Source organism: Ahaetulla prasina, chromosome 5, assembly GCF_028640845.1.
Source record: "Ahaetulla prasina isolate Xishuangbanna chromosome 5, ASM2864084v1, whole genome shotgun sequence".
NCBI classification, from domain to species: domain Eukaryota; kingdom Metazoa; phylum Chordata; class Lepidosauria; order Squamata; family Colubridae; genus Ahaetulla; species Ahaetulla prasina.
In genome coordinates, this window is record NC_080543.1 from 25,917,432 (window position 1) to 26,061,610 (window position 144,179).

The 144,179-nt window shown below is 39.7% G+C and overlaps 1 long non-coding RNA gene across 1 annotated transcript; it reads left to right on the forward strand.

Moving 5' to 3' along the window:
- The first annotated feature begins 16,087 nt into the window (after positions 1-16,087).
- LOC131199616 (uncharacterized) lies at positions 16,088-111,393 on the forward strand. The gene is made up of 3 exons (XR_009155368.1): positions 16,088-16,201; positions 96,480-96,538; positions 111,244-111,393. It is a non-coding gene; the product is annotated as an uncharacterized LOC131199616 (long non-coding RNA).
- The last annotated feature ends 32,786 nt before the right edge of the window (positions 111,394-144,179 follow it).

A 144,179-nucleotide genomic window follows, 5' to 3' on the forward strand; every position in this document is an offset into this window, starting at 1 on the left:
CAATTGTCCCACCAGAGGCAAGAATACTCTAGACCACTGCTACACAACACTAAAAGATGCCTATCGGTCTTTACCACGTGCAGCTGTAGGACACTCTGATCATTGCATGATTCACCTTGTACCTGCTTACAGGCAAAGACTTAAAGCCATAAAACCAATAATTAAATCAGTGAAAACCTGGACGGAGGAATCAGAATTAAAGCTACAGGCATGTTTTGACTGCACTGATTGGAATATTTTTAAAGATACCTCTGCAGACCTGGATGAACTCACAGATACTGTAACATCATATGTCAGCTTCTGTGAAGACCTATGTGTACATACAAGGAACTTGCGAATACACAGTAATAACAAACCTTGGTTTACACCTAAACTTAAGCAGCTACGACATTCCAAAGAGGAAGCCTACAGAAAAGGTGATAAAATGCTGTACAATCAGGCCAGAAATGCACTAACAAGGGAGATAAGAGCAGCAAAAGAAGCTACTCTGAAAAGCTAAAGAATCAATTTTCAGCAAATGAACCAGCAAACATGTGGAAAACTCTTAAAAATATCACCGGCTATGGCAAACCTCCTTCCCAGGCTGAAGGTAATCAACAACTGGCAGATGACCTGAATGAGTTTTACTGCAGGTTTGAAAGGAAACTACAGCCACCTATCTCCACAACCCCCATCTCAGACACACCAACAACAGCCAAGCCTCCTACAACTGACCCCATTTCATTGGGTTCACAACCCCTAGTGATCACAGAAAAGGAAGTGCAGGACCTATTTCACAGACAAAAGCCAGGAAAAGCTCCAGGCCCAGACAAGATAACTCCTTCTTGCTTAAAAGTCTGTGCTGACCAATTGGCCCCATCTTCACCCATATTTTCAATAAATCACTAGAGATGTGCTATGTTCCTTCTTGCTTCAAACGCTCTACCATCATCCCAGTGCCAAAGAAGCCCACCATCAAGGAACTGAATGACTACAGACCAGTTGCTCTAACATCTGTAGTCATGAAAACCTTTGAAAGGCTAGTGCTTTCCTACCTGAAAACCATCACGAATCCGCTTTTAGACCCCTTGCAATTTGCATACCGAGCAAATAGATCAACAGATGATGCTGTTAATATGGCTCTGCACTACATCCTACAACATCTTGAGTCTCCAAAGACCTATGCAAGGGTCCTTTTGTAGACTTTAGTTCAGCATTCAATACCATCATTCCAGACATTCTTCTAACTAAGCTAAACCAGCTACAGGTACGGAACAGACTTGAAAGTGGATCACAAGCTTCCTAACAAACAGGAAGCAGCAGGTGAAGCTAAGCAAGATCACATCAAATACCTGTACAATTAGCACAGGGGGCCCCCAAGGCTGTGTGCTCTCCCCACTTCTCTTCTCTCTGTATACCAATGACTGCATCTCCAATGATCCATCTGTTAAGCTACTGAAGTTCGCAGATGACACAACAGTGATTGGTCTCATTCGAGACAATGACGAATCCGCATATAGGCGAGAGGTCGAGCGACTAGCCTTGTGGTGCAACCAAAACAATCTGGAACTGAACACACTCAAAACCGTAGAAATGGTGGTAGATTTTAGGAAAAACCCTTCCATACTTCCACCTCTCACAATACTTGACAACACAGTATCAACAGTAGAAACCTTCAAATTTCTGGGTTCTATCATATCGCAAGATCTCAAATGGACAGCTAACATCAAAACATCATTAAAAAGGACAACAAAGAATGTTCTTTCTCCGCCAACTCAGTAAGCCCAAACTGCCCAAGGAGCTGCTGATCCAATTCTACAGAGGAATTATTGAGTCTGTCATTTGCACCTCTATAACTGTCTGGTTCGGTTCTGCAACCCAACAAGAAAAACACAGACTTCAGAGGATAATTAGAACTGCAGAAAAAATAATTGCTACCAACTTGCCTTCCATTGAGGACCTGTATACTGCACGAATCAAGAAGAGGGCCGTGAAAATATTTGCAGATCCCTCGCATCCTGGACATAAACTGTTTCAACTCCTACCCTCAAAAGCAGCTATAGAGCACTGCACACCAGAACAACTAGACACAAGAACAGTTTTTCCCGAAGGCCATCACTCTGCTAAACAAATAATTCCCTCAACACTGTCAGACTATTTACTGAATCTGCAGTAATTAATTTAATTTAATTAATTTAATTAATCGTTTCATAGTTCCCATCACCAATCTCTTTCCACTTATGACTGTATGACTATAACTTGTTGCTGGCAATCCTTATGATTTATATTGATATATTATCATCAATTGTGTTGTAAATGTTGTACCTTGATGAACGTATCTTTTCTTTTATGTACACTGAGAGCATATGCACCAAGACAAATTCCTTGTGTGTCCAATCACACTTGGCCAATAAAATTCTATTCTATTCTATTCTATTCTACTGGTAAAAGAGTATCTTACCTAATCTGAAAATGAAATTAAACAGATTTTTGATCATTCACATATCAACTCTAAAGTGCATTTATTTTACAAACCAGGATTCATAAAACATGTTGTCAGTGTGCATGTCCAATTAGCATAGGTATTATGCTTAAATTTGTCCCAAAATATTTGCAGAAATTAAACATTTTACCTACATCATAAGTAGAAGTCATAAGAGGAAAACGAAAACAAATATTTACAGAAAAAAGAATCCACCAATGGGACAACTTTGCCATTCCCAAAGGATGTGAAAACTACTCAACAATCATATCTTCTACTTCTTTGGGGATTATGTTTTATAAAATTAAACAAGTGATTTCATGGGTGCCAGCGTAGTGTATAATATGTATATACCATGATATAAGATCATACACCAGAGTAATATACATGATGGACGGAACATGATGTACAGATGGAAATGTATGTCCCGCCCCAACTACTAGTATAAGGATTATTCTTTATATTATTCATGTTGTCTTGTATTCTTGTATGGATTGCACCAGTAGAGGCTAAACCAGTTTCATTGTAAACATGATGTACAGTGACAATAAAGGCTTTGAACCTTGTGATCTAATTACCTAAGTCTCTGATTGCAAATTTATAATTTTGCACCAACAGCAAGTTTCGAACATTTACAAGGACCAGAATATTCAGCTTTTATGCAATGTGCAGTAATAATGTCCATAGACAAACATAATTCTCATAATCAGTATGGTCTGGTTTCCTAGGACCTTCTTTACAATTTCCTCATACATAGTATAATTTTTTTTTTAATTGGAGTGTTCTTTAAATGACATTCTCTCCCATATGGATGATGATTGGAAAATCTTGATGAACCCACAAAAAGGCATGTCTATGGGCAGTTGAACAGAGCATCCAAGCTTCAGTTTTCTTGCAAGCTGGGAAAGCTGTTAACAGAAGTTTCACCAGATTCATGTGCTGTATTTTCCATATGTGAGGCAGCTGGCTGCTTAGATGGTAAATGAGGTTAACAATGTTGATTTTTATCAGTTCCAGTGTAGACTGCACTTCCCCAAGCACAGCAACTGAGTTTATGCTTTATACCAGGGGTCTCCAACCTTGGCCACTTTAAGACTTGTGGACTTCAACTCCCAGAGTTTTGGGAGTTGAAGTCCACAAGTCTTAAAGTGGCCAAGGTTGGAGACCCCTGTTTTATACAGAAAGATTTCCTGGGTTCCAAACATAGCACCTTCCCTTCAAAGGACAACAAAAGATCTTTTTCTGGACTAGGAACTATCTTTTTCCTGTTCTCTCTCTCTCTCTCTCTCTCTCCCTTACTCCCTCCCTCCCTCCTTCTTCCCCCAAAGGCTTTAGAGACCCAGAGGAAACAGGGTTTCATCCAATGGGTCCCTTTGTTTATCAATACACATTGCCCTCAGCTGTATGAGGTGGTTATTCAGAAGCTTTATGGCAGGGGTCTCCAACCTTGGCCACTTTAAGACTTGTGGACTTCAACTCCCAGAGTTTTGGGAGTTGAAGTCCTAAATCTAAAGTAACCAATGAAGACCTATTCTCTGAAAGATTTCCTGGGTTCCAAACATAGCACCTTCCCTTCAAAGGACAACAAAAGATCTTTTTCTGGACTAGGAACTATCTTTTTCCTGTTCTCTCTCTCTCTCTCTCTCTCTCCCTTACTCCCTCCCTCCCTCCTTCTTCCCCCAAAGGCTTTAGAGACCCAGAGGAAACAGGGTTTCATCCAATGGGTCCCTTTGTTTATCAATACACATTGCCCTCAGCTGTATGAGGTGGTTATTCAGAAGCTTTATGGCAGGGGTCTCCAACGTTGGCAACTTTAAGACTTGTGGGCTTCAACTCTGGGAGCCCAGAAGTCTTAAAGTTGCCAAGGTTGGAGACCCCTGCTTTATGGGACCAGCATACTAACACACTGAAATGCTTTACTTTGCTTTGCTTTGCTTTCCATCCAGGTACTCTTACAGGTCACAAAGAAAAATGAAAGGAATGTTTTTTTGCACACCAATAATTATAATTTTATGAATGGTTAGACAAGAGGAAGAATGCCAAGAAGAAGGTGTAATGAATGTCTGGAAATGTGTATGTCAATGTATATTAAACTTGTGAGTGAGATATAGGTTTATTGGATATGGATATAGCTGTTTAGGAGGAATTACGTTGTATACTTGACATGTAATGAGGTAAGATATATGTAAATTTGTATATAGATCGAGAAATGTATTACTTATTCACTTGAATTAGACGGAAATGTTAGAAACCAGAGATGTCAAACCATGTCCATTGTTTTTAAATTTGAATTATTAATAAAAAACTTTTTTATAAAAAAATAATAATAATTTATTTATTTATTTATTTATTTATTTATTTATTTATTTATTTAAATTTTTATACCGCCCTTCTCCCGAAGGACTCAGGGCGGTGTACAGCCAAAGATAAAAACAGTAAATATACAAAGTTAAAATATCAATTTAAAATACCTATTCAATAGTGGCTGAATTAAAACCGTCAGATTGACCTAACCTAAAATACCCCATATAAAATTACAAAGGATTAAAAATTAAAAATTTAAATTTAAAATTTAAAATTTAAAATCAGTCTATTCCTGCTTGAATAAATAAGTGAGTTTTTAATTCCCGGCAAAAGGTCCGAAGGTCAGATATTTGGCGCAAACCGGGGGAAAGGTCGTTCCAGAGAGTAGGTGCTCCAACAGAGAAGGCCCTTCCCCTGGGGGCCGCCAGCCGGCATTGCTTGGCGGACGGCACCCTGAGGAGACCCTCTCTGTGAGAGCGTACGGGTCGATGGGAGGCATAAGGTAACAGCAGGCGGTCCCGTAAGTACCCGGGCCCTAAGCCATGGAGCACTTTAAAGGTGGTAACCAAAACCTTGAAGCGCACCTGAAAGACCACAGGTAGCCAGTGCAGACTGCGCAGGAGCGGTGTTACCCAGGAGCAACGAGGAGCTCCCTCGATCACCCACGCAGCTGCATTCTGGACTAACTGGAGTCTCCGAGTGCACTTCAGGGGTAGCCCCATGTAGAGAGCATTGCAATAATCCAGACGGGAAGTGACGAGAGCATGAGTGACCGTGCATAAGGCATCCCGGTCCAGAAAGGGGCGCAATTGGCAGACCAGGCGAACCTGGTAAAAGGCTCTCCTGGAGACGGCCGCCAAATGATCTTCAAATGACAGCCGACCATCCAGGAGAATGCCCAAGTTGCGTACCCTCTCTGTTGGGGCCAGTGACTCGCCCCCAACAGACAGCTGCGGTAGCAGCTGACTGTACCGGGGTGCCGGCATCCACAGCCACTCCGTCTTGGATGGATTGAGTCTGAGTCTGTTTCTCCCCATCCAGACCTGTACGGCCTCTAGGCAACGAGACAGCAGTTCAACAGCTTCGTTGGGGTGGCCCGGGGTGGAAAAGTACAGCTGAGTGTCATCAGTGTACAGCTGATAACTCACCCCGAAGCCACTGATGACCTTGCACAACGGCTTCATGTAGATGTTGAACAGGAGAGGTGAGAGAATCGACCCCTGAGGCACCCCACAAATAAGGCGCCTCGCGGTTGATCTCTGCCCCCCTGTCAACACCGTCTGCGACCGGTCAGAGAGATAGGAGGAGAACCACCGGTAAACGGTGCCTCCCACTCCCAAACTCTCCAACCGGCGCAGCAGGATACCATGGTCGATGGTATCAAAAGCCGATGAAAGATCCAACAGGACCAGGGCAGAGGAACAATCCCTATCCCTGGCCCTCCAGAGGTCATCCACCAACGCGACCAAAGCTGTCTCCGTGCTGTACCCAGACCGGAAGCCGGACTGAAACGGGTCTAGATAGACGGCTTCATCCAGGTACTGGGGAAGCTGCCATGCCACCACACTCTCTACAACCTTCGCCACAAAGCGAAGGTTGGAGACTGGACGATAGTTACCCAAAATAGCTGGGTCCAGGGAAGGCTTCTTGAGGAGGGGTCTCACCACCGCCTCTTTCAAGGCAGCGGGGAAAACCCCTTCCAACAAAGAAGCATATCCTTATTATGTCATTATTTTTGTATTTATTGCATTCACGTATATGTACCTGTTTTTGACAAACAAATATCCTCTAAATATTGCACCTATGGCTACTCTCTAATAAACAATTTGGTTTCAGGAAAAAATTATCATGTAACTTACAACTTCTTCACTGCAAAAACATATGGACTACAAACCTTGATCAGGGCAAAGCAATAGATGCGATCTACATTGACTTCTGTAAAGCTTTTGATTCTGTTGTACATGACAAACTTCTCCTAAAACTAAAATCTTACGGCATCTCAGGACCCCTCCACAATTGGATAACAGCTTTCCTGTCAAATAGACAACAAGTGGTCAAAATTGGCAATGCACTATCAAATCCTCTTCCTGTAAAGAGTGGCGTTCCCAAGGCAGCGTTCTTGGACCAACACTCTTCATTTTATACATTAATGATCTCTGTGACCATATTACTAGTGATTGTGTCTTTTTTGCTGACGACGTCAAACTATTTAACACCACCAACAATACAACTACCCTTCAAAAAGACCTTCACTTTGTATCTGAATGGTCTAAAACGTGGCAACTTCAAATCTCAACCAGTAAATGCTCAGTATTACATATTGGAAAAAAGAACCCAAACACTAAGTACAAGCTTGATGGACATTACCTTACAGATGACCCCCACCCTGTTAAAGACCTCAGAGTTTTCATATCCAATGATCTAAGTGCCAAAGCCCACTGCAACTACATCGCAAAAAAGGCTTTAAGAGTTGTAAACCTAATCTTACGAAGCTTCTTCTCCAGAAACACTACACTGCTAACCAGAGCTTATAAAACTTTTGCTAGACCAATTCTTGAATACAGCTCACCTGTCTGGAACCCATACCACATCTCTGACATCAATACAATTGAACATGTCCAGAAATATTTTACAAGAAGAGTTCTCCACTCCTCTGAATACAACAAAATACCTTATGCCACCAGACTTGAAATCTTGAATTTAGAAAACTTAGAACTCCGCCGCCTTCGACATGACCTGAGTTTAACTCATAGAATCATCAGTTACAATGTCCTTCCTGTTGAAGACTACTTCAGCTTCAATCGCAACAATACACGAGCACACAATAGATTTAAACTTAATGTTAACCGCTCCAATCTTGATTGCAGAAAATATGACTTCAGTAACAGAGTTATTAGTGCTTGGAACACACTACCTGACTCTGTGGTCTCTTCTCAAAATCCCCAAAGCTTTAACCAAAAACTCCCTACTATTGACCTCACCCCATTCCTAAGAGGTCTATAAAGAGCGTGCATGAGAGCACAAACGTGCCTACCATTCCTGTCCTATTGATTCTTTTCATTATATCCAATTAATATAGTTATTACATACTTATACTCATTTATATGCTTATATGTTGTATAGTTATTTTCATGCTTATGCTTATATATACTGTTATGACAAAATAAAAAATAAAAAATAAAAAGTATGAGTGAGTAGCGCATGTGTGAGCAGCTCTGTTCACCAATAGAACCATCACTGTCCCTGAGGAAGAAGAGGTCTCTTCCCAAAGTTTTCATAATGCTTACATTCTCCATGCTTATCTCTCAACAAGAAATATTGCTGAGAGGGAAGAAATGAACTTCCTTTTACTGAGATTCATTGAAGAGGAAAGCCTTTTAATAACTGACAAACGTGTTTTAACACTGACTTTGTCTCCCTCAAGGTTTGGAGTCACTTGACAAAATATATGTGCAAGTTCGCTCATTCCGCACAAAGTTGCTGCAGTCTCTTCCAAACTTCCTGGCTAATTTGAAAATGAGTCTGTATTTAATATATCTCATTCCTTTTCTTAAGGAAAGGAAAGTTTCACCAGGGATGGTAACTTTGGTTCCCAGAAAGTTGAATCTATTATATCACCCCCCCCACCCCCGCAATTCAATGAATTCCTAAACTTCAGCCGTTTGCAGAAGAGCACATCTACCAGCTGTGAGGCACATGTAGGATTACAGCAGAACTAGCCTGGAAAAACTCAAATTCACAATTCACCATACTCGGCATCTTATTTATTGGGAGCGTTACAAAACGCTTTCATCATAATTCCTTACAAAGACAGCTTGAACATAACATACTTTTTTATGCATTCCTTATTACATTAAAATCACAAGCTGTCTTAGTGAAATACAATACTATAAGCCTACATTTTGAAGGAATAGTGAACAAAGCATGGTGGAGGTTGCTTTGCATTGTAAATTAGCTGCTCTTGTAATTGAAATAATGGAAATGCCCTGAATCAAAAGCACAAGAATCCTATTAGCTGAATCTCCTGTGAATTTATGGTGGTTGTCAGGAAAAACTCAACTTCCTCTTTGATAAATGTAGATGATTGGCAAAAGGAGGTACTGACTATGGGAATAATATTATTCAGTTGTTTATAATCACATTTACACAGATATACAACTCTGCGTGGGTTCCTTCAATTGTTTTCAACCACATCTCCATTCATCCTTGATTCCTGGTTATGCTAGCTGAAATATGGTTAAAACCATCTAGAGTCAGGGTGGGCATACTGAAGCCACAGCAGCTTCCAGAACCCCCTCTGACAGCTTGATCATATTTTAGTTTCTTGCCATGTTTGAGATGGAAAACACAAAAATTAGAAAAATCCCCATTTGAACTCTTCTTAGAGTATGAATTCCCAGAATTAGACAGAACACTAGAGACTGACTCTGAGGATTTTATTCTCCAAGCAGCATAAAATGGAAACATATCCTGTGACATATCCTATGATGAGCCACAGTGGCGTAGTGGTAAGAGTGCAGTACTGCAGGCTACTACTGCTAACTGCCGGCTGCCTGCAATTTGGCAGTTTAAATCTCACCAGGTTCAAGGTTGACTCAGCCTTCCATACTTTCAAGGTGGGTAAAAGGAGGACCCAGATTGTTGGGAGCAATATGCTGACTCTGTAAACGGCTTAGAGAGGGCTGTAAAGCACTGTAAAGTGGTATATAAATCTAAGTGCTATTGCTATTTGGAAGCAATATAACTTCTATTATTTGTAGCCACAGCACCTGACTTATATTCAGCCCATAATCAACTCTTTTTCTAAGATCTTTTTCACACACATGATTACTAAACCAGAGAGCTTTCATCCTTTTCATTTGTCCCTATTACATTTTATTTTGTTGCTTCTATTTTTCTAACCTATCAAAGTCACTTTGAATTTTATTTCAGTAGGGTATTACCTCTCCTATCCCGTTGTAACTTCTGAAGATTGGGCAAGCATTTCCTCCACTTTTTCATCCAAGTCATTAGTAAACTGTTGAAGAGGACAGGAAGGTTCAAACGTATGGCACCTATTCCTTATGAGTTTGGTTTTGAGTCAGTTATATAGTCTCTTGAATGTCGTGCTTTCCTGTCTTCTAACAGGAACCTCAGAATTGGAATGCTATAGAGTACTTTATAGAATAGAATTTTATTGGCCAAGTGTGATTGGACACACAAGGAATTTGTCTTGGTGCATATGCTCTCAGTGTACATAAAAGAAAAGATACGTTCATCAAGGTACAACATTTACAAATATTAAATATTTATTAAAATATTTATTAAATATTTTGTGTTGAAATTACTTCACATCTGCATCATTCCACAATTTACTAAGTTAATAAGATCAAAAATTGAGATATGATTAACCTTGCCGGACATGTTCTTGACAAGCCTTGTTGACATCTAGAAACAACCACATTTTTTCCCATGCACTGTATTTCAGCTCTTTGCTTTTATGATTTGTTTTATAATCTTTGTAGGGACTGATGTCAAACAAATTGGTCTACAGGTTCCCAAGAATTCCTTTTTCCCTTTTTGAAGACAGGAACATAATTTGTTCAATCATTTATCTTCAGATATCAAAGGGTTTTGTCACTGTATCATGCAGTGATATGCAGTGTTGCAGTACAAGCTCCACCCCTTTTGTATGTGGGTAAAATGTGATGATGCACATCCATTGTTTTTCATTACAATGCTGCTTTTATCAAATTTCCCTAACTCTACTCTAGTTCCCCATGTGCTTGCCCTGACTATCAGCAAAGTCCTTCTGTACCTTTAAATGCAATTCATCTGTACCTGGGTATTAAATCTGTTCACAGTAAACAGAAATTCCTTGATCGTGTTTCTGATAATGTCAACGTTCAACACTACCTCTTTATCCTGCTCTTCACAATTGCCTTATTATCCTTTACAAAAAAAATTAATAACATAAAACAGGATTTGAATTGTCCTATAATTTTTAAATACCTTTTAGTATTTTGTTACCTTCAATGAACAATTGTTATTTTTTTTTACTTTCTTGTTCTTTTAAAAAGATATATATCTGAAGAAGGCTGTTTTCTTAGCTAAATAACAACAACTGAGACTGTCTGCAGAGTAGCAGTCTTGGTGTAAGTACATCTGCTTTACATATTTAATAAATCAACAATAATAGAAGAGGTTTTCTTAGTTTTGAGCTCTCTCTTTTATCAAGAGAGAAGAAGAACAGCATATGGTATCAGAAATTTGGGGAAGAAGAGAAGAAGAAAAAGAAATGGAGAAATGGTGCAAATTAACAAAAGAAATGGTACTGACAGATTGGCTACAACCTTAACCTCCAATAAAACTATACCTTTCTCAACAAATGGAGTCAAGGATCATTTCTATTTAGAGGTTGCAATAGTTCTAATTTTCTAAACAGCTGATATTTTCAGGTAACTGGTGAATCCAGGAAAACCATTAGGCAGAGTTTTGATATTTATAAGCTGGCTATGGGTTGTGCAACTAAAGAAAATGAACAGGAAATAGCAATTTCATTAATGTAATTGGGTAGGCAACAGCTGATGTTTTTAAAGTCATGAAACTTACTTAAGAAAAGAAAAAGAATTATGGACCTGTCTTGTAAAAAGTTTGCAAAATATTGCGTACCAGAAACAAATGAGATGTTTGAGAGATTTAAATTTCACAAAAGAGTTCAAAAAGAGGGTAAACCTTTTGATGAAATTTAATTCCTTGTTGAACTAAAGCTGCTGAATCTGGATTGCTATTTTGGCTAATTGCTGGCATTTTCAGGATCCAATGATTTTGTCAAAATGACAAAACAACCATTGTAGTGTCGTATCACCCTTTGGTGTGTGCATGATGTCATGGTGTATTATATAAAAAGGGGAGGAGCTTGCATTTATACCTCCCCTGACCTGCTCCTCCAAATGCCTTTGACCAGTATCTTTGCCTTTCTTTCTGGTTGCCCACAAGTAAATTTCTTCAAATATGTTTCAGTCTAAAAATGAAACCTTCAATTTACAGTTTTAGCAGAATACTCTTAACCTGAGTCCAAATAGACCTAATCACAGATAATTTTAGTCACAAACTAAACTTTGTCATAATTTATAATTTATGTATCTTTCCTGCACACATTATAGATTTGTAGAAATTTATGATATTACTATAATGTACTTCTGGTTATGCACATAGCAAGTGCCTATGAATTTGTTACCTGTTGGTTCTTCTAAAACTATGTCTCTCAATTGTAAAATGTATAACTGGAAGTCCAGTTTAATGGACTAAGAAATGTTAGAACTTTAAACGTATTATACATGAACGTATTATACTTGAAGAGCACCAGGAGGTTCCAACTGGTCCAGAATGCGGCTGCGCGGGTAATAGAAGGGGCACCGCGATGCTCCCATATAACATCGCTCCTGCGCAGCTGTTGTGACCCAGGTTCCTGGACCCGGACTCCTGGACTCGGATGATTCAGAAAGTGAGGGAGAAGACCTGGCAAGCCCTGTTTCTCTTGAGCCCTCTCCCTCCCTGGCATCCACTCAAAGGGAGGAGGAGGGGCCAGCAAGGCCTGATTCTCTGGAGCCTTCTTCTGATTTGGCAACGCCCCAAGAACAGTTTTGGAGTGATGCAAGACTGCGCAGACGTGACCGGCGCGCGCAGCAGAAGCAGCGTTGGGATAAAGCCAAGTAATAATTGTCATGCAGTGACATCTGCAGAGACTATAAATAGGAGGCGGGACTTCCTGGTTTTTTGTCTTAGACAAAGCAATGAATTTGCGCGGGCAAACTGTATCAATGGAGGGAAGAATATATTCGTGAGTAATTCTGGCCTTATCTATAATTTCCTCGTTATCTCCAGAAACTTGGCAGGCCCGTGGGTAGACGTGGCCAGGACATATATCTATGTAAATAAAAGGAGAAAAGGAGGCCTCTGACTGACTCTTTGCTGGGAGTATTGGGGGGAGGGAAACAGAACAGCAGCCTGCACTGGTTGCCGGTGGTCTTCAGGGGTGCAATTCAAGGTGTTGGTCATCACCTTTAAAGCGCTCCATGGCACAGGACCGGGTTACCTACGGGACCACCTACTGCCACCTATAGCCTCCCATCGGCCTGTGCACTCCCATAGGGAGGGCCTCCTCAGGGTGCCCTCAGTCAAACAATGTCGACTGGCGGCCCCCAGGGGGAGGGCCTTCTCTGTGGGGGCTCCAGCCCTATGGAATGAGTTGCCTCCGGGGCTGCGTCAACTCCCCGACCTCCGGTCTTTTAAACGCAAGCTCAAGACCTTCTTATTCCACCGTGCAGGGCTAGCTTGATGAAATTTTAAGTGGGGTTTTAGGATTGCTTATTTTAGTGTTAATTTTAATTGGACAGTTTATAATTAGTTTTTTTAATATGTTTTAACTTTGTCTGTGTGCTTGTTTGTTTTTAATTGGCTGTTCACTGCCCTGAGTCCTTCGGGAGAAGGGCGGTATAAAAATCTAATAAATAAATAAATAAATAAATAAATAAATAAATAAATATGACTTGCTTGTGTCTATCTTTTCTTCATAACGTTTTTTTAATGTACAAAATCCACAAGACTAGGATTCCTGTTGCCTCTATTTTCTCCTTTGATCATTCCCTCTGTATTGTAATGAAGAGGAGTACAATTAAAGAGGCATGAATACTATGCAGATCTGTTCCTCTACATAGCGTTTCATAATCAAGAGCCAATACTCAGTGCTAATGAGTAAGTGTCCCTTAATTTCCAGCCTTCGCCAAGGATCAACCTTTAGTTGATTACTTTAGTTGATTAACTTACGTGCCTTAATCCAGCTAATTCTGTCCCCCTTAATATCCTTAAATATAGCAGTATCCAGGCTGTTGCCAGTTTTCAATAATAGGGATAGTCCTAGGAACTACAAGTGAGGATTTCTGAAGTCCCGAAATTGGTTTCTTCTAAACAGGTACAAAGGCAAATAGAACATAAAAAAAAAAAAGCTAACTGCATTATTCATAACAAGGCTTGCCTCCTGACAGGCATAAATCACATTTGCAGATTAAACTAATTTTCTATGGCCTAAAAGAGCTTTTCTGGATCCAGTCATTACAATTTTAATTTAACCATTGCCATATGTAAGGAAAACATGTCTTGGTGTCATGATGTAAAACTTCAATGTGGCTATAGAGAAACATGTCTCAAGTTTCCATGCTGCTTTATGCTTGGATGCAGGGAGGGAGTGGAAAGAACCGCTGCAGTGCAGTGATCCATAATGATAATTTTCACATAAGTCAAGTAAGGAAAGCCACAAAGGGCAACAGCTGCTTTCTAGTTGGGGGCCTTCAATTTTTGTAACGATGCATATTAAGGAGGCTATCCTGCATTCTGTAAAGCTCAACAGTTGTCCCATTATAAAAAATGGAGTAGGAAGCCTACGGAATAGGGGTTTTCTTTGTCACTCAGTGACCAAAGAAAAGCATTTGGGAACCTCATGGACAAGACGTGAGATCAAGTTTTCTCTTTTGCTATTTCACATGAACAACTAGTATTTAAAGCATGCTGCTTTTCACAGCTCGCTCTTCTATCAGTCATAATGTGTAGATAGTTGGAGTTAGATCTGTGCCAGCCAATTTATGTAGAATTTGTAATGAACTACTGATGTGCTATTGAGTTGTTGTTGACTCCTAGTGACCACAGAAATAGATTTCTCCATGATGATTGGTTCCTAACCTGGTTCCTTTAGTTCTTCCAACTGTTTACTCTGTTGCTGTAACTGAGTCCATCCACTTTGCTGTTTGTCAACTCCTTCTTCTCTTTCCTTCACTTTCCTGGCATTAGAGTTTTCTCCAGAGAGCTGGCTCTTCATATAATATGTCCAAAGTAGGCTAATCTGAACCTGGTCATTTGTGCCTTAAATGAGAATTATGACTTGATTGGTCAATGATCCACTGATTTGCTCTCTTGGCTTTCTTTAGTGTTCTCAGGGATCTTTTTCAACACCAAAGTTCAAAAGCATCAATGCTCCTAATTTTAATGAAATAGCTGGATTTAAATTTTGCTGGTCAGTTTGGAGGCAAGGAACTATTAACTTATGGAAATGTACAAGATGGATGGATCTTTTCATACTAAAGTTGTTTGTTGTTTCTGCTGAAAGGCAAAAGGGGAATGTGTATGTGCTAATGTGTGTTTTCACGGAGTATGAAAATGGATTATATGAGAGAATTTCTGATATATCTGCACCCGGGGTTTAATTAATTTGCAAATGGAATTCTTACTTGAATTAGTAATTTGTAATTCAGTTAATATACGGTATTTTCTTTTGTCCTGGTCCTACCTTTGTGGGAGGAGCTATGGTGGCGCAGTGGTTAGAATGCAGTATTGCAGGCTAACTCTGCTCACTACCAGGAGTTCGATCCTGACTGGTTCAAGGTTGACTCAGCCTTCCATCCTTCCAAGTTCAGTAAAATGGACCCAAATTGTTGGGGGGCAATACACTGACTTTGTAAACTGCCTAGAGGGGACTGTAAAAGCACTATGAAGCGGTATATATGTCTAATTGCTATATGAGCACAAACACTACACATAGATACATAGAGTATATATAGAAATAGATACAAATGTGTCACAGACAGATACTTACTAAGTAGGAAGCGAATCCAATCACAAAGAAAAAGTACTCTGTGTGTTCTCAGATCTACCTTGCATCCTTTTTTTTAAGAAAAAGGAAAGGAAGTGAGAAAAAATAAAGTGCTTTATATTGGAAATATTCATATCAGCAATTGGCAAATATAACTTGGATTTTTCCTTGAAAAAGACTTTGGCACACATGTTTGGATGGAAAGGACTCTGAAAGTATAAACAATTGCTGTTCAAATGTCAGGCTATTTTTACCTAATTGGATTAAAACCCCTTTTATTGAAAGATGCTTGAACAAGCCAGATCCTTGGTGATGCAAAATGAAGGAAAGCAACAACGCAATGATAATACCAAAGGTTTCTATCAATGTTTCACATCTGTACTTAATGAGAAACAGATGCATTTTGAAATAAGCCATTGTTTTTATACTTCAATGTGACAATATGCTTTGATGCTTTCTCCTTAATTGTAGCATCATGTAATGAAGTCCTTTTTCTCAGTGTGTGTGGTAAGTAAATAGCTGAAGACTTCAGTTAGAAAAAAAGAATAGCAAATATTTTTCGTGAACCTGCAATCATTGTACTTTTTGAAAATATGATGATCCTTTCAAAATTGGGATTTCTGGAACAACAACATCAAGCAGTTTGGCTTGATATATTGCAGAGCTTCACTCTTCAGAAGATTTTCCATGCAATCTATCTCCGCATAGTTAAATTTCTATAGATGGGGTAGACAGATTATAAAATTCTGGGCTCTATGTTGAATTATAAAATACAATCCCATACTGGAGTACAATGCCACATAATGGCTCAGGTGAGTAAAGAATATTTATCTAAAATGAAATTACTTCTGAGCTGTTTTTTCCTCCTTCAGGTAAGCAACTTTCAATTGAAGACTTTTAGAACAATTTAGAAACTTAGAATATCACCGATAGAAAAATTCAAAACAGGAGACAAACATTTTATGAAACCGAGTTGAGCTTAGCCTTTCTTGATGGTAGGACATTCAGAGAGAATGTCTAAAAGTTATTCAGCTGTGGGAAGGTGCAGAAAATATTTTCATGAAGAAAAGTTCATAGTACATCCATTGTTTGTTCTAAAGATATCCTGTTAAAACTATTTATGATTTTAAGAATGAACCTCAGATTCCACTCAGAAGCAAATTGACATTCAGTGGAGAAGACCAAGGCTGCAATTTTGGGATAATTGCACATTAAAAAAATACTGCAGTGACCTAAATGAGACATGACTTAGGCATTGGTCACTATAGCTTTATCTGTTTTATCTAGCTACTACTGTATTTCAAACTGGACAAAGGTGTTTCTGGCCTTGAGAATTACTAGAACTGCAAGAGAAATATCAAACCTAGAAACAACTCTGCTGCTATCTAGCTAATATATACTATCTAAACACTGTCTATTCCAGAAAACAAGTTTGTATGTCATGAAAGGATCTGGAGAGACAGACACTAATTTAGAAGTTCTGTTTCTTCTACTGGCCTGACCTGGCCAGCAAAATTTTATCAAAGTTCAAAAGAATCAGGATCCAAATGAACAGAGGTATTGACAGTTGCACAGGCAAATGTTAGTTCCAATCCAATGTGATGGGTAAAGTTCTTTATCAACAACTGAGCTTCGACAAAAAGAGCAAATCTGTTTTGTCAGATTCCAAGCAAAAGTTCATGGTTCACAAGGAGACAGACACATATTGCAAGAATTCAAGTTATAGAAGAATAAAAGATTAGGCTCATAGTAGTTGTTCCAGCACCATAGTGCTTCTCGTCAACCATGACAAATATATTTTTGAACTGCCTAGAACTAACTTATGCCAGATTTATAGAAACATATAAACATAATGGATAGGGCAATGACAATTTAACTAAGTGTGTTATAGCTGTGAAAAAGATGAATATATGTAAAGATCATTAGATATTAAAATTTCCAAAGTTGATTGATTATGTGCCGTTAAGTCATTTTTGTCGCCTAGTGACCACATAGATAGATGTTCTCCATAATTTTGCAGGGCCTTCTATGGTACATCATTTCTGGGTACAGTATACAATTCTAACTGCCACACTTGAAAAATGATATAATACATACGTAAAAGAACAAAAGAAGATAACAAAAATGATTGGGGGCTCCAACTTTCCTTATGAGAAAATAGTAGTGTGTTTATGTCTCTTTAGCTTAGAAAATTATGTCTGAGGAAGAACATGATTGAGATCTATAAAATCAAGCAAACGTGGTGTTTCTTCACAGACTCATAAGTAACCTTTGGAATTCACTACTATATGGCTTGGTGATGGCCATGTTTTCAAAGAGAATTTGATAAAGTCATAGAGGACAAAACAAGACTGATGGTCTTAAAGACTTGATGATATCTCTGAATTGGAGCAGCATGGCTTCAAATATAAGCATAAGAGAACAATGGTGGAAAAGGAGTAAGTTCATTTCATGATACCAACACCTCAGAGATGTTTACAATGATCTGATTTAGCAAGGCTACTCTTACTTATTTATATTTATTATTTATGTATTTATTAGATTTATATACCGCCCTTCTCCCGAAGGACTCAGGGAGGTTTACAGCCAAAATAAAATGCAATTGCACAAAAATTAAAACACTTTTAAAAATCTGATTCAATTAAAGGCCGAAACAAAACTTAAAAACTATAATAAAACCATAATAACCCCTAATTAAAATTACTTTAAGCCAGCCCTGCGCGGGAAAACAAGAAAGTCTTCAGCTTGCGACGGAAGGTCCGGAGGTCAGGGAGTTGTCGTATCTCTGGAGGCAGCTCATTCCAGAGGGCAGGTGCCCCCACAGAGAAGGCCCTCCCCCTGGAGGTCGCCAGTCGACATTGTTTGACTGACGGCACCCTGAGGAGGCCCTCCCTATGGGAGCACACAGGTCGATGGGAGGCTATTGGTGGCAGCAGACAGTCCTGTAAATAACCCGGTCCTCTGCCATGGAGCACTTTAAAGGTGGTAACCAACACCTTGAATTGTACTTGGAAGACCACCGGAAGCCATTGCAGCCTGCGCAGGAGAGGTGTTATATGGGAACCTCGAGTTGCTCCCTCTATTACCCGCGCAGCCACATTCTGGACCAGCTGGAGCCTCCGGGTGCTCTTCAAGGGGAGCCCCATGTACAGATCGGTACAGTAGTCCAGACGTGACGTGACGAGGGCATGAGTGACCGTGCATAAGGAAAGGGTCTAGAAAGGGACGCAACTGGCGTATCAGGCGAACCTGATAAAAAGCTCCCCTGGCGATGGTCGTCATATGCTCTTCTAAGGACAACCATACATCCAGGAGGACGCCTAAGTTGTGGACCCTCTCCATAGGGGCCAATTACTCAACACCAACAGTCAGCGATGGGATCAGCTGGCTGTACCGGGATGCCGGCATCCACAACCACTCGGTCTTGGAAGGGTTGAGTCGAAGCCTGTTCTTCCCCATCCAGACCCGCACGGCCTCCAGACACCGGGACATCACTTCGACGGCTTCGTTGGGGTGGTTAGGGGTGGAGATGTACAGCTGAGTGTCATCAGCATACAGATGGCATTGCACCCCAAAACCACGAATGATCTCACCCAGCGGCTTCATACAGATGTTGAACAGAAGAGGCGAGAGAACTGACCCCTGTGGCACCCCACACATGAGGTGCCTCACGGCCGATCTCTGCCCTCCTGCCAACACCGTCTGCAACTGGTCAGAAAGATAGGAGGAGAACCATCTAAGAACGGTGCCCCCCACTCCTAAATGCCCCAGCTGTTGCAGCAAGATACCATGGTCAATGGTATCAAAAGCCGCTGAGAGATCTAATAGGACCAGGGCAGAGGAACAACCCTTGTCCCGAGCCCTCCAGAGATCATCAACCAACGCGACCAAAGTCGTCTCCGTGCTATACCCAGGCCTGAAGCCGGACTGGAACGGGTCCAGATAGACAGTTTCATCCAGGTACTGGGGGAGCTGACGCGCCACCACACTCTCAACAACCTTCACAAAATGAAGGTTGGAGACAGGACGATAGTTCGCTAAAACAGCTGGGTCCAGGGAGGGCTTCTTGAGGAGGGGCCTCACAACCGCCTCTTTTAAGGCGGTAGGGAAGACACCCTTCATCAAGGAAGCGTTGACAATTCCCTGTAGCCAGCCTCATGTAACCTCCTGTGTGGCCAGTACCAACCAGGAGGGACACGGGTCCAATAAACGTGGTAGCATTCAGCCTCCCCAGTATCCTGTCCATGTCCTCAGGAGCCACAGTATCGAACTCTTCCCAAATAATGTCCTCAAGACCTACCTCCATCATCCCGTCCGAATCTACCCAGTCTGCGTCCAAACCATCCCGGATCTGAGCGATTTTATCATGCAGATATTGTCCAAAGTCCTCAGCACGTCCTTGCAAGGGGTCCTCCCACGCCTCCTGATGAAGGAGGGAGCGGGTCACCCCAAACAGGGCGGCTGGGCGGTTATCTGCCGATGCAATAAGAGCGAAAAATACTCACGTTTTGCAGCTCTTATTGCCACTAGATAGGTCTGAATATAAGACCTTACTAGTGTTCTATCAGATTCAGAACAGCTGGCCCTCCATCCACTCTCTAGGCGTCTTTTCCGGCGCTTCATCTCTCTCAGCTCCTCAAAATACCAAGGAGCTAGTCAAGATCGGCGTCGGGTCAGAGGCCGCAAAGGCACGACGCGGTCCAAAGCCCCCACCGCCACCTTTTCCCAGGCGGCGACTAGTTCTTCAGCCGAGCTGTGGGCTAGATCCTCAGGAAATGGCCCAAGCTCCATCAGAAACCTCCCCAGGTCCATCAGGCGCCTGGGACGGAACCAACGAATTGGCCCCGTCTCCCTGCGGTTTTGGATGGCGGTTCGAAAGTCAAGTCAAAGGAGCGAATGATCTGACCATGACAGGGGTTTGATAACTAAGTCCCCTAATTCTAGATCATTCAACCACTGTCCAGAGACAAAAATCAAATCCAGAGTGTTTCCCCCGATGTGAGTGGGACCATTAACTAACTGGGTCAGGTCCAAGGCCGTCATGGAAGCCATGAACTCCCGGGCCGCCACTGATGCTTCACTGACTGACGGCAAGTTGAAATCCTCCATAACCATAAGTCTGGGGGTATCAACCGCCATCCCGGCTATCACATCCAACAGCTCGGGCAGGGCTGTTGTCACGCAGCAAGGAGCCAGGTACGTAAGCCCACCTGAATCCCCTGACCCCACTTCACAAAGAGAGACCCCACTTCACAAAGAGAGACTCACAGCTGGTTATCTGTGGTACAGTGACCTCCCTCGGTGGTGGGGTGGCGGATAATACCCGCCACCCCACCACCCCTACCTTGGGCCCTCGGCTGATGAAATGCTCGGAAGCCCGGTGGGCACATTTCCACAAGGGGCACCCCCCCTTCCGTGCCCAACCAGGTCTCCAAAATGCCAATGAGGTCCGCACCCCCCTCTTGTATAAGATCAAAAATAAGGGGAGCTTTATTCACCACGGACCTGGCATTATGTAACATCAGCAGGTCCAGATAGACAGTTTCATCCAGGTACTGGGGGAGCTGACGCGCCACCACACTCTCAACAACCTTCACAAAATGAAGGTTGGAGACAGGACGATAGTTCGCTAAAACAGCTGGGTCCAGGGAGGGCGTCTTGAGGAGGGGCCTCACAACCGCCTCTTTTAAGGCGGTAGGGAAGACACCCCCCATCAAGGAAGCGTTGACAATTCCCTGTAGCCAGCCTCATGTAACCTCCTGTGTGGCCAGTACCAACCAGGAGGGACACGGGTCCAATAAACGTGGTAGCATTCAGCCTCCCCAGTATCCTGTCCATGTCCTCGGGAGCCACAGTATCGAACTCTTCCCAAATAATGTCCTCAAGACCTACCTCCATCATCCCGTCCGGATCTACCCAGTCTGCGTCCAAACCATCCCAGATCTGAGCGATTTTATCATGCAGATATTGTCCAAAGTCCTCAGCACGTCCTTGCAAGGGGTCCTCCCACGCCTCCTGATGAAGGAGGGAGCGGGTCACCCCAAACAGGGCGGCTGGGCGGTTATCTGCTGATGCAATAAGAGCGAAAAATACTCACGTTTTGCAGCTCTTATTGCCACTAGATAGGTCTGAATATAAGACCTTACTAGTGTTTGATCAGATTCAGAACAGCTGGCCCTCCATCCACTCTCTAGGCGTCTTTTCCAGCGCTTCATCTCTCTCAGCTCCTCAAAATACCAAGGAGCTAGTCAAGATCGGCGTCGGGTCAGAGGCCGCAAAGGCACGATGCGGTCCAAAGCCCCCGCCACCACCTTTTCCCAGGCGGTGACTAGTTCTTCAGCCGAGCTGTGGGCTAGATCCTCAGGAAATGGCCCAAGCTCCATCAGAAACCTCCCCGGGTCCATCAGGCGCCTGGGACGGAACCAACGAATTGGCCCCGTCTCCCTGCGGTTTTGGATGGCGGTTCGAAAGTCAAGTCAAAGGAGCGAATGATCTGACCATGACAGGGGTTTGATAACTAAGTCCCCTAATTCTAGATCATTCAACCACTGTCCAGAGACAAAAATCAAATCCAGAGTGTTTCCCCCGATGTGAGTGGGACCATTAACTAACTGGGTCAGGTCCAAGGCCGTCATGGAAGCCATGAACTCCCGGGCCGCCGCTGATGCTTCACTGACTGACGGCAAGTTGAAATCCTCCATAACCATAAGTCTGGGGGTATCAACCGCCATCCCAGCTATCACATCCAACAGCTCGGGCAGGGCTGCTGTCACGCAGCAAGGAGCCAGGTACGTAAGCCCACCTGAATCCCCTGACCCCACTTCACAAAGAGAGACCCCACTTCACAAAGAGAGACTCACAGCTGGTTATCTGTGGTACAGTGACCTCCCTCGGTGGTGGGGTGGCGGATAATAACCGCCACCCCACCACCCCTACCTTGGGCCCTCGGCTGATGAAATGCTCGGAAGCCCGGTGGGCACATTTCCACAAGGGGCACCCCCCCTTCCGTGCCCAACCAGGTCTCCAAAATGCCAATCAGGTCCGCACCCCCCTCTTGTATAAGATCAAAAATAAGGGGAGCTTTATTCACCACGGACCTGGCATTATGTAACATCAGCCGCAGGTCCAGGCCCTGGGGATTCCAGCCACTCGGGGAACGAGAGAAGTCAGAGGGACTGGAGTGCACGATCGCTCGCAAACAGCGAGGGCGCACTCCCCGAACAAGATGCGGGCCCCCGCTTCCGCCATATCTGCCCCTCCCAATTACCGTGCCAATGGAGTAGCCCCCATAGAATCGAGCTCCAGCCTCCTCCTTCGCCTCCGAACCTACTGCAACTATGCCGCGAGCCCTCGCAGGGTCTAGCCATGTCCCTGACGGGTTTTCCCCAAAACCCATGCTAACCCTCCCTCCTCTTAAAAACCCTTTAAAAAACGATTTAAAAAAAACCCTCAGTCCTTTCTTTGCCGCATGCCACCTCATGCCACCTTTCGGGATTCCAAATTCTGTCATCGAGGTAGGCCCTCAATAGAGTGGAGGGCCACATCTGCGAGAGGGGGGAATCTCGCAGACCATTTATTAAATTGTTACTGTCTTATGACTTATGACTGCAGGAAGCAAAATATTTGGCAGCAATATCCTACTCTGTTGATCAGGAACCTATGACAATGCCACAGCATTCACCTGACAGCAACTATTCTCGAAAGCATGTCCCATTCTCACATGATTTTCAAAGACTGCAAAGGTTATACAAGAATGGGGTGTGCTTTTGCATGGCCTCCAGGCTCCCTGAAAGTCATGCAAGAAAGCCCTGCTCTCACATGACCTCCATAATTTGCGTGAGAATGGGATATGCATGGTCTTCAGAGATTGCAAGGCTGCAGAAGACCATTCTCTGAAGCCACTTCAAGAATGAAGGTCTTGTGCAAACCAGAGCTGCCTTGGGGCTTATAAACAGAAGGAGAAAGCACCTGAAGATAAGTGGCATGTGGAAGTCCCTGGGATTCACACACATGATTGAACTGCATTTTTAAAATAATTATGTAAAGAATTGTTTATCTTTTGTTTGAGGTGGTGTGTCTATGTGACATGTCAGGAAAGTCAATTTGGGCACTTTCCAAATCCTTTGACTTGCCAAACCCAAAAGGTTTGCTATGTCATGTTCCTTTCTAACATTTCTCTCTGGGCAACTCTGTTACTACTTTCTCTCTTTCAACATCATGAAAATACTCTGTGATCTGAGATTTTCTCCCTAGAATACTGCAAGAATCAGGAAGCTGCAGGGTCAGGAAGATGGGATCATGGTTCTGCTTCATCCGTGATATTAGGGCAGTGATGGCTAATGTTTTCCAGACCGAGTGTCCAAAGCGTATGTGCCCCAACCCCCAAAATGCAATGCACTTGGGGCCCCTGTGCATGTCCCCACCCCTGCGCATACATGTGCAGCCCCTGCATGCCCGCACACGGGCATGTGTGTGCATCCCCACATGCACCCCACACATGCATGTGCGGCCCCATGCATGCATCCCACTCCCCACGTATGTGCGGCAGAGACCTGATAACCAGCTGGAGGGAGGTGTGCACTATGCATGACGGAGCTGAACTGGGGTGATGGCTCGCGTGCCCACAGAGAGGACGCTGCGTGCCACCTGTGGCACCCATGCCATAGATTCACCATCACGATTCTAGGGCATGACTCCTTAGACAGATACATGTCTTTTTGGAGCCTCTCCGTGTTGCTGTTCTTAGTCCCCCTAATAAGGATTCTTAGCCCCAGACACAAAATGCAGTAATGGATTATTTCTGTGCTTGTGGTCCTTGGTTACCAAGAAAATGTCTTGAAATTCCTTTGATAAATTAACTGTGAGGAAGGTTAAAAACTTCGTGGTGGGAAAATGGATCTGCACAGACACACACAAAAGGAGCTTTTACAAATAGTCACTTTTTAAAACTTTTGTGTGTCATCCAGACTGCTTCCCATCTCATAGTCCTCCACTTGCCAACTATTATGGGGGAGTATAAAGCTTCTCTCCCTCTGGATCCATCTCACGGTACTTTCTGAGTTATTGTAATTTCATATTAAACATGGTTTTTTTAGCAGAAGAGCGATCTTTAATTTCTAGCTTTTTAAATAAGTAACATTTCATAATATTCCTGCACTGTTTATGTTTCTCATTTCTCACTTGTCATCTGAAGGCTTGTTCACACATTCAGGCAGAAAATTCTTATCTCCTGGTAAGTTTCCCTCTAGTCCAGCCCTCCCATCTCTTGCTAAGTGGAGGCCAGATGTTATATGTTTTAGTGCTTCTTGAGAAGCCTTCCATTATAGTTTCCCCTTGCTAATTTTGACAACATCTTTTTGGGACTGTGGGAACAAGAAGAAGATAAGCAGTACCTAAATTCTAGAGTACTGGATCTTTTGCAACTAATGATACATATTCCTAGGGAGGACAAAGCTCCTGTTTTCCTACCTGGCTGTTTTATTTATTTATTTTTGTCACACAGTATATATAAGCATAAGCATGAAATAATTATACAGTATATATATATATATATATATATATATATATATATATATATATATATTTATATATATATATATATATATATATTTATATATATATATATATATATATATATATATATATATATATATATATATATATATATATATATATATATTTGTTTTCTGAGGTTTTCACGGGTGTTTGTATATAGGTCTTTGGTTGTTCGGGTTTTCTCCGTGTAAAATTGGAAGTGTCTTGGCGACGTTTCGTGAAGTCTCATTCGTCATCTTCAGGCTTCAACCGTGCTTCTGGGAGCAATGTGTGATCGCAGCTGTTTCTTCCTTTTAACTGCTAGTGGGGTTTGAACTGATTGGGTGGGAGCTTGGCTGTGCTCTGATTGGATGGGGTTTTCTGTGCTCTGATTGGCTGGGGTGTGTCCTGTGTTGGTGGGGGCTTGGTTGTGCTCAGTCTAATCTGTGCTGCAGGGGATTTGAGCTGGTGAGCTGCACTGCTGCTGTTTGGCTTTGTGGTCGTGCTACATCTTCATAGTGGGTGTCAGTCTGCTGCATGTATGGATTGGAGGGTTTGAAATGGCTAATGTTGCAGCTGCGGTCTGGCTTCTGGTCCTTGGTCGTGCTTCATGATCAGTGTGGGTTTGGGTCTGCTTTCTGGGTGGATGTGTGGTGGTGACATCCTGTGTGGACCTCGTGAGTGTGGGTCTGGTGTCATTCCTCGTGTTAGGGACACGTTTGTCAATAAGGCAGGTTTCCAAATGGCTGGTAGGCGGAGGTATCATCTCGTTTGTTCATGCTGTGTGGGCGTTTTCTATCTCGATGGCTTCTCTGATTATTCTGTTGTTAAAGTGTTCAGTTTTGGCGATAGTTCTGGTCTTTTAAAGTCAATATCATGTCCTGTGACTTTAAAGTGTTGGACCAGGAAGAAGTTGGTTCCTCTTTTTGAATGAGTTCTTGTGTTCTTCAATCGTGCACTTATTCTTCTGTTGGTTTGTCCAATGTATGTGGTGGGGCAGGACACATATTGAACTGCATTTTTAAAATAATTATGTAAAGAATTGTTTATCTTTTGTTTGAGGTGGTGTGTCTATGTGACATGTCAGGAAAGTCAATTTGGGCACTTTCCAAATCCTTTGACTTGCCAAACCCAAAAGGTTTGCTCTGTCATGTTCCTTTCTAACATTTCTCTCTGGGCAACTCTGTTACTACTTTCTCTCTTTCAACATCATGAAAATACTCTGTGATCTGAGATTTTCTCCCTAGAATACTGCAAGAATCAGGAAGCTGCAGGGTCAGGAAGATGGGATCATGGTTCTACTTCATCCGTGATATTAGGGCAGTGATGGCTAATGTTTTCCAGACCGAGTGTCCAAAGCGTATGTGCCCCAACCCCCAAAATGCAATGCACTTGGGGCCCCTGTGCATGTCCCCACGCCTGCGCATACATGCAGATATATATATATATATATATATATATATATATATATATATATATATATATATATATATATATATATATATATATATATATATATATGTATATATATATATATATATATATATATATATATATATATATATATATATATATTTGTTTTCTGAGGTTTTCACGTGTGTGTGTATATAGGTCTTTGGTTGTTCGTGTTTTCTCCGTGTAAAATTGGAAGTGTCTTGGCGACGTTTGATGAAGTCTCATTCGTCATCTTCAGGCTTCAACCGTGCTTCTGGGAGCAATGTGTGATCGCAGCTGTTTCTTCCTTTTAACTGCTAGTGGGGTTTGAACTGATTGGGTGGGAGCTTGGCTGTGCTCTGATTGGATGGGGTTTTCTGTGCTCTGATTGGCTGGGGTGTGTCCTGTGTTGGTGGGGGCTTGGTTGTGCTCAGTCTAATCTGTGCTGCAGGGGATTTGAGCTGGTGAGCTGCACTGCTGCTGTTTGGCTTTGTGGTGCTACATCTTCATAGTGGGTGTCAGTCTGCTGCATGTATGGATTGGAGGGTTTGAAATGGCTAATGTTGCAGCTGCGGTCTGGCTTCTGGTCCTGGTGCTTCTGATCAGTGTGGGTTTGGGTCTGCTTTCTGGGTGGATGTGTGGTGGTGACATCCTGTGTGGACCTCGTGAGTGTGGGTCTGGTGTCATTCCTCGTGTTAGGACGTTTGTCAATAAGGGCAGGTTTCCAAATGGCTGGTAGGCGGAGGTATCATCTCGTTTGTTCATGCTGTGTGGGCGTTTTCTATCTCGATGGCTTCTCTGATTATTCTGTTGTTAAAGTGTTCAGTTTTGGCGATAGTTCTGGTCTTTTAAAGTCAATATATGTCCTGTGACTTTAAAGTGTTGGACCAGGAAGAAGTTGGTTCCTCTTTTTGAATGAGTTCTTGTGTTCTTCAATCGTGCACTTATTCTTCTGTTGGTTTGTCCAATGTATGTGGTGGGGCAGGCGGTGCATGCCCCAAATCCATGCACTACCCTGCCCCACCACATTGGACAGACCAGCAGGAAGAAGTTGCAATTACTGCAAACATTCAAGAGGGAACAACTGATTTCTGACAAAAACCTCAAAAACACTGACCACTTTTGTGACTTCAACCAGAGACCAGCCAAAACACCCACATAGACAAACCTCGTAAAACTAGTTCAACCTCCGCTAAGTGAACCTAGAACATATATATATATATATATATATATATATATATATATATATATATATATATATATATATATATATATATATATATATATATATATACTGTATATATATATATATATAAGTATGAGTATGTAATAACTGTATTAATTAGATATAACGAAAAGAAACAATAGGACAGGAACGGTAGGCACGCTTGTGCTCTTAAGCACGCCCCTTACAGACCTCTTAGGAATGGGGTAAGGTCAATAGTAGAGAGTTTTTGGTTAAAGATTTTGGCATTTTGGAAAGAGACCACAGAGTCAGGTAGTTTATTCCAGGCATTAAGAATTCTGTTACTGAAGTCATATTTTCTGCAATCAAGATTGGAATGGTTAACATTAAGCTTAAATCTGTTTGTGCTCGTGTATTGTTGCAATTGAAGCTGAAGTAGTCTTTGACAGGAAGGACATTGTAATAGATGATTCTATGAATTAAACTCAGGTCATGTTGAAAGCGGCGGAGTTCTAAGTTTTCTAAATTCAAGATTTCAAGTCTGGTGGCATAAGGTATTTTGCTGTATTCGGAGGAGTGGAGTACTCTTCTTGTAAAATATTTCTGGACATGTTCAATTGTATTGATGTCAGAAATGTGGTATGGGTTCTAGACAGGCAAGCTGTATTCAAGAATTGGTCTAGCAAATGTTTAATATACTCTGGTTAGTAGTGTAGTGTTTTTGGAAAAGAAGCTACGCAAGATTAGATTTACAACTCTTAGAGCCTTTTTTGCCATGTAGTTGCAGTGGGCTTTGGCACTTAGATCATTTGATATGAAAACTCCAAGGTCTTTAACAGGGTGGGGGGTCATCTGTAAGGTAGTGTCCATCAAGCTTGTACTTAGTGTTTGGGTTCTTTTTTCCAATATGTAAGACTGAGCATTTGCTGGTTGAGATTTGGAGTTGCCAAGTTTTAGACCATTCAGATACAAAGTGAAGGTCTTTTTGAAGGGTAGTTGTATTGTTGGTGGTGTTAAATAGTTTGACATTGTCAGCAAAGAGAACACAATTACTTGTGATATGGTCACAGAGATCATTAATGTATAATATGAAGAGTGTTGGTCCAAGAACGCTGCCTTGGGGAACGCCACTTTTGACAGGAACAGGATTTGATAGAGCATTGCCAATTTTGACCACTTGTTGTCTGTTTGATAGGAAAGCTGTTATCCAATTGTGGAGGGGTCCTGAAATGCCGCAGGATTTTAGTTTTAGGAGAAGTTTATCATGTACTACTGAGTCAAACACTTTACAGAAGTCTATGTAGATTGCATCTATTGCTTTGCCCTGATCAAGATTTGTAGTCCATATGTTTTTGCAGTGAAGAAGTTATAAGTTACATGTTAGATTTTTTCCAAAACCAAATTGTTTATTAGAGAGTAGGTTGTTTTTTTCTAGGTGGAGGGTAATGGATTGGTTGATGATAGATTCCATTACTTTGCAGGTGACGCAGCATAGAGAGATTGGTCTTTAATTTTCAACTAGGCTGGGCTCTCCTTTTTTGAAGACAGGGATGACTGTGGCTAGTGACCAAAGTTTGGGAAGTTTCTAATAAAGATCCTTAGTCTGATTGCTTAGTTTACCTGATGGCAGGCGCCATGGTTTGTTTTTGTTTTTTTGCAGCTTTAGGCAGTTGAATCTATCCATCTGTTAAATTTCCCAAAGTACCATCATGCAATGCTTAGGACTATTGCCTTCCAATGGTTAAATGAAGATGCAAGACACAGAGTAAAGTGTTAAAAGGAGTGGAGAAAATAAGGCCACAACAAAATTGAAGGCACAAGAGACAGAAGATATACCATGGGTGCAAATCTGCATCTAACTCCTTATAAAATGCAATCACCAGGTACTTGTCATGTCGTGTTTCATAGCATTAGCAGAACGAAGCTATTCCCAGTCACTGGGTCCAATGATGCATCTCAATTCAAATTCCCCTGACCAAGGATTGTATCCTTTTGGCATTGCTGTTGGACAGCCAGTCTGCTCTTAGTTCAGCTATAATTCACCCCCAATAATTGTCAGTGACTACCTCATTGTAATAAATCAAAGAAAATTCCTTTCTTAACCTCAGATCTTCATGGGAGCCAGAAGTATTGAGAAAAACAAATGAAAAACAACCTGGGGTAGCCAATCAGCGAGAAAAAAATAAAACAAAATTCCTACTTGGCAACATGAATGGCATGCACCCACACCCTGGCGACTCCACCCATAAAAGGGGTTCTGACTACATGCTCATGGCTATTATCTTGACTTCTTTTTACCTCTACCCCTTTCCCATGGATGCCCTGCCCTGGCAACAATGTCTCCTGCAGTTTGGAATAAGATGCAGGAGAGGATGCATTCAAAAAATTTTCTCCTCCCCCAGTTCTTCCTTCAAAGTATCCAGTATAGATGCCAACTGCAAGTGCCATTTTTCAGACTTCTCCCACTGGTGCAGATTTAACAAGTGTCTACATTTTTTTAATTGGTGGAGCAATCCTTTCATCTTTTAGTAGGAGTTAAGTTTGTGGACAATTAAAAGTGTTGCTAGTGCCAACTGTTTGGTTGCTTAGTGGAGTGAGATGGGGAAAAAATCTCTCTCTCTCTCAGAATAACAACAGAGTTGGAAGGGATCTTGGAGGTCTTCTAGTCCAACCCGCTGCTTAGGCAGGAAACCCTACACCACTTCAGACAAATGGTTATCCAATCTCTTCTTTAAAACTTCCAGTGTTGGAACATTCACAACCTCTGGACGCAAGTTGTTCCACTGATTAATTGTTCTAACTGTCAGGAAATTTCTCCTTAGTTCTAAGTTGCTTCTCTCCTTGATTACTTTCCATCCATCGCTTCTTGGAGAATAGCTTCACTCCCTCTTCTTTGTGGCAGCCCCTGAGATATTGGAAGAGTGCTATGATGTCACTCCTAGAGGTCTTATTATCCTAGAGGGTAAAATAATCACACACACCCTCTCTTTCTGAGTGTTTGTGTGTTCATGTGCGCACAGTTGGCAGTTGTGAGTGAATGCTGGATCTCTGCGCATGCACCAGCTATAGACCCTATTAAAATACTGTCACCTAACCTGAATTTTATATATAAATGCAAAAAAAATAAAAAAATACGTCGACAGTATTAAAACAAGATGCAACAATTAAGAATAGCAAATTAAATGCAGTATAAGCGACATAAGATTGAATCCAGCAAAGAAGAGGATTAGCAATCATAGAATTATAAAATTTAAACAAGCCATTTAGGCCATTGAGTGTTGTGGTCCACATTAAGAAGTCTATGACAGATGGCAGTTTAGCCTCTGCTTGAACAAAACCAGGAGAGGATCCCACCCTCTCTGTCTCTGATCAGCTCCATTGTCAAAGAACCTTTCCTGTTAGGAAATTGTTCATAATGTTCAGAGGGAATCTGTCTTTCTCTAACTTAAATATACTATGATATGTCACATACTCTGGAATGAGAGACAATAAAACACGGTCTCCTCTAGTCTATGACATCCTTTCAGGTATTTAAAGAGTGCTGTCATTTGAGTTTCTTAAAGACTAAATGTTAAGACTAAAAATTCATTTCAACAAATTTTGTAGTCACCTGATTGGCCTTTCTCTGAATTTTCTCAATTTGTGTGAATTGTTTTTCAAAAATGGTATCCAGAACTGGATGACATATTCAAAGTGGGGAGAAACAAACACTGCGTAGAGTCACAATTTTGCATAAGAAATTGTACTTTTGCTGATACAATGTAAAACTAAATATGTACTTTTTGCAGCCCAACCATACCGCCAATTTATATCCATATTATAATTCATTATTATTGTAAGATTAAAACAACCAGTCAACAAACCATAAACCAGGTATTCTTTTGATTTCTGTTTCATCCTGTTATTTTCAACCAATTTATCTAACTGTCAATATTATTCTGTTTTTTCTTTCTGTCTTCTATCCGCTCAACTGTTTGCTATCTAAAATATGATTGATCTTCCTTCCTTCAAGCTTTTCATTTAACTTATTAATGAAAAATATAGTGGAATTGTGTTTAATCTATATAACTGAGTATAATTTGCACTTAACAGACCAAGAAATAGACTGGAAAAACACAATTATATTTTGCACTTCATGTTTCATTCAATTTTCCAATATAGTCTTCAGCTCAATCAAGATTCTAAAATGCAACACAACTTAGAAAGGGGCGGGGCTTTGTTGCTTGGTTATGGCCACCATTTTGACGTCATTTAACCCATAGCTGCAGATAATCCTATGCTTTGTCGTTGCCTGGGATGCTAGGAATTAGTAAAGAAAAATGTCTAAAAGTATGACTGAATGAATGTATATGTGTTTTCTCTAAAAGCAAGGAATTTACACAGAATTCTTGGGCTTGATGACTGAATGAGGATTTAAATTAGAGACTTAACCCCAAATCCAGTGCGCCTCTACATTGGCTCCAAAATTCCAGCTATAGAAAAGGGTCAGTCGTGGGCTTCAAAAATTTTCTCTGCCCGGCTGCTGGGTGGATGTGGGCATGGTGGGCATGGCCTAGTCGGCCTCCTGCACCACAGAGAGGGGGGGCGTTTTTGGCCCCTGGGGCTCCGGAGCCTCTGGGATGGCGAAAATGACCTTCCTGAACTTCCAGTAGGCCCATTTTTCACCCTCCCCAAGCCTCCGCATACATCCTGCACTTACTTGCATCCAAAACAGGCCGCATGGGGACTCCTGGGAGGGGAGGGGTGGGGTGAGCGGGGCCAGCCAGGAGTGGGATTTGGGAGTTCTCCGAACTGCACAGAATCTTAGCTAGAGGTTATCCCGAACCCCTGCAAACCCCCAGCAGCCCACCCTTGAAAAGGGTCTATTCTGAATTATCTCCATTGGACTAAAGGATCTAGAAAACAGTTTAAGAAATAAGAAAATATGTATTGGAAGATATGGTCATTAAATATAATAAAAACACAGGGATATTTTTCTGAAAAGGAGCTGGTAATTTTACAGGGGTACCCCCTTTGACTTTGAGAAAAGGCTATAATAGGTTCAATAAGTTTTAAGTTAAATACAGTCAGCAGAGATTTAAGATTCGTAATGTCCTTGATATAGATCCAAAGAAAAGGTATGTGCTTAACTTGATGACAGGAGATAAAACAATAGCCAATAAAAAGCTGCCAGCATTGTCTTTTGCTGACTTTTGGCAAAAGCCAGTGGGAGCTGCTTTTTTAATGGAAGACAGAAAACCATGACACTGAGCTAAAATATTTAAATGTTATTGAGAGCATTTCAACCAAGATGAAAGGAAAAAATACAAAAATTAATCAAGAGTGACAGTCAGAATATGATCTAGTGAAAACATGGACATGATTCACTCCAGGAATGTAACAGTAGAACAGTGCTTCTACAGAACTACCATTGATTTATAGAAATGGGGTCTGATTTCTTTAAATTCAGGTATATACTTGCGCTTTTACCTCTATAAATCTGGGTTATGTAATAAAACCGATGAAATGAATGGTATTTGCACTTGGAGAAGACTTCTTTGGGATTTTTTGATGACTGGATCTCATTGCCAATAGAATAATCAGAGCTAAAAATGTGCATCTGGACTTGGAAGAACCAAGGTAGAAACACCACTGACACTTCTGAACTTGGGCATTGGAGAAGACTCCTAACATGACCATGAATAGCTAAGAAAACAAAGAAATGGCTCATTGAACAAATCAACCCAGTGATCATATTTTGTACTCATCTCTTGGATAGTCTAGAACAGGGCCCTCAAACTTTTGGGCACCAGGGACCGAGAGAGGTTTTTCCATGGACTGAAGGGCGTGTGGTTTTGCATGCTACCTGCATCCTGTGGATAGGGCTTTGCTTGTTTGCATGGACCAGTTTCTGGCATGCCATGGTCCGGTGTTGGTCCACGGACTAGGTCTAGAAGATGGGCATGCAAGGGATCTGATATTAAAGCAATGTTTATAAGATCACTGATATTAGAGCATTATTACTGATGTTTATCCTGTCCATACTAAAAATTTGAAAAATCTCTGAATTTGAGCAGAGCTATATTAAAATTACTCTCTCCCAGGAGTTTATCACTCTGATGTTATGGGAGGATTTGATACTTTTAATGACTTTGAAAGTCAATGTTAGTAATAGAAGGTGCACCTGATGGGTTCATATTTGCAAGTTTTTGCTCAATTATAAATCATGCAATAATAATTATAGGATCATAGATATGGAAGAGATTTCAGAAATCATCTAATCCATTCCCTGCTCAGCACAGGATCCAGAAAATCATCTGTGGGACATAAGTTTCTGAAGATTTGGAGCAAAGAACTTTACCAGATACCTGCTACTTCTGTATGAGAATTCTGTATGTGATTTGAAGATTGCTATTAGAACATCAACTCTGATGAGACACTAAAAACATTTATGGGAAAACTGCAAGAGATGCTCAATGTAATATTTAGACGGGATATAGTGATACTCATGGAATACAATCGTTAGAAGTTAATTTTAGAAAAATGAAAAAATGTTTTGCAGTGGCATCCTTAAGAGTGCACAGGATGATATCAAAAGAAGAAGATGTTCTTTGCAGTATTGTAATTCAAGCACTGTTCTTTTGTATATGTATGCAATGCGAACACACATGCAAAAGAGATGGATCCCATTCTGCAACCAACATCTTGCCTGCTTTGTTTCTCTTTGTGGACGCTATTATGAGTAAGTATGCTTGTATCAGCCAGATTGGGCCTGGAGGACATATAATTAGAATACAAGGTCAATGTAAGGAAAAGATTCAGAATCAACTTATGTAAAAGGGAACTTCAGGAGGAACTTAAAATACTGTGAAAAGCACAACAGAAACAATATATATTTTCCCCAAATTTCAAATAGGAAAATGTCCAAGTGGTTTTCAGAACAAACTGTTATAAAAATAGAATGAAAGCCTTAGGGAGCAAGAAAGATGTATGTTGACAGGGACTGACTTTCAAGATCAAACAGGAAAGGACAAAGAAAGATATCTTAATGTGAAATGTCAACAAACACAGGAAAGCAAAAATAAAAGGAAAGTGAGGAATATTTTTTAAAAAAACAAATCACAAGAAAATTTACATCTAAGATAGGCCTGCTTGAGAGGAATGATGGAGAAGATCAAACTGAAGCCAATGACCTTAAAAGAAGACAGAAATAGCGTACTGAGGCACTGTATGAACAGGTTTATAGAATGATACACTGTTGACAGGAGAACATAATGACAAATCAACTCCAATAAAAAATAAGGCTTGAAAGATAACAGGTCAGTCATCAGATAGGAAAGCAGTGGCTGCTAATGAAATTCTGGTTCAACTTTTTAAAGCTGCAAGGACAAAAGGCTTTAAAGTGCTAGCCACTCTGTCAACAAATATGGAACAAAACTGTGATTTAGAAATTGGGAATATACCTATGCAGAATAGGAGGTGTAAATTCATGCAAATGCATGCAAAGTATTCCATTACTTCTTCACACAAGCAAAGTTTGGCTAGGAGTTTGTACTTAGAAATATCCATCTGCTACGTTCTTCTTTTGGACAATTTTCATGACGGCCAGTACATAGCAATGGAAACCATTCCTGCTGTCAGATCTCTTTTGCCAATTTAGCACCCTCATGGTCTGTTAGGACTGCAGTTCTCATAAAGTCAACTTGCACGTCATGAGAACTTGGAAATGGAGAACCAGCTTGGTCTAGGGGTGTCAAACTCGATTTAATAAATAATAATAATAATATTTTAATTTGTATACCGCCCTTCTCCCGAAGGACTCAGGGTGGTTTACAGCCAAAATAAAAATACAGCAATACATACAATATTAAAAACAAACATTAAAAAACTTATTAAATTTGGCCTAATATTAAAATACAAGTAACACTAAAAAATAATAAAAATTAAAACCCCATAAAATCAGCTAAAAATTGAAATTAAAATTCAAGCCAGTTCAGCAAGACGAAACAAATAAGTCTTAAGTTCGCAGCAAAAGGTCCGAAGGTCAGGTATTTGTCAAAGTCCAGGGGGAAGCTCATACCACAGGGTAGGAGCCCCCACAGAGAAGGCTCTTCCCCTGGGGGCCGCCAGTCGACATTGCTTGGCTGACGGCACCCTAAGGAGTCCCTCTCTGTGAGAACGCACAGGTCGTTGGGAGATACAAGATGGCAGTAGGCGGTCCCGTAAATATCCCGGTCCTAAGCCATGGAGTGCTTTAAAGGTGGTAACCAATACCTTGAAGCGCACCCAGAAGACAACAGGCAGCCAGTGCAGTCTGCACAGGATGGGTGTTACATGGGAGCTCCGAACCGCTCCCTCTATCACCCACGCAGCTGCATTCTGGACTAACTGGAGCCTCCGAGTGCTCTTCAAGAGGAGCCCCATGTAGAGAGCATTGCAGTAATCCAAGCGAGAAGTAACAAGAGCATGAGTGACCGTGCATAGGGCATCCCGGTCCAGGAAGGGGCGCAACTAGCGAATCAGGCGAACCTGATAAAAAGCTCTCCTGGAGACGGTCATCAGGTGATCTTCAAACGACAACCGCCCATCCAGGAGAACACCGAAGTTGCGCACCCTTTCCATCGGGGCCAATGACTCGCCCCCAACAGTCAGCCGCGGCTGCAGCTGACTGTACCGAGGTGCCGGCATCCACAGCCACTCTGTCTTGGAGGGATTGAGCTTGAGCCTGTTCCTCCCCATCCAGACCCGTACGGCTTCCAGACACCGGGACAGTACTTCGATAGCTTCATTGGGGTGGCCTGGGGTGGAAAAGTACAGCTGCGTATCATCAGCCTACAGTTGGTATTTCACCCCAAAACCACTGATGATCTCGCCCAGCGGCTTCGTATAGATGTTGAACAGGAGAGGCGAGAGAATCGATCCCTGCGGCACCCCACACATGAGGCGCCTTGGGGTCGATCTCTGCCCCCCTGTCAACACCATCTGCATCCGGTCAGAGAGGTAGGAGGAGAACCACCGATAAACGGTGTCTCCCACTTCCAACCCCTCCAACCGGCGCAGCAGGATACCATGGCCGATGGTATCAAAAGCCGCTGAGAGGTCTAATAGGACCAGGGCAGAGGAGTAACCCTTATCCCTGGCCCTCCAGAGATCATCCACCAACACAACTAAAGCCGTCTCCGTACTGTATCCGGGCCGGAAACCGGACTGGAACAGGTCTAGATAGACGGTTTCATCCAGGTACTGGGATAGTTGACGTGCCACCGCACTCTCTACAACCTTCGCCGTAAAACGAAGGTTGGAGTCTGGACGGTAATTTCCTAAAACAGCTGGGTCCAGGGAAGGCTTCTTGAGGAGAGGTCTCACCACCGCCTCTTTCAAGGCAGCGGGAAAGACCCCCTCCCGCAAAGAAGCATTTGTAATCCCCCGGAGCCAGCCTCGTGTCACCTCCTGCGTGGCCAGCACCAACCAGAAGGGGCACGGGTCCAGTAAACATGTGGTGGCATTCAACCTTCCCAGCAACCTGTCCATGTTCTCGGGAGTCACAGGGTCAAAACCATCCCAAACAGTCTCAACAAGACGGGTCTCGAAACTCTCGCCTGGATCTACCCAATTTTGATCCAATCCATTCCAAAGCTGAACGATTTTATCGTATAGATAACCGTTAAACTCCTCAGCACGCCCTTGTAATGGGTCCTCCCGCCCCTCCTGTTGAAGGAGAGAGCGGGTAACCCGAAACAGGGCGGCCGGGCAGTTATCTGCCGATGCAATGAGGGAGGAAATGTAAGAACGCTTTGCATCCCTCAATGCCACTAGGTAGGTCCTACTATAGGACCTAACTAGTGTCCGGTCAGCCTCAGAACGGCTGGATCTCCAGACACTCTCTAGGCGTCTTCTCTGGCATTTCATCTCCCTCAGCTCCTCAGAGAACCAAGGAGCTGGTTGAGACCTGTGCCGGGTCAGAGGCCGCAAAGGCACGACACAGTCCAAAGCTCCAGCCGCGGCCTGTTCCCAGGCTGCGACTAGTTCTTCAGTCGTGCCACGGGCCAGGTTCTCGGGAAACGGCCCAAGCTCCGTCAGGAACCTCTCTGGGTCCATCAGGCGCCTGGGATGGAACCAACGCATTGGTTCCATCTCCCTGCGGTGGTGAGTAGCAGTTCGAAAGTCCAGACGAAGAAGAGAATGATTTGACCATGACAAAGGCTCAATAACTAAATCTTTTGAAATCAGATCGTTCGCCCACTGGCCAGAGACAAAAATCAGATCTAGAGTGCCTCCCCCGATGTGGGTAGGGCCGTCCACTAATTGAGTCAGGTCCATGGCCGTCATGGAAGCCATGAACTCCCGAGCCGTCGAGGATGCCGCGCCAGTTGATGGCAGGTTGAAATCGCCCATGACCAACAGTCTAGGGGTTTCAACTGCCAACCCGGCCAGCAATTCCAACATCTCGGGCAGGGCTGTTGTCACGCAGCAAGGAGCCAGGTACGTGATCAACAAGCCCACCTGAGTCCTACGACCCCACTTAACATAGAGGGATTCACAACCAGCTATCTGAGGCACAGTGGTCTCCCTCGGTTCCAGGCTTTCCTTGATAATGACTGCCACCCCCCCACTCCTACCTTGGGCCCTTGGCTGATGGAATGCTCGGAAACCTGGTGGTTTCCCGGTGATTTCATTGAGGGCCACATCAAGGGTTGTGTTTGACCTTGGGGACTGGGTGGGCATGGTCAGCTTGACATCACTCATGTCAGGGGCACCTGTGGTGGCCAGGAGGGGCTGGGGGGGGAATCCATTGTCTCCAGCAGAGGAAGGCAAGACCAGGGAGAGCTCCATTTTTGACTGTGACAGCCTCCTTTGGCCTTTGCCAGCAAACATGGACCTCTGTATTCACTGGTAGAGGTGCTGCGGGCTGGTCCTTTGCTGTTTCCAGGGTGGTACCGCGGGCCAGATCTAAGCACTCCGTGGACCAGATTTGACACCCTTGGTCTAATGGTTAAAGCACCAGAGTAGAAAGCAAGATACTATGAGTTCAAGTCCCACCTTAGCTATGAAACCAGCTAGATGACCTTGGACCAATCACTCCCTCTTATCTCAAATAATCTCATGGGGTGGTTGTTGTAGGGAAAATAGTAAATTAATAAATATATTCTGGAAAGTTAGTTAAACAAACAAATATTTGCAGATCTGATCTTAATATGGTAAACTTGAGATTCATTTATTTATTTGGATTTGTTATGGTCACCCACTCTAGTTGATTCTGGGCAGCTTAAAAAATCCAATATATAGCTGAAAAAAGAAGCATAGCCCAAATAACTAAAAAAAAGGCACATAGGAGATCATTAAAATGTGCTAACGTAAATGCTTTGCTATGGTTTAGAATAGTAAGGTTAATGAGGAAGCTAGCTGCACCAAAGTTCTTATGGTATGTAAATTTCACTGTATGCAGAAAAATAGGAATGTTTCATCTCAAAAGATGCAATGCTAAGAGTTATATCATTCAAACAAAACTCTTCTGCCATGGTCTGAGTCCCTCTACTTTGCTGGTGGTCGTCTTGTTCTTCTCTTTCCTTACATCTACCTAGCATTAGAGGCTTTTCTAGGATTCTGAATATTCGCCTAATGTGTCAAAAGGGGTATAATTTGAGCCTTGTCATTTGTGTCCCAAGTGGGAACTTCAGGTTGATTTGTTTGACAATTTATTTGTTTTCTTGGCTGTCCTCGGTACTCTCGGGAGTCTTGCCCAACCCCAAAGGTTAAAACTTATTTTACACAGTGGGTCTAGATTTTTTGAAAGGAAGATTTGCTTTAAAATATACAACTTACATTTCTAATTGTCAAGGTCTTTCCTACAGCAACAAAAAAAACCCATAATGGCACTTATGCATTTTATTTAAATTGATGTGGATCTTCTTTTCTCTTTCATTGAAGAGCCAAATCTGGCATATATAGCACCTTCTCTTCCCCTTTTTCCCTGTCACAACAATCCTATGAGAAAGGTTGAGTAGAAAGAGAGTGACTAACCCTGTGGGCTTTCATGACTGAGGCAGTTCCTGAGCACAAGTCTCTTTAGTGCCAGTCCATCAGTTTACTATTGTTGTTAGTGTTACTGAATTTCTCTTCTTCTAAATGCAAGAAGAAATGCATTTAGTAAATTAGTGCAGAAGTCTTCGTGCAGAGGAAAATATTACATATCATTTCTCTGAGTCCCTCTCTCCTTCCTATCTATCTATCTATCTATCTATCTATCTATCTATCTATCTATCTATCTATCTATCTATCTATCTATCTATCTATCTATCATCTATCTATCTATCTATCTATCTATCTATTATCCATTTAACATCCTCTATCTATCTATCTATCTATCTATCTATCTATCTATCTATCTATCTATCTATCTATCTATCTATCTATCTCTATCATATATCTATCTATGTCCATCATCTAATTTTTGAACCATCATCTATTACAGAGGGAGACTCTGTTATGAAGACTGTATTATTGCAGTTGCCTAATTTTCCAAGCCCAAGGAAAGGTCAGGCCTCCCAGACTGAAAGTAAGCAGAAATAGAAGAGTTCAAAATGGTTCAGAGAAAAATAATTATAATACCTGTAGGGCAGATTTGAAAACTTGATTGAGTCTTGGTTTCCAATTCCATTTATAGTTAATATGCACACAAATCTCCCAGAAAGCTGCCAACTCAAAAATTCATATTTCCCCCTTTGCATGGGTTGTATAAAATATGTCATATAAATCCCAGAAATAATGATTCAATAGCAACAGAATGAGTCAGTTTGATTCAAAATATAATATTTTTAAACTGCTGATATTTACTTTTCCATTACCCACCTGTTCTCACTCTTGTCTCTGTTTCTGAAATTAGGATCTTAAGATTGCTATCCTATATCCACTTACCTGAAAATAAGCCTCACTGAATTCAGTCCACTTACTCCAAATGCCCCTATACTGTTAGACACGTTTTCTGTATGAAAATGAAATTTGAAACATTGAACTTGAGGGTGACATAAAAGACCTTTAAAGAACTGGTTCAGCCAAGAAAATATGTAAACACTGAAACAGATTAATAGAAGTTATAGAGGCAAAAAAAAAAAAAATCAAGGAAAATGTGCTTATAGCCAAAAGGTCCTTCAAAATGTATTATTTTTAATATCCAATATTATGTAGTGATTTCGGTGTTCGACGAGGGATGGGGAAGCTCACATTCAAACCTACAACCTGTTTTGGACTCATTGGTAAGGGCCAATATTTCTTCTAGTTCAGTCTGCTTCACAAGGTTGTTATGGTAGCTTAAAAATTGGAAAAAGAAATGCTTTTCGCTTTGACTTCTGCTCTAGGACAGAACAGCAATAATATTTAGGTTTATATACCACTCCAAAACAATTGCTACCAACCTGTCTTCCATTGAGGACCTGTATATTGCACGAGTCAAAAAGAGGGCTATGAAAATATTTAAAGACCCCTCACACCCTGGACATAAACTGTTTCAACTCCTACCCTCAAAATGACGCTATAGAGCACTGCATACCAGAACAACTAGACACAAGAACAGTTTCTTCCCAAATACATCACTCTGCTAAACAAATAATTCCCTCAACACTGTCAAACTATTTATTAAGTCTGCACTACTATTAATCTTCTCAGCATTCCCATCACCCATCTCCTTCCACTTAAGACTGTATGACTGTAGCTTTGTTGCTTGTATCCTTACGATTTATATTGCTATTGTTTCCTGATTGCTATGACAGGGGTGAAATGCTGCCGGTTCGGACCGGCTCGTCCGATCCGATAGCGATGGTGGCTGGTGGTTCGGAGGACAGGTAGCAAAAATCCCTGGTCCTGCCCCCTGCCTCTGCTGAGCCACACCATCAGCAGAGGGTTTTTTTTTTTACTTTTAAAAGCAGTTTTTCTTCAGCCGAAAACATGCCTTTAAAAGTTAAAAAAAAAGCCTTTGAGGATCCTGCGGCTCAGCTGAGATCAGCAGAACCCTTTAAACTCTTTTTTTTAAACAACCTCTTCAGATGAAGAGGTTGAAAAAAAAAAGTTTTAAAAGGCTCCTCTGGCAATCCCAGCTGAGTTCCTCATCACCAGAACCTTAAAAAACACGTTTTCTACAAACCCTTCAGCCGAAGAGCTTGTAGAAAACCTCCTTTTAAGAGGTTCTGGGCTGCGATAAGGCACTTACCTAATTAACTGCTCCGTTCTGGCTGAGAAATCCATGCATCAGCTAGCAACTGCCTGTCTGGAATCCATCTGCTCAGTCAGCACCTGCTTTGCTGGCTGGGGAACTCTGGGAATTGAAGTCCACAAACCTTAAAGTTACTAAGGTTGGAGACCCCTGATCTAAAAAAGATAAATAAAATAAAATAATAAAATAAAATATTTGTGCAGCTTTCTGAGATTTAGTGTGTTTCACTCTAACTACACAAACACACAAAATCTCACAAAGCTGTATGTGGCAATTTGTGTGTGTGAGTCAGTTGTGTTGTGTTGTGTGTATGTGTATAAAGTGTGAAAGTTGGTTTTTGAGCTTTTTGTGGCTGCATGAGCCACAAAAATGGCCCCTGCTTGTTGCAGGGGCCATTTTGGATGAAGTGCAGCTGCTTTTACATTGTGTATGAGTCAGTTTTTGTTGTGTTGTATGTGTGTAAAGTGTGAAAGTTGGTTTTTGGTACCTCTTATTGTTTTGTATACTTTCTTTATTATTTTTATTATTTATTGTTATTGGCCATGCCCACAGTCATATGACCACCAAGACACGCCCACCAATTAAGCCATGCCCACAGAACCAGTAGGGAAAATTTTTAGATTTCACCCCTGCCTTATGACTATCATTAAGTGTTGTACCTTAGAATTCTTGATGAACATATCTTTTATTTTATGTACACTGAGAGCATATGCATCAAGACAAATTTTTGTGTGTCCAATCACACTTGGCAAAAAAAATTTCTATTCTATTTTATTCTGTTCTGTTCTGTTCTATTCCATATCATTTTACAACACTCTCTGGGCAATTTACAAGGCAGCAGCATTATTTGCATATTGCCCCCAACAATCTGAGTCCTCATTATACTGACCTTGGAAAGATGGAAGGCTGAGTCAACTATGAGCTTCATCAGGATTGAACTACAGGCTATGGGAACAGTTAGCCAGCAATAATGCATTCTAACCACTAGACCACCAAGTCACTAGAAGGTAATATATAAATCTAAGGAATTTTAAAAAGTTAGAAGAGTACAAATATGATGGTTTGCCCCTTTAATCTTGTGTAAAGCCAACTACTATCATCTATCCATCAGTTTTCAATGGTGGCCAGCAATGACTGCAATTTAAGAGATGAGAAGGAAATTTCTTTTGGTACTTAGAGATAATAAAATGAAGTTTTGTGAATTACAAGTGCTGGTTGAGAGGAAAGAATCTGGGAATCTGGCTGCATAGATTTTAATCCAAGTCAGAGAAAAATTATCAGGATTATGAAGCTTACCTTCTTCAAAAAGATTTACAATATTTACAATAAACTAGTAAATGTTTCAGTATCTAAAGCATGACAAATATTCATTATTTCTGCATGTTCTAGCTTGGTACTTCTACTTAAAGAAGTTTTGAAAAATTCCAAAATAAGTTCTTTAGAAGTAGCTTAGCTATGGAACTGACCTTGGCACTCAAGCTCTACAACTGAACTTACTTCACAGAGATTTTGAAAGACAAACACAAGGAAATTAACAGCATGGCATATTGTCTTGCTGGGAAAATAGGAATGATGCATATTCAGTAAATGGAATTTGAAAGGGAGATCAGTAGTCATAAAAAGTTGTCACAAACTTATGAAATTCTAGTAGACTGGCAAATTTAATAGAAAAAATGCCTAATAGCTAAAAACAGTGCATTTTCAAATAAAATAAAATAAATCAAAACATCTGTTTGATCTTTGCTGAGGGATCAAAGTTCCTGAAAGTTGTCTTTCTGGTTTGTACTTTTGAAGAAAAAGAAAACATGGATACCAGCCAATGAAGTAACTTAAGACTTATTTTTTGTGCTGCAGCTTAAGGTCAGATAAAACCGAAGCTCCAGATAACCTCAGTTCTTTCTTGTTATCCTCCTTGTGCTACTTGAGATTTTCTTGGAATACTTTTGGTGCCAGAGTAACTTCGTAGGTATGTAGGATGAGGATAAACAGATTGAAGATGAATCCCAGCAAAATTGCCACTATCTGGTACTCTAACTGCCAGTGGATGGGAAAAGCAGGTCCATAACTTGGACTCCAACATTCCTAGCTACCACTAGACAAGCAGTGACTGTGGTAAAAAAAGTCTCTGCACCAGGTTTAGCTAGTGTACCACTATGGTCTTTCCTGGAGAAGATAATCTCACCCCCTTGTCCCCTCCTTGTTAGATTACTGCGATGCACTAAACATGGGGCAACATTTGAAGACTATTCAAAAGCTGCAATGCAACAGCTCACATACTACTGGTAGCAGATGAGAGCCAGCATAAGCAGCACATTAGTTGTCAGTTGTGCTCCATTGACTGTCAGTAGACTTCAAGGTATAATTCAGAGTGCTGGTATTGATCTACAAAGCCCTACATGGCTTGGCCATCAAGTCTGCCTCAACTGGATCTTACCTGTCTGGTACTCATCCCAAGAGGCATACTCAGGTTGCTCCTCCACCATGATTCCTTGGGAAATATGGCAGCATAGAACTATAGGTTGGAAGTAAATAAACACACAACTTCATGGTTTGCTTTACCATATCATATTACATAGGTAAGTGGCTAGGAATAGATCATACAAGATACTAAGCCAGTAAAAACGTATATTATGATATAATAAGTTGTATGAACTCAATTAGGAATTGAATAGGAAAAAGCACAGTTCAGAACCTCGAATATTAAAAAAGATGAGAAAGGAACTCCTGGCAAACACATTCCAAAACAAAGTTGTAGGCTTCCTGTTTGACGTATTAAATATTAAATACCAAAAGAGCATTCTGCTGTTGTTTTCATAACTAGAACTCAGAAATAGGGGATGGAGAACAATAGGGCCAACTTCAAAAAAATGACAGCATTAACACAAGAATTGAATTCCTCCTTTAGAAATTTGTTATTGCACAGAATTCAAAAATAAAAGTTCTCTGGTTAAATGTAGACCCAATTCTTCATTTTTTACATCAATTTTTCATTGTGATAAGATTTTTTTTTAAGAAATAGTTGCATCATCATTGTTGTTGTTGTTGTGGTTGTTGTTGTGGTTGTTGTTGTTGTTGAAATTATTGCTCCAAGTGGCAGGGTGGCCTAGAGGTGGAAGTGGAACTCTTGTCTCACAATCAGAAGGTTGTGCATAGTGGGCACGAAGAGAAAATATCTACTATGAGCTCCATGTAGGTGTTAGGAAGGACAACCGGCCAATAAATGCTCAACTCCATTCAGTCGCCCTGACTCCACCCCAGTGCAGGGAATTACAGGGTCATTGGAAGAAAGAAAAAAGAAATTGTTGCTCCAAAACTCAAGGATTGGGGGAGAATGCTTTTGTTTTTTGACACCTCCCTTGTAAGATGTTTTTGTTTCCATAGCAAAGTTTCATGAAAAGCCATTTTTTATTAGTACTTGGCACCTATAATTATAGCTGACACGATACTCCAGAATTTGACAACTATTTTTCCACCTATATCTTTCATGCGTTTCTAGAATCTTAAGAGAGATACTGATTTCCTAAACTATTTGGGGTTTTGTTTGAAATTTTACATCATTCCCCATCCAGTCTTTTCTTAACTTTCTGCTGAAAATTAAGTTTGTCATAAAATACACTTTGGATATTCAAAGTGATGATGTATATACTTAAGTAATGTTGACAGGACATTAATATACAATATCCATATCCATCTATAATATCATACAGCACTTCTAGGTTCACCTTATGCTATCTGCATTATACATGAATTCTTTTAAAGCATGAATGACTTCTGAAGGGAAAAGATTTGTGCATCTTAACAAATGCATACAGTATTTTACATTTGCCATTTTTAAAAAAAAGTCTTTTGTACAAATACACATTACGCTTTTCCTCCTACTGATACGATTGACTTTATCTAAACTTAAAAATAACTTAAGTAGCATCAAACATAGTTAATGCTGGATGGGACACCATGTGGAAATACTGGGATTAAATTAGATTGGGAAACTGGAAACATCCTAGCAAAGACAAGGGCAAACCATTTCAGGCTATTGCCAAGAATATTACATGAAAATGTCATGAAATTATCAGGAGTAAAGTTTAACTTGAAAGAGCTGTTCAAATATGTTTCAAGTAGACCTTCATTTATTGATTTTTTTAAATCCAATTCCTATCCAAGTTTCATAATAGGCATCAACAGAGGCTGCAATGAGTAAGGTAAGGTAAAGCTTCCCCTCGCGTATACGTGCTAGTCATTCCCAACTCTCATCTCTGTTTCAAAGCCAAAGAGCCAGCACTGTCTGAAGTTGTCTCTGTGGTCATGTGGCTGGCATGACTCAACACCAAAGGTGCACAGAATGCTGTTACCTTCCCACCAAAGGTGGTCCCTATTTTTCTACTTGCATTTTTTACATGCTTTCGAACTGTTAGGTTGGCAGAAGCTGGGACAAATAACAGTAGCTCACCCCATTATGCGGCACTAGGGATTCAAACTGCTGAACTGTTGACCTTTCGATCGACAAGCTCAGCATCTTAGCCACTGAGCTGCCACATCCCTTCACAATGAGTATAAGCAGCAGATAATCAAATAAACTCTAAGTAGAAGAATAAAACAAGTCAGACAACCCAATTAAGATAAAATTGGAGTTATTAAAATCCCAAGTTTGGTGGAATAGCTACATATTCTGACACTGACGTGAAATTGACTTTGAGATCCTAGCTCAAGTGATTAGATTGCCATTGAAGGCTCTTTTTCATTCTCCCATATAATATACTGCTGGATGCAAAAGAGATAGCAAGTATTATATTTTTAATTACTATTTACAGAGGAATAATGTCCGTTTTTTCCCAGAACAATCTGGGAAAATTAGTCTAGGTGTCTGCAGGGGTGGAGCAACATATGAAATGTGCTGTTCCTATCATATAAAGGATGTGTTCTGTCCTCCACCTCAGTCCGGGAGGCACGCGAACTGACTCAATTAGCCAGCAATTTAGTCCACGGCAACTATCAGCTCTGGCAGCAAACAAGCGTTCGTCTGCCAAGGTTTTCTTTATCTCCTTGATGCCGGCGTTGCAGAGCTCGTTACCGGAGCAACCAGGAAGTCAGGAACAAACAGCTATTCAGGCCAAATGCTCAGTCAGATAGTTCAGCTCAAGTGTTCTCCAGTCAGTTGATTTGTTTGTCACGAAGTAGTATAGCAGACCCCTCCTGCTTTTATACCCTGTGGGGTGTGGCTCCGTGACTCAGCACTTTCTAGGCCTGCCCCACCCCTGCTTCTGTTGTTCCTGCCTCTCTTGTCTATGAAACCTGGGATCTAACCAGGGCTGATTGTCCACAGCTGGGTCTGGAAGCATTTCCTGGGCGGGGGGAGATACAGGAGACAGAGGCCTCGTCACCTCCTCCACCTGGCCTGCCTCTGGCTCCTGGAGCTGAGCCAGAGAGGCTGGCCCTGCAGAAGGGAGCCCTGACGGCCCTTCCCCCTCACTCTCTGAGTCACTTTCAGGCAGGGGGCCAGGCCCGGGGTAGGGGGGCTGGAGCCACAACACAATGCGACTTCCATTCTTGAGTCAAATAGTAGTACATCATAGCAGGATTTATTTGATAACATTTAAGTACAGGTAGCCCTCGACTTACAACCACAATTGAGCTCAAAATGCTGTTACCTTCCCACCAAAGGTGGTCCCTATTTTTCTACTTGCATTTTTTACATGCTTTCAAACTGTTAGGTTGGCAGAAGCTGGGACAAATAACAGTAGCTCACCCCATTATGCGGCACTAGGGATTCAAACTGCTGAACTGTTGACCTTTCGATCGACAAGCTCAGCATCTTAGCCACTGAGCCGCCACATCCCTTCACAATGAGTATAAGCAACGGATAATCAAATAAACTCTAAGTAGAAGAATAAAACAAGTCAGACAACCCAATTAAGATAAAATTGGAGTTATTAAAATCCCAAATTTGGTGGAATAGCTACATATTCTGACGCTGACGTGAAACTGACTTTGAGATCCTAGCTCAAGTGATTAGATTGCCACTGAAGGCTCTTTTTCATTCTCCCATATAATGTACTGCTGGATGCAAAAAAAATAGCAAGTATTGTATTTTTAATTACTATTAATTACTTTAATTACTATTACAGAGGAATAAGGTCCGTTTTTTCCCAGAACAATCTGGGAAAATTAGTCTAGGTGTCTGCAGGGGTGGAGCAACATATGAAATGTGCTGTTCCTATCATATAAAGGATGTGTTCTGTCCTCCACCTCAGTCCGGGAGGCACGCGAACTGACTCAATTAGCCAGCAATTTAGTCCACGGCAACTATCAGCTCTGGCAGCAAACAAGCGTTCGTCTGCCAAGGTTTTCTTTATCTCCTTGATGCCGGCGTTGCAGAGCTCGTTACCGGAGCAACCAGGAAGTCAGGAACAAACAGCTATTCAGGCCAAATGCTCAGTCAGATAGTTCAGCTCAAGTGTTCTCCAGTCAGTTGATTTGTTTGTCACGAAGTAGTATAGCAGACCCCTCCTGCTTTTATACCCTGTGGGGTGTGGCTCCGTGACTCAGCACTTTCTAGGCCTGCCCCACCCCTGCTTCTGTTGTTCCTGCCTCTCTTGTCTATGAAACCTGGGATCTAACCAGGGCTGATTGTCCACAGCTGGGTCTGGAAGCATTTCCTGGGCGGGGGGAGATACAGGAGACAGAGGCCTCGTCACCTCCTCCACCTGGCCTGCCTCTGGCTCCTGGAGCTGAGCCAGAGAGGCTGGCCCTGCAGAAGGGAGCCCTGACGGCCCTTCCCCCTCACTCTCTGAGTCACTTTCAGGCAGGGGGCCAGGCCCGGGGTAGGGGGGCTGGAGCCACAACACAATGCGACTTCCATTCTTGAGTCAAATAGTAGTACATCATAGCAGGATTTATTTGATAACATTTAAGTACAGGTAGCCCTCGACTTACAACCACAATTGAGCTCAAAATGTATGTTGTTAAGTGAGACATTTGTTGAGTTTTGTCTCATTTTACAACCTTACTTGTCAGCTTAAGGTCAGATAAAACCAAAGGTCCACGATAACTTCAGTTCTGTTTTGTTATCCTACTTGTGCTACTTGAAATTTTCTTGGAATACTTTTGGTGCCAGAGTAACTTTCTAGATATATAGGATGAGGATAAACAGATGAATCCCAGCAAGACTGCCACTATCTGGTTCTCTCACTGCAAGTGATTATTTTGGATGGGATAGTACTCCCTCGGAAAAAGCAGGACCGTAACTTGGACACCAACATTTCTAGCTACCACTAGACAGGCAGTGACTATGGTGAAAAAAGTCTTTGCATCAGGTTTAGTGAATATACTATGATGGTCTTTCCTGGAGAAGATAACCTCATCCCTTGTCCCCTCCTTACTAGATTACTGCAATGCATTAAATATGGGATAGCATTTGAAGACTATTCAAAGCTGCAATGCAACAGCTCACATACTACCAGTAGCAGGTGAAAGCCAGCATAAGCAGCACGTTAGTTGTCAGTTGTGCTCCATTGACTGTCAATAGACTTCTAGGTATAATTCAGAGGCAGAATTTTATCATTTTGAATCCTGGCATGACTTGACCTGTGCTGTTGGGATTAAAGAATAGATTGAAACTAGGCTATTCGGCAGACGACATACATTTTTCAAACGAAGTATTAGAATTAAAAAAGTATGTTGAGATTTAGAAAAGTGTGCAAAGTGTGTTTCCAAAGTTTTTTTTTTAAAAATATTTTAACAGTCTTTTTTTCCCTTCTGTTCAATTGTGTCTGATTCTCAAAGGCTGCTTGAACCAATCTTTGCAATTTTCTTGGCAAGTTTTTTTTTTCCAGAAGTGGTTTGCCATTGCCTTCTTCTTAGAGCTGAGAAAAAGTGATTAGCCCAAAGTTGGCTCCATGCCTAAGGCAGGATTAGAACCCACAATCATGACTTTTAGCTTGATGCCTTAATCCAGAGCTTCAAACTTGGCAGCTTTAAGACTTGTGGACTTCAACTGGCTGGAGAATTCTGGGAGTTGAAGTCCACAAGTCTTAAAACTGCCAAGTTTGAAGACCTCTGCCTTAATCACGACACCAAACTGACACTCTTAAAAAATTTAGTTGCTTTTCAAAAGATATAGAAAAAGCTTTCTGTCTGTGGATAGATTTTAAATTCTGTAATTAAAAATACTAGAAATAAAAATAGAAGTTGTATTTCTTAATAGAATAATTTATCTTATCTATAGAAAGAACTTATCATAAGAAACCTAAAAGGGTTCAAAGCTTTTGAATTTAATACAAACAACTTGTGTTTTGTTATGAGGAATGTCAAGGTGAAGAAAATTATGGGTTTTTCCCCAAAGAAAATGTTTTGTCAAAGAAACTTTTCAGTTTCTTTGCTTCTTTTGCTTTCCTTCAAGATCCCAAGGCATTGCTTAACTCTTTCATATATATTTTCCTTATAGTCTTTGAACCATTCTGCCATGTTCTTGAGCTTATTGTATATTATTCTAGCACATTTCCAAATATAAATCAAAAGCCTATCAACATGCATTATGGAAATCCTCAATAATATGTAGGGATTTGTTTGAAATTACTTTATCCTAATTGCAAATAATTCTTATTTTATTAAAAGGACAAGTTTTACATGTAAACCAATTCCTCTACATGGTGGCCTTGTCATATTGTTCATATCTCCATTTCAGTTAAGCCTGGAACAGGCATCACATAATGCTGGCCTTCAAAAGCCATATATCTATTGTTTTGAAATGACAACATAGATCCTTTCATGAAAGGTGGGGGGTGAGAACCTGTGACCCTCCCGCTGCTATAGAACAACTTCCTATATAGAGTGCTTTTATTTCTTTTTCAATTTGCAGCAACAACACTGCAGCATGTAATGCAGCAACTATTTAAAGGGAAGGACGGGCTAAATTGTCTATTATTCATGTCTTTTAAAATTTATGGAAAAAATAAAGAGACCAATGGCCCAAGGTGCATCTTTTTGTCAATCCATATTGAATTTTTCTGTCAAAAGGAAGCCTAGAAGACATATGCCACATTTCATTTCTATAATTCTCTTTGCAATCAATAGGAAATTATTTTTTTAATTACTATTAATTACTTTAATTACTATTAATTACTTTAATTACTATTAATTACTTTAATTACTATTAATTACTTTAATTACTATTAATTACTTTAATTACTATTAATTACTTTAATTACTATTAATTACTTTAATTACTATTAATTACTTTAATTACTATTAATTACTTTAATTACTATTAATTACTTTAATTACTATTAATTACTTTAATTACTATTACAGAGGAATAAGGTCCGTTTTTTCCCAGAACAATCTGGGAAAATTAGTCTAGGTGTCTGCAGGGGTGGGGCAACATATGAAATGTGCTGTTCCTATCGTATAAACGATGTGTTCTGTCCCCCCACCTCAGTCCAGGAGGCACGCGAACTGACTCAATTAGTCAGCAATTTAGTCCACGGCAACTATCAGCTCTGGCATCAAACCAGCGTTCGTCTGCCAAGGTTTTCTTTATCTCCTTGATGCCAGCGTCGCAGAGCTCGTTACTGGAGCAACCAGGAAGTCAGGAACAAACAGCTATTCAGGCCAAATGCTCAGTCAGATAGTTCAGCTCAAGTTTTCTCCAGTCAATTAATTTGTTCGTCACGATGTAGTATAGCAGACCCCTCCTGCTTTTATACCCTGTGGAGTGTGGCTCCGTGACTCGCAATTTCTAGGCCTGCCCCACCCCTGCTTTTGTTGTTCCTGCCTCTCTTGTCTATGAAACCTGGGATCTAACCAGGGCTGATTGTCCACAGCTGGGTCTGGAAGCGTTTCCTGGGTGGGGGGAGATACAGGAGACAGAGGCCTCATCACCTCCTCCACCTGGCCTGTCTCTGGCTCCTGGAGCTGAGCCGGAGAGGCCGGCCCTGCAGAAGGGAGCCCTGACAGCCCTTCCCTCACTCTCTGAGTCACTTTCAGGCAGGGGGCAAGGCCGGGGGGCGGGGGGGCTGGAGTCACAACACAATGCAACTTCCATTCTTGAGTCAAATAGTAGTACATCATAGCAGGATTTATTTGATAACATTTAAGTACAGGTAGCCCTCGACTTACAACCACAATTGAGCTCAAAATCTATGTTGTTAAGTGAGACATTTGTTGAGTTTTGTCTCATTTTACAACCTTCCTTGCCAGCTTAAGGTCAGATAAAACCAAAGGTCCACGATAACTTCAGTTCTGTTTTGTTATCCTCCTTGTGCTACTTGAAATTTTCTTGGAATACTTTTGGTGCCAGAGTAACTTTCTAGATATATAGGATGAGGATAAACAGCTGAATCCCAGCAAGGCTGCCACTATCTGGTTCTCTCACTGCAAGTGATTATTTTGGATGGGATAGTACTCCCTCGGAAAAAGCAGGACCGTAACTTGGACACCAACATTTCTAGCTACCACTAAACAGGCAGTGACTATGGTGAAAAAAGTATTTTGTACAAATACACATTACGCTTTTCCTCCTACTGATACGATTGACTTTATCTAAACTTACAAATAACTTAAGTAGCATCAAACATAGTTAATGCTGGATGGGACACCATGTGGAAATACTGGGATTAAATTAGATTGGGAAACTGGAAACATCCTAGCAAAGACAAGGGCAAACCATTTCAGGCTATTGCCAAGAATATTACATGAAAATGTCATGAAATTATCAGGAGTAAAGTTTAACTTGAAAGAGCTGTTCAAATATGTTTCAAGTAGACCTTCATTAATAATTTGTATACTAGTAGGAGTTTACTGAGCTACAGCCTTATTTGTGCCTATACTGCATATGGCATATTTTGTTTTCTAAACATATGTAGAAACAAATATGGTCCAAATGTATGTTGTTAAGTGAGACATTTGTTGAGTTTTGTCTCATTTTACAACCTTCCTTGCCAGCTTAAGGTCAGATAAAACCAAAGGTCCACGATAACTTCAGTTCTGTTTTGTTATCCTCCTTGTGCTACTTGAAATTTTCTTGGAATACTTTTGGTGCCAGAGTAACTTTCTAGATATATAGGATGAGGATAAACAGCTGAATCCCAGCAAGGCTGCCACTATCTGGTTCTCTCACTGCAAGTGATTATTTTGGATGGGATAGTACTCCCTCGGAAAAAGCAGGACCGTAACTTGGACACCAACATTTCTAGCTACCACTAAACAGGCAGTGACTATGGTGAAAAAAGTCTTTGCATCAGGTTTAGCGAGTGTACCATGATGGTCTTTCCTGTCCCTTGTCCCCTCCTTACTAGATTACTGCAATGCACTAAACATGGGACAGCATTTGAAGACTATTCAAAACTGCAATGCAACAGCTCACATACTACCAGTAGCAGGTGAAAGCCAGCATAAGCAGCACGTTAGTTGTCAGTTTTGCTCCATTGACTGTCAGTAGACTTCTAGGTATAATTCAGAGGCAGAATTTTATCATTTTGAATCCTGGCATGATTTGACCTGTGCTGTTGGGATTAAAGAATAGATTGAAACTAGGTTATTCAGCAGACTACATACATTTTTCAAACGAAGTATTAGAATTAAAAAAGTGTGTTGAGATTTAGAAATATGTGCAAAGTGTGTTTCCAAAGTTTTTTTAAAAAAAAAAATATTTAAACAGTCTTTTTTCCCCTTCTGTTCAATTGTGTCTGATTCTCAAAGGCTGCTTGAACCAATCTTTGCAATTTTCTTGGCAAGTTTTTTTTTCCCCAGAAGTGGTTTGCCATTTCCTTCTTCCTAGGGCTGAGAAAAAGTGATTAGCCCAAAGTTGGCTCCATGCCTAAGGCAGGACTAGAACCCACAGTCTTATGACTTTTAGCTTGATGCCTTAATCAAGAGGTCTTCAAACTTGGCAGCTTTAAGACTTGTGGACTTCAACTGGCTGGACAATTCTGGGAGTTGAAGTCCACAAGTCTTAAAGCTGCCTAGTCTGAAGACCTCTGCCTTAATCACGACACCAAACTGACACTCTTAAAAAATTTAGTTGCTTTTCAAAAGATATAGAAAAAGCTTTCTGTCTGTGGATAGATTTTAAATTCTGTAATTAAAAATACTAAAAATGAAAATAAAAGTTGTATTTCTTAACAGAATAATTTATCTTATCTATAGAAAGAACTTATCATAAGAAACCTAAAAGGGTTCAAAGCTTTTGAATTTAATACAAACAACTTGTGTTTTGTTATGAGGAATGTCAAGGTGAAGAAAATTATGGGTTTTTCCCCAAAGAAAATGTTTTGTCAAAGAAACTTTTCAGTTTCTTTGCTTCTTTTGCTTTCCTTCAAGATCCCAAGGCATTGCTTAACTCTTTCATATATATTTTCCTTATAGTCTTTGAACCATTCTGCCATGTTCTTGAGCTTATTGTATATTATTCTAGCACATTTCCAAATATAAATCAAAAGCCTATCAACATGCATTATGGAAATCCTCAATAATATGTAGGGATTTGTTTGAAATTACTTTATCCTAATTGCAAATAATTCTTATTTTATTAAAAGGACAAGTTTTACATGTAAACCAATTCCTCTACATGGTGGCCTTGTCATATTGTTCATATCTCCATTTCAGTTAAGCCTGGAACAGGCATCACATAATGCTGGCCTTCAAAAGCCATATATCTATTGTTTTGAAATGACAACATAGATCCTTTCATGAAAGGTGGGGGGTGAGAACCTGTGACCCTCCCGCTGCTATAGAACAACTTCCTATATAGAGTGCTTTTATTTCTTTTTCAATTTGCAGCAACAACACTGCAGCATGTAATGCAGCAACTATTTAAAGGGAAGGACGGGCTAAATTGTCTATTATTCATGTCTTTTAAAATTTATGGAAAAAATAAAGAGACCAATGGCCCAAGGTGCATCTTTTTGTCAATCCATATTGAATTTTTCTGTCAAAAGGAAGCCTAGAAGACATATGCCACATTTCATTTCTATAATTCTCTTTGCAATCAATAGGAAATTATTTTTTTAATTATAGGGCAGCGGTATTCTATTGATTTAGCTGCACAAAGATCTTATTTCAGCACCAAAATCTTACCGGAAAATATTGCTTTATTTCTACCAATTTTTCCTGATCCAACAATTCTGTATAAAGTTGTGGGTATATATGCTATTCATAGATAGATATAATAAACAAAGAGGGTAAGAAAAAATGTTTAGACTAACACAGGGGTGTCCAAACTTGGCCCTTTGGAGAATGGTGGACTTCAACTCCCAGAATTCCCCAGCCAGCATGAGCTATAAATTTAAGCAAGTTGCTAGTTGGAGAATTCTGGGAGTTGAAGTCTACCACTCTTCAAGGGGCCAAGTTTGGACATCCCTGGACTAACACCTTTCTCTTTATCTTGCCATAATTTTTCTAGTTTTGCAAATCATCCTTGTTTCCATAATATCCATACACATTGCTTCTTAGTTTTTGATTTTATCCTCCTCCTCCTAGATTACATCCATCCAGTAAACTATACTTATTTCTCCAAAAGCCATCCCTGGTTCTTCCATTATCACCATTCTCTGGAGACAAACATGCAATATTTCCAGTCAGTGAATTTCTACTTTCACAGACATGTGTTTGTCTAGGTGACACCATGCTTTTTCATTTTAGCCCTTTCATGCCTAATTTATTCTAGTTCTTCACTTCTGTCTTACATTTAGCGTTTCTCCTCCAACACATGAGAAAACCTTTTCTCAAGTATATTATACCCATCTTATTTTTCTTATTTTTACCAATGTACAACATACCAGGTATCTATTTTTCCTTCACTTCTTCACACTCCTTAAATTTACTCCTCTTACATTCTTAACTGTAGTCTTCTATATGTCATGGTCATTACCAGGTGAGATCATAAATATTGACCTCTGTTGCCTTATCACTGCTTTGATTAATTACATATTTCACATAATTCTTTTTAATTAGATGTGTTTATTGTTTATTCATTAATAATTTGTATACTAGTAGGAGTTTACTGAGCTACAGCCTTATTTGTGCCTATACTGCATATGGCATATTTTGTTTTCTAAACATATGTAGAAACAAATATGGTCCAAATGTATGTTTTCTACATATGCCACATATATGTTTTCTACGTATGTTAGACCATCAGTTTTAAAACAACCTCACATCCACATAGCATTTCTTGTATTCTAATTTCTTGTATTCTTATTTTGTAACAGAGTTGTTAACGCTTGGAACACACTACCTGACTCAGTGGCCTCTTCTCAAACTCCCAAAAGCTTTAACCAAAAACTGTCTACTATTGACCTCACCCCATTCCTAAGAGGACTATAAGGGGTGTGCATAAGTGCACAAAAGTGCCTACCGTTCCTGTCCTATTGTTTCCTTTCATTGTATGTGCTTGTATATAATGTTGTGACAAAATAAAATAAAATAAATAAATAAATAAATAAAAAATATTAAAAAAACATTAAGAAGCGTATATAATGAAAATGATGCACATACTTTAGAACTATCTGATAGTGAATCTATGAGAGCAAGTCCCATTAAACTTTTAAAAGTTGTTGCCACGCATTCATGCATATAATTGCCAAATTAACATCTCCATTTTAAGAACTATTGGCAACTCACATTTATGCCCCGAATCAGGGTTTTTTGCTGTAATTACTATTACCGATCTTATTGCAATAATGCTTACTAACTATAAGTCTAGTTAGGATCTATTAAATCTGGTAGAGGATTTAAACATTGTCCTCAAAGGCTTGACATAATATTTTGACATCAAATATTTTGCAAGTAGTAACATTTAAAAACTGGTTTGCTGGTTAAATATCTAGATGTCTTTTAAAATACCATTTTTTAATCTACCTCCTGTGTATCTCCATGTTCCTTTTGTATATTAACTGTATAGCAAGTTAATTAGTAACAGAAATAGCTAAAAAGAGTTTTTTACATGGAAACCACATTTCACAAGTAGCATTTCCTGTAATTTTGGTTTTTTTGCTTTTCATATTTCACTTGCATATCATTCTTTACTATGTATAGAAAATTTATGGTTTGTCCCTTCCATTCTATTATGAAGAAGTATAAAGTAATGTCTTTTTATTGGAATTCCAAAAACAAATAAGGTAAAGTTCATTCTCTTTATGTCAAATGTTTCAGAAACTTCTGGTACCCATTAGTTCAACAGCAAGGTTGGCATTTCATGCATTTCCTTCAGCAATGCTAGTGGTATTTGAGAAAGAATTCTAGGTCTTGAAAACAATAACATTCCCCAGGTGAAGCAAAGAAGGTCCTTTCAAGGTAAACTCCTGCCCTGTACTTGACACATGCTTTTGAAGGTCATGTGGACTGAGTACTCATTGTCTAGACATCTGGAATGCCACATCTTTTCTATCCATCATTTGTGGATATCTACTGGTTTATATATTTTCTAGTGGGCTACAATGGAGAATTGTCCATTTCCAGTCTTGATAGACAATACATGTAATGTAGAATAGCTGACCTGTTGTAAACCTGGCATACAACTAGAAAAAAAAATTCAGATATATATAAAATGGATTGGAAACCTCATGCCAGAGTATAATGTTCTCCTCAGTTGTCCACAAGATACTCCTAAGAAGTCTACAAGCAAGATGTGAAGTCAAAATTTATATAACCCTGCTGTCCGTGTCCTGTCTCTGTCTCTAATCCGCACTGGTTTTAACCATTAATAGACCCAACAATTTGCTAGTCAATCAATGAGTCTATCAATTAGAAGCAATCAAATGGCCAGTATGCCATCTTGTTCATTCAATTGAATGAGTTAGTTATGTGAGTACAGCTAATCGGAATATTATTGCTCCTTTTGACAAAATTTCTGTCCTGTTTTGTTTTTGTTTTTTTGCCTAACAAAAATATAACATTTTCCATTCATTATATCTGCACTATTATATTGCTGAGAAACAATCTAATAGTTGTCTCAGCTAATAATAAGACATGGTAAAATAATGACATAATGTCTATAAAAGATTTCCCCAAATGCTGCACATCTTTAATTTTATTTTCCTTTAAAACATTGAGAACTTCAGTATTTTTCAATCCTCTGTTTATAATGAGAAAAACATCAGTTAAGAAACAAATGCCTAATTTGCTCACTGATCGCTCTGATGTCCAGAAGCTGTATTTTAAATTTGTTAAAGTAAAAGCCTTAACGAAACTGCAGTAGTTGACTACTTAAATAAAAACCAGTTTCCATATGAGAGTCTTTTTGCACTTAATAAGGAATGACAAGATCATCTGTTAATTTCCAGTAGGCTGGCCTGGAACATATAGGCATATATAGGTACATCCTACTGAGGTAGTAAAAATCCAGGCAACCATTAGAGGGCAGCCAAAAGTGACAGAAAACTAATCTTGTTTTGCTCATATGCAATCTGCTTATCCCTTGCTCAGTTTTTAATACTTACCAGTTTTTAATTCTAAAATATCCTATTGGCTTTCTAAACATGCAGAAAAAGACTTTTCGCTGACTTTTCAAAATGCATTTACATTTCAATAATGTCCAGCCACATTAAAACTATTGAAAGCTTTGGGCAATTTCATTAATGTTGCCCCTGCCTAAGACAGATCTGGTTTCAAATATTTTCATTTTATTCAAGACCTTTGATAGATTTATTTAAATATAGCTTTTTATTATTTATGAGGTTTCATTGAGCAGTTCTTTTTGTTAGGAGTTATCTGAGATTGAGTTTTAAAACTTGTTGCAGCCCTTCGGGACCGTTGGAGGATCTAGGTGGATTCTGCTTCCTAAATGATCCAGTTCTACATGTCAAATGTCAGACTTTGAAAGTTAAAGTCATCCTCATTATTTACAAACAGAACCAAATTTATGTTATTTTTTTTATGGACATTCTCAATCATCCAGGTCATGGTATACCCAAAGGTGCTTTTCTCAAAAGGGCATCTGGACTTCCTTGGGTTTTTTTTTTTTCTTTTGAAAATGTTTCACTTCCCATCCAAGAAGCTTCTTCAGTTCTGACTAATGGTGGGGAATAGGAGGATTTATATTTATATATTTATTTATTGATAGTTATAATAGGACAGGATTCAGCGGTCCATCTGCATCTAAAAGATAAGCGCCACTCTTTGGAAGACAGCAAGATTCATATTCTGGACCAGAGAGGACCACTGGTTTGGAAAAGGGGTCAAAGAGACCATCTATGTCAAAATTGAACAGCCCTCCCTCAACAGAGGGGGAGGGATATGACACTGCCTATGTCCTGTTTATAACACAGTCCTTTCAGCAGTCCCAAGAAGGTTCCACACCTGTTTTCACCCTGATTCAGGTGACTCTGAGGATAAGATAAGATAAACTGCCAAATGGCCTCAGTGATGCTCAAAGTGTTAACGACTGGATGACTGCAAAGAATAAAACCCTTCCATCCCCCACCAGTTAGAAAAAAATGGAAAAAGCTTCTTGGATGAGAAGCAAAATGTTTTCAAAGGAAAAACCAAGAAAGTACAGATGACTTTTGGGAGAGAGATAGAAAAAAAAGCACCTTTGGGACAAATTTATTATTGGGAAATAATCGTGAGTTGTTGGGAAAATGTCCTCCTCCAAATCAACATGTCTGAAAACAGGTAGGCAACAGAGGGCCAAGCTCGCTTTGCTCTATTTAATTGTCTACATTGAGATACTGATTTCCAGTTTGGTAATGTTGCTATATCTATTAATTTAAAGATGTGTAGAAAAATTCCCCCAATCAAATATGGCATAAATTCAGAATTTCTAGGTGAAATTTACCATCCAAACCAGGGGTGAAATGCTCCCGGATCGGACTGGATCGCGCAATCCGGTAGCGATTGTGACTGGTAGTTTGGCGATCCGGTAGCAATGCTGGACCACCTGCCTGGGCGTCATTACTTCCTGCTTTTAAAAGGTTAAAAAAAGGTTCTGACGATCGTGCACCGCAGCTGTGATCGTCAGAGCCTTTCTTTACCTTTTAAAAGTATTTTTTTACAACCTATAGCCCGAATAGGTTGTAAAAAAATGCATTTAAAAGGTAAAAATAGGCTCCGAGGTTCACAGCTATGGCACGCAATTGTCAGAACCATTTTTTTATGAGGGTGCGGGAGTCCGTTTTTGCTCCCAACAGGCTTTCCTGAAGCCTGCTAGGCAAAAAACGGAGGTGGGAGGGGCTTTGTTTTTGAGACTGAGAGAGAGAGAGAGAGAGAAAGAAAGAAGTGGGGAAGGAAGGAAGGAAGGAAGGAGGGAAGGAAGGAAGGAAGGAAGGAGGGAAGGAAGGAAGGAAGGAAGGAAGGAAGGAAGGAAGGAAGGAAGGAAGGAAGGAAGGAAGGAGTACAAACCTGGCTTAGATGCAGGTTCAGAGGATAATCCAGGGCTGGAAGGGACCTGGAAGTCATCTAGTCCAACCCTGCTCCAGCAGGACATTGTGAGTTTCTCTCTTTTGACAGTCACATGGTTACATAGCCATGCCCACCCAGTCACATGACCCCCCCATTAAGCCATGCCCACCAAGCCACGCCCAAAGAACCAGTAGCAAAAAAAAATAATTTTCGCCCCTGATCCAAACACTACACTGGTCACATTGCTTAGTATTGTATTTCGATGGAAAACCAACCATCTGGAGAACTCAGGGTTGTAGGCTAGATTCGGAAGTTTTTAATATATAGGGAAATGGTAGATTGCTTCTATATAGTTGCCAAGAAAATCCATGGATGCATCCATAAAATCACTTGGAATCATGCTTAACGTAAAAGAGAATTTATCTTTTAATAAGGCTTGAGCATGACAAGAAAGGCGGAATGCCTTTTGGGGAAAATAATACAAAACAGAGAAGGGAAAGAATAGAGTGAGTGACTGGAAGATTTTATAGCAGTTGTTAAGTGTAGTTTTTAAGTGGGTAACATGATTGTTAAGTGAATCTGGTTTCCACGTTGACTTTCCTTGACAGAAGTTTTCAAAAGGGGATCAGATGTCCCTGGGACACTGCAAGCATCATAAATATGAGTCAGTTGCCAAGCATCTGAATTTTGTTCACATGACCATGAAGATGCTGCAATGATCATAAGAATGAAAAAACGGCCATAAAGGTCAGTTTTTCAGTACTGTTGTAACTTCAAACGGTCACTAAACGAAGTGTTGTAAGTCGTGACTGGAGGATGGCTTACATGTTGGAAGGGCATCGGGTTGGGAATGTTTGCTTGATAAATACGTCTCAGAGATCTTCTGCCAGTAATTCACCGGTGGAGCAACTTTTCTTTTTCAGTTCTTTTTAGCAGCACATTCAGGAAAAGCTTCCTGCTTTTTTTTCTTCTATAATATTTGGCATTTTAAGAACTGTCCTGTTTAGAATAAATAAAAACATGCTCTGAACATGCAGAGGCATATATTTAATTATAACTGGGTAAACTGATAGTCAGCTCCATACACCTGGCCACCAGTTGAGACAGGTATTGTTCTTAGGAAAGTAAGAGATGAGAAGGCTTAGTTGGTTTATGGATCTTGAAGAGCAATTATTCTGTAAGAGAGGTTCATGCAAACAAAAGCCCCTGTGATATTAAAATTATGGAAGATGTAAGCATGAAAAAAAGGTTTTTACAATGGCTGAAGATATCTGACTCCATAATGCACTTAACAGTTGCATGTTAATCTGGTACAGATAATTTATTTTCTAAAAAATGTCTTGTATGTTTTGTATAGCAGGTTTCTGCCTAATTACTAAAAGACTTCTGCCAGAAGCTTCTTATCTATGAAGCTCTACACACTATAATCATCAAAAAATAACCTCTAGATCTAAGGCAGTGGTAGTCAACTTGGTCCCTATCACCCACTAGTGGGCGTTCCAGCTTTCATGGTGGGCGGTAGGGGTTTTGTCCGATACTGAAGCACTTTCCTTTTTTTTAATTTAATTGACTTTTTAAAAAAAATTCATAGCATTATTTAAAAACATTTTCATTCAGTTTTCATAAAATTCCCAGTGATAATTTAAATTTCTGAAAATATACTATTTGTATCGTCCGCACATAAGTTTAGTTCATGTTACATAAGTGAAACTAAATGGCACTATAGTGCGACTGCAAACAAAAGAGCCTTGCCCCAGAATAGCTCGCGCATCTCCCCCCACACCACCCAGCTGTAACAGACAAGCAGAGCTGATAGCTGGTGTCCCCCTCCAACCCCAATCCACGATGTGTGAGAGGCATGCACAGACGACGATACATGGCACATTACTGTGGAACCGGTGGGCGGTTAGAAAATTTTACTACTAACAGAGATACAAAAGTGGGCGGTAGGTATAAAAAGGTTGACTACCCCTGATCTAAGGTATTAATTTTGATTTTATCACAGCAACTCACATGGCTGTGGGATTTTCTATCCCCGAAATAACTCTGTAGTCTTACTGGAATAGGAGGTAAGTAATCAACGTTCTTCAGATTTCTACATTACATGAGTTTTAAAAACAAACATCTCATCAGAACACCAAGAAATACCCTTTAAAGGCAAAACCCTTTTCTATAACTCAGTTCTTTCATGCAGATCTAGAAGATTTCAATAGCCAGGTTCATGAAAAAACTCTTAACTCTTCTCAGCTTTCCAGTTTGTCTACATTTTCAATGACCACAAATTAAACTGCATTTGACCAGTGTCCAATAGAACTGGGTTTCAATCTAGCTGAATCATTTATCAGATTCTGTCAGAACTCTGGCATCTAAGTTGGAACAGATGCTTTTGTAATTCTATCTACAAAAGAGGTGCAGCAAATTTATCACAGCAGGTTTACAAAGGTTCTGTTTTTATAGAGTGAAGCCACACCAAAGAACTTTTCACCTACTCCTCTCCAGGAAAAAGCCACCTTAATAATATTCTATTTCTCTCTGCTTTTACTATGTAGTGTCCCCTAGAAAATATGAGTTAACGATATACAACGTCTATATGCAGCTTCAAGTAACAACTTCAATCAAGTGAATTTCAGGCTATAGAAACTTAGAGAAACTTGGCACTCTCTCAAAATCAAACAAATAACTTCAGGATTATTCTCAGACAACATGAATTTTTTTTAAAAAAATTTTTAGAAACAAACTTGCAAGCATGACTTTCTCTTCAGATGTTAGCACTAACAGCAGAAGAGAAATTGTTATCAAAGGATAGCATGTCAGTCAATTCACACATACTGGAATTTTGCTTTGTTTTTTTGTTAAGATTTCTAACACTTGCCATTACCTAAAGTTTTGTAAACTTGGAGTGGACTGAAGATGCATACACATCTGGAGGGCACAACATTGAAGAAGGTTGTTCTAAACAATGATGTTGTTGTTGTTATGATTTGGCATTGTCGAAGATCTCCTGGCAAGGACTCACAAAACCTGCTGTCATATCCATCACTCAACAAAAGCTTGCAGAAATTCTTTTCAGGCTTCTGGAGGAAGTAATTTACTCATCCACAGATTAAAAAACTGGAAGTGCCAGCTTAACAAAACTCGACTCTTCCCCCTCCTTCCAATTTCTTTCTTCTCAGGATGAAAATGCAGGTGGAAGACCAGAAAGCCTCACTTATGTTCATGGAAGCATGTAAAGTAGCAACAGCAAAAAGAAAAGGGTTGGGGCAGCTTCCCAAAAAGCTCTTGTGTTAGATGATACAATATGCCAATGAGCCCACACACATTCTGGCCTCTAGAGTTTTGTATTTTTCAGAAAATACTAATATTAATTTTGTATTTTTAATCTTTGCAAGCTTTGAAGTGAATTTCCCCAAACCTAAGTACATAGGATTCATCTTCGAAAACTGTAAACGTGAGAAGTAAAGCAATGATATAGAATGGTGGAAGGCAGTTTTAGCTTTCTTAATTTACTTAACTCAAGACTAGAATCTGCTCCGAGACAAACACTGCAGGGGTGGGTTACAGCAGGTTCTGACCAGTTCTGGAGAACCGGTAGTGGAAATTTTGAGTAGTTCGGAGAACTGGTAAATACCACCTCTGACTGACCTCACCCCCACCTATTCTCCGCTTCCCGAGTCCCAGCTGATTGGGAGGAAATGGAGATTTTGCAGTATCCCTCCTCTGGAGTGGGGTGGGAATGGAGATTTTATAGTATCCTTCCCCTGCCATGCCCACCAAGCCACGCCCACCAAGCATGCCATGCCCATCAAGCCCCACCCACAGAACTGGAAGTAAAAAAATTTGAAACCCACCATTGAAGCACTGTATTGGGGATTGGATAATTCAAATTATATAACACCTAATTTATGAGATGCAGCCTAACTTGACTTGGGATTCAGGATTATGATGATGATTAAACCACAACCATGATTTTATTTATTTATTTTCTATATTTATTCAATTTCCATAGCCTCCCAACTCAACCAAGAGACTCTGGGTGGCTTACAATTCTAAAATTATAAAACAAGTATGATATACTTGATAGTTGATGCGAATCTCTTTTTATTATTGTAGTTAGGGACTTTTTTCCTTCAGGGTTTTGTGAACATTACTTAAATCTGATTTTATTTTGATCAGAGTAAAACAGAATGATACCTATGTCTCCTTACGGAGCAGTCATGTAACTGCTATTTTATTTAATGGAGCTTATGTCCTAATCTTGCTCTCCCAACATGTAATAAGTCATATGAATTCTATTTAAAGAATAGAAATAGAATGTCTACCATGGAGAGAAAAAACTTATTTACATGAACTCTTTTCTTGTATATAAACCTTTCATTTTAGCATAAATCCAAATTGGATCCATTTGCATTGCGAATCTATGTTTTCTGTACTTTTAACAATGTAGATTTAGCAATGTAGTATATTCATATGCTAATGTACAGATGGGTTGAAATTCAGATGCATTTCTTCCTGTCATGTGTTCTTTTCATTGTGTGATACCACTAATTTCAAAAAAATATATTATTGAAAAAGTCCACATAACTTGCTGAGCTGAAAAATACAGATTTGGAATTGTAAATGGTTTCTCTCAAGAACCTTTTTGTTAAAATCCAGAATGATGTAAAACCCGAAATGTAAAAAAATTAGATAATATCTAGGTCTACCTATAGGTCAAGTTTCTAACTACACTGTAGATCAGGGGTCTCCAACCTTAATAACTTTAAGGCTTGTGGACTTCAACTCCCAGAGTTCCTCAGCCAGCAAAGCAAAGCTGGCTGAGGAACTCTGGGAGTTGAAGTCCACAAGCCTTAAAGTTACTAAGGTTGGAGACCCCTGCTGTAGATAGTACAGTTTTGCTGTTTCAATCCAAATCAAATCAGATAAAGCTAATCAAAACATCAACCCCTGCTTTGAACTGAAGCTAATTATTTCTAGTAATATACTTATGAGTAATTTTTGCCCAGAGTGGCTATGGCAATGAAATTTTGTTTTACATGACAGATGAATTTAATTTAAAAAAGGAACATTTAGTTTGGACCTCTATAGGACTGGCATTTGGTGAAACCAGAGAACCTGAGCCAAATACACAATTGCCATAGCTTTTATTTTTATTTTATTTATTTTATAATTTAATTTCTATACCGCCCTTCTCCCGAAGGATTCAGGGCGGTTTACAGCCATATTAAAACACAGAATATAAATAGCAAATTTAAAAAGAAATTAAAAACAAATATTTAATAGGCCAAATTAACTAAAACGGTCATAGACCGACATAAAACCCCTTTAAAATTACAATTAAAATACACTTAAAATACACTTAGGCTAGTCCCGCACGATGAAATAATAAAGTCTTCAGTTCATGTTTAAAGGTCCGGAGGTCGGGGAGTTGGCGTAACCCCGGAGGCAACTCATTCCAAAGGGCCGGTGCTGCCACAGAGAAGGCTCTCCCCCTGGGGGCCGCCAACCAACATTGTTTGGTCGACGGCACCTTGAGGAGGCCCACTCTGTGGGAGCACACAGGTCGTTGGGAGGCTATCGGTGGCAGAAGGTGGTCTCGTAGATAGCCCAGTCCTAAGCCATGGAGCGCTTTAAAGGTGGTCACTAACACCTTGAATTGTACCCGGAAGGCTACCGGCAGCCAGTGCAGGCCACGCAGGATAGGTGTTATATGGGAGAAACGCGGTGCTCCTCTATCACCCGCGCAGCCGCATTCTGGACTAGCTGGAGCCTCCTGGTGCTCTTCAAGGGGAGCCCCATGTAGACAGCATTGCAATAGTCCAGGCGGGAGGTAACGACGGCATGAGTGACCGTGCGTAAGGAGTCCCAGTCAAGGAAGGGGCGCAACTGGCAAATCAGGCGAACCTGATAAAATGTTCCCCTGGCGACGGCCGTCAAATGTTCTTCTAAGGACAGCTGATCGTCCAGGAGAATGCCCAAGTTGCACACCCTCCCCCTGGGGGCCAATACTTCACCCCCAACAGTCAGCGAAGGTGTAAGCTAACTGTACCGGGACGCTGGAACCCACAACCACTCTGTCTTGGAGGGGTTGAGCTGCAGCCTGTTCCTCCCCATCCAGACCCGCACGGCTTCAAGACACTGGGCCATCACCTCGACGGCTTCGTTGGGGTGTTCGGGGTGGAAATGTACAGCTGAGTATCATCAGTGTACAGATGGTATTCTACCCCGAAACTACGGATAACCTCACCCAGTGGCTTCATGTAGATGTTGAACAGGAGAGGCGAGAGAACCAACCCCTGTGGCACCCCACAAGTGATGCACCTTGAGGTCGATCTCTGCCTACCTGCCAGCACCGTCTGCGAATGGTCAGAGAGATAGGAGGAGAACCACCGATAAACGGTGCCCCCCACCCCCAATCCCTCCAACCGCCGCAGCAGGATACCATGGTCGATGGTATCAAGCCGAGAGATCTAAAAGGACAAGGACAGAGGAACATCCCCTGTCCCGAGCCCTCCAGAGGTCATCCACCAACGCGACCAAAGTCGTCTCAGTGCTGTATCCAGGTCTGAAGCCGGACTGGAACGGGTCCAGATAGACAGATTCCTCCAGGTATTGGGGAAGCTGATATGCCACCACACTCTCAACAACCTTCGCCAAAAAGTGAAGGTTGGAGACTGGACAATAGTTCGCCAATACAGCTGGGTCCAGAAAAGGCTTCTTGAGGGGGGGGCCGCACCACCGCCTCTTTCAAGACGGTCGGGAAGGTGCCCTCCAACAAGGAAGCATTGGTAACTCGCAGGAGCCAGCCTCGTGTAACCTCCCGTGTGGCCAGTACCAACCAGGAGGGACACGGGTCCAATAAATAATAAACAGCTTCATATCACATTCACCTCGCTCTGCCATTGTAATTTTGTTCATCTATCACTTGTTCTTCTTTTCCCAATAACACCATTCTTAAACATGACCATGGTATGCAAATAACAGCAATACCTTAATTTCGGCATGATACTGTATGCGCCAACATTTATTCATATACAGCATTCTAAGAACGTCTTAAGCATGTTTCATATAGTGATCTCATTGAAATTACACAAATGGTTGATTTGAATACTCTGACTGATAAAAAAAACTGAACTTGGGAAAAGAATGCCCTAAACATGGCAAGTCTATGGAATTATTCCTGTTTAAGAGCTAAATAGATTTTATTGATAAGGGCAATCTCTAATAAAATGATATCTTTGGGAGACTTTCAGTATTCCAGTAAGCAGACCGTGATTTCTTTCCTCAAACTCTGTTCCGTTTGCATTTTCAATTTTATTCTTCTCAGGGGGCATTGATCTTTCTATACCGGTGAGAATGCTATTCTCATTGGATTGATCTGTGGTGCGCAGTAGTTACAATGCAATACCACAGGCTAACTCACTGCTCACTCCAGTAGTTCGATCCTGACAAGTTCAGGGTTGATTCAGCCTTCCATTCTTCCGAGGTCAGTAAAATGAGGACCCAGATTGTTGGGCGCTATGCTGACTCTGTAAACTGCTTAGAGAGGGCTGTAAAGCACTGTCAAGCGGTGTATAAGCCTAAGTGCTATTGTTATTGTTATTGTACTTTGGGAGAAAGCATTTTTCCTCTTATTTTACAAACACTGAACATGCTGACATCTTGTTTAATTCCTCAGTACCCCAGTGTTGACTACATATAATCAAAATTTGGCATCTGGCATTGATATAATGAATATGATATAATAATCTTGTGTCCAACTATATGGGAACACCTAAACAAATTTTGTTCTTTTTCAAAAGTTAAGTTGAATGGGTTTTTAATTAATTGAGAGATCACCAGGAAATACTGGGTCTATAGACTAGACTGACTATCTTAAAAGCAGTGAGAAGAAAGCAATACAATACTTCCATATTGTTGCCAAAAAAACTACATGGGTCTTTCCATGAAGTCATTGGGAATTGACTCAGCCTATTAGGCATTGCATTTTATACTGACTTGGCAGAATATGAAGATTTTTGCTCTTCAGTGGGTCGCTGGGAAAAATATGGGAAAATATATGAGGAAAAAAAAGCTTACTGCACATTATTTGATTTAGAGAATGCACACATTAAAGGATTGAATTATATACACTGTCTTGATTATAGAGTTGAAGTTTGGTTGATGAATGTAAGAAAAAAGTAAAGCTGGTAACAAAGAACAAAGAGAATGCTCTCGGTGGTACTTAAATACTGAGAGAGTAAATCAAGAGATGTGATATGTTTTATTGTTCGACTACTTATGAATTAATGTATACGGAATGCTTATTGTGATGTCTGAGGTGTATAGAGTGAGGACATGCACGTGTGCATATTTTTATATATATTTATCAAGGTAGCTGAGCTTGATAATGACAATGGAGTGAATAATTGCCCACTTTGTTATAAGTTATATGGACGTCAAAGTAGGTTTGTCATGTTAAACATACTTTATGCTACAAATGTAATTGAATGTGGTTACTTAAGAAATATGTGTGATAAAATAAGAAAATACAAGTTCAGAAATGAATGGGCATTGAATGAATGTGAACTGAATACAGAAGTGAATGATGAGTAGAAAAGAAGAATGCTGAAATGGTTTGTTCACATACCGAAAGTGCATGAGAATCAAAATTGTAAAACAAATATTTGAATATAAGCAAATGAGTTGAGAGGTTGAGGAAGATGAAGAAAGAAAGATTGAGATTTTAAACACCCAAAAGAATTTAGTGAAATAGTATGTGGAATCAAGGATGATTTGGAAGGACAGAAAAATCTGGAGACTTATAGTGAATGATTTTGTTACAAAATATGTTTAATACTTTGGCCACCTAATGAGAAGGAAGGACTCACTGGAGAAGAGCCTAATGCTGGGAAAGATTGAGGGCAAAAAAAGAATGGGATGACAGAAAATGAGGTGGCTGGATGGAGTCACTGAAGCAGTAGGTGTGAGCTTAAATGGACTCCAGAAGATGGTAGAGGACAGGAAGGCCTGGAATGTTGTCCATGGGGTCGCGATGGGTCGGACACGACTTCGCAACTGACAACAACAATGTTTAATTTCTTTCTTACCTCGTGACTTTAATTTATCTGCTTTAGTATTTTTCTTTTTCTTTTTTACATTTGCAGAATATTTCTAAACCTGAACAGAATCTCCATAATAGGAATGCATATATCCATGTAATATATTAAGATGGTAATGATGGAATGAGCCATTTTGAATTCTCAGAGGGATATATTCTCTGGCATGTCATTAGCCTAATTCAGATCTGATTATTTGATTGATTGATTGATTGATTATCTCTCATCAAATCAGTGTTGCCTGAGATCACATACATATATTTTCATGATGTACGACACCAAGTGAGGCCACTATATCAAGTGAGGCCACACTTTGAATACTGCACCCACTTTCTATAGTATTTTTAGAAGTCTTCTCCAACATCAAAGTTCAAAAGCATTACTAGACTTTCTATGCACATTCTTCAAAGTCCAATATTCACTTCCATAGAATGTAACAGTACTACTTGCATGATTTTAATCTTTGTAGGTAGACATATTGTAGCATTTGAATACCTTTTTCCAGGCCTTCACAGATGCTCTACCAAGCACTTGTCTGGGGCATATTTATTATTTATTTAAATTTATGTGCCACCCATTTCTTGTCCTATTTCTTGACTGTTCGATCCTTTGTCATTGATGATTGAGTCTAAAAGACAGTATCTATCACTCTATTCATTGTCATTTCGATGGCTGATTGTTCTCCCACGTGTCATTAGCTTGGTCGTCTTTATATTTAATCTTAATTTCATTTCTTCACAGAGCTCCCTAATTTTTATTACTAGGGCTGGCTAAATTCAGATCATATTGAGATCTGTAATCAAGACAGTTCAGAAGCAAAATTTTATGAGACAGAAGAAGAAATAAATTTACAATAGGCCAAGGAAAGCAGTAGATTAAAATCTAAAGAACAGAACAGATGAAAAAGATGAGAGATAAACAATTGAAGAAATTTGAAAATGGAAGATAAAGAAAATGGGCAGAGAGGAGACAATCTCCCTGAGGTAGAAATATTAGCCTGTTTTATTTAAAATAATACCTAGGCACAGTAACATCTATACTTCTTCTTTGCCCTTCTTTTTTTAAGTGTAGGTTTGAATATATGGGTTTAAAATGTGTTTTCAAATTTCATTTTTAAAATATAAAACTGGTGACACTGTACAGCTCATTGTTGTCTGAGCCCACATGAAGTCTACTAAAATACCAGTGAGGGTCAACTTCTGCTACTCAAGCATATTACAGCTGTATGTATATAGTTTTGTCAATGTGAAAAATGCTACTTAATCCCCTTTATTCTTGATGATTGCATTTTTCATCATGTTCCAATCCAGTTAAGTTTGTTTCATTCACCACAAGCCCTTTTCCAGGCTCATCTATTGCCTCTGCCATTTCATTACTTACATCACAAAAATATGTATGAAAGCCATTTTTGTTTCCCTTGCGGGATGTAATTAATTCCAAAAAGTCCTTTATTTTTTTTCAAAAACAAAATAAAAAAGTCAACATAATTACTATGCTGATTCTCACTGGCTGCATTTGATGTGGGATCTGTTTAAATGCATAAGCTGATAGAAAATCAAGTTTGATGTTTCATCACTATATAGTGAGATATAGTACGTATACTATATAGTGCAATACACACACACACACACACACACACACACAAGAGCAAACATATGGTCACCTGACAGAATAATTGTAATTTCCTTCTTATCCAGAGACACCACAATAACACAGTAAAGTAAGAAATGGCTAGAAAACAGGTTTTCTAAAATGACATTTGAAGTTTAGAAGATCTTGGAGCATTGGTGGGGGTGGGGAGTGAATCCATGTCACTGGGGACTGAAATAGAATTTATAGCCTATTGACATCATCTGAAAAGGGGGTTAATTATGCACTGCCATGTTGATTTGTATAATACACTATAATTGAGACTGAGAATAGTGTTTGTATTAAGAAAGAGAACTGGCCTTAATTAGAGAGAAGTGTGTATGAGCTAGAAGAAACACGTTGCTTCAGTTTAATGAATGAAGCCCTGTGGTTGAGCTCTTGTGTGGAATGAATATATATATATATATATTCACTTACTTATTTGGCAACCCAGTAAGAATACTGTCTCTCAAAGCGTAGGTGTTCTCTGAATGTGCATTTATTTTGGGAGAAATTGATACAAACAAACAAGCATGGAGTGATATGTGGGCACAACCTGCAATTTGCAAGCCACATACTAAGAAGCAGTCGTATTAATCCCATTCTAGCTGTGGCTATAATGTGTGTTGTATGTACTACATCGCTAGGAAGGGCTTGGCAGAAGCCCTTTCATTTTAAGTAGTATTTGCAGGCTACATTTAAGAGTTGCATTTTTCCCCCCTTCAGAAATGCTCACGGTAGTAAGCAGAGAGAACCAGTAAATAAACCATAAAAGGGCATATTTTTAGCATACACAAGGCCTATAAAATGAAGAAAGGCCTTATAGGATGGCAGTAAAAGAGCCGTGATGTGAAAGGCTTATGTTACAGTAATTATGCCAGTATTTGAAAGCTATAAAATATATAGAATGATTGAAGAAATTGGATATGTCTGGTTTAATGAAAAGAAGGACTACAGATGACAAGGATAGCAGTGTTCCAATAGCTAAGGGGTTGCCACAAAGAAGAAGGCATCAAAACACCTGAAGGCAGGAGAAGAAGCAATGCAGGGGTGGGTTCTACTTACCTTTACTACTGGTTCACAATGGGGCCGCGTGCAGAAACTTCCTGATGACGTCTGGGTCAGTGGGTGGAGCCTCCTGCCAGTTTTACTACCGGTCTGAACCGGGGACAACCCACCACTGTTCCAAGGTCTCTTCCAACTCTGTTATTCTGTTCTGTTGTTTAAGACGCCAGTCATTACCTTTTTACTTTTGGTTAATAGATGAATTCAGCTTTGGCAACTGTTAACTGTTAGTTGTGAAGAAAAATATAGTTTGACAACATGCAACCTCTTACTATAAACTGTATTGAGTAGGAAATTGGTAAGTACTCAGCAGAAATACATTTAAATTTTAGGTTTAAAGCAACGGCCAGGAGCAACGTCTGAAGTGATAGATGGCAATCTTTTTGTTCTTCTATTGATCTTCTATTATTACCAGGTTGCATCATCTTCATCCTCATCTTCATTTTCATCATCATCTACTTGTGGAGCAAGCAGTTGTAATTCTTGTGCCATAATTCATAAGGACTTTTGCCAAAAAAAATTGGTAAATTGTCTTCTAGTCTACGTCAGCTAACTTGTATAAATAGAACTGTACAGTTTTCTTGGCCTGCTACAGAAACTGTCTAGTTTTTGTTTTTGTTTTAATTTTCCAGCCTAACCTATAATCCTGGACTTTCCAGGAGTTTTTCCATCCAAGTACTAACAAGAGCTGGCTCTGCTTAGTCAATGTCTGCTGAGTGTTTCTACTTGCTGAGGCAATCTCATGTAAATTTGCCCCAAAGTATTGATAACATGCATAATAATGCCAATTTTTATTTTACTTTGGGGAATAAAATAAGACGTGGTAAGGAGTGGGCCCCTGTTGCAAATCTTGCTTTCTTCTAACTTTCTTCTCTGCAAATGCCATGTAATATATGCAAGGAACAAATTCCTTGCACTGGAAATTTGTCTTTTGGTTAAGAAGTTTCAGGGAAGAAGATTCCCAAATCCTCACCCTTCATCTTCCGGGACAATCTACTTCTCTATGGAACAGTTCTTGTAATTATAGTATAATTTTGTGATTTTTCTGGCAGATTTGCTAAGTGCATATGTAGGTCGTTATTTATGTAAGCTAGAATTTCAAAGTTCAAATAGAGTTTCAATTAATTTTGCTTCTCAAATAGTTTAATACAGAACTAGGATATATATTCTCTATTTTGGTATTTGTTTGAAAAAGGGCATTTTTTGAGATAGTTTCCTACATCCTTCTTCTTCTCCCTCTAATTCTTTTCTGAAATGGTTACCTTATTTTTTTTAACACGCATAACAACATACAATACATTTTTTCTGATCAGAATATTGGCCAGGTTTCAAATTTATACAACTTTTAGTTCTCTTCCAGCACATTTTGTATGCTTACATTCAGGGGTAAGATTCAAGTAATTTAACAACTGGTTCTCTGCCCTAATGATTTCTTCCAACAACCAGTTTGCTAAACTGCTCAGAAAGTTAATAACCGGTTCTCCCGAAGTGGTGCGAACTGGCTGAATCCCACCACTGCTTACATTACTATATTTTGTCTTTTCTCTCTCATTTTGTTTTCTTCTTTTATTTATGTCGTGTATCTAATCTTACCCTTCGCCCTGAATTCTAATCGTTTATCAACTTCCCTCTTCCCCCCCTCCTTACTCCCTCTAAATTAAACCTTTTATTTCCCTATTGATATTTATAAAATTTTATATATACTACTTATCAAACATTAGAGTCATTCATATATTTCAGAACTTCATGTAATATTAAACATAATCGAAAAAGAAAAAGAACTGTTAATCTTCATGTTATTTCTAAAGCAAGTGAATTCCATAATTACAATTAAAGACTTTTTATATATTCAGATTCCATTATTAATATTTAAACCATTTAATATATTGTCAGCTATTTTTTTTATTTTCTTCTTTTCTCTCTTTCTCCTTTTTTTCTTCTTTCTCTTAAAATCCTTTACTCTCTTTCCTTGTCTTGTATTTTCATCCACTCTCCTCTTCCCCCTTTCCCTCCTTCTTATATTCTCACTGTTAGTCCCAATGTGGTCCTTTAACATTTTATTTTTTTTCCTCCCCCCTTTTTTTCCTCCTTGTCTCTTTCTGCCCTCACTGTTTTTGTCTGCTCTCCTAGTTCGCAATATTTTTCCAGCTACTCTCCTTATTCCCTTTTTAATTCTTCTTCTTTTGCCACTATCAGTCCCAGTGTGATCTTTTAAGTTTTTTGTGTTTTTACCTTTTGGTCACGATAACTCCATGACCTGCCATCAGTCCAAGGTATGTGATGACACCATTAAATAAAATAAGATTTATATGAAGGGAAAAGGGAAAAATACACTGTGTCCAGTTCTGGAGACCTCACTTTAAAATGGTAAGACTGAAGAAGTTCAGAAACAGACAACAAAAATTGTGCAAAGTCTGAAGGATAAAACCTGTCAGGAGAGTTTGAAAGAACTGTCTATGCACAGCCTGGAGATCAGAAGGGAAAGGGAAAAGTAATGTTAGAAAGTATTACTTCACACAGAGAATATAGTAGAAGCTTGGAACCAACTTCCAGCAAAGATAGTGGGTTAATCATCAGTAACTGAGTTTAAACATGCATGGGATAAACATGTGTCCATCATGCAACAAAAATTAAAACAACGTAAATAAAATATTAAATAAATAAATAAATAAGAAAACAAAAAAAATTTAAAGAGTCGACTTGATGGACCATTAGGTCTTTTTCTGCCATGTTTCTATAAAAGAAGCAAGAAATTCCTGGAAAAATCACCAAAAAGGAAAAACGTTTTCACAATGGAATAAACAACCAATGAAACAAATTCCGGGCAACCTCAAATCATACCTATTAAAAAGAGATTTTTAATGAAAAACTAAAATTGTGGCAAAATTAGTGCCGGCTGAATTCCTGAGATAGGCATTTTTCCTATTCCTCTTTTAATTTTTTTTTAAAAAGTGTATACATTTTCTCTGTGACCATCTCTGTGGCCATATTGTCCTTTTTCATGGATTAAAAGAAGAATTCTGACTGTGGTTATTTGATTTCTGGCAAGCAGAAAGAAAGCACACAGTGAATGTGTAAACCAAGTAGTCTAGCATAGTTTCTTATCCCTATTGTTATCTACTAATACATATAAACATCCAGATTTTAACAATTGCTGCCAATGTTCTCAACATCTTGTCAGGTGCATTCTGAAAATCAGGGGCACTAAGTGGAAAAAAAATGTATAGGGAAGTCAACTTCCAATTCTGTTCAGCACTTAGAAAGAAAGAAAGAAAAGGCATTTTGAGGTATACCAAAAGTTTTGCATTATATTTAAACACATTGCATAAATCTCCTTCTGAAATCTACAACATATAAAATTCCATTAGATTTGAGCAATTGATACAAGCGCAAGCCACACAACCACAACCACATTTCATGGGGGTGGGGGGAACACTGCTTTCCTAAACAGAAAGTAAGTAAGGGTCTTACTTCGACATTTTTGGACAGAATGAAACTGCTTTGTTATGCCTCAAGGAAATGTAATTTAATATGCAAGGTGGACGCCCTTTGCCTGAACTTCACTGTCAGCATTTATGAAAACAAAATTCCAGCTTTACACAATAAAACCAATTTGCTTCTGGTTTTGGATGAAAAGGCATCATCAAATGAAAGGGTGGCCTTTGCGTAGCTTTTTCCTTACCCACTGAGATCTTACATCAGAATTCAAAATAGCTCTGGATTTGAAAATAACTTGCAGGCACATCAGTCAATCAAATGAAGGCCCTGCTGCAGGAGGCCCCCAGATAGCTTAGTCACAACAAAGACAACTATTTTCAGAGACTTCTAAGCAGGGGTAGAGTCTGCTTGCAGCTGCAGTCTGGCCCTGAAAAAGAGCGGCAAGCTGGCTTTGGAGAGTATCCAGAAAAGGAATCAAATTGAACTCCATCAAGGGTCTTCTTACCTTCTAAGTGAGTGTGAGAAATTTAACTTGTAAGCCCAACACAGCTGTCAAGGGAGGCTTGAGGTAAATGGGTTAAAGAAAGAGAGACCCCAAATAAACTTAAGTTGATGCGAAGATGAACGCAATACACACCGCATAGCATTCAGGTAGAGAACTGCAACAAAAGGCCTATCAGAGAAGAATGAGCTATGTCATTTATTTAAGGAGCTGCAAAACATGAACTTCAGCTTTTGGTACACTGGCTTCTTCCAGATATGTTGGGATTGCAACTTCCAGAATTGCAGTTGGAAATTCAGGGAGTTGCAGTGCTAACATCTGGAAGGAGCCTTATTAAGGGAAATAGGGAGTAGACAATCCTCACTTAATTTCCATGTTTCAAAGTCCTCTTCAAATGGCAGACTCATCTGACTTCAGATTCCCATTTTATATTCTGATCCTGAAATGTTTCGCTTCTCATCCAAGAAGCTTCCTCAGTTTTTGAAAAAGTGAAACGCCTTCAAGAAAAACAAAGTCCAGTTGCCTTTTGAAAAAGCATCTGTATTGCTGCCAATGGATTAGAACAAAGAAAATGCTGCGGAAGAATTTGAATAGAAGGACAACAAAAAATGAGCAGTAAATGAAAAAAATTATGTAAGCTCATTGGGAATAGATCTAGTTGCATTCCTATAATATCACTGGACATGACCAGGTGGGGACTGATTCAAATAAGCTAAAATATTTTTCAAGTTTCGGAAATATCTGAATTATATGAGAAATCTGAAATATTTGTCTAGAATTGGTAGTCCCTTTTTTATGAGGAACTTATGGCAACTAAAATATATGCTTTTTTATAATTAGAAGAGAGGGAATATAAACAAGTTTATTCAGTGTTTACTTGCTACTTTTTACTGTTCACATTTATTCATAGAAATCTAGGAAAGATATTTTGGAAACTTTTCTGGCTTTGACCATATAGATATTCAAGAAAAAAATGTGTATTTTACTAGATTAGGTAGAAAGCTTTTGCTTCATGTAAACATGTGTTTGTGTGTATGTGTGTGCATACATATACACATTTATTTATTTTTATTTATTTTATTTACATTTATATCCCGCCCTTTTCCGAAGACTCAGGGCGGCTTACAGTGTATAAGGCAATAGTCTCATTCTATTTGTATATTTACAAAGTCAACTTATTGCCCCCCCAACAATCTGGGTCCTCATTTTACCTACCTTATAAAGGATGGAAGGCTGAGTCAACCTTGGGCCGGGCTTGAACCTGCAGTAATTGCAGGCTATTGTGTTCTAATAACAGGCTCCTAACAGCCTGAGCTATCCACATAAACTGCCTAATATTTTAAGATAATTTGCAGTACCACAAAGTTAACTGCAGAATCAGGAATAAATTTATAAAAAATATGGAATTTCATTTTAATGTAATGATTTTGGTGGTATGGAACTCAATGGAAATATTTTTTTAAAAAAACCTGTGAAGGTGAATTAGAAAACAAATATGTTTGGTGTTATATGGCAGTTTATCACTAAGAACAAAAAAAGAAAACAGCAAGGGGAATAGTTTATAGATGGAAAAATAAGAAATGTTAAACACCTTGAATGTGAAGTGATGGGACAATATATAGCAAAATTATAAATAAGCATTCATAATCCTCTTCTCTTTCTCACTTCATAAATATAGTACATCAGATATGTCAAATTTCTAGATACTGAAATTAAGTAGATAATTTCCCTAAATTCTGGTGTTTTTTTTTGAAAAAAGAAATTCTTGATGCATTCTCAAAGCTTCAATTTTTTCTTACCACAAATAGAAGCACTGGCCTAATTAAGAAAGACCAATGGAGAATTAATCTTTCTTGAGTTGTGGGAAGCCAAGGAAATGTAAACCATTTTACATTTGTAAAATTGAGAGGTGTTGGTACAATAACTAAAGCACATATCTTGGCTACCTCATTGATCCCACATCAAATGCAGGAAATTTTGCTTTCTAGTGAATTTAAATTGCGCAGCACAGCTGTTCCCCCCTCACCGTTCTACTTACCTTGTTAAACGTCCTTTTTCTGCACAAAGTGCCGTTTGGCACGCACTGCACATGCACGCACGAGCAACGTGCATTTGGCTCGCACAGTGCATGTGCGGGCAGCGAACCAGTGGCAAACTGCAGAGGATTTCACCACTGTTCCAAGCTACTCCAAACCTGTTTTAACCAGATGTATTAGAGGACAAATGCCATCAACTACAGCCTGCCTAGCTATTAGTCAATAGGTTACAGAAACAGTATGCACAAGTTGTAAGATTTCGTTCAGGCTTGCTTTAGAACTGTGTTTTTCTTTTTTAAAAACATCATTAGGATTTTCATAAAATAAAATACAAATGAAAATAAAGATAGAAGGGAAATGGGAAAGGGAAAGAATAGGGAAAGAGAAATGCAGGGGGAAAGAAAAAAGGAGAAAAAAGCATTGACCCAACTTTTTTCAGTGCAGTAAAATACAAATAGAATTGCAGCCTCATTTTTTTTTACTTTATCAAATTAACAAATATCAGCCATTTCTATAATAATAGTTTAATTTAGCAATCAAAAGCCAAAATCACATTTTTCTGTCTCAGAACAAAGCCCAAAAGCAGTTTTCAAGTAGAAATAAAGCTGGATATATTCCTTTCTCTAATTAAAACAGTAAATTTTGCCATCTCTGCTAGCCCATCACTTTTTCCATCCCTTCTTCTATTGTGAGGATTGACATATCTTTCCATCTCTGTGCATGTAGAATTCCCGCTACAGTCAACGTATACAGTATCAAAGTTCCAAATCTTTTTTCCAAGTCCTTATTCAGAAATCCTAAAAGTAAAGGTTCAGGTTTCAAATTTATGTACGTTTTAAGGATCTTTGGCAGTTTAACATGGATCTGGCCCCAGTATTTCCACCAAAGATGATCGACTTGTGATCAGATGATGATTATCTTCCTTTGAATTACATTTTTCACATACATTTGAGACACCTTCATAAATTTGTAACAGCTTATCAAGTGTTAGGTACCAATTGTACGTCATTACTGTATATAAAATTTTTCTGAGAATTATAGTTCATGTAATTTTTAAACCATTTCTCCACGTATTTTCCCATTGCTCAAGATTATATTATCCAAGATTCCTTGCCCACTGAATCACACATTGTTTCATATATTCATTTTCCAGATTCAATTTCAACATCATCTTGTACACCTTGACATGAACTTCATTAGTACATATCACAATTTCAAATTCATTTTTATAGATTCAAGCCTATAGCTTTTTTGTCTGAATTAAATATTTCCTTAAATTGTAAGTATGTGATCCAGTGGAAAGCTACTGGATTCCAATTCTAATTCTTTTCATTTGAGATTTGATTCACCTAAAAAGATATTATCTGACCATAAGTCCACTAGATTGGTCTCATCATCATTTCTTCATGAGACAACACCCAAAGAGGCATTTTGGAGGAGAATCCTGTTTTGTACTTATTCCAAACCATTGCGGTGGTTATTAAAAACTATAATCAATAATAAATTCAGTAAATAAACATGTACAAAATAAAGCACATTGTTAGCATTTTTTTCAAAGTTCACATATAAATTAATGGGATCTTAGCTGGCAATGATGTGTAGATTCTTGAAAATGTGTGTAATGTTTCCAGAGAAGGAAGAGAAGCATCTGCAGGGGATATCAAAAAAGTCAAAACAGTGACCATGACCTGTAATCAAAATATTGCCCCTTATTATGTGTGTTACATATATGTTACAAATAAAAAGAAATGGGACTTCAGTCATATCATGGTCTCTATTTTTTTTTTACAAACACCCTCATCCCCCTTGATTATATAAGATTTCAAATCTCTCACTGAATGCAGGACTAGATATATTTAGGTTACAAAGCTTAATAATTTATTTGGAATTGTCTGCTATTCCAATAAAATAAAATTTGCAAGTGTCCTCCTAATTCACTGAACTACAAGAAGAAGGAGAAAATATACTTTACAAAATTTACTTTGCAAGGTTCTGTTATTGTAGCCAATCTCAATAAAAGTAGTTTTAGCCTTGCTATAGAGTTGATTTCCTGGCAATATATATACTATAAAGAAAAGATGTCCATCAAAGCAAAAGTTGTATTGGAGCATAAGATCACAAAACCCAATTCATACTGAAACCTTATTATGAGAGAAAAAACAAATGTTTGTTCTATGCTAGTATGTCTGTAGCTGAAAATGCACCTGGCTAAAATGAAAGCACAGTCTGAACAAATCAAACAACGTAGAAGAAATGGCATTGTGTTTTCCTGTGGCCACCTGCTATGATTTAAAGAACAAAGCAGGAAATGAAACTGAAAAATAATTATTAATTCAAAGGTAGTCAGTTGGTGTACAGAAGTATGTGGCACAATGCTGCCCATGTTTAGAAAGACATCAAGTTCACTGAAGATGCCAGATTTTCAAATGTTGTCTCATTCAAAATGCCTTTTCCATTTTTAAAGAATAATAATCACTGTTGGCTTTGAAATGAAAAATGATCTAAAAGTCATTCGTTGAAGTGATAAAACAGTCAAACAAATATAGATGTTGAATCTGTAATTCTTAAAAATAATGAAGCAGTGTTTGTCACTGTCCAAGCATGACTGCTGTTTTAAATTTTAAGACTTCTGTATATTGTTGGATGGTGTAGACCTATGAATAGGACTTGTATGGACAGTGAATTATGTCCACCTGAAACATGGAGAAGTACATGCATGGATTCATTGCTCATTAATAGAAATGTAATATTTATCATATATAGTTCATTTTCATTGAAGCAAACAAAATTCAGTTGACTCACTCTCCAATGAATTGAACTTCAAACACAACCCTCACTAGATTTTTATATCATAAAAGCCTGGCCAACAAAATTCACAATACTCCAATTTGATGAGGAACAACTGATGGACACCGTTGGTTCGTTTTATTGACATGGTACGTAACCCACTCTTACTGTAATGGAATGTGTGGATGTCCTTGGGGAAGAGATGCTGCCTAGAAAATAATTACAAGAGATGGAGGAGCCCCCAGGGGCTTATCAAGAAGAACTTAAGAAGAACCCACTCTAATTTATCAGTCATTTGAAAGTGGTGGTGGGAAGCATGTACCTTCAGAATGCAAAATTTGTTTAACGCAGTTTTACAATAAAGTAGAATTAGCTCATCTAGTTGAGTTTCCTGTTTGGTTTATCCGGGAGGGCTGACATTAATCACCTCTCTTGTCTGGTTGCTTCCTAAGCAGTATCTCTTCCCTTCAGTCCCCCAAGGTCATCCACACATTCCATTACACTTACCTAGCTTCCTAGTCATCATGTTCATTGAATACTTTGTCCAGTGTTTCAGTTGTGATATATCATGTCTACAGCATTTTCACATAAGAAAGCTATTCAATATAAAATGAGATAAGGTGTTCTGGGGTAGGATTAGAGTGTACTTCTTTTTGAAAAGCTGTATTAATCTCTTGTAGTTACTGTTTTGATGTTAGGTGCTCATAGAGTTTTATTCTTATGGTAGGGAGAATATTTGTTTTTTTTCAGTCATTAGTTGTACAGTATTTCCCAAGGATAAAAGGCTTCAAGACTATCACTTAGTTTTTTCAGTTCCTTGAGAAACAATTTATTTGTTACTTTGAGGGTTATTCATTCAAAGGAAAGAGATTTTTGGATATATTTCTCTTAATTTGAAGCTTCAATTCTATCCCTTCAATCTGACCTTTGCAATTTCCTATATTTTTTGAAGGGGAAGTAGGATTACCTACCTACCTGCCATTTCTTAGCTGTTAGCTTTTGTCCTCACTGAAGACAAATTGGTATGCTGATTGTCTCTATTTCCTTGTATTTTGAATCTAACTGAAGAAGCTTTTTAAAAAAATCTTAGCAGCCTTCATTAACCTCAAGTCATTAAGTGGTTTCACTTTCCAATGCCAGCTGTATAGCTCTGGGTGAGTGGGTTTACTTTTTTTTTTATAACCTGTGACTTTACCTTCTTTCCATTTCCTGTCTTTTATGGTTTCAGGTCTTCACTAAGTTTTTGAGGTAGCCATAATGGTTTCTTCAGCTGTCCTCATGTTTTTCTTCATCAAAATTGTTTGCAAGAATGGCAACCTATCTTTAGCTCATTTTTTCATTAGCTTCTCCTGACATAGAGTCCTACTTATCACCGATTTTAGTAAAATCGACCTTTAGATGTCCACAATATACATTTGACATCACTCAATTTCCTTTAAAATTAAGCATTACATGGTCACTTTGGTCGCCACGATGTAAAAAAGATGTTGAGACTCTAGAAGGAGTGCAGAGAACAGCAACAAAGATGATTAGGGGACTGGAGGCTAAAACATATGAAGAACGGTTGCAGGAATTGGATATGTCTAATTTAATAAAAAGAAGATCTAGAGGTGACATGATAGCAGTGTTCCAATATCTCAGAGGTTGCCACAAAGAAGAGGCAGCCAATTATTCTCCAAAGCACCTGAGGGTAGGACAAGAAGCAATGGGTGGAAACAAATCAAGGACAGAAGCAACTTAGAACTGAGGAGAAATTTCCTGACAGTTAGAACAATTAATCAGTGGAGCAACTTGACTCCAGAAGTTATGAATGCTCCAACATTGGAAATTTTTAAGAAGAGTTTGGATAATCATTTGTCTGAAATAGTATATGATTTCCTGCCTAAGCAGGAGGTTGGGCTAGAAGACCTCCAAGGTCCCTTCCAATTCTGTTATTCTATTCTATTTTTTCATCCAGTGTACATGCTTCTTCTATTTATTTATTTATTTTATTTATTTTGTCAAGTATATATTAGATAATATATATAAGTATAAGCAGGAACTGAATACATAAAATGAATACAATTAAAGGGAACATTAGGATAGGGACGGTAGGCACGCTGGTGCTCTTATGCATGCCCTACTACTTAAATCTACTACTTAGTTGATTTAGAAATATTGTATGAGAAGGAGTCTGGGAGTGTTATTTCCAGACGCCTCCTGATTTTTGGATACCATAAACTAACACAATCGTCCTCCTACAACTACCTTCTCCAGATAAGATTACTTTGATTTGTATGACAAAACTCATCCAATGGTTTCAGCCTTGTAAATGAAATAACAATAAATTAGAAATGAACAAGCCAAAAGGGATGGAGTGAAACAAACAGCTATAGAAAGCATTTGAGAAAGGATCAGAGCCCACAAGAATATCCTATCCACCAGTATGACCAAAGTTCATTGAAAAGGCAAAAGGGGAGAGAGAGAAAAATGAGAGGCAAGCAAAACTTGTTTGATAAAATTTGTTAAGGCAATAAGAGAATTCTTTCAATAAAATTCACCATGCGTTTTCCCCTTTCTTGCCTTCTGTCCTAATAGAGGAGTCATTTTGAAATATTTGTGGTATGTGAAGCATTGGAAAAATAAGCCTGAACAGAAAAAGATACACAGATGTTTTCTATGTTTGGAGGTGAAGGTTCCTCCCCAACCTAAAAATTCCTTAGCTTTCATAGTTGCCACTTTCTGCAGCTCTACACAGTGCTGGGATTTCTGAACTGAACTTATCCAGTCATTTTAGGGTGTAGTATTTATGGCTTGGCTATTAATCAGTGTCTAAACCAGAGCCTTGCTGTTTAATCAGTGAGATATTATTAACCTTAAACAGATACTGCACTATTGCAGAGAATTTATGGCTGTGTAGCTTAACATAGAAGGCTTTAAAGTGGCAGCTTTGTATCTCAGACTTTTAGTCTTTACCGCAACAGCAATAAACCCAAGTACTTGTCACTGAATTTTGTCACCCTAATCTCTTGTTTCTTTGCCTATAATTTCCTTTCTCTTCCTTTCGTTCAGCTTTTTCCCCCCACATTATCAAAGTTGAGATTGAAAGCTGATGTTCCAGGGGACTTCCTTCAGGATTATGTTATTTTGGAAATGTTACATAGTGCCATTAGTGCCCGCTGAGATTAACAAGATATAAACATAAGCACTATAGACAGTACAGTAACAGATTTCTGCAAGGTGGCTAGGCTTTGCTTCATCCCACTGTAAGTCAGAATGAATGTACCAATGCAGTGCTTGGGTGCACATGTTCTTAGAGACAATCACACATCTCCCAAAGTATTGCAACCAAGCCACAGTGAGACATAGTACTGATATTAAGGTACCCTGTGGAACTATTGCTCACTATACATATGAAAGCAAGCACCTCAAAATATACGGATGTAATCTGCATTTACTGGATGCAGTTTACTACTTTATTTTAGTAAATTTATAAATCGATTTGCCAATTTTGCAAATTTTTAAAAACATGACTCTGGGCAGCTTACAAACATAGTAAGAATTAAAACCATGTAACAATTCAAGAAACACCAACCACTATGATTCCAGGTGCAATTCAAAGTTCTGGTTATTACCTTTAAACCTGTAAATGCACAAGGACAGGTTAGTTGTGGGACTACCTCTTGTCAAGAATTTCTGCCTATTGCAACAGTTAACACTGCATTTTCCAGGTCCCCTCTATTCAACAATACCATCTTACAGAACTCCAAACACATGCCTTTTCTGTTACAATGCCTCCCCCCCCCCACCATCAGATTTTCTGGGACTTCTGGGTTAAGAATATACATGTCACCAAAAAAGTGCAGATGATATCACAGTCAAGACTGAAGGACCAAAGGAGATTGGCCACTTTGTTCCAGATGGCTTCTCCTTATAAGGAGATTGCAGGACAATGTTTCTTGTGGAATGTAGCTCTGGCAAATGAAGAAAATCCATCAAGCCCTCGACCATGGTAGAGCCCTTTTAAGGACACTGAGTTCATTAACTTCAGTTTTCTAAACACTTTTGGAAATCGACTGTTTAGCTATCTTAAGGGTTAATATGTGATGACATTACTATTACTATTGGTCTTCTTATCATTCCTGTCGCTCACCTCCTCCCACTTGTGACTGCATAACTGTAACTTTGATGCTTGTATCCTTGCAATTTATATTTATATTGATTTATATTAATTTAAGAATTTAAAGAATTTGAAAGAAACAGCAAAAGACTAAATAAAACTTTAATTCAAGAAATTCAAGAAAATTGTGGCTGAATTAATGGACCAGACAAATTCTAATTTTTAGTATAAGATTTTTAAAATAATTATATTAAAAAAGTTTCTGATTTAGTTTCATGGAAACTAAATTGTTTAGCTATCTTATGTCATAACAGAAATTCACGACTTTATATTTCCAAATTTCAGAAATTGGACACTAGAGGGAACTAAAAATACCAGGCAGAAACAGAAAACTAGGGAGGGGGGAAGTGAGACAAAAAGCCTTGCCTTTTGTTTTTGGTCAGCATTGGGACAAAATGACAGAAAATGGTATGACTTGAAATATTTCAGGAGATCTTTGAAGAACGGGGCAGAAAATAGCAGCTACAATCTCAGCAAGGAGGTCTGCTTCTAGATTATTTTCAAAAGATGTTAAACAAGAAATGACAGGTGTGAAAGAGAATACCTTGAGCGATCTAGGGGATAAATTGCAGAAACAAACCTCACCTGATGCAGGAATATTAGAATATAAAGAAATTGTTGCAACGATGGAAAACAAAAACCAAATTTTATAAGCAGAGATGATAGTTAAAGTGGAAAATTTGCATATGAAAAAGGAATGGGTTATGGGAAGAAGAGATGCTTTTATGTTGGGCAAAGAAATACTAAGTTAAATTAGTATAAAGGTATAATGATAAATTATACTTAAAGAAGTGATTTCTGATCTTCAAGTCCATACTGGTGGGTGTCCATGAATTTGCTCCAATTTCACTGTCTTATTTGAAGTACAGTGTCCAAAACTGAACATGTGAGGTCTCAACAAATCAGGGCAGAGTTGAAAAAATATTTATTGAGATCTGGTCTTTATGTTCTCGTTAATGCACCATTAATAGCATTTACTATTTTAGTAGCCACATTGCACTGCTGGTACAACTTGTGAGCAACAGAAACACCCAGATCCCTTCTACATATATATATATATATATATAGGAAAAGAAACAAAAGGACAGGAACAGTAGGCACATTTGTGCTCTTATGCACGCCCCTTAGAGTCCTCTTAGGAATGGGGTGAGGTCAACAGCGGATAGATTTTGTTTAAAGCTTTTGGGGTTATGAGAAGAGACCACAGAGTCAGGCAATGCATTCCAAGCACAGATAATTCTGTTACAGAAATCATATTTTCTGCAATCCAAATTGGAGCGGTTGACATTAAGTTTAAATCTATTGGTAGATTTATGCTATTCCCCTTCCTATTAACAACATAACATAACAACAGAGTTGGAAGGGACTAAAGTATGTGCATACTTTTTAAAGAAACTTTCAATTAATATAGCTGAACCCCTAAGCATAATCTTTAATAAAGCCTTCAAAACTAGTTCCCTTCCAAAACTCTGGTCTCTAGCCACAGTCATCCCTATCTTCAAAAAAGGAGATCCAAGCCTACTTGAAAATTACAGACCTATTTTCTCTATGTTGTGTCCCATGCAAAGTAATGGAATCTATCATAAACCAATCCATTACACTCCACCTTGAAACAAACAACCTTCTCTCTAATAAACAATTTGGTTTCAGAAAAAAATTGTCTTGTAACTTACAACTTCACTGCAAAAACATATGGACTACCAACCTTGATCAAGAAAAAGCAATAGATGCAATCTACATAGACTTCTGCAAAGCTTTTGATTCAGTAGTACATGATAAACTACTCCTCAAACTAAAATCCTATGGCATTTCGGGACCTCTTCACAATTGGATAAACGCCTTCCTGTCAAACAGACAACAAGTGGTCAAAATTGGTAACGCTATATCAAATCCTGTTCCTGTCAAAAGTGGCGTTCCCCAAAGTAGTGTTCTTGGTCCAACACTCTTCATACTATACATAAATGATCTCTGTGACCTCATCTCAAGTTATTGTGTTCTCTTTGCTGATGATGTCAAACTATTTAATACCACTAACAATACTTCTACCCTTCAAGAAGACCTCGACTTAATGTCCGATTGGTCTAAAACTTGGCAACTCCAAATCTCTACCAGCAAATGCTCAGTCTTACATATTGGAAAAAAGAATCCTATCAACAAGTACAAACTCGATGGTCATTACCTTACTGATGACCCTCACCCTGTCAAAGATTTTGGAGTTCTCATATCAAATGACCTAAATGCCAAAGCCCACTGCAACTACATAGCAAAAAAGGCTCTAAAAGTTGTAAACCTAATTTTACGCAGCTTCTTTTCCAAAAACTCTACACTACTAACTAGAGCATACAAAACATTTGCCAGACCTATTCTTGAATACAGCTCATCCGTCTGGAACCCATACCATATCTCTGACATAAATACAATAGAACGTGTTCAGAAATATTTTACTAGAAGAGTTCTTCGCTCCTCCGAAAACAACAAAATACCTTATGCCACCAGGCTTGAAATCCTGGGATTAGAAAACTTACAACTCCGTCGACTTCGACATGACCTGTGTTTAACACACAAAATCATCTATTGCAATATCCTTCCTGTAAATGACTACTTCAGTTTCAATCGCAATATTACAAGAGCAAAAAATAGATTCAAGCTTAATGTCAACCGCTTCAAACTTGATTGCAGAAAATATGACTTCTGCAACAGAGTTGTTAATGCTTGGAAGTCATTACCAGACTCCATAGTCTCTACAAAAAATCCCAAAATCTTCAACCAAAAACTGTCTACTATTGACCTCACCCCATTCCTAAGAGGACTATAAGGGGCGTGCATAAGAGCACAAAAGTGCCTACCATTCCTGTCCTATTGTTCCCTTCATTATATCAAATTAATATAGCTGATGCATATTCTTTACTTTATATATATATATATATATATTTTCTCCGTGATATGTTTTTTTCCCTTATGACAATGTTTGCGTATACTGTTGTGACAAAATTAAATAAATAAAAAAATAAAAAACCCTGCCCAGGCAGGAAACCCTACACCATCTCAGACAGATGGTTATCCAACATTTTCTTCAATATTATATAAGCCTTGTATTCTTTTTTTCTATCCAGATGCACAGATTATGTTTCTCTCTGTTAAGTTTCATCCTCTTCACTTCAGACAACTGCTGAAGAGGTCTCTCTTCTCAACCATCAGCCTTAGTTGTCCTTTCTAGCTCTGTGTCATCTGCAAAGTTTATGAATGTCTCCTCAACTCTTCCATCCAAGGAGCTGATAAAATTGCTGAACAGCAATGGAACTGGTGAAACATTTCACTTGGAAATGGCTGAACTTTTAGAACAGAGCCTGTCTTCTTTTAATAAATCCCATTCTAGCTTCTAAAGAAGGCAATATTATTATCCTGAAATATTAGAAGCAGAGAGACTTGTGGCCACCTAATTAGTTCAGGACTGATATTTAATTTGAACCATTGACGTTTCAACTTCTACTCATATTTTACCAACTACCCTATTGTACTTCTTCCCAGTGCATGTCAGTTTCACTTGTCTTGATCTATTCATTTTCTACTCTTCTACAATAGAAAAGTTACATATATTCATACTCCATACTTACTTTCACCAATAACATTTATTTTATCTATTCTTTCTCCTCATCACAGGATTTAGTGTAGCTTCGAGAGATGCATGTTTGTAAGTATAGTTCCGTGGTTTATATTTACACGCAATTTATAAAAAAATGTGTGGTCTAAAAGGAAATTCATCTTGTCCACTTACGAATCTAAGAAGTATAAGCTAGGTTGTCCTGAATTTAAAAAATTAAAACTAAATAACTTTGCTCCTATCCCTACTCACTTTATGTAAACTTTTATTTTTATTTCTAGTAGTTTTATATAAAATCAGAAACAAATTAATTGCAAGTTGATAATTCAGCATTTATGGCACCCCAGATGGTAAAAGTGATATATTAGATGGCCTGGTCCCATGTTGTTAGGGTTTTATGCATCAGTAATAAAACATATAGCAGAAATAGAACACGCAAGGTGTTTTTTTTTCCAATATGAAAATCAGCAGAGTCCCTGCTGACTCAATGCTAAAAGAAAACAAGGGAGATCAGGTGCTAGAGACAAAGATAAGGAATGACAAACATAAGCAAATGTAATTATGTACAAACTTTAAAAAGAATAGAGACTGCAATCACATTAAATTCAGAAGCTGTAAGCAGGAAGGCTTCTGATGGGGAATTATTATATTCCAATGACTCAGACAACAATCATAAGTCAGAAGCAGAGGATCTGAACTCTCCAGAAATTCAGAATCTTCAGTTAGCTTCTGACTATTACAACCTGTTTGCCACATTTCTTTTAAAGTAAATCCAATAGTATAAACCAAGGGTCTCCAACCTTGGTCCCTTTAAGACTTGTGAACTTCAACTCCCAGAGTCCTTCAGCCAGCTTTGCTTCAACTCTGGGAGTTGAAGTTCACAAGTCTTAAATGGACCAAGGTTGGAGACCCCTGGTATAAACAGAATGTACTCTATTCTCAGTGAGTTGGGGAGAAATGGCATCCTTCTCCTCCTATTCTTCATCTTCCTCCTTTTCCTTTCTCACTCTCTGCTTTCTGCTTTCACGAGTAATTGTTTCATGACAACGGCTTTCTCTTATCTAATAGATAATAACAGGTGCTTCCAAATGCTTTTATAGTTTTCCAAAAATTATTAAGAGTGGATGCCCATTTGGGAACAAATCTTGTAACTTATTATTAATTATTGTAATTATTAATTGTTAATTATTATTTTTATTAATTATTAATTACTAATTTATTAATTATTAATTCTTGTAATTACAATTCTTATAATTCGCTCTTCCGAAAACAACAAAATACCTTCAACCACCAGGCTTGAAATCCTGGGATTAGAAAACTTAGAACTCTGCCGACTTCGACATGACCTGTGTTTAACACACAAAATCATCTATTGCAATATCCTTCCTGTAAAAGACTACTTCATCTTCAATCGCAATAATACAAAAGCAAACAATAGATTCAAACTTAATGTCAACCGCTTCAAACTTGATTGCAGAAAATATGACTTCTGTAACAGAGTTGTTAACGCTTGGAACTCATTACCTGACTCCATAGTCTCTACTCAAAATCCCAAAATCTTCAACCAAAAACTGTCTACTATTGACCTCACCCCATTCCTAAGAGGACTATAAGGGGCGTGCATAAGAGCACAAAAGTGCCTACCATTCCTGTCTTATTGTTCCTTTCATTATATCAAATTAACATAGCTGTTGCAGACTTTTACTTATATATTTATATTTTTCTTTTATGATATATTGTTTTTTTTAATCTATGATGATGTTTGTGTATACTGTTGTGACAAATGAAATTTAAAAACAAACAAACCAAGATGTTGTTGTTTGATGGTGTTAAAGGTGTTGTCGCATGTCTTATAACCAAAGCAGAGTTCTTGCTCTGTAGGATGGACCTCAGTGTTGCCATGTGGTCAATGCAACTTGGCTCATAAGTATTGTCTGGTCAAATCTTAGGCTTGGAATTCTGAACAAGATGCTGGACTAGTCAACTCTCTCTCTCTCTCTCTCCCTCCCTCCCTCCCCTCCCCCTCCCCCCTCTCTCCCTCCCCCTTTCCCTCTCTTGAATTAGAAACATTTGAATCAACAATCCTTTTATTTTAGCTAAGCACAAATTGGAAGAAAAATAGGGGAACTGACAAGAGGTTGCATAACCAAGTACAAACAGAAAGACGGAGGCTGTCATCACTGCGAACTGCAAAGGATTTGCCATACGGATCATTTTCAGCCTGTCAATTTACACTATCCACACACTATCAAATGCCTATATCCAATTATGTTCATCCAAAGTTGGGTCACCCTGTCTAGAGAAAACCACGGATGCCTGAAATGCACCAGGAATCTGATCGTGAGCCAACACTGAAGTGTTGCCAAGTCTCTGCAGGTCAAGACAAGCATTCCAAGTTAGCCATTTATCTTTCCCCATGATCAGCCTTTTGCTTTACAGGGGAAAATTGCTAGCTTGTTTGGTGACTGCAAGACAGCCTTCTTTGTCTGTAATACCTCTGTATGAGATTTTTGATCAGTGTGATATTGCTTATTTATACTCCTAACATGATGCAAAACAATTCCACCCACCCACATACACACCTTTACATCAGGCCATTTCATTATTTATACATGGCATGAGAAACTGCGTTGTCAATTTAAACCACAATTTAGCTTGGCAAGTGTTCTGTTTCCAACACTGGACAGCCAGAGGCCACTGGGAACCTGGCAAACAAAGACTTTCCCTGTTGTTTATCCCAAATCCTTCTCGTTTCTTTTAGCTTTCACTTGCAATCTGTAAAACACACTGTAATCACTGTGCTGTTTATTAACAAAAGGAATTTGTAGTGAAACCTATTTTTCCCACTTGAGATCCAATATGATGAAAGCTAAGAGAGAGTAATTCAAAACTTTCTTTTTTCACCAAGCAGGGCTGGGCTAATGATTTTATTGAGGGTTTTTAGTGGGGCTTTTAGAATTTTACATCTCTATTTTAATTTAGTATATTGAATCAGTTTTTTAACTTATATTGTATTTTAACTTTTTTGGTATCTTTGTATTTATGTTTTATTTGTGATGTACATCGCCCTGAGTCTTCGGAGAAGGGCGGTATAAAAATTTGAAAAATAAAATAAAATAAAAATAAATAAATAAATAAATTTTCTTGGTGCATTTGGAGGAAAACCAAAATATGACATGATTCTAGGACTCTTGGTAAACTAGTGAATGGCTCATAAACCCTTGCTTGCTGTAGCCTAATATCCAAGTTTATTCATTAGTACCAATATTCTTAATAACAAAAAATATTAACACAAAGAACATTGACAAGAAAATGGAATTTCCCATAAAAGAGCACACAAATGACTCTTTAACATAGTATCGCTTGATGCATTTAACTTTCATTGATGCTCCTAACATTAGAACCATCATTAAAAAGGCACAGCAAAGAATTTCTTCCTGTATCAATTCAGAATGTTCAGACTGCCCCAGGAGCTGCTGATACAGTTCTACAGAGGAATTATTGAGTCTTTCATTTGTACTTCTATAACTGTCTGGTTTGATATGGCAACCAAACAGGACAGGTGCAGACTTCAGCAGGTAGTTAGGACGGCAGAAAAAACATTGCAACCAGCCTGCCTTCCATTGAGGACCTGTATATTGCATGAGCCTGAAAGAGGGCTGAGAAAATATCTACAGACCCCTCACATCCTGGACATAAACTGCTTCAACTCCTCATCTCAGGACACCACTATAGGGTATTGTAAGCCAAAACAACTAGACACAAAGATCGTTTTTTCCCTTGTGCCATCACTCTGCTGAACACCTAATTCACACAGCATGGCCTTCTGTCTAAGGATATTTACCCTTGTAGCATGACTGTATTATTATTATCCTTCTCATCTTTTTCACTACCTTCTATTGGTATCTTATGGTTTTATTGCCTTATTTGTATGTACACTTGTTTTTGTATGTACATGTTGTTTGTGTGTTTGTACGTTTGTATGTACACTGATTATATTACCTTGTTGTTTTTATGTACACTGAGAGCTTATGCACCAGAGACAAATTTCTTGTGTGTCCAATCATACTTGGCCAATAAAGTATTCTGTTTTGCCCAATATTTCCCCTAGTTCTCTGTGTTCCAGGTCATAGTCATTAAGAATCTTCGGTTCTGGCAGATTGATCTCCAAAGATGAAATGGGGGATGGGGGAGGATTAGAAAGAGTATGAGTACAGATATTTAATTTCAATATGTAAGAGTCCTATTTCTATCTGCCTGAAAGCTTTAATGATGAACCAGTTATATTATCATTCCCAATATTCAGAACAAATTTTACTATTCATTTATTGGTTGCATTTCTATCCTGTTTTTTCTTCAACTATTTATTTATTTATTTACTTACTTACTTATTTACTTATTTACTTATTTACTTATTTACTTACTTATTTATTTATTTATTTATTTTATCAAGCATGTAATAGGTAACAGATATAAGTATAAACATAATTATGAATACATGAAATGGATACATATAAAAGGAAACATTAAGACAAGGACGGAAGGCACACTGGTGCGCTTATGCTCTTAAAGCCCTCTTAGGAATGGGGTGAGGTTGACAGTAGACAGTCTAAAGTTAAAGTTTTGGGGGTTAGGGAAGAAACCACAGAGTCAGGCAGTGCATTCCAGGCATTAATGACTCTGTTACTGAAGTTGTATTTTCTGCAATCAAGTTTAGTGCGGTTTACCACAAGTTTGTAATTGTGTGCTTGTGTATTGTTGTGGTTGAAGCTGAAGTAATCATTGACAGGTAAGACATTGTAGCAGATAATTTTATGTGCTATACTTAGGTCTGACCGAAGATGGCTAAGTTCTAAATTGTCTAATCCCAAAATTTGAAGTCCGGTGGCATAAGGTATTCTGTTGCGAGCAGAGGAATGGAGGACTCTTCTCGTGAAATATCTCTGGACTTGTTCGATTGTATTAATGTTCAATATGCAGTGCGGGTTCCAGAGAGATGAGCTGTATTCAAGAATTGGTCTAGCAAAAGTTTTGTGGTTTGCAGTTCAATATTACTGTAGAAGAAGCTACGCAAGATTAGGTTAACAACTCTTAATGCTTTTTTGGCAATATTTTTACAGTGAGCTCTGGCACTTAGATCATTTGAGATGAGTACTCCAAGGTCTTTAACAGAGTGAGGGTCATCCAGAAGGTCTACATGCATTATTCCATTTTTCAATTTTCCCCATGACAACAAATGTGCAAGATAGGTTGGGAGGAAAGTATGGGTCTGATTCAAAGTCCCTTAGAGAGTTTCTGGAACTGAAGTGGGTTCTCCTTAGTCCTAGATCGGGGTAGTCAACCTTTTTATACCTACCTCCCACTTTTGCAACTCTGTTAGTAGTAAAATTTTCCAACCGCCCACCAGTTCCACAGTAATGCGCCGTGTATCGTCGTCTGCACATGCCTCTCGCGCATCGTGGATTGGGTTTGTGGGGGGCGCCGGCTACCAGCTCTGCTTGTCTGTTACAGCTGGGTGGTGTGGGGGGAGATGCGTGAGCAATTCTGGGATGAGGCTCTTTTGTTTGCGGTCGCACTATAGCGCCATTTAGTTTTACTTACGTAACGTGAACTAAACTTATGCGCAGGTGATACAAATAGTATATTTTCAGAAATTTAAATTGTCATGGGGAATTTTATGAAAACCTAATGAAAATGTTTTTAAATAATGCTATGAAAAAAATTTAAAAAGTCAAAAAAAAAGGAAAGTACTTCAGTATCGGACAAAACCCCTACCGCCCACCATGAAAGCTGGAACGCCCACTAGTGGGCAGTAGGGACCAGGTTGACTACCACTGTCCTAGATCAAAAACTTAAGTACTCCACAGCACTGGTTTTCTTCTGGACAATTAAAAAAAAACCACAATCACAACAACTTATTTTGTCAACAGATAGCTAGAAAAACAAAGGAACCAAACTGTGCTGAATTGGTATATTATTAATTCACTTTACTACCCATTACAATCAGATTGATGATCTCACTAGTTTACCCCATGCAAGATTTCCAAATTACTACTTGGAATTAATATCTAAGATGATCTTGTTTAAAGAAATGAAAAGTTCTGGAAGGAGAAGTTACAGCAAATAATATTAATGCAAACAATATTATGTACAGTTGGGATAAATCTTGAATGATTATATGCACAATTTTTCATGAAATAAGGAAATCAGAAGCATCCAACTGAACAATTTGATTATTTTACTTTATACCACATTTTATACCTTATACTTTATACCACAGTTATCATCTATTTGTTGAATTTAGTACAAGATCTGATGCCTAGTGAACTTCTTTCACATAAACAATCAATATACATGCATATATCTTCTTGTTGTTTTTATTTGCGAAGTCGTGTCCGACCCATCACGACCCCATGGACAACGTTCCTCCAGGCCTTCCTATCCTCTACCATCCTCTGAAGTCCATTTAAGCTTACGCCGACTGCTTCAGTGACTCCATCCAGCCTCATTCTTTGTCATCCCGTTCTTCTTTTGCCCTCAATCTTTCCCAGCATTAGGCTCTTCTCCAGTGAGTCCTTCATTCTCATTAGGTGGCCAAAGTATTTCAGTTTCATCTTCAGGATCTGGCCTTCTAAAGAGCAGTCAGGGTTGATCTCCTCTAGTCCATGCATATATCTACAATGTTATATATTTGTTGAATGGAGTTAATGAGTGGGAAAATATTCATAGAATTTTTCTTTTTTGAAAGAAAGTTTGAAAATCAATTCCCCATCTTTAAATTGAATTCGATGTGGTATGAAAAAAATACAGAGGATTTTTTTTCTGTACGATGCTGGTTTATCTTCAGTTATTATCCAAGATATTATTTGTCCCTTTTTACAGTTCATTTTGTTTTATCAGTAATCTTATTTATTGCATCTACACTCTTATATAGAAATGTTACTTAGTTTTAAGATTATTTTTAGCTGCCAATTTCAAACGATACGATACACAATTATTGGAAGGGCAAGAGATTCAATTTTCTATAAAGATATTTTGTGAAAAGTCTAGTTTTTCCCAATAAGCTTGGCAATCAATAGTTCCTGAAATTAATCCTGGAAGGCAACAAACTTCTAAAGCATCTGTCTCCATTTCTTCGACTTGTTATTCTGTAGTTCAGAGCAGGACAATCAAGATGGTTCATATGAAATCTTATAAAGAAATGAAGCCTTATGAAGTTAAAGGATCTGGGTATGCTTAGCCTGGGGGGGGCGAGGGGAGAGATATGATACCTGTCTTGAAACATCTGAAAAGGGAATGGACTTCTGTATTGCACTAAAGAACAGGTCTAGAACCAATTGGTTAAAACTATGAGAAATATATTCAGGCTGCATATCATAAAGAACTTTCAAATTGTATAAGCTACCAGCCAGTGAAACAGGATGCCACATGAAGTGGTAAGTTCTTTGTTGGAAATCTTCAAGCAACAACTTAAAGTTATTGATAATCATCTAGCAGATACTACACTAAGCACAGTACTGGATCATTGTAAATGACCTTACTGCATTTATCACTAATTTCTTGAGCTGTCTGCAAGATCTGGATTCTAACTTAACCCCATCCTGAAAAACAATAGGTTATTAGGTTTGAAAAAGAACCATGGATGAAAAATGAGTACCGTACAAATTTGTCAATATGTCATAATTTATATAAATGGTTAATCACCACTGATACTTTATCTTAGCCCACGCAAATAGCCATCTGGCTCATTCTTGTTGTTCAGTGGCATAACTGCAGTTAAGCAAGATTTTTGCCCAGTTGTAGATGAAAGGTCACAAATTAATTTGCTGTTACTGTATACTCTCGGGGATTTAATAGCAGGTTTTGCGATATAGGTAGTTTATGTTGATGTCTCTGCAAATTTGGTGCAGAAGAAAAGAATGTTGCTTAAATTAACATTTTGGATGATTTAAAATACTTTGACAGCTATCAGTATTTTTATTAGGAAATGAATCAGAAAGAATCAAAGTGAAAAAAATAACATCTGTCACCAATCAATTGCTTTGCTGGGAAATTAATATGGTATTTCATTTTCTCTTTAAATATACTGATATTTTTTTCCTCCAGTTCATGCCATTCATTGAGATCAGATGCATTTCAGGCTGGTTGTCTCAGATGTTGGACACGTAAGTAATAAAGTCCTGAAGGTCCAATAACAAGGGAACAATGGAATGTGCAACAAAATTATCAGCAGAAAAATCTATATTTAAAGTGCAGCTATATTGTAATATGAAGTATGATGGTTCCAATCTTCTTTGTTCCTTAGAATTAGATTATTAAATGTCTAATAAAGTATTTTATTATTTTTTTTCAAACAAAAAAGAAAAAGAAATCTGGTGCCATTTAATCTTAGCCAAGGTACTGTATAAAATTTTAGCCAAGGTACTGTACTGTATAAAATGGTTTTCTCTGTTAGTCTTTCTGAATAACAGAACAACAGAGTTGGGAGGAACCTTGGAGGTTTTGTAGTCCAACCCCCCACTCAAGCAGTAAACTTGCTTGGTATACATTTCAGACGGGAGGGGGGGTATTCACTTACCTTTGCTACTGGTTTGCAGATGTGAGAGTTTGCTCACCCGCGCCACCTCCGCACATGCGCAGAGCCTTCCACGCATGCGCAGAGCCTTCTGCGCATGCGCAGAGCGTAAAAAATGGGATGTGATGACATCCAGGTGGGTGGGCAGAGCCTCCCGCAGCTGCCGCTACCGGTTTGCCCAAACTGGATAGAACCTGCTGAATACCACCACTGATTTTAGACAAATAGTTGTCCAATCCCTTCTTAAAAAGAGCACCCACAATTTTTGGAGGCAAGTAATTCCACCGATCAATTGTTTCAACTGTCAAAAAATTTATTCTTATTAGTACTGGGTTGATTCTCTCCTTGATTATTTTCCATCCATTGTTTCTTGTTCTGCCTTCAGGTGTTTTGGAGAAAGGTTGACCCCTTCTTCTTTGTAGCAGTCCCTTAGGTGTTAGAATACTGCTGTTATGTTGCCCCAGTCCTTCTTTTCATTAAATAGACATTCCCAATTCCAGCAACCATTCTTTGTATGTTTTGGCCTCCTCCAGTCCCCCAATCATATTTGTTACTCTTTTCTGCACTCTTTCGAGACATCTATTTTATATTGTGACAACGAAAACTGGGTACAATATTCACATGTGGTCATACCAAAGCATTATAAAGTGGTATTAACACTTCACGTGATCTTGATTCTATCCCTCTGTTAATGTAGCCTAGGACTGTGTTGGCTTTTTTGGCAGCTGCTGCACACTGCTGGTTCATATTTAAAAGTGATTGTCCACTAGGACCCCAAGATCCCTCTTGCATACTACTATTGAGCCAGGTGTCACCTATTCTATATCTGTGCATTTGGTTTTCTTGCCTAAATGGAGAACTTTACTTTTCTCACCATTGAATTTCATTTTGTTAGATAGGGCCCAGTGTTCAAGTCTGTCAAGATGCTTTTGTATCTTGAGCCTATCTTCTGGAGTTTTAGCTATTCCTGACAGCTTGGTGTTGTCTTTGTTGTCTGCAAATCTAATGAGTTCCCCTTCTATTCCCTCATCTAAATCATTGATAGATATTGAAGAGAATTGGGCCTAAGACAGAGCCTTGTGGTATCCCACTGCATACTTCCATCAAGTAGATGCAGTTCCATTAAGGAGTGTAGTGTAGTAGTGGCCAAAGTTGTGGAAACCTTTTGGGGAAAGTGTATTTTTGAGCTTGGCTAATAACACCCCTTTTTTGGAGTAGTACCATAAAATTATATATCACTGGAAAGATAATTTAATCAAGAATGTAATGCAACAAAGTTTTTTCGATTATTTGTATTCTATGAAAAGTTATAGCCAAATAACCAGAAAAAGGAAGCACAACTTGCTTAGGTTGATATCAGGTAGCTTTCCTTCATCTAATTGTAGTCAGTTAGCATGAGTGTTTAAAGAGCCAATCAGGTGTCATCTTGTTTTGGCAATGAACCAATCAGATCATAGTAGGATTCAGTTATTGATGTCATGTATTGAAGCTGAGAGGAGGACATTTCTCATTGTGTTATGTGGTCGCTATCAAGTTGGTTGGGTTTTTTTTGTTCTTTCATTTAGTGAGCTTGTAAAACGTAATAAAATTAAAGTAATGGTTTACTTTACTTTGACTGGTCGCCCAGAAAGCGGTGTAAAATAGTATTATTAGGTGAACAAGGCTACAGTTATAAAGAAATTAGAAGAAAAATTGGTGGAAACTTAACCAAAGGTGGCATTTCTAAGTTTTTGAAGAGGTATAAGGAGATTCAGTCACTACAAAACCACACTGGTAAAGGCAGGAAGAGGTGCACAACAGCAAGTGATGATAGAAGAATTAAGATACTGTGCCTACATGACAGAAGAAAATAATCTGGGTGTATACAAAATGAAATGGCGCAATGCAATGCGAATGTTGAGGGCAAGAATCATTCGGCGCAGACCGCAGGAATTTGGCCTAAAATCTAGAATTCCACAAAAAAGCCACTTTTATCTCTCAAACAAAGGCTGAAAAACATTACATTCTTAAATTATCTTTCAATTGATATATAATTTTATGGCACTACTCCAAAAAAAAGTGGTGTTATTAGCCATCAAACCTCAAAAATACACTTTTCCCAAAAGATTTCCACAATTTTGGCCACTACTGTACATTGAGTGCAGTTGATTAGCCAGTTATGAATCCAATGGGTGATGATGCTGTCTAACCCATGTTTTTCTGTTTTATTATTTTTTATTTTATTTTATTTTTTTATTTTTCAAATTTATATACCGCCCTATCTCCCTAAGGACTCAGGGCGGTTCACAGGCAGTTAAAATACATATAAATACAAATTAAAAAACAACAATTAAAAAACTTATTCTATTGCCTAATTTAAAAACAATATAAATAATAAAAAACCCCTTAAAACCAATAACTTTAAAATCTAATCCAGTCCCGCGCAGATGAATAAGTGCGTTTTAAGCTCGCGACGAAAGGTTCGGAGGTCCGGAAGTTGACGAAGTCCTGGGGAGTTCGTTCCAGAGGGTGGAGCCCCACAGAAGGCCCTTCCTGGTGTCGCCAGGCAGCACTGCCTAGCTGGCGGCACCCTGAGGAGTCCCTCTCTGTGGGAGCGCACGGTCGGTGAGAGGTATTTGGAAGCAGTAGGCGGTCCCGTAAATAGCCCGGTCCTATGCCATGGAGCGCATTAAAGATTGACACCAACACCATGAAGCGCACCCGGAAGGCCACAGGTAGCCAGTGCAGTCTGCGCAGGATAGGTGTAACACGGGAGCCCCGAGGGGCTCCCTCTATCACCCGCGCAGCCGCATTCTGGACCAACTGAAGCCTCGGATGCCCCTCAAGGGAGCCCCATGTAGAGAGCATTGCAGTAATCCAGGCGAGGCGTCACGAGGCGTGGTGACCGTGCATAAGGCATCCCGGTCTAGAAAGGCGCAACTGGCGCACCAGGCGAACCTGGTGAAAGCTCTCCTGGAGGCGGCCGTCAAATGGTCTTCAAAAGACAGCCGTTCATCCAGGAGAACGCCCAGATTGCGCACCCTCTCCGCCGGGGCCAATGACTCGCCCCAACAGTCAGCCGAGGACTCAGCTGACTGTACCGGGATGCCGGCATCCACAGCCACTCAGTCTTGGAGGATTGAGCTTGAGCCTGTTTCTCCCCATCCAGACCCGTCGGCCTCCAAACACCGGGACAGCACTTGATAGCTTCATTGGGGTGGCCGGTGTGGAAAATACAGCTGGGTGTCATCAGCGTACAGCTGGTACCTCACACGAAGCCACTGATGATCTCACCCAGCGGCTTCATATAGATGTTGAACAGAAGGCGAGAGAATCGACCCCGCGGCACCCCACAAGTGAGGCGCCTCGGGGCCGACCTCTGCCCCTGTCAACACCGTCTGCGACCGGTCGGAGAGATAGGAGGAGAACCACCGATAAGCGGTGCCTCCACTCCCAATCCCCCAACCGGCGCAGCAAGATACCATGGTCGATGGTATCGAAAGCCGCTGAGAGGTCTAATAGGACCAGGGCAGAGGAACAACCCCTATCCCTGGCCCTCAGAGATCATCCACCAACGCGACCAAAGCCGTCTCCGTGCTGTAACCGGGCGGAAACCGGACTGGAGCAGGTCTAGATAGACAGTTTCATCCAGGTGCAGAGGAAACTGATATGCCACCATACTCTCTACAACCTTCGCGCGGCGGGTTGGAGACCGGACGATAATTACCTAAGACAGCGGGTCAGGAGGGCTTCTTGAGGAGGGCCTCACCACCGCCTCTTTCAAGGCGGCGGAAGACTCCCTCCAACAAGGAGGCACTCGTAATCGCCTGGAGCCAGCCTCGTGTCACCTCCTGAGTGGCCAGCACCAGCCAGGAGGCACGGGTCCAGTAAACACGTGGTGGCATTCAGCCTACCCAACAACCTGTCCATGTCCTCGGAGCCACAGGGTCAAACTCATCCCAACAAATGTCACCAAGACCACCCTCAGGCGCCTCATCTGAATCGCCGCAATTTTGGTCTAGACCGTCTCGAGCTGAACGATTTTATCGTATAGATAACCGTTAAACTCCTCAGCACGTCCCTGCAACGGGTCATCCGCTCCCCTGGTGAAGGAGGGAACGGGTCACCCGAAAAAGGCGGCTGGGCGGTTATCTGCCGGCGCAATGAGGGAGGAGGCGAGCAACGCCTCGCTTCCTCAGTGCCACTAGGTAGGTCCTAGTATAGGACCTAACTAGTGTCCGATCAGCTTCTAAACGGCTAGACCTCCAGGAGCTCTCTAGGCGTCTTCTCCGGCGTTTCATCCCCTCAGCTCCTCGGAGAACCAAGGGCGGTTGGGATCTGCGCCGGGTCAGAGGCCGCAGAGGCACGACACGGTCTAAAGCCCCAGCCGCAGCCCGTTGCCAGGCTGCGGCTAGTTCCTCTGCCGTGCCGTGAGCCAGACCCTCAGGAAGTGGCCCAAGCTCCGTCCGGAACCTCTCCGGGTCCATCAGGCGCCTGGGACGGAACCAACGTTGTGGTTCCGTCTCCCTGCGGTGTTGAGTGGCGGTCAGAAAGTCCAGGCGAAGGAGAGAGTGATCTGACCATGACAAAGGTTCTATGACTACATCTCTCAAATCCAGATCCTTCAACCACTGACCAGAGATAAAAATAAGATCCAGAGTGCCACCCCCGATGTGAGTGGGGCCATCAACTACTTGAGTCAGGTCCAAGGCCGTCATGGAAGCCATGAACTCCCGAGTAGTAGGTTGTGGTTTACTTTCTCAAACACCTTTCTGAAGTCCAAGTATCCACAGCATTTCACTGGTCCACTAATTTTGTCACTTTGTGTTGTGACCCAGGCTTCCTGAGTCATTAAAACACACAAATAGTCCCAAAAACCTCTTTTATTGCAACAGTTGTGAATTACATTCATTCACAGATTAGTCCCAATTAGTTGCAAAAAGTCCTTTGGGAGAAGTCCTTCAGGATAATCTCCAACCTTTATCTCCCTTGACACGCTGCCGTAGACCTAATTAGCAAAGCCACACGGAGTCCAGAATCAGACAAAGTTGCCAACTTGGAACAGAATTAACAACGTTGCTTCCTGCAAAGGGCTCACGTGCCTTTGCTTCTCTTTTAAGTCTTATAAGAGGGGCCAATCATCTCCAAAACAAGTCATCCCTTTTGTTTTAGCTGTTCTTGCCTTCTGGCAGCTCTGCTCATGCACGCACTAGGAACAGGCTCCTCCTGTTCCTCTGCCTCTCTGATGTCCGACTCTGGAGGCTCTGGAGTCCGCACATAACTTCCAGATGGCCCTGGCCCCATCTCTGCCTCCAACGCAGAGCCCTCGTCCGAGCCTTCCCCGGACTCCAGGACTGGCCCATGTTCCTCTCCAGCCTCCTCACTGTCCGACTCTATTGCAGCTCCACAGGCCACCAGCAGACCACAACACTTTGTCAAAGAATGCAATAAGATCATGTCTGGCATGATCTGTTTTTGACAAGCTCATGTTAGCTTCTGGTTATGACTTTGTTTGCTTCTAAATGTTCACAGATTCATTGCTTGATTAACTTTTCCAGCATCTTTCCAGCTACTGATGTAAGGCTGATAGGTCTGTAATTTCCTGGATCCATTTTTTTCTCCCTTTTTTGAATCTGTGAATAAATCAGCCCTTTTCCAGTCATCTGGTAGTTCCCCAGGGCTCCAAGAAATTTAAATATGTGAAAGATATGTATCAGTGGTTCTGAGATTCTTTCTGCCAATTCCTTCAGAATCTTGGGGTATAATCCATCTGGTCCTGGTGATTTGAATTTGTCTAGCATGGATAGGTGTTCTCTTATCTGAAAAAGTTAGAGATGAATGAGGAAGTACAAACAGATAAAACAATTATTGCTAACCTCAGTGAGCATTATGTGAAGCCAATGGCTCTTTAAAGACCAATAACACAATCTATGTGTTCACAGCAAAAGCTATCATGGAATTCAAGTGCAATCATTTTATACCAGTGACTGTAGCCCTAATGAAGTTGTTGCTATTTGCAAGAAAAAAGGAAGGGAAAAATTCTCTGAGTGCCCTCCGATTGGTTCCTATTCCTTGCCTCTATAGGAAATGCTGTATTATTGTGTTGATTTTTGAGTATTACTTTATACTATTACTTTATACTTAAGACTGCTTTGCAAATCTAGGTCATTGGAGTTGGACATTTAAACATAAAGGAATGATTATTCCTTCAGCCAAAGAAAAGAAATATTCAAAGATTGAAATGGGACACTTAATTTGCAAGTTCCATGAGCGGAAACTGGGGAAAACACACTAGAGGGAAATATGTGTCTTGTCACATGAGAGCCACCCACCAGGAATAGGGAGGTAGGGCTCCAGGCAGTGCAGACTAGCAAAAGTTCATGCTGGTAACATTGGCCTTCTTTCTCAACAGTTTGTTCAATGCTCATAAATAAAGTATATTTTATTAATGGTTTAGTGATTGCACAATTTTGTTAAAAACCACACAATGTCCTCATTTGGAATAGATATCCATGAAAAATCCATTTTTAAAACAAAAACAAGTGAAAGCTTTCTTCTATGTTTATGTATACCTGTCATAAGAAAATGCTAAAAGTTTATACTTCAGTAGGAAAAGGTCTATCTTCACAACAAGCCATGAGAAGAGCCTGTTTTTCTTAATGGCACCCATAAATGTGTTAGATATCATCACCTCCTTAAATTCCCAGCAGGCAAAGTTCCACCAATCATTGCTTGTAGCTAGAAATCAGAACATAGGGGAAACTACCAGATTGAACAAGACCAGTGTGAAATGAATGTGTGTTATTATGCCTTTGGGAATACAGTAGTGCAAAATAGTCTATAAGACACAATGGGAAACTAATGGGTAGTTTATCTCTGTTGCAATGGATCCTTGTCTTTAGCCACAAGAATGGCAGCCTGCTCTGACTGTAACAGCATTGCCAAAAAGGCATTAAGAGTTGTTAATCTAATTTTGTGAAGCTTCTTCTCCAATAACACTGTACTGCAAACTAGGGCATACAAAACCTTTGCCAGACTAATCCTTGAATACAGCTTGTTTGCCTGGAATCCACACTGTATATCGGACATTTATACAATTGAGCGGGTCCAGAGGTATTTCACAAGAAGAGTCCTCCACTCCTCTGCTCACAATAGAATACCTTATGCCACCAGGCTTGAAATTTTGGGCTTGGACAACCTATGGTCTGACCTAAGGATAGTACACAAAATTATCTGCTACAATGTCCTACCTGTCAATGACTACTTCAGCTTCAACCGCAATAATACACGAGCACACAATAGATACAAACTTAAGGTAAACCACTCCAAACTCGATTGCAGAAAATACAACTTCAGCAATAGAATGGTCAATGCCTGGAATGATCTACCTGACTCTGTTGTTACCTCCTCAAACCCCCATAACTTTAACCTCAAACAGTCTACCGTGGACCTCACCCCATTCCTAAGAGGTCTGTATGGGGATGTGCATAAGCGCACCAGCGTGCCTACTGTCCCTGTCCTACTGTTCCTACTTTTTTGTACTCATTTCCGATGTTCATGTCCATGTTTATACTTATACCTGTTATCTTGTACATGTCTGACAAACAATAAAATAAAATAAAATAAAATAAAATAAAATAAAATAAAATAAAATAAAATAAAATAAAATAAAATAAAATAAAATAAAATAATGACAGTCTTTGGATTGAACAGCTATGGGTCACACTTTCCTAAGGATATATTTCAGTTGCTTCACTGTAAATTTTAATTTACAGAAGCAGAAAGGAAAAAACTAGAAAGGCAAAGTATATTAAATATGTAACCAAGTTAGATTTATTATACTTAGATATTTTTTTTAAAAAAGCAGTTTCTGTCCTATCCCTATTCATTCCTTTTTTTAATGCAAAAAAACCATCCATGAGAACTTCACTAAAATTCTTTTTCCTTTGAAAGACATTTTAAAAGAAAAAAATCTCTAATTGAATAAGAACTGAAAGGGAAAAAATACAAGATAATTTTTTGATAGGACCAATATTAACAACCTTCACAAGTATTAAAATAGTCCATAAAAGCTAAGCCATTTTTCAGAGGTGGGAGGGGGAGAATCAGCAAAACTACCTTTTCTTCCTCTTATCCCACCGGTGGAAATTCTCCCAGGATCACAAGTGTTTGGTGTAAAGAATGAGTCTTTCTATCCACAGATGTAAAAATAAGATCCAGCACAGCTGCTTTTACTCTTTGTTAACATTTGACAAACATTACTTTACTCCTCATATCCATGAAATTAATTTCTGTTAGCAAAGGAGACAGGTGGTCAGACAATAAGTGAAAATATTTTTTTAAAATGTCACGTAGGTGTGAGAAGTTTTATATCCAAATATATTTTATTCTTTATCCTGTTTCCATCTTCCCTTAAAATATCAACAGAATCCACAATGGTCTGAGAATCAGTGTCTTCAATAGATAATTAACAGTCAAGCTGAAATTAAGTTACCGTATATACTCGAGTATAAGCCGAGTTTTTCAGCACGTTTTTTGTGCTGAAAAACGTCCCCTCGGCTTATACTCGAGTATATCTGACTTACTCTCAGTTTTTTTTCTTTTTACTATTTTCCAGAGACAAGTTCCCAAAACTTGTCTCTTGTTTTATTATACTTAGATATTTTAAAAAGCAGTTTCTGTCCTATCCCTATTCATTCCTTTTTAATGCAAAAACCATCCATGAGAACTTCACTAAAATTCTTTTTCCTTTGAAAGACATTTTAAAAGAAAAAAATCTCTAATTGAATAAGAACTGAAAGGGAAAAAATACAAGATAATTTTTTGATAGGACCAATATTAACAACCTTCACAAGTATTAAAATAGTCCATAAAAGCTAAGCCATTTTTCAGAGGTGGGAGGGGGAGAATCAGCAAAACTACCTTTTCTTCCTCTTAACCCACCGGTGGAAATTCTCCCAGGATCACAAGTGTTTGGTGTAAAGAATGAGTCTTTCTATCCACAGATGTAAAAATAAGATCCAGCACAGCTGCTTTTACTCTTTGTTAACATTTGACAAACATTACTTTACTCCTCATATCCATGAAATTAATTTCTGTTAGCAAAGGAGACAGGTGGTCAGACAATAAGTGAAAATATTTTTTTAAAATGTCACGTAGGTGTGAGAAGTTTTATATCCAAATATATTTTATTCTTTATAATGTTTCCATCTTCCCCTTAAAATATTTTACAGAATCCACAACGGTCTGAGAATCAGTGTCTCCATTAGATAATTAACAATCAAGCTGAAAGTAAGTTAATCAACTAACATTAGCAAACTTCCTCAAACAACTTACCCAGATCTAATCCACATATCAAAGGATAAGGTCTGCAAACACAGAGTTAATTAAATTAGGTCTCCGAGAAGAACTGCATGTTCACTAGAATAAACTACACAAACATACACAAACACATGCACACACACATATACCCCTCAAGTGTCACCCTAGAATCAGCAGATATTTCCACACCTCAGACAAGGTCCCGCTATAAAAACCTGCTGCTGTACCCCATTTCTCTGCAGCCTGACCTTAAAGGCAAACTGTTTTGCTTTTAGGAATAAATATTTCTTCTTTCCTCACAGCTGTCTGGATCTCATTTTTATTTATTCTTGCACAGCTACGGCTTGAGTTAGAATCCCAAATTATTCTTCTGACACAGGGAAGGAAGGGAGTGAGAAATCTTTTGTATAGGTGACACCAGTGGTGGGTTGCTACCGGTTTGCACCGGATTAGGCAAATCAATAGTGGCGATGGCGGGAGGCTCTGCCCACACACCCGGACGCTTTTGCGCGTGCGCACGGGCACACAAGAGCAAACCGGTAGCGATGGGATTTGGAACCTGTCCCTGGGTGATAAAGGTATATTTTAAAAAGGAAAAGAAAAGTTTTGAACTCTTCCATCTTTTCCTAAGCAGGGAATATTTGGAAGATACAGAGAAGTTATTTGGCTTTATTTAACTTTCATCAGGCACTTTCACATCCAATACTAAAGACCTGGGCTACAACAATAGTACTTTCACTGCTTTTGTTATGAACTCCTACACTGGATCAAAGAAGGTAAACAGAAGAAAAATGCTTTTATCCAGAGCTGAACAGATTTAACATTCATTTTATCTTTTCAGGACACTGTTGCCATTATCTGAAGTGTTTCTTTTTCTTTTTTACTATTTTCCAGAGACAAGTTCCCAAAACTTGTCTCTTGTTTTATTATACTTAGATATTTTAAAATGTCACGTAGGTGTGAGAAGTTTTATATCCAAATATATTTTATTCTTTATCCTGTTTCCATCTTCCCTTAAAATATCAACAGAATTCACAATGGTCTGAGAATCAGTGTCTTCAATAGATAATTAACAGTCAAGCTGAAATTAAGTTAATCAACCAAAATTAGCAAACTTCCTCAAACCCCTGAGTACGTTACCCAGCCCAGGGGTCTCCGACCTTGGCAAGTTTAAGACTTGTACTCCCAGCTTTGCTGGCTGAGGAACTCTGGGAGTTGAAGTCCACAAGTCTTAAAGTTGCCAAGGTTGGAGACCCCTGACCCAGTCCACATACCAAAGGATAAGGTCTGCAAACACAGAGTTAATTAAATTAGATCTCCGAGAAGAACTGCATGTTCACAAGAATAAACTACATAAACATACACAAACATATAGGTTTTATAGGTTTTATAGGTTTTATAGGTTTTATAGGTTTTATAGGTTTTATAGGTTTTATAGGTTTTATAGGTTTTATAGGTTTTATAGGTTTTATAGGTTTTATAGGTTTTAGAATATGATTTACAAAGGTGAGAACATTCAAATTGGGTTGTGGCTCCAATGGTTTGAACATTCATGTCTTTGCCATCCCACAATTCTAGGATTTCACAATTCAAGGACGCTTCTTTCCAACACTTTATGGATTCAGGGGAGAAGACTTCCCTGGGGCTACTAAGTCAGGGATGTCAAAGTCATGTCATCACGGCGTTGTCACGTGACGTATTGGGAGTTTTTTCCCCTTGGCTAAACTGGGCATGGGCATCGCCAGCGCATGATGCATACACCCCGCGGGCTGCAAGTTTGACAGCCCTGTAATAAGACAAAGAACATGAGCCTATGCTATTTACAATTTGGTGGGTTTAATGTGATTTTCCTTTATGGTGAATGAAATGCCTGCTCTGAAGATATTATTTTTATCATGTGCTAAATTTTCAGATCAACTGAACAACAAAAAAAGCATCAGATAATAAATCAGTTTTGTATTTTTGGAATTTTCCATTTTATTTTAAAAAAGGAAAAGAAAAGTTTTGAACTCTTCCATCTTTTCCTAAGCAGGGAATATTTGGAAGATACAGAGAAGTTATTTGGCTTTATTTAACTTTCATCAGGCACTTTCACATCCAATACTAAAGACCTGGGCTACAACAATAGTACTTTCACTGCTTTTGTTATGAACTCCTACACTGGATCAAAGAAGGTAAACAGAAGAAAAATGCTTTTATCCAGAGCTGAACAGATTTAACATTCATTTTATCTTTTCAGGACACTGTTGCCATTATCTGAAGTGTTTCTTTTTCTTTTTTACTATTTTCCAGAGACAAGTTCCCAAAACTTGTCTCTTGTTTTATTATACTCATTCAAAATAACCAACCATCACATAGACCCAGAGGTGGTATACAGCAGTTTCTGACCAGTTCTGGAGAATCGGTAGCAGAAATTTTGAGTAGTTCAGAGAACCGGTAAATACCACCTCTGACTGGCCCCGCCCCCATCTATTCTCTGACTCCTGAGTGCCAGCTGATTGGAAGGAAATGGGGCTTTTGCAGTAACCTTCCCCTGGAGTAGGGTAGGAATGGAGATTTTACAGTATCCTTCCCCTGCCACGCCACCAAGCCACGCCCACAGAACCGGTAGTAAAAAAATTTGAATCCAACCACTGCATAGACCTACCAATCACAATAATAGATCTTTTGTTGAACTTCTGACAGAGAAGAGTACAGATATATTTTTTTGAAATCTTTTAAAAGAGGCTATACACTTTTTATAACTTTCTTCTGTTACTTAAATTTCTCCTTAAGCCTAACTATACTTCTAGTCAGTAAAATAATGGAAGAAATAACTTAATTTCTCTTCTTAAAACTTTAGCCTAAATTTCTTGATCTTTCCCATGTTTTAAACAATTTCTAGTACATTATGAATTACAGCACTTCTTTGACACAAACATATAGGTTTTATAGGTTTTTAGAATATGATTTACAAAGGTGAGAACATTCAAATTGGGTTGTGGCTCCAATGGTTTGAACATTCATGTCTTTGCCATCCCACAATTCTAGGGGATTTGTTGCGGGCTTAGATTGGTCAACGAACCAATAACCAAAGTTACATTTTGCCCTCTCTATTGGGCCAATTTTATACAAGTGGTGAAGAAGTCATTAAAACCTGAAAGATGACAAGAAATCATCAGATCAATATTCTAGGATTTCACAATTCAAGGACGCTTCTTTCCAACACTTTATGGATTCAGGGGAGAAGACTTCCCTGGAGCTACTAAGTCAGGGATGTCAAAGTCATGTCATCACGGCGTTGTCACGTGACGTATTGGGAGTTTTTTCCCCTTGGCTAAACTGGGCATGGGCATCGCCAGCGCATGATGCATACACCCCGCGGGCTGCAAGTTTGACAGCCCTGTAATAAGACAAAGAACATGAGCCTATGCTATTTACAATTTGGTGGGTTTAATGTGATTTTCCTTTATGGTGAATGAAATGCCTGCTCTGAAGATATTATTTTTTATCATTGAGCCACTAACATATATACCCTCTAAAAGGTATAGACTGGCAGATTCCCTTTAGTAAAAAATAATAATAATCTACTTCTGCTTGTATTCGGTTATTTAGTAAATGAGTCATGCATAGCTTTCCAAACTATGCTGAATTCACAATCTTATCAGCCCTAGATAGGCATGGCTAGTGATAAAAGAAAGATGAGAATTGTACTCCAGCAACGTATGGAAGGCTGAACATTGTCCAGTCCTGGAGAGTTACAGCTTATAAATTTATCTGGATATTAGAATTTTCATAAACATTAATTGTTCAATTTATCTGAAATGCTATTCTATCGCAAATATATATAAATACATATAAAAATAAAAATAAAGAAAGAAAATAATAAAACTAGTGTTCAATGTCTACTGAAACTATTAGGAATATGGACAGCCTCAATGAAACTCAACATGCATATTCTTAAATTCTTGATATGAGCTTCCAACAAAGTCACGGAGTGAAATTTTATCCCATGGAGGAGATTCAGATCTAATTTACTCTTATCAAATTCTTGAAACCCAAATGAAATGAGGTCTGAATTTTTACTCATCAACATCTCAGAACAGGAAGCAAGAAGGAGGAACTAGTTTCCATTGCTTACATTTGTGAGACTGTGAAATAATACATTCCGAGGAAGGCTATAACTTTAAGTAAATTCATCCCAAGTCAGATATGGAAAAGAATCAAGATTCAAATTACTATCAAACCAGTAACCTATTGATCTAATATCTCAAGTTTGTCTACTATAACTTTCAGAATAATGCTCTTTGGTGGGCACATCCCAGTACTTCAATGTGCTGCTATAGTAAGAAGTGCTGTGCAATAGTAAGAGCAATTTTCAGATCAAATTCCCTGGACTTTAAAAAGTAATTGGAAGATTTCCAGTGCTTATATAACATGAATAAAATGACCCAATAATGTTATTGTTGGAATGAAAATCATTTATCTGCTCCCAGTTTTTTATTGCAGATTACGACAATATAAAAAAAAACCCACTGAGCCAACTTTCAATGGTATGATAGAAAAGATGATAATCATAAATGAGAATGAAAAATGGATGAGGAACTTAAATATGCAGTTTTTCTGGATTTAGGGAACCTTTATAGTTCACCATTATGAACTTTAAAATGGGATGCCCTATACCTGGAATGGACATCTTAGCCCAAGGGTCTGCAAACTTGGCTCTTTTAAGATTTGTGGACTTCAACTCCCAGAGTTCCAAGTCCACAAGTCTTAAAAGAGCCAAGTTTGCAGCCCCCTGTCTTAGCCTAATCTTGGACCAGCCGAGATTCACAGATGTTTAAACACATGTTTAAACACTCCTTTCCATCAATTTAAATAAGCACCCACATAAGCCTCTCCATCAATTTAAATAAGCACCCACATAACAAGTATTTTTGTTAATATATTTTTCACTGTGAAGATATTGTAGATATTGTATTCTAATACTTCATGTGATTTTTTTTTTTTAAAAAGTGTTTTGACATTTGGAAAGAGAACTTTTGGAAAATAAAAATTGGACCTGACCTGACTGGTATATCATTCTGGAAAATGAGAACCAATTTGCTTAAAAATGCAGAACAGAGAGAATCCTGAAGGATCCTTCACCAATAAATTCCAAGGAAAACAAATCCCCCAGAACAGAATGTGCAGCCGTTGAGTGAAAGCAGAATTTAATAGCAAGTGCTCTGTCTAGCATGGGTGCCAGATTTAATCTGGCACTTCCAGACGAACATTTTTATTGCTTTTATTGCCACAGCTGTTAAGGAAATCAGTGCAGTTGTTAAGTTGTTATAACTCGGTTGTTACATGAATCTGCCTTCCCCACTGACTTTGCCTGTCAGGTCACAAAAGCTGATCACATGACCCCCACAGACACTGCAAATGTCATAAACTTAAACCAGCTAATAAGCAGCCATATTTTGATCATGTGACCGTGAGAATGCTGCAATGGTCATAAGTGTGAAAAATGGTTATGTCACTTTTCTCAGTGCCGTTGTAACTTTGAACGGTCACTAAATGAACTGTTGTAAGTTGAGGACTACTTGTATTCAAATTTGCAGGTTGTTTTCAAATCATCCCCATACTTAATAGGTTTTCTCTTCTATCTAATTTTTTTAAATATCATCATTATCGCTATCACCTTTATCATCCATAGCCATTAGCATGCTCTTAATAATAAACTTAGTAATAAGGTTTTTTCCATAGGGATATAATTACCCTATGAAATTTTTATTTTTAGTTCCTAAAGCCAAGCTGCTATTAATATCAGCAAGTGAAATTAACAGTACAGAATGGAAGTATTGAAAGAGGAAAAGTTTTCTGGATAAGAAAGTCTTTCCATATCAGGTAGGTTGAGAAAGTGAAAGAAATAAAACTAGTGAAAGTGAGTATGGGAGTGAAATGTTTGGTTTATTTTGCACTTGTCTATTTCCATCTGTTTTCACTTCAAGTGTTCACCCGCTAATTCAACTCCATGAGCGCTTTTTTAAAAATCAAAGTTCTAACAACTTTGGTTCAGGGCTTGGCACGAAAGACGGCTGCAGAAGAAACAGATGGAAAACTTCGTTTACTCACCCAGCTGGACTGTGTCCATGGCGTGCTCTCTTCCACTACACATAATTCAGAAGGTTCTCACAGAAAGTGATAAAAATCATTTTACAGAAAATGGGATGAAATAACATTGATAAGGCAAGTCAACTTTTTATGAACATTTGAATATGTGGAAAAAGGATCACTACTTTGGCAAGTATGATGGAGTTCCTGAGTTAAACTTCGGAAGATGATGCAAAAAAGAAAGGGAGGGAGAGAGAGAGAGAAGAAAAAAAAATCCAAAAAAGGAAATTTAGTACATAAGGTGTGGCTACATATCTGGATGAAAATGTCTATGGAGATTGTCAGTCATCCAGGTCGCCCCAAAGGTGTTTTTTTCAAATGTCTATTGGACTTTGTTTTTGTTTTTCTTGAAGACATTTTGCTTCTAATCCCAGAAGCTTGTTCTGTTCTGAATGAATTGTGGGGAATGGAAGGATAATGACCAGATGACTGCAAGGAATATAAATCCTTCCATTCAGTAGTGAAATCCAATTTTTTTTACTACCAGTTCTGTGGGCGTGGCTTGGTGGGCATGGTGTGGCTTGGTGGGTGTGGCAGGGGAAGGATACTGCAAAATCCCCATTCCCTCCCCACTCCTGGGGGAAGGATATTGCAAAAATCTCCATTCCCACCCCACTCTGGGGCCAGCCAGAGGTGGTATTTGCCGGTTCTCTGAACTACTCAAAATTTTCGCTACCAGTTCTCCGAACTGCTCAAAATTTTCGCTACCGGTTCTCCAGAACCTGTCAGAACCTGCTGGATTTCACCCCTGCTTCCATTCCCCAGAACCGAAGAAGCTTCTTGGATGAGAAGCAAAACGTCTTCAAGCAAAAAAAAAGAAAAAGAAAGAAAGAAAGTTCATTTGTCTTTTGAAAACGCATGTTTGAAACATCTGGGTGAAAAAGAATATACCATGGATGTAATAGTTTTAGCCTTTTCAACCTGGGACCATCCAGATATGTTGGCTTAAATCTCCCATAATCTTTCAGTCCATGTGAACCTCAGGCAGCATTTGATAGAAAAGTAGAACTTCAATCAAGTTGGTGGGCTACAGGTTAGGAAAAGCTCGCAGTATCCAATCTGGGTCAGTCACCTGGACCAGAGGTTTAGTCTTCTGAGCTTTCGGGCTCATACTGGTGCCCATCCTCAGTACACTTTTCTCTAGCAGAGTATGAAAGAAATGCTAGTTTATCCATAGAGAGAAAAATAGCAGATACAACTTAGGATAGAAAGGGAAGTGATTAGAAATCTTCAAGTAGGGGGGTATAAAACTGAAATACGTATCAATATTTTTATTAGCGTGTTTCTTTCCTTTGTTTTGATGAATGTATTGCTTTTTGGTTTTCTCCCACCAAACAGCTTAGGGCAACAGACATATCGTTTATTATCCACCAACTATCTACCAACAATAGGCTATACTGAGGGACACTGAGCGGGTAGCCGAAGGCAACCTTTAAGATTCAGTGGGGGATTTTTTCCCATGTCTTAACCCCTCATTTAAACCATTATTACACAGCGACTTTGTAAGCTTTATTTTCATTATTTTATAGATGTGGAAAAGAAATTGAGACTGGGGATAATTGTATTAGACAACAAAGAGTCTTAAAACAAATTTAACATCTCATAAGGTTTTCTGGATCAACATTTACATCATCAGATATATAGAATATTGTTTCCAGATGGTACCGTAGCAATCTGATGAAATTAATTATTATTATCCACAGAATATATGTGAAATAACTTGATCAAATAAGGAAGATATAGAAGTAGAACTGTAACAACAAATAAGAGGAAACAGAAAAAATGTAGTTTGTAGAAATGAAATTGGGTACACTGTTATTTATATGTGTATATGTAAATAAATTAATATTAGACTTGTATGTATAAAGGATACATTGAAATAAGGGAGAAAAAATGGATAAGTAAGGAATGTTTAACCATTGCAAAATTGTTGGAAAGAAGCTATTGTTTAAAGAGTCTTTTTCGTTTTTTGAAAAATGTTTAATAAAAATTATTTTTTTAAAAAGAATAGAATAGAATAGAATAGAATAGAATAGAATAGAATAGAATAGAATAGAATAGAATAATAACTTTATTGTCACTTTGACTGTACGCTAATTGGCATACATTAAAATGAAATTTCATAGGGCCATAGGGGGTGCTGCAATAGTCGTAAGTCAGTTTTTTTCAGTTGTAACTTTGAACGGTCACTAAGTGAACTGTTGTAAGTTGAGAACTACCTGTAGGGGGGATTGGGTGTTATTATTTCATTATTTTTTCCTCTCTTTCTTTAATTTACAGTTGCCATGCTTACTATTTTTATGTCTGAAAACCTTCTGAAATATAACATAACATAACATAACATCAGAGTTGGAAGGGACCTTGGAGGCCTTCTAGTCCAACCCCCTGCCCAGGCAGGAAACCCTACACCATCTCAGTCAGATGGTTATCCAACATTTTCTTAAAAATTTCCAGTGTTGGAGCATTCACAACTTCTGCAGGCAAGTCGTTCCACTGATTAATTGTTCTAACTGAATGAAATATGTCGTGAAAGAAAGAAAGAAAGAAAGAAAGAAAGAAAGAAAGAAAGAAAGAAAGAAAGAAAGAAAGAAAGAAGCTGTTTAATCATGGCAGGAATAAGAAAAAAAAAGAAATAACTTCTTGTCCAGAATTACTTCATATGTTTATAGCTAATGTTGGCATCTCAGTACAAGTTTAGTCCAAAGGAATTAGGGTTGTAAATTGAATCCTTGAGGATTAACTTTGTTTAAACTGTTATTGTATTAATAAAATAAAGTTACATGCCTGTCAAATTGCTTATTGCAATTAGAATTCAACTAATCATAAGTATCTGATCACATTGTTTTCTAATTATGGTATTTTCTTTTTAAATATGGCTTTAAATTATTGCTAAGTTCTTTTTTTTCCTCCTTCCTCCCTTATTTATATGTGATACTTCAGTACTGCAATTCTGGGATGAAGATACTAAAATAAGCATACAGTAAAATAATAAAACCCATTTAAAACCAAATTTAAAATTTAAACATTTAAAATTTAAAATTCTAGTCCAGTCCTGCAGATAAATAGATGTGTCTTAAGCTCATGTGGAAGGTTCAAGGTCAGGAAGTTGGCGAAGACCTGGGGAAGCTCGTTCCAGAGGTGGGGCCCCACAGAAAAGGCCCTTCCCCTGGGTGTCACCAGTCGGCACTGCCTGGCCGACGGCACCCTGAGGAGTCCCTCTCTGTGAGAGCGCACGGGTCGGTGAGAGGCATTCGGTGGCAGCAGACGGTCCCGTAAGTAGCCCGGCCCTATGCCATGGAGCGCTTTGAAGATCATTACCAAAACCTTGAAGCGCACCCGGAAGGCCACAGGCAGCCAGTGCAGTCTGCGCAGGAGAGGTGTTACGTGGGAGCCACGAGGCTCCTCTATCATTCACAGCCGCATTCTGAACTACCTGGAGTCTCCGGGTGCTCCTCAAGGGGAGCCCCATGTAGAGAGCATTGCAGTAATCCAGACGAGATGTCACGAGAGCATGAGTGACCGTGCATAGGGCATCCCGGTCTAGAAAGGGGCGCAACTGGCGAACCAGGCGAACCTGGTGAAAAGCTCTCCTGGAGACGGCCGTCAAATGGTCTTCGAAAGACAGCCGTCCATCCAGGAGGACGCCCAAGTTGCGCACCCTCTCCATTGGGGCCAATGACTCGCCCCCAACAGTCAGCCACGGCTTAAATGAGGGGTTAAGACATGGGAAAAAATCCCCCACTGAATCTTAAAGGTTGCCTTCGGCTACCCACTCAGTGTCCCTCAGTATAGCCTATTGTTGGTACTTTTATGTCTGAAAACCTTCTGAAATATGTCGTGAAAGAAAGAAAGAAAGAAAGAAAGAAAGAAAGAAAGAAAGAAAGAAAGAAAGAAAGAAAGAAAGAAAGAAAGAAAGAAAGAAAGAAGCTGTTTAATCATGGCAGGAATAAGAGAAAAAAAAGAAATAACTTGTTGTCCAGAATTACTTCATATGTTTATAGCTAATGTTGGCATCTCAGTACAAGTTTAGTCCAAAGGAATTAGGGTTGTAAATTGAATCCTTGAGGATTAACTTTGTTTAAACTGTTATTGTATTAATAAAATAAAGTTACATGCCTGTCAAATTGCTTATTGCAATTAGAATTCAACTAATCATAAGTATCTGATCACATTGTTTTCTAATTATGGTATTTTCTTTTTAAATATGGCTTTAAATTATTGCTAAGTTCTTTTTTTTCCTCCTTCCTCCCTTATTGATATGTGATACTTCAGTACTGCAATTCTGGGATGAAGATACTAAAATAAGCATACAGTAAAATAATAACAATAATAACAATGCAATTAAAATAGTAGTATAAAACCGCAAGGCAGTAAAAGGAGCAGCAGAAGAAAATAAAATAAAATAAAATAATAAAATAAAATAAAATAAAGAATCCAAATTTAAAAGGGTGAGAATAGGGGAGGGAGTAGTTGTCAAAAACAACTTCATTGCCGTTGTCTTTTAAAGCCCTTGAGAGCTTAGAGCAGGGGTATCAAACTTGATTTCATTGAGGGCCGCATCAGGGTTGTGTTTGACCTCGGGGGGGGGGGCGTGGCCAGGGGGCATGGCCATTTCAACCCTACTCGCTCTGTTTTCAGCTGCAGTGGCTTCCTGCAGTCCTCTGCCAGAAAAAATGGAGCGTTATGCCCTCCTGAGCTCCATTTTCGCTGGCAGAGGCACTACAAGACGGCCCTTCGCTGATTCCAGGATGGCCCCACGGGCCAGATCTAAGCACCCGATGGACTGATCCAACCAGGGAGCCTTGAGTTTGACACCCCTAGCTTAGAGCCTAACACTCTTCCATTACAATACTTTTAGTATGCTAGTTAGTTTTACTTAATATTGGGTACTAAGAATTGCAGAAGTTTTTTTCAGAGAACTTTGCCTGTCATCAAGGGTTCATCAATCTAGCTTGTTAGAGAGGACTTTCCCCTGTAATGTATCTAAGCAGTGAAATTTAGGAACTGTGTTTACATGCCACACACTCAGTATAAGTACAATTTGTAAAAACATATATATTTAACAGAATGTTAATTAGATGATTTGGGTATCTGGTACTTATTTTTAATAGTGTTTTCTCCCATTTCCTTTTTAAATTTTACATTTACTCAGCAAAAAAAAAATGGCTCCTGCACTTGAGCAGCAAATATGCTAATGTCACTGACTAATAAAAGAATTGGCTGATGGGTGGATATCACCTTCACTTTCATTTGTTGCTGATGTGGAATACTGTAGTTCCAGGAGGAGCTTTGCTGGATCAAGACATTGAGAATCACTTCTGCAAGCAAAATTTCCTTGGCAAGGTGGTTCAAATATGATCCTCACACCCTTACATCAAATCAAATTAAATATATTATTATGGCCATAGGCCCGATGTTTACAGTACCAACCAACTACTCTCATTCATGCTGGGTATCTTGAAAACACAATGAAATATTTAAAATAGTCATTGAAACAGTTATAAATCTGCAGCTATGATGTTACAAAATTCAATATAAATGGAAATTTTCCTACAAAGTCCATCACTTTTATATTTGAACCAGTAGTGGGTTGCTACCGGTTCTCCCCAGTTTGCAAGAACCGGTAGTAAACATTTTGAGTAGTTCGGAGAACCGGTAGTAAAAATTCTGCCTGGCCCTGCCCCCAATCTATTGCTGCCTCCCGAATCCCAGCTGATCGGCTAGAAGGAAAAAATCAAGACTCACTTCTCAAAGAAGAGGGAAAAAAAACAAGGCACCATCCCTTTAAATTGAGAAGCCAAGAAGCCTCCCAACCGATCGGCTCGCTTCTCAGCCAGGAGATCGCTTGGCAAAGAAGAAGGTGGGGGGAATGCTGTCGTTTTAAATTGACAGAGCGGCTAGAAGCTCTTTTCTGGGTCAGCTGAACAACAAATTGGATAAGAGGAGGAATTCTTATATGGTTCAATGTTTTTGAAGTTTTGGGGTTTGTGCAACATGGGCTTTGTGTTTCTAAAATGGTTTGGGCGATTTCCATTGTGAAGTATCCTGTCTTGAATGAATGAGTTTTCTGCCTGCTTGTAAATGGAGCCGAACTTCCGGCTTCCACTTTATATTATCTGTAAGCACCGGTAGCTGTGTTCTGCTTTCAAAGTTTCCTTTATGCAGCTGGCAGAAATGTGGAATTCCAGGCAGGTTCATTGGTAACAGCTTGATTATTCCTTAATTATCTGGGATATTTTATTTGGGAAATGAAGAGGGGGGAGTTTGATTCCTTCCCAGAACAGATTAGTGGGGTGGGGAGGAAATGGGGATTTTGAAGTAACCTTCCCCTGGAGTGGGGAGAGAATGGGGATTTTAGGCTTGCTGTCAAACATCAGCCATAATACTAATGATTGTTTTGAACAATATGCAGGTTGTATTACATGAATGGCTATTTTATATGTAAAATTATGACTGAAACCTATATAGGTTCACAATGTCACGAAGTTTGTCCTTAGTTTTAGGTTGCTTCTCTCTTTGTTGAGTTTCCATCCATTGCTTCTTGTTTTGCCTTCTGGTGCTTTGGAAAATACTTTTCCCCCCCCTTCTTTCTAGCAGCCCCTTAAAAGCCTGTTGCCTATTACACTCTTGGGCAAAGCATGTGAGCCATTTCCTCCTTTCAGTGGTCCATGAAAGTGCATCTATAGCAGAGGTCTCTAACCTCGGCCACTTTAAGACAGCAAAGCTGGCTGAGGAATTCTGGGAGTTGAAGTCCATAAGTCTTAAAGTGGCCAAGTTTGGAGACCCCTGGTCTATAGTATGTAGATAATAAAGTTGAAAAAAGGCGAACAACATTTTTGCAGAACTATAGATACGTTAAGGCTGGGTGTGACAAGGAATGGCTGGGAGGGGAGGGGCCAGGCGAGGTACCCCTTGACATGAGAGACATTGAGTTGGCTACACCTACCCAGTCATATGACCATCAAGCCACACCCACTGTCACATGACCATCAAGCCACACCCACAAAATAAGCCATGCCCACAGAACTGGTAGTAAAAAAAATTAGAACCCACCCCTGATTTGAACGGAAAAGAGGACATTACTAAGTTGTGTAATTGAGACAGAAAATGAAGAAAATTTACACTGCAAATCAGGAAAGTCACCACCAAATCCAAAAAACATCACCATGTGAAGGACACCTCAGTAGCAAGGTGTCTATCACAAAATGGATTTACTATATTTCCCAAGCGAGAACAGCAAAGCAGAACAAAAAATGCAAGCAGAGAATAAAAGAAGAAAGAACAACTTTTATAACAAAGGTGTTTACACACCTTGAGAAGCATAACACTGAAGATATGAACCAACAAAAGTAATGGTCTTCATCATCAACATAAATTATTGATTTTGAACCAGGAAATAAGTGGAATTTCTCACTGAATCACTTAATGATAAAAGATATACTTGAGGAGCCCGGACTGGCAATGCACGGAGCTATCTTCTTTAACTTCCTTTTCAAAGTAGGTCTCATCAAGAAATATGAAAATGGTACATGCATCAAATGGGCAGTGTAGGGGCTCAGTGGTTAAGACACTGAGCTTGTCAGCTAGAAAGCCCAGGTTTGAGACCTGAGTGTCATGTGATGGGTGAGCTCCCATCCTTGCCACAGCTTCTGCCAAGCTAGCAGTTTAAAAGCATGCAAATAAATAAATAGGTACCACTTTGATGGGAAGATAGCAGTAATCCACAACATCATGCTGACCTAGAGTCAGCTACGGCGGAGTAAAATCCATAGAGACTCTTTTACCTTTTTCTACATACTTCAATATAAAGTGAGGGCTAAGACACTGAGAAACCTGCTTTTACTTTGGAAGAAATTGTTTAAACTTAGCCCAACAGAGTCTGGAGGAGAATGGGAATGAGAGAAAAAAAGCTATCTAAACTCTTTTTTCTCTTTTCCGACTTCTAGAATTTGATTCATACTGCTCCTATTTTTTTTTTAAAAAAAACACCAAATCAATGGGAGTCAGATCAGCAGATTTTATTCTTACAAATGCATCGATAAATGCAAATATACATTCAGATAGTAATTGATTGCTGCCATTTCTACACAGACAGCCTTCTTCCAATTCAGATTTATTGGCTGGAAGGGGTGGGAATGGAGGGGGTCATACAGACTTCTACAAAGACGTTTACTGCAAACTTTGTTCCTGCTGCTGGCAAGTACTAAGCAAAAGCAGAAAAGGTCAACTTTACATTTGCAGGATCTAAAAAACCTCTTTTTTAAGAGGAGACCCCCGCTCCTATTCAGAACTGGCTAATGCAAACCACCTCACTATTTAGGATTGCAGTTATCAAGAGTTTGCTTGGTAGGTTTAATCAATAGTTCATTTAAGGGTTTATTTTAGCTACATCTGTTTAAAATAGCATTCCTTTAGTGCAGGGGTGTCAAACTCAAGGCCCACAGGCCAAATCCGGCCTGTGAAGTGCTTAGGTCTGGCCCATGGGGCAGCCCTGCAAACAGGGAAGGACCAGCCAGTAGTGAAATCCAATTTTTTTACTACTGATTCTGTGGACGTGGCTTGGTGGGCATGATGTGGCTTTGTGGGTAAGGCTTGGTGGGCATGACAGGGGAAGGATACTGCAAAATATCCATTCCCACCCCACTCCAGTGCAAGGATGCTGCAAAATATCCATTCCCACTCTGGGGCCAGCCAGAGGTGATATTTGCCAGTTCTCTGAACTACTCAAAATTTCCGCTACCAGTTCTCTAGAACCTGTCAGAACTTGCTTGATTTCACCCCTGGGACCAGCCAACAGTGCCTCTTCCAGTGGAAACGGAGCCCGGGAGGGCTGCTTGCAGGCCCCCAGCCCCATTTTTGGCCACGACAGCCTTCTGCAGTCCTCTGCCATGCACGCCCCCCCACAAGCTGGCAGAGAGCTAGCAAAACAAACTACAAGCAAAACAAAACAAAAGGAGAAATGTTTCCCCATTTGCATTTGAGCATCCAAGAAGGAACAGGAAAAGGAGAAAGGGAAAGAGGAAAGACAAAAAAGAAGGGAAGATGGGAAGAGAGCAAGGGAGGAAAAAGAAAGAAAGAGGGGAAGGAAGAAGAAAGGAGAAACAAAGAAGAAAAGGAAGGAAATTATAATGAGAAGGAGGGAGGGTTTGGAAGCAGTCCTGCCTTAGCACTTGGACACCACAAGTGCCCCCCCCCCGACACCCATGACATCAAGCTGGCCACGCCCATCACAACCACACACACCCTAGCCACAAGATCAAACACAACCCTGATGCGGCCCTCAATGAAATTGAGTTTGACACCCCTGCTTTAGTGGTTCTTCCAATATGTCCTGCTTCAGGATAGAGACAATAAAATTGTTTGGGAGAGCTACCTCATGCCTAACCACAACCTCCCTAGGTAGACTGAAAATCTACTACTCACAGGAGACTAACAAGATATTTCTAGGACATTATGACAGAAACCCCACTTTTCTTTGCTATTATTAGTTACAACTGAAGTTCTACTTACCTTGGTACTGTAGAAACATGGGAGACAACCTCTTGCTTTTATCCGTGGTCACGAACATTTACCAAAACATTATAATTTGTCATGAAGAATCCTCATAGGGAGAATGATACCTAAGCATTGTACATGAATCTATTTCATCAGAAAATTTCTGTACCTACAGTGCCATGTTACTCACACGAAGCTCCTTCTGAAGCAGTAGGAAAACTTCCAGGAACATTGAGCAATGCAATCAAGGGCAGGGGAAAATTCCTCAGATTCTTCGAATAGGTTTTAGATTTGTAGATCAAGGCTTTTACTAATAGAGCATTTTTTAAAAAAGTTTCAGAGCTATAGTCTGTACACATTTATAACACTGCAGTGTTTGAACTACGGTAGTGGCCAAAATTGTGGAAACTTTTTGGGAAAAGTGTATTTCCTAAAACTATATAATAACATCACTTTTTCTGAGTAGTACTATAAAATTATATATCAATGGAATTATAATTTAATCAAGAATGTAGTGCAATAACTTTTAGGAAGGATTTGCTATTAAAATAGCAGTTACAGTATAAAGAAGACAAGTGAAACGTAGAAAAAATGAGATATACAAAAATTATCACCATAGAAAAAATGAGATATACAAAAATTATCACTATGTCAGTTAATAGTTGGGTAACCTTTAGCATGAATTATGGTGTTACAACGTCTTCCCATGGAGTGAACCAAGTCTTTTAGTTCTGCAGCTGTTATAATGTGAAACCAAGATTGAATGATTGCTTCTATTAACTGAGTTTTATTGCTGGGTCGCTTCTGATTTAACAGGTTTCTTTAGTTGGCTCCATAGATTTTCAGTTGGGTTAAGGTCTGGGCTATTCCCAGGCCATTCCAGCAGTGGAATATGATCATCTTAAAACTCCAAAATGGTGTATTAGCCATCAAACCTCAAAAATACACTTTTCCCAAAAGGTTTCCACAATTTTGGCCACTACTGTATTGTGGTCAACAGGTGTCATTATAAATGGGAGCCACACTTGGTGGCAGCAAAGTATTCAAAAAGAAAGAGAAAAGATGACAGGGGAATGAATGATGATATATAATAGCTATAAACCAAGAAAGTGCAGATCTCATCTGTCAAGGGCTCCATTTTCTGCTGAGCTATCTGATCAATGGGGGGCGGGGGGGAAGGGTTAAAACAAATGATGAATAAAAGTGAGTGGAAATAACCATTTTCTCTATATGACATCCTTTTATTTGTCTCTCTCATTTATTTCTAGTCATCCTTCATCTCCAGATTATCAAGGGAATGGCCAATATCCATTATCAGAATTCTTAAAACATCATTCTCAGGAATTACTGAAGTTACATCAAGGACTATAAAATTCAGCTATACTATCTAAACTTATTATACACACACACACACACACACACACCCCCCAATAAATCTGGATTGTGTAGGGATCAAAATGCAACAAAATACATAATCCAGATATATTGGTTTGTGTGTGTAAGAAATTTAGATACCACAAGGCACTTCTGGATTGAAAGTATTAGCTGGTGATGTCACCATTGCCCATGCCACGCCCAATTGAGAGGTTCTTTCATGTTCCCATTAATGTGGCCAACAAAGTGATACCTGTATATCTACTTGTGTTTTGCACACTTTTGAACTGACAGGTGGGGTGGAGCTGGAGTGAAAGATGGGCGCTCAGCCCATCATATAGCAGAACTTGGGTCTCAAATGCAGGCTTGCTGAAAGTCTACTCAGTGTTCTAATCATATAAATACGTATTAATTTTAATTTAGCTTTATTTTGTTAATTTAAAAAAGTTACTCACTGAGAATCGGGGGTGGGCTTCAAAAATTTTAGCAAGGGGTTCTTTTTTTTGTTCTTTTTTTTGTTTTGTTTACATTTATACCCCGCCCTTCTCCGAAGACTCAGGGTGGCTTACAGTGTATAAGGCAATAAGTCTCATTCTATTTGTATATTTTTACAAAGTCAACTTATTGCCCCCCCAACAATCTGGGTCCTCATTTTACCTACCTTATAAAGGATGGAAGGCTGAGTCAACCTTGGGCCGGGCTCGAACCTGCAGTAATTGCAGGCTTTGTGTTCTTAATAACAGGCCTTACCAGCCTGAGCTAAACCGGCCCACTTTGCCCGGTTGCTGGGTTGGTGTGTTTAATTTATCTTTTATTTTTGTCAATTTCTGTTTTTCTAGGATTTGAGCAGCTCAGCTAATAGAAGTCAGAAAAACGTGGTTCTCATCCTTCTAATGACTCACTGCCTTAAGATTTACCATGTAGAGATGAGTTCAACCTTTTTCACTTCTCATGTCATTATATTTTTTTTAACCTGAAAGTTGCCCCCCCCCTCTTTTTTTTTCAAAACAAACTTTACACAAGCAGCTTCCCAATCCTCAACATGTCCCTTCATCTCCTGCCTGAAGTCTTATGACAAGCCTTATAGAGATCTTTTTCTCTGGAATGCTGCAGGTGCATTTGTTAGCTTAAAGAACAAAACATTAATAGTATCCTCTTTTGTGACAGACCGGAGCAACTTTTTAAATGGTACTCCTTAATTTCTGAAACTTCCTACTCAATAAGGCGCTATTGTCCTGCTGCTAACCTGATCTTGGAAACACCGCCAGCCTGTCAATTCATCAGCCTCACAGAAAGGATGGTTAATCTTTTCAGCTGACTTGAATCACTTCCTGAAGCTCAGGTAAACCCCAAATATTTAGCTGCTACAAGGCCCAAGCTTCCCTTTTGATTTTCACTGATTAATTAGCAGAGGCCTGTCCCTTTTTTTTAAAGCTTCAACTAGCAAGCTCTTTTGCTGTATATCTTTTCTTCCTTTGTTAAAACATTATCCAGTCATTTAAACTGAATGGCGCATTATTTCTGGTATTATAAAGGGGGGGTCGTTTAGGTGAATCTGTTCAGACTTGTAATTTGGTGCACCAGGCATTCACTTATTATAGCCTGTGTTGTGTCTTAGCAATCAACTGCCTCTTCCACCTCCATTTATTCCCTTATTTATTTATTTGGTTCCTCTCATCAAGTTACTCTGATTTGCTTACTTCAGGTAGATTGGACCGGCAGCTGAAACATAAAACATTAATAGCTGAAAGGTAACACCACATTGCAGGTGTTTTGTTTTTTTTAAAAAAATACATTTTAATCAATTTGTTTACATTCAGTCTGTTGATTCTCACTCTTTCTATTGGAAATTTCAGTATGTTATCTTGATTTGGTACAGAAAAGAAGGACAATGTCCAGCTTGAAAAAACAAAAAATATTGCCCTCATTCCTTCCCAATTAACAGTTTGCGTGGAGGAAGAAGAAATTAATGACATTTTATCATAAAAAGTATGTATCCAAGTTTGAAGGTAGATATAAATGAGCAAGTTTACTTGGAAATGCCCCCAATTGAATAGCTATATAGAAACAAATTTTGTGAGAAAGGGTGGACCTTTATGACCACAAATTAGCTTTATTACCAAGCCCTCCCAAAACTGGTGGTCCTCTTTGATGGCCTATAACACAATTACACTAATTCATTTGCTAATAATCCAGAAATAATTTAAATGGGGGGGGATCCAAGATCCAATGTGGTAAAAGTGTTAAAAGTGCTAAATTTAGGACCAGGACATAGACCAGGACAGCCATCTATCCTCAGCTGTAGAAATTCACTAGATGATTTGAACCTCCCAGTCCAACTTATTTTGCAAGACTTGGAGGGGGGGAAAATAGAGGCAAGGTTGCTGTGTATGCTGTTTTGTACTCCTGCATGGAAGGTAGACCATGTATCTCAAAAAATGCACAGTTTGTTGCTAAAACAACAAGAAAATTAATTCCCAAATAATGAAAATTTATTATGATTAGGGCTGTTTAATCAGAAAAGATGGAAATGAATGAATTATTTATGATCTAATTCCCTCTTATGTAATATTAGAAATGAGGTCATCCAGTGTAACTGAGTGATAGAGTTAGAAAAAGTGGCAGCAGGATAGGAAGAACTACTAATTTTGCATTCGTATTGATACTATTTTGAATGGTAGAATCTGAAGGGGCTATTTAGGCCACCAAGGTCCAATCCCCTCCTCAGTGCAAATATTCCATAAGCAATGGTGATATACCAATAATGTTAAAGAGAAATTTATTTATTTATTTATTAATTAAACTTTTATACCGCCCTTCTCCCGAAGGACTCAAAATGAACAGCAAAATGACAACTCCCCAATTCCTAATCTGTATACAAAAGCCCAAAATGAAGTAACTGCATCCCACATCAAAGGAGTTGGAATACAAATTACTAGGAAAAATAAGATTATGCTTCTCTTTTGCTTTACTTTGGCATTTAGTTCACCAGGATACGAGTCTAAACCTTGTTTCTAACTTGATCCAGAAGGATTATCTTGTATTTTTTTTTACCGTGTTGGTTCATATTTAACTGGGATTCTCGGTATAGTCACATCAAGTGCAGCAAGGCTCACTCCCAGAAACAAATGAAAAAGTATAGTTGTCTATTATATTTTTATTTCAGTTGAAGGTGAAGGTTGAGTTGAACAGCAAAATGACAACTCCCCAATTCCTAATCTGTATACAAAAGCCCAGAGTGGTAAAGTAAACCTAGAGTCCCTCCTGAGTAATTCTATGGAGAATAGTGTTTTTTAAGCAACAGTATGGAAGTAATTGACCTTTTAGGATTTTTCTAACTTCTTACTGTAGCCTCCAGCATTAGAATTCCATTAAGGTCTCCCATCAAGAAGTACTGACTAGGCCTGACTTTATTTACCTTTCAAGGCCAGTTAGTTAAGTGCTGTCACATGCCAAGATAACCACATCAGTTACTCTCCCTTACTTCACCAATAATGGAACTCTTCTCCACTATCACTATCTGCTACCTAGTGAAACCACCACAACTTGCCTAATGGTATGATTGATCAAATTGTTCCCCCACTCACACACACCAAAAATTATTTATTGTTTCTATATCATTATTTTGATTTTTGTGATGATTACCAAAATTTAGAAGCAGCAGGATGGACTGAGGCCTGGAACTGTATAAATGAAATGAAATAATGAAAAAAAAAAGGGATGTGGAAGACAATTACCTGGAGGTAAGAGCAGTAAAATATTTATTCTCCTCATTTTACATTTCTATAATATTTCAGCCCCAGTTATCTCTTCAAAAGAAAAAAAAACAGAAGTTGCTGGATTTGTATCTTAAGCAACATGTTTCTTGTGGATTTTTTTTTCTTGTAGAACTCATTCTGACATTTCTGAATGTTATGCTTTTATCAACAGAACTATTTTAGCCTAGGGATACAGCTGCAGTACAGCATAAATTTATAGTATTCCAAGTGATCTTCTAATCCAGCTGTTAGACAATGCTCTAGAGCCTCAAAAGCTTAAATCCAAACAGTAATTATTACCCAGTACTGAATGCCGGGAGAACACCTGTAAGAAGACTTCACTTTGAACAAAATAAATTTTATTACAGCAAATACCATGGACTCTTAGAATTACTCTCTTCATTTGGAATTCCAAATTGTGGTGAACCCAATAATCCCTGCTTATATAGGAGTTCTAAAGCTTCCTTTATTACAAACAGCTGACCTAACCTTGGCTTCTCTTTAAAAACAGAAACACATGGTTTTTTCGTTTGCATTTAGCCTCTCTCTGCCTCAGACTTCAGATACCAGACATATGATGTTATGGAGATTTTTTCCCTTCATAATTGGCCCCTTTGGCTCTAAAGAAATCAGATAAGCAGAACTTTAACAGGTGTAACTTTTTCCTGGCTCTTGGTGAAATCTTCTCCAGCTACATTTCTTGGAACTCAACATACAAAAATATTTATGTAAAGTAATTTAATTCCACTTTTTAAGTTTACAGGTAGTCAAAACTGCTAATAAGGTAGTTAAAGCGACTATATAAAAAATCATTAAAATGCAGTATATATATTTAGACTAGAAGAGTAAGAACTATAAAACCAAATAAATAAAAACAAGGAATGAGAGGAAGAAGTCTTTGCCTTAGTATGAAAAGTCAGCTGTAGATACAGGTAGTCCTTGACTTAAAACTAGTCACTTAGGGACTAAATTACAACAGACCCAATCAAAGGTACTTATGACCTGGAATTGAAGTTCTGACAGTCAGCCCCTCCGAGTCAGATGATTGCCTTTTGGGAATTTAAAAAAAGCAGCTTGCATGTATAGCAATTTGCAGCATCTATGATTGCAAGGTGTGTTTTGTTTTCTTTTTGCTGAAAACCAGCATTGACTTCCAGTTTCTGTCAGAAAATTAATTTAGCTAAAATGAATTTGAGTAACAATTGTGTTTGCTCAACAACCTCAGTGTTGCTTTATGACCATTGAATTTGCTTAATGATCACAAAAAAAGATTTTTAAAAAAATCAGGCTGGGTCATGTGATGACCCCCTTAGTGACTGGCACAACTTACCTCCATAGTTCCAGGCTCAATTATGGTTGCAAGTTGAGAACAACATATATTCTCTTCAGTCAGGAAATCTACAAAATGATAAAAGCCACTACAAAAGGCAATATTTCTGCGGGAAAAGACCATTTTCACAGGAGAAGAAAATTAAAAGAGGAGCTTCTCCACTTCAGGGACCTGTTAGCACAATGCAGGCAGCCCTGTATCCATATTGGAAGTTCTAGTAGCTCACAGTAGAAAAACTGCCACCTTCCAAGTGCAAACACGGGTAGTATCTAGCATTCATTGAGACTGCCTATAAGACTTCATGATATCAACATATTTTCTCAATGACCAGACACATATCATTGATTGAGAAAGTGTAAAGGAGGTGAGTGGAGAACGAAGGAATGTCACCAGTGCTCCAGGCCTTATGTTATACAAAAAGTTTGTCCTTGGTTCTCTGGCTTCCTTGTTAATTTTCAACAAATTCCTGACCCACACTACACCTGCTTTATTTATCCCTACCCAGAATCCCCCAACACAACCACCAAGGGCATTTCTGGAAAAGCCTTCCAGAGGTTCATCCTCTGAAACATCCTTTCAGATATTTAAAGACTGCTATCATATTTTCCTTCAGCCATTTTTTTCAAGACTAAGTATACCTTGCTTCTTTGATATGTCTTCTTAGGGCTTTTTTTCTAGTCTGTTGAATTTCTTTGTTCTTCTCTGAATCTCTTCTAGTTTTGCTCAATCCTTCTTAAAGTGTGGTGCTCAAGGAGAACGCAGTACTTGGAGAGGGATGGGACCAAATCAGACAAAAGTGGAATTGTTTTTTTCCAGTGCTTTGGAAAATGTACTTCTCTTGATGCTGCCTAAAATCACATTTGACTTCTTTACAGCCACAACACACTGCTGACTCATAATCTATTTTCAGCCAACTACTCTTCTTCTTTGTAAGTATTATTAACAAGCTAGGTATCCCCAATCCTATATATACTTGATTTTGTTTCTGGATAGTAGAAAGCAGCATTCCAACACCCCTAGACTTTTAGCATTTTACCAGTTCTCAAGAATTTCTTACATTTAATAGATAAGGATAATAGATAAGTTCCCTAAGTATCCATTGATATAATTCACCTTATCCTGGAGATTTAAATTCATTGAAATTTTTGATGCTGCTGAGCTTGGTTGTTTTCTTACAGACCTTTCATTACCCAAACTAGGTAACATCATCACTGGTAATGTTACTTAGTTTGGGTAATGTAATGTCTGCAAGAAAACAATCAAGCTCAGAGAGCACCAAGGATTCCTCATTTCAACCCTGAGCTACAAATATTCTCCTTTACTCATTGAGATTCCATGTTTTTATAAATCTTGGGTTTCAATCTTGCTCTTTCAACCCTTCACAATTTCCTAATGGAACATGTACTTCATGGTTGTAGACCTAACAAAAATAAGAGTTGACTGCTTCTTGTCTTTTTTGTAACTTGTTAGCTTTTTGCATTCTTTACTTAGCAATTGGTATGTTAATTCTTTTCTTTTACATTTAATTAGAGTAGTTAAAAACCCTTTTGTAATTCTTATCATCCTTCACCAACTTTCAGTCATTCTAAGGTTTTACTGTCTGGAAATCAGATGTACAGTTCTGTATTCTTCCCTGGTTACCTACATACACAGTTTCCTTTTTCTGACTTCATTTGCTTTTCTGAATTCCTGTTTGGACAATTATTTCCTAGCAATTGAAAAGTCTGCTTCCTTTCAGGCTTTATAGAAAGCTTAGTTTAACATAGAAGAGTAGGGATGTCAAACTGGCAGCCTATTGGCCGGATATCTCACATGCAGGCCACGTCCACCCCAGCACCGTGAATGGGAAAAATGTCATGAAATGCCACATGATGGCAATGTGACACGGCGAGTTTGACACCGGTGTAGTAGAGCAGGGGTTTCCAATCTTGGCAACTTTAAGACTTGTGGACTTCAACTCCCAGAGTTCTTCAGCCAGCAAAGCTGGCTGAGGAACTCTGGGAGTTGAAGTCCACAAATCTTAAAGTTGCCAAGGTTGGAGACCCCTGTAGTAGAGGATACCAGTGTATGGACCCTTGAAGAAGTTGGATTGGCTTTACATTCAATCTAATGTTGTCTGTACTCAGTTTGGTTCCTTCTTTCAACTTCATCACCACAACAGCTGATCTGCAAGTGGTTACAGGCATAATCAGAGGAGTTGTCATTTATTCCCAAAATCTGTTTAAACAATCTTTCAAGAGCTTTTTTTCCCCCTGTTAAAAAAATTGGGTTTTCCCACATTCTTTTCAAGAATTTGAAGATTTTGAATTTTTCTTCGTGGTATTTTTGAATTTGTAATATTTTGGAAGTACTGCGGTGAAGAAATTATTGGTAATGCTGCTGTTTTTGATACAAGTCTTTCTGTTACTCTGACTTCCTGACTGTCCACACACTGAAATCTGAAAAACCCTAATAGGCTTAGGCTCCTTAGAATGTTTTTCTTTGGGATTTAAAAAAAACAGAGAGAAATGAGAAAGATGAAAAGAGAGATGTTTGTTCAAAAATAATTCACACCTATTGTAGCCCTAAACAAATCAGTGCAATAACATGCCCCACCTCTTTCCTTTGGATTGTAAACTGGTAGAAAATTCAGAATGAGGATTGTTAGCATCCTTAGATATTGAATTATAATGCCTTATCCTATTTTTACTCTAAGGCAGCGGTTCTCAACCTGTGGGTCCGGACCCCGTTGGGGGTCGAATGACGGTTTGCCAGGGGTCACCTAAGACCAGCGGAAATATGGGAAGTATACTTGCGAGTCGAAGAATCGCGCTCCAATGGTTGACTCCACAAGCCAGCTGCAGGCTCTTCAAATCGCTAGCCGAATTCGGCTTCAGGCGCGATGAATTAAAAAAGAGAGAAATCTTTGCTCTGATGTCTCCCTCTCAAGCCAGCTGCAATCACTCCCAATCACTAGCCTAATCTGGCTTCAGGTGCCATTAACTTAATAGGGGAGGAGTCTCCGCTTTAATGCCTCCGTCCTCAAGGCAATCGCAAGCAGTTCAGATCGCTAGCCAATAAGGCTTCAGGCGCGATAAATTCAAAACGAAAATAATTTTATGGTTGGGGTCGCCACGTCATGGGGAATTGTATTAAAGGGGTCGCAGCACTACAAAGGTTGAGAACCACTGGTCTAAGGCATCATATTATGGTGATTTTACTATGGTTTTATCTTAATACTTTATTTCATATATTATCCTGTCCACATGCCTTATACATTTGTTGATGCTTTATTTAAACTTATCAGTGATTTCATGGCCTCTGTAGATGCCATACAGTGGTGGGTTCTAACTGGTGTTACCACTGCTTCACTTCACGCATGCTTTGCGCACGATTGGTGCTCGCGTGATCGCTTCGCTCGCACGCACCCCAAACTTGCGCTTTGTGCAAGCACATTGACTGGCTGAACAGCTGAGGCATTACAATCCGCTCTGTCATGCCTTTCAGCTGGGCTAAAAATGGAGGAATAAAGGTAGGTATAGCGCAGGGGCGGGAAGGAGGGCCCAGATGACGGGCGGAGCAAAATGTTTTGCTGTCACTTCAACATCTCTGCTACCGGCTCTCCCGACCCACTGATGCCTTATGTTAAATAAATAAGAAATAAAACCACAAGTGGTTTTTGGGATAGGATATATTAATTTATTCGTTCTTTCCAAAAGGAAAATGAAGGAGTAGATAAAATATGAAGTATTTCCTCCCCCAAAATACCTATTTGCTTTCCCTGCAAACCTAGTATGGAACTATTGTGTGGCGTTCAATCTAAATCAGAACAAAATTATGCTATTTCTCTTACCTGAAATCTTATAACCTTTATTAGACAGTAATGATAAGGTGGAGATAAGGTGCGTGGGTAATGGTTAAAGAAGTCAGTAATGGGTGCATTAGTGATGAAATCAGAATAAATACTGGCAGTCCACAGGGTACATTCGGTTAATGCAAATTCATGGTGGTCCAAGAAAGTGTTTGGGGTCTTGCCCATCTAAAAAATGACACCCAGCACATAACAAATACCTCAGCAATGCACTGCCTATTGTTCTTTATTGATCAAAGAATAAGCAAAAGCCATTGAACAAATAGTTCCTGGAAGTGTGGAATCCATGGTAAGGTTACTCAAGGTTTACTGAATCTAATAGACCAGAACACTGAACTAAGGGCAGGATGTTGTAAACACTGTGTGGGTGTAAATGTGGTAAAGGTGGGTGGTTGTTAACAGAATAAGAAAAGGATTGATAGGTTCCACCAGCTTTGTGGTGTGTCTCCCTGTCTGATACTATCTGACAGCAACTTAAAATGCCTCTACTTTGATCTTGTTGCAGGGGCTAATCCAGCTAATGTTCCCATTTGAAAGCTTGTGAGCTCCTTTTATTTCATTACCTGTCACAGAGCTGTAGAAACAATGTGTTTTGTTTCTAAATTAATGTCTTTTCTTTATTTAAATGACTCTGAATATTTCCCCTCCCTACTCCCCTGTGAGGTCAATTCTCTGTTGTTTAAATGAGTTGGGAGGGGGATTTATAACTACTTCTGAGGCTTGTAGTGAACTAAATGTCCTTCCTTGAGTACCCCATAAATAAACTTGCTAGTAGCTTATCTGAAAGTAATTAGTGATATCTCAGTCAGTCTACATAAAAGGGACACCCTGAGAAACAAGGAGTCATCCATAGCTATGAAGGTTGACCTCAGCAAATGATCAAAAGGCAAAACTTAACTATAGAAGCTGATGTAATGAGACGACTTCCGGTATCCAGCGGCAACGGACGTCTGGAAGGCTTCTCCTGCCTCCAGCGCCCGAATCCGGCCGCCGCCGAGGCCCTCAGGGGCCAGGTGTTCCGAAAAGGACACCTGCCGTACAGGACTGTGGGGCCCGATGCTGGCGCGTCCTAGGCTTGGCGGGGTTTGGAGGCCACAGGCCGCGGCCATTATTTTGGTCGTCGCCTGGGCCGCTGTGCCCAGTGACACCGGGGCATTGGATTTATAACTGCAGCAGCCTGGTGGTGAACAGGGCACGGAGAAGAATTGAGGAGGAGAAGGGAAGGGAATATCGGTAAATGTGAGTGGAGTGCTCCGGTGCGGGGGTTTTCTCCCCTGCGGTTGGAAGGAGCACGAGTTATTCTGGAGAGAGGAGAACTTAAAATAAGAAGATTACCGGTTTTGTGGAGCTCTGGAGAAGAGGTGAGGGGGAAATTTGGGAGGGAAGGTTTGAGGCCCCCCCTCCTTCTGGGGAACAGTGGTGGCGCCCAGCTTCCGCCTTCACTATGAGAATTTTGATGACATCACTTCCCTTCGGCTTCCTGGTTGACTAACTGTACTCTGGACTCGTTGCTCCTGTGAGTGCCCCCTGGTGGATCCGGAGGAAATTACAAGGATACTGTGCCTGCCTGAGGATTTTGTATTTTTTTTTCCTTAATGGCAAAGGTCAGAGACCAACTGCTGGAGAGATGGAGAGAATTTTGGAAAAGTTATCTAATATGGACAAGAAATTGATGAAATAAGAGCAGAAATTGTGACTATCCAAAAGGATTTAAAGGATACTCAACAAGTTTCAGCAGAAAACAAGCAGAAAGTGGAAGGTTTGAGGGTGAGATGCGGCAGTGCAGAAAAGAGAGGAGACGACAGGCAATGCTGTGCTTGGACTACAGATGGATAAAATGTCTTATTTCCTTAGGTTTCAAAATTTGGAAGAAGTGGACCAAGAAGACTTGAGAGATGTTGTGACTAAATTGTTGGGAGAATTTCTTGGGAGAGGTGTTGATTTCATGAATTGGGGTGTGGATCGAGTTTATAGAGTTAATTGCAATATGCGCATACGCATGCAGTTCCAGAGAGGTTCATGTCAAATTTGTGAGAAGAGAGGCGAGATGAAATTCTTAGAAAACATAGGAGTGGGGCACTGATTTACAGGGGCAGGGAGATAGCCATTCTGAGGCAGATTCCCAGACAGGTACGTGAAAAAAGAAAGAAATATTATTTTTTGTCAAGCAAATTGTACCAGAAGGGAGTGGGCTTCAGATGGCTGATGCCAGAGGGATTGATGATTTTCCGGGAGGGCATTACGAAAAAAATCAGTACAATTGCGGAGGCTACGGCCTATGTGGAGGAACACAAAGCCATTCTGGGATCAGATGAGCAAGGAATTGAAGAAGGGGAGGTTATAGACCAGGGAGGGGAGGGGGCTGCCGCTGTTGCGGCCCTGGAGTTGGGTCAGGCTGAACCCAGAGTTCTGAGATCTAAAACTAGGAAGTGATAAAGATATTTGGGATTGTGTTGGTTTTCCTTATTCTCTTTATGCGATATTCTGTTTATTCTTGACTCTTCTTTATTACGTATTTAAAATTTGTAAACTTAGCTACTTCGTGTCACCTGCTTGCCATATGGCTGTTGTATGTGTTAAAAAATTTGAGTAAAATTCTTATTTTAGATAAGAAAAATGAAAATTTACCATACCTGAAATGTATTTGTATAAACCTTTTTTGACTAATAAAAACTTTTTGAATATAAAAAAAAAAAAAAAAAAAAGCTGATGTAATTTCATATGGCTGTCCGGAAAGTTGTCCAATTTTCAGTAGCATCCAATTCAGAGCCTGGAGAAAAAAAGGATGATTAAAAGAGATGATTAAATGCCAAAAGCTGTGGTTGGAAGACCATTCACTGAAAGTTGAATACTGTGCTCATCTACATTTTTGGATTTCATCTATCAGTCTCATCTCATCTAAGAATGTACAAAGGCCTACAAGAGTTGTAGTCCAACATAACCCAGAATGCCTCAGTTCCAATATCTATCAGAGATGCTTATCACAAAGTTGAAAGTCACATTTGAAGAGACTGTACATAGAGCAAGAGCACATGTTTTTCTGACAAAGATTAAGGCAGATGATGTCATATTTTGAATGGGAAACTTTCAAAATAGTCTGTGGGAATGCTGTAGAGCATTCAAAGTGTACAGGGCCATAAGAAAGGGACTACAGCCTTGGCCATGCCCATGCAGTCAGGGAATAAGAAACTAAGGCAAAACAAATCCTGATGCATCCTCATGGGCAGGTTGATTCCATCAATGAGGTTGGATTTGAAATATTTGTATGCATGTGACTGCTCCTGAAAGCAGGAGTATGACCAGAACAATCATTAGTGGATCAGGTTTTATAATTATAATATTACAGAGATATATTCATAAGTAGTATGTTCTAGAATAAGCAAAGCCTGAGACCCAACTAAATATATTCTACTGTATTAGAAGGAGAGTCCAAATATATATATTATCTGTGTATGCAGTGGAGTACCCCAAGGCTCTGTTTTAGGCCCAGTACTCTTCAACATCTTCATCAATGACTTGGACGAGGGGATAGATGGGGAACTCATCAAATTTGCAGATGACACCAAGCTGGCAGGAATAGCCAACACTCCAGAAGATAGGCTCAAGTTACAGAAAGATCTTGACAGACTTGAACATTGGGCGCTATCTAACAAAATGAAATTCAACAGTGAAAAAAGTAAGGTTCTACATTTAGGCAAAAAAAAACCAAAATGCACAGGTACCGTATATGTGGTACCTTGCTCAATAGTAGTACCTGTGAGAGGGATCTTGGAGTCCTAGTGGATAACCATTTAGATATGAGCCAACAGTATGCAGCAGCTGCTAAAAAAGCCAACACAGTTCTGGGCTGCATAAACAGAGGGATAGAATCAAGATCACGTGAAGTGTTAGTGCCACTTTATAATGCCTTGGTAAGGCCACACTTGGAATATTGCATCCAGTTTTGGTCGCCACGATGTAAAAAAGATGTTGAGACTCTAGAAAGAGTGCAGAGAAGAGCAACAAAGATGATTAGGGGACTGGAGGCTAAAACATATGAAGAACGGTTGCAGGAACTCGGTATGTCTAGTTTAATAAAAAGAAGGACTAGGGGAGACATGATAGCAGTGTTCCAATATCTCAGGGGTTGCCACAAAGAAGAGGGAGTCGGGCTGTTCTCCAAAGCACCTTAGGGTGGAACAAGAAGCAATGGGTGGAAACTGATCAAGGATAGAAGCAACTTAGAACTAAGGAGAAATTTCCTGACAATTAGAACAATTAATAAGTGGAACGACTTGCCTTCAGAAGTTGTGAATGCTCCAACACTGGAAATTTTTAAGAAAATGTTGGATAACCATCTGACTGAGATGGTGTAGGGTTTCCTGCCTGGGCAGGGGGATGGACTAGAAGGCCTCCAAGGTCCCTTCCAACTCTGTTGTTATATATTATATATATTATATCTGGCAAGAAAGGCAGAATGAAGTGACCTTAAATTAGCTATTTCTTAGAGAACAGTAGGAAGAATGATAGATATACAATGAATATACAGTACATACTTAATCTTTATCTTCATCTACCTTCCCTTTAGGCTATGAGTTGTTAAAGAGACAAAGCCATTAAATTTGAACTGTCAGTAAAGGCATAGTATACTTGGGTTTAGCAAAGCATTAATACCCTACCATACTGATTAGCAAAGTAGCTACATGTGAGTTTGATGACTTGACAATTAAATAAATTCATAGCTACCTTGAAAATTATACTCAAAATATGCTCATTGTTATGTATCTTTAAATATTTAGGCGGGAAACAAGCACGTTGCTGATTGGTTGAAGCCGCCGGTTAAAAAGTATATAAAGGGTTGTTTTTCCCCAGCCTGGTTGCTGGGTTCACCATATATTAAAGAGCTGTTGTCACTACCCTGGTCTCCAGCCTCGTTACTTCCCGAACTTAACACTGGCGACGAAGGTGGGATTTCGAGGCTAAGGAGCACCAGAACCGAGCTGAAGCACGGAAGAACCGAACCCAGCAAACACAGGGCAGAAAAACGGAGATGGCCAGTTACACTCCGCCCGCACCGTTTGATCCGGCTAAAGAGAAATGGGGAACGTATATGACCCGCTTCAAAGCTTTAGAAGCCAACGAACTGCAAGGAGTTCCAGACAACCGCAAAAGGGCATACTTTTGAGCCACTGCGTCCCGAGGTCATCGACATCGCGAAGCCCTGGCAGAGCCAACGCCGTTACAATCGGTTTTGTGGCAAACTCTGCAAACCCTGCTTAAAACCATTTCGCGCCAACGCCGTCCAAATACGCGCGGGCGTTTGAATTTGGAGAGTGCCGCAGCCAGAGAGGGCGAATCCATCGGCGACTACATGGCCGCCCTGGAAAGCCTCCAAAGACTGTGGGTACCGAGACCTGACGAGGTGCTGCTGGAGCAACTCATCAGGGGTCCGAGACATGCGCTTATGCGAGGCGACTGCTATCGAAAAGCAATCTGACACTGGCAAACGCCCTGGACGAAGCCCGAGCGCATGAAATGTCCACCCAAGCGGCGGAGACACTGCAAAAGCCTCTCACACCAAAGGCGAGCACAAAGTCAACCCCGGTGCATCAAGAAGAGATCCAGACCGAATCCGACGGTGAGGATGAGGAAGGGGTCTGCCGAACCGAGAAATGCGGCAAAGAGGACCGGGACGAATGCGGAAGTTGCGGAGGTCAACACCAGCGCCAGCGCTGCAAGTTCAAGGACGCAACATGTCGGCGGTGCGAGAAGAAGGGGCACCTAGCTCAAGTCTGTCGAGCTCCCCAACCTTCCGCCGAAAATTCAAATCGCCAATCAAAGCGCTGGATCGGCGACCCGCGATTGGCTCAAACAAAAAGGCGCTGATTCAAACCAAACGACGGTGGTCATAGGTCCTAACCCGGGTGGAGAAGAAGATCTTCACCAAACCCAAAATAGAAGAGTACGGTGCCGCGAAGTAGACACCGGGTCAGCGATCACCATCATGTCCTGGGACACTTTGGCGAAGTCACTGCTGTCAGTCGCGAAGCGCCACCTGCAAACACAACGGCTACGAGTCCACGACTACCAAGGGAATCGCATCCCTGTTCGAGGGACAACCTCCGTCCGAGTAGAGTACGGACCACACAAGAAGACCCTGCCCATCACGATCGTCGAAGGGACCCTGCCTAGTTTGTTGGGACTAGACTGCTCGTGCACTGGGCATGGGAGTGACTGGCATCTACAGAAGTGACTGTAACTGAAAGACATGCTCATGAACGAGTTCAAGATGTCTTCAAGGACTGCCTGGGCAAGTACAAGGGGACCCCTATTTCCTTCAACTTAGACCCCAGGTAGCTCTATTAGGTTAAAGGCAAGAGAGAGTCCTTTGCCCTTAAACCAAAATTGACAAGGAGCTAGATAAGCTCATAAATCAGGGATTTTGGTGCCAGTCGATCACGCAAAGTGGGAGACGCCAATCGTCACCCCAGTAAAACCAGATGGGTCAATTAGAATTGCGCTGACTACAAGGCTACGCTAAACAAAGCCTTACAGAAAAGCGCCACCCAGTTCCGTGGTGCAACACTTGCTGCACTCTTTGGGGCAAGGGCAAGTCTTTGCAAAGTTAGACTTGGCCCAAGCCTACCAACAACTGCCCAGAGACGCCAACACAGCCGAAGCCCAAACAATTGTAACTCACAGGGGGCCTTCAAGTGCACCCGATTACAATTTGGGGTGAGTGTGGCACCGGGCTGTTCCAAAATTTGATGGAACGTTCTGCAAGGGCTCCAGGGTAGTTCCCTACTGATGATGTACTGATATCAGGGAAAACGAGAGGAATTGGGGAGCGTTGAGAAAGGTTCTGGGCATTTTCCGTCAGCCGGACTAAAGGTTAAAGTGAACAAATGCCAGATAGGGGTAGAATGTCGAATTCTTGGGCTACCGAATAGACAAGAAAGGAATTCACCCCACTGAGAGCAAGGTCAAGGCAATCAAAAAGGCTCCAGCGCCCAAAACAAAACAGAGCTACAGGCATTCCTGGGCTAGTGAATTTTACGGTTTTTTTAAAAACAAAGCGACCGTTGCTGAACCGCTGCATAAGCTTCTAGGAAAAATACTGTTTGGTCTTGGGGAAGTCGGAAAGTAGGGCTTTCAAGCAGTAAAAACCTGCTCTCGAGCGACAGCCTGCTCATCCAGTACCATAGCTCATTACCACTAGTGTTGGTTTGCAATGCCTCCTTATGGGGTGGGGGCTGTACTCAGCCACAGACTGCCAAACGGCACAGAAGCCCCTATAGCTTCTACCCAGAACGATGTCCTCCCAGAGAGGAACTATAGCCAGTTAGATAAAGAAGCTAGCAATTGTGTCAGGGTGAAAAATTTCACGAATATGTTTTTGGGCGAGACTTTGAAATTGTGACTGACCACAGACCGCTGTTAGAATACTGGCTGGCGATCACCAACGCCTGTGGCACTTTCGCCACGATTGACCCGATGGACTATTTTCAGCCGCTTATTCGCATAAGCTGCAGCATCGACCAGGAAAAGAAGTGGGCATGCAGACGCTGCTAAGCAGATGCCCACTACCAGGGCGATCAAGACCCCCCCGGGACGCCCATCCTGCTTATTGACTCTTGACTCTGGCCCAGTCACATCTAAGGAAGTGGCTCGGCATCATACCGACATTATGTTAAGGACTGTACCGTTGGGCAAGAGAGGGTGCTGCGCCGGGCTAACGGTTTAAGGAATTTGTAAAAACGTGATGAGCTCGGCTCAAGGGGTGCCTGTTATGGGGTGATCGTGTGGTAATCCCGGATAAATTAAGGGAAAGGTATTGGACCTCCACGAGGGTCACCCAGGGATCGAAGGATGAAGGGGCTAGCAAGAAGCTATGTGTGGTGGCCACCATGGACTCAGAGATTGCTGAGAGGGTAGGGAAATGCCAGGCTTGCCAAGAGTCCAGACCTCTACCCCAACGGCCCCAGTCAGGAATGGGAAAACCCCAAGGGCCCTGGTCAAGAATCCACATTGATTTTGCTGGCCCTTTCCACGGCCAAACCTTCCTAGTGGTTGTCGACGCATTCTCTAAATGGTTGGAGATCATACTCATGAAATCCACCACGCCGAGGCAGTAATCGCAGCCCCGCGCCACCTATTCGCAACTCCACGGGTTGCCTGACACCTGGTGTCCGGCAACGCCCGCACCACGGCAGCCCAGTTTGAGGAATACTTGGCAGAGGAGGGCATCCGACATGCCCTCTGCGCCTTTCCACCCCGCGCCGAATGGTTTTGCAGAGCGCTCCGTCCGAGCGCTAAGGAGGCATTGTCCAGGCTCAAGCCAGGTGACTGGCAAACAAAGATAGATTTCTTTCTGGCCGCTCAGCACAGAACCCCAAGCACTGCTACAGGCAGAAGCCCAGCCGAATTATTGATGGGACGGAAGCCCGTGCCCACTTGACCGCTTGAATCCCCATTACACACCAGAGGGTTACAAGGGGAAATAGACAAAACGAGAGAATGGGCATAGGCGATCGAGTGTGGGCCCGCAACTATGGGGACGGCCCAAGTTGGCTCGCAGGGCAATAATAAAAGCAACCGTCCAAAGTCATACTTAGTCGAATTACAAGACAACCGAGTATGGAGGCGCCACATAGATCAGATAAGGAAACGAATAGCTGAACAAACCGAGCTATGAGACAGAAAATGACCACTCCTATTTGAACCACAGCTGACCATAACCCGGGAGGCGCAAGACTTAGCTGAGGTCCCGGAGGTCCAGCGACGCCATCAGGTTCCCGGAAACAGCAGGAAAACTGGTAATCCAAGGCCGGAGGGCCAAGAAAAAGAGACTGCAGTAATCCAGGGCCCGATGGCCTAGAGAAAGAGCTGGGAGGAGAAAACAGCCCTCCGACCAGCTCAAACACCACCCAGGACTGAACCGCAGGTCCGAAAGAATTAGGAGACGCCTAGGTTATTTGCGTGACTACGGAAAATAACATGTAAATAATATGTAAATAGTGGTAAAGTGTTCTTTAAATATTTAGCCTGGTTGCTTTGTTTGCCATATTTAAATGTCTTTGAATGAGATAGAGAAACATGAAATAAAAGTGATACAAAAAATCATTTAAATCTTAGAAGTAGTATTCAAATCAAAATGGTTGCCTTGAAAAAATTAAATGTAACACAAATAACTAATCTAATTAATTTTCTTGGTTTAGGTGAATGGGAGGTTTATTTTACCCATGCCCAGCAATTCATCCATATTACTCACTGAACAATCTAGAAAAAGTAATAATCCTTCTAAATAGTTCTGTTGAAGAAAAAAATTCTCGGTCTTTTTGTTGGAATTCCATAGAACTTATGTCCTCAGAATGGCAGCTGCATCTATGAAAACCATCTAGTTTTCTCCCAAAACAAATATTTTTCCATGTTATTATTCAGAATTTTGTTCCAAAATCTCCTATTTTTCTTCTGGAGGTCTAAGAAACATCATCCCCTAAGCCTCTTGAAACGTCTCTATCTGTAGTTCATAATTTTCACAGGAAGCTGCCTTGCATGAAGACTTCACAAAATGGCTTCCCATGGCCTGCACCAGGGGTGAAATGCTCCCTGATCGGACTGGGTCGCGTGATCCGGTAGTGATCATGGCTGGTAGTGCGGCGATCCGGTGGTGGTGGCGGAGCAAAGCTCCGCCCACCCACGCGGTGTGCATGCACTTTCAAACCAGTAGATTTCAGATAGGATCATAGGAAGACTTGGGAAGCTGCATTGAGTTCCTTGTTATACTTTGCATTCCCAGGTGTGTGTAGTTTGATACCTCCCAGTTGATTTCTGCTAGCTTCACAATCCTGTGCTCTGCACTTCTGAAGAGATATGGCTTTGATGTATTGTTTCTTCCAGACTGCTATTTAAAAGGAATTTAAATAAATGGCTTGGTCTAGTGGTTCAGGTAACATGATTTACAAATCATATCTGGTGAGAGAGGAAAATAATTTTAAAGTTTGGATAGGTACAACACCTGGGTTGACAAGCTTATGGTGGAGATTTGGGGGGGGGGAATATTTATTATATAAGATAGAAGATACCTCAGTCTTAAAAGACCCTAAACTTTTTTTTAAAGCTCCTGTTTTGTTTTTTAAATTTTTCAGTTTTGGTGGTAATCCGCTGAGGGATTCCCATTAACGATCTTGTACCAGGCTGTTCAATTAAGCCGTGGCACAGAATCAAATGCTTGGTATCTGCTAGGGTGATAAGTGGTATCAGAAACATGTTATTATCTCACAAACGAGAATTATGTTATTGAAAAAAATTGTATGATAAAGATGACACATAGATATCATTGTGACTTCTAATTGGCCCTATTGCATAGGTGTCCATGGAGCAGGCCTGTCAAACTGGTGGCCCATGGGCTGGATGCGTCACACACAGGCCAAGCAGAGAGAAAAAAACCATCATGATACATCACGATACCTCAGATGAGTTTGACACCTGTGCCATGGAGTGCCAATAGATAAACTGATGTCCTGTGTACCTTGATGTCATCATAAAAATGACTCAAAAACTACAATTGCATCATTATGTTTTCTAAAACATATGAAGACTGGTTGCAGGAACTGGGTATGTCTAGTTTAATAAAAAGAAGGACTAGGGGAGACATGATAGCTGTGTTCCAATATCTCAGAGGCTGCCACAAAGAAGAGGGAGTCGGGCTGTTCTCCAAAGCATCTGAGGGTAGAACAAGAAGCAATGGGTGGAAACTGATCAAGGATAGAAGCAACTTAGAACTAAGGAGAAATTTCCTGACAGTTAGAACAATTAATAAGTGGAACGACTTGCCTTCAGAAGTTGTGAATGCTCCAACACTGGAAATTTTTAAGAAAATGTTGGATAACCATCTGACTGAGATGGTGTAGGGTTTCCTGCCTGGGCAGGGGGTTGGACTAGAAGGCCTCCAAGGTCCCTTCCAACTCTGTTGTTATGTTATGTTATGTTAATGGATGCTTATAGCTAAATTTAACACATTTTTAAATAGCTGGATTAATCTAGGGATTCTTAGCAGAATATTTCACCTGTGTATAGCGCAGTGGTAAAATGTAAAATCTGTTGCTACCGGTTATGTGGCCGTGGCTTGGTGGGGGAGGTAATGTGACTGGGTGGGCATGGCCAACTTTTTTTTTTACTTTTAAAAGCGACTAATTGTATATAACTGTACATTGGATGAGCTGTTTGATATGATTGTAAAAATAAAACTTTTTTATGAAAAAAAAAAGCATTTTTCTACAACCACTTCGGCCGAAGAGATTGTAAAAAAATGCTTTTAAAAGGTTCTGACAATCCCAGCTGAGCTGCCTGAACGTCAGAGGCTTTTGTTTTCTTTTAAAAGCATTTTTTTTCCTTTAAAAGAAAAAAAAGCCTTTGACGATCAGGCAACTCAGCTGCGATTGTCAGAGCCTTTTAAAAGCATTTTAAAATTCTCTTCGGCCAAAGAGATTGTAGAAAAAGTGCATTTAAAAGGCCGATATACCAGTTGAGTTATCAGAGTTAAAAGCATTTTTGGTCAAGAAAATGCTTTTAAAAGTAAAAAAAAACAACCTCTGATGATCACGCGGCTCAGCTGGGCATGGGGGAGGCGGGGATTTTTGCTACCGGTTCTCTGAACCACCTGCTGCCATCGATACCGGATCGGGCAATCCAGTCCGAACCAGGAGCATTTCACCCCTAATATAGAGCTGTGAAGAATCAGTATCACACATAAATTCCAGATCAGAAAATTTATTGTATAACCCTATACACAAAATCTAGTCAACTAAAGTTCAATACTAAATTGACACCGGAGAAAGGTCAACAAAATTCAAAAGATGTTTAAATTGGGAAGTTTGTGGGCACATAATGATTCTAGGCTGTGTCCTCTTTTGACTGTGCCCTCAGGCTCTGCTTGTCCTTTTCCTACATCATATTCCCATATATTTTCAGTCATAAAAAGTTTTGTTCACTGCAGTGAATTGATATT